At 37.9% G+C, this 119959-nt stretch overlaps 1 protein-coding gene across 4 annotated transcripts; it reads left to right on the top strand.

Annotated features, from left to right (window-relative positions):
• The first annotated feature begins 43630 nt into the window (after positions 1-43630).
• UGT2A1 (UDP glucuronosyltransferase family 2 member A1 complex locus) lies at positions 43631-102355 on the top strand. 4 transcript variants are annotated; one of them, XM_010806162.4, is made up of 8 exons: positions 43631-43983; positions 48385-49154; positions 63351-63982; positions 92608-92756; positions 95529-95660; positions 98127-98214; positions 98613-98832; positions 100875-102355. In XM_010806162.4, the coding sequence occupies exons 2-8, from the start codon at positions 48439-48441 to the stop codon at positions 101152-101154; spliced, it is 2217 nt and encodes a 738-aa protein (XP_010804464.1). In that variant the 5' UTR covers positions 43631-43983; positions 48385-48438; the 3' UTR covers positions 101155-102355.
• Positions 102356-119959: the final 17604 nt, after the last annotated feature.

Raw genomic sequence — 119959 nt, 5'->3', positions numbered from 1 at the left:
TCTTTCCTTTATAAGCCATGTCATAATTGGTACTTGCTTGTTGTTTAAATAAAGATGAAATAGCTTTTTTCAAGCTCATCTAGCTTAACATACATTTCAAATAATAAAATTAAAAGCAATGTCATGGGTAAAATGCATACAGTCTAAATGAATGACTAATTGTTTTTGTAATGCTGCCTATTCATAAGGCAAGGTCTGACTGTGCTCTGTTCTGTTCTTTCCTATTCAGGAAGGAAGAGAACAAGCTGTCGTAAATCTTATGGAGAAACTTCCCGTGCAACTTGAATGAACATGAGAGGAAAAGGACCGAGCAGAAAGAACAAAATATTTCCTCACAGCTTGTATCTTCTGTATCTCCTCCCTTCCGCTGCTGCTAGGGGTACAAGTACCAAAATTCCTGAACTTATTCGAATTATTTGTAAAGAAAGGAAAGTTCTCAGGGTTCTCACTGGAGATTTTGATAAGATAGACTGGACAAGGCCCCAGATTATGCAGTCTTCATAAATATCAAAGGAGATTTAATGGTTGTATTATCTATTATATTTTCATATGATAAAGATTAGTTAGCTTTCTTTTTCAAGTAAGATAAATTAGATAGCTAGGTAGAGAGATAATGACATTCCTTTTGTACTGATTAAATTCATACTTGAAAATGTTAAAAAAAAAACAAACTTAAACTCAGTGGTATAATATAATTTGAAAAGAAGAAGGAAGTTAATTGAATTATACAACTCAGCACTGGGCCTTTAGCCGAATGTCCACTGTGTCTCAAAACAACAGAAATGGGTAACTTTTCAAGTACAGTTTGCTCAATGTGTGAACTATTCACTAACTTAAACAACTGAGGCAGATTCAGTTTCACTGAGAACATTTTTGCTTATTTCCTGGATAATTATTCCTTCCATTATGTAAGATCTAAATTTCTAAAAGATTAGTATGTGTGAAAACTGTACTCTCATTGTTTGGCCTGAATTGTTCTTATTGGCATGCTTGGGGTTCTTAGGCTTAAAGAACATTGGGCCTCATTAGGAAGTAAACCAGAAAAAATAAAAAATAATATAGCAACTAGATAAAAAATAAAAGCTTTTCATAGCAGCTTCTTGGTCAAGGCATAGTATTTGAGTGGTCAAAAAAATCTATCCTGATATCTGAATTTTCCACCATCATTGCAGTTTAACTTTTCTGTACAACAGACACACAGATACATTAAGTATTGAGATAAGTCTTCAAAGTGAACATATCTGGGTAACCATATTCATATTCCAAGACACAGAATAATATCAGTGCAAAAGCTCTCCTCTCCCATGCACTCTCTTCCATCAGTATTTCCCACAGTGAAAACCACAATTCTGATTTATAAAATTAAAGATTTGATTTCTGTTTTTTGATATTTCGATTAATGGAATGATGCAGACAGAGTCTTTAACTTTCTTTTTTACTCAACCTTATAATTGGGAGATTTACCCATGTTGCATCAGTTCATGTTTTTATCTCTATATAGTGTTCCCTTTCACTTTTCACTTTCATGCATTGGAGAAGGAAATGGCAACCCACTCCAGTGTTCCTGACTAGAGAATCCCAGGGATGGGGGAGCGTGGTGGGCTGCCGTCTATGGGGTCACACAGAGTCGGACACAACTGAAGTGATTTAGCAGCAGCAGCGGCAGCAGTGGAAATATACAAACATTTATTTGGTGTTGATGGGCATTTGAAGAGTTTCGTGTTTGGCTTTTAACAAATATTTCTGCTATGAACACTCTTGGTCATATTTTTGGTATGTATAAATAAACATTTCCAATGCATTTTCCTTGAGTTCAACCTAAGGATGAAATTGCTAGAAAATGTAATATCCACAGGTTTAAGCCATACCACCAAAAATTTTTTTAAATTAGTTGTGCTGATTAATAACTACAATAGCAGTGCATGAGAGATTTTGTTCCATATTCTTCATATCTGCCAAGTCGCTTCAGTGGTGTCGGACTCTGTGTGACCCCATAGATGGCAGCCCACCAGACTCCCCCATCCCTGGGATTCTCCAGGCAAGAACACTGGAGTGGGTTGCCATTTCCTTCTCCAAGGCATGAAAGTGAAATTTGAAAGTGAAGTCACTCAGTCATGTCCGACTCTTAGAGACCCCATGGACTGCAGCCCACCAGGCTCCTCCATCCATGGAATTTTCCAGGCAAGAGTACTGGAGTGGGATGCCATTTAGTATTTAATGTAATGCCATCACAGTCATCTTGGTAAGTGTATATTATGCTGTAATTCTAATATATTTTCCCTGTAGACTAGTGAAGTTCAATAACTTTTCATGAAAATTTATTATTTTAATATTCTTTTTGTGTCGTGTCTTTTCAAATTTTTGCTTATTTTTCAATGTCCTGTCTTTTTTTTATTGATTTGAAAGATATTTGTATATTTCTGTGTGTGTGTACATATGTATATCTATCTATCTATATATATACACATGTATGTATGTTTTATATTTATAGTATTGGTTTTATTTCTCAAGATAACCCTGAAGGTTCATATGATATCTCAATATGTGAATCATTATAAACTAACTGGCACTTTCAGTTCAGTTCAGTCACTCAGTCGTGTCCTACTCTTTGCGACTCCATGAATAGCAGCACGCCAGGCCTCCCTGTCCATCACCAACTCCCAGACTTCACTCAGATTCATGTCCATTGAGTCAGTGATGCCATCCAGCCATCTCATCCTCTGTCGTCACCTTCTCCTCCTGCCCCCAATCCCTCCAAGCATCAGAGTCTTTTCCAATGAGTCAACTCTTCTCATGAGGTGGCCAAAGTACTGGAGTTTCAACTTTAGCATCATTCCTTCCAAAGAAATCCCAGGGCTCATCTCCTTCAGAATGGACTAGTTGGATCTCCTTGCAGTCCAAGGGACTCTCAAGAGTCTTCTCCAACACCACAGTTTAAAAGCATCACTTCTTCAGCCCTCAGCCTTCTTCACAGTCCAACTCTCACATCCATACATGACCACAGGAAAAACCATAGCCTTGACTAGACGGACCTTTGTTGGCAAAGTAATGTCTCTGCTTTTGAATATGCTCTCTAGGTTGGTCATAACTTTCCTTCCAAGGAGTAAGCATCTTTTAATTTCATGGCTGCAGTCACCATCTGTAGTGATTTTGGAGCCCAGAAAAATAAAGTCTGACACTGTTTCCACTGTTTCCCCATCTATTTGCCATGAAGTGATGGGACCAGATACCATGATCTTCGTTTTCTGCATGTTGAGCTTTAAGCCAACTTTTTCACTCTCCTCTTTCACTTTCATCAAGAGGCTTTTGAGTTCCTCTTCATTTTCTGCCATAAGGGTGGTATCATCTGCATATCTGAGGTTATTGATATTTCTCCCTGCAATCTTGATTCCAGCTTGTGTTTCTTCCAGTCCAGCGTTTCTCATGATGTACTCTGCATATAAGTTAAATAAGCAGGGTGACAATATACAGCTTTGACGTACTCCTTTTCCTATTTGGAACCAGTCTGTTGTTCCATGTCCAGTTCTAACTGTTGCTTCCTGACCTGCATACAGATTTCTCAAGAGGCAGGCCAGGTGGTCTGGTATTCCCAACTGGCACTTTAGAAAATTTAAAACTATGAATATTTTTTTCTTTCCTCAAATGCCATCAAGTTCATGCTATAATCTTGATCTTGCTGTTTTGGATCTGTCAGGAATCCTCTGTTCCTTATTAATTCCTGAATATTCAGGAATTGAGAGGCAAGCCTCTCCCGGGGCTGAGGAATCCAGTCATTTCCTTCGTCAGTTTTTCAATACGGTGATAAGTACCCTCTTCCTTCTTGTGAATCATACAGTAAAAGTGATTGTTTACAACTCTCTCTCTTTAATATGGATCGCCTATGTTTTGTAATCTGTAATTTTAATCTTTATCTTTGCTGAGAATAACTACCTTGTAAGACAGTATATATGCCCACACCATGTGGATTAAAACACCTTTGCTCCATCAGAGCTTTGGTCCCCTTTCTTGCTTTCTTTCTCTCTCTCTCTCTCAGGCTAATTCTTTGGAGTGCAGGGACCCATCGTGCTCATTCTCCTGCCCAGGCTTCTTAGACCCTCTGGTTAAGATGCATTGTGCCTTCACCCCCTAAAGAGGGCGCCAGGTGCCTTTGTGAGCGACATAAGCCCTGTGTCAAAGGGCTTTACTGGTTTTCTGCATAAACCAAGGAACATCAGCCTCTTTCTCTCTCTCTTTTACTTTCTTATCGTCGACTCAGGACCACCAGGTTCTGGTCCATTAAAGGACCTCAACACCACTAGAAGTTGAATTTTCCACCACCTTGGATCTAGTTGGATCTAACCAATTTTCGTCATATTCTATGGCAATGCCATTCTTTTAAAGGCTGTACCATGCCCACTTCTCTCCTGAAATTCTTAATATAATGTACATTACAGGTTTTCCTAGTGGCTTAGATGTTAAAGAATCTGCTTCCAATGATGGAGACCTGGGTTTGATCCCTGGGTTGGGAAGATTTGCTAGAGAAGGAAACGGCTACCAACTCCAGAATTCTGTCCCGGAGAATCCCTATGGACAGAGAAGCCTGGCGGGCTACTGTCCATAGGGTTGCAAAGAGTCAGACACAACTGAGCAACTAAGCATACACAATGTACATTACAGGGTCTTAGATTTTCTGAGATCTTGAAGAACCAGGCCTGTTTAAATGATGAAGATTTTAGGTTGTAATTGCTGAAAGCATTCCTGTCTCTAATAAATTACTAAGAACCTATCTGGCAATGACTTAGGAGATTTAGAACTTGAGAGAAATACTTTGGAGTATGAACCTTTATTTCTCAAGGGCAAGAAAGTTTTATTTTGCTATTTAGTTTCTTTGGATTCGAGGTTGCAATGGGATTTAACTTTTAACTTATTTAGAAATTTAATAAAGGAAGTGAGACTGTAGTCAAATTTGGAATACCTTATGTTATTGCTGTTGTGCAGTTGCTCAGTCGTGTTTAACTTTTTGTGACCCCAAGGACTGTAGCACGCCAGGCTCCTCTGTCCTCTACTATCTCCTGGAGTTTATGCACATTCTTGTCCCTTGAGTTGGTAATGCTATCTAACCATCTCATTCAGGGTTGATTTCCTTTAGGATTGACTTGTTTGATTTCCTTGAAGTCCAAGGGACTCTCAAGTGTCTTCCCCAGCACCACAATTTGAAAGCATCAATTCTTTGGCACCCAGTCTTCTTTACAGCCCAACTCTCATATACATACATGACTAGAAAAACCATAGCTTTGACTAGGCAGAGCTTTGTCAGCAAAATGATGTCTCTGCTTTTTAATATGCTGTCTAGGTTTGTCATAGCTTTCCTTCTTTAGCATTTACTTATTAGAATTTTTTGCATTTTATCTTAATTATGTCATATAATTTCATTGCAGAATCTGTGATTAATCTATTTTATTCCATATGGCTGGACATAATTTGACTGATAAACAGAATAGGAGATAAACTGTAGAATGACCTTTCAGTTGACTTAATTGATATGTTGTTTTAAGCCATTTTCCTGTTTGTTTGTTTTAATGGGCAAAATCTAACTACTCACAGTCCTGGAAGAATAAACTGATCTTGGAGAAATGACCTTGCAAACTGGTATCAAGACAGTCCTGGATTAAACTATTGAGTCATCCCTCAAGGGAAATGAACTTATCCTTAGTCCATCACAGTTACATGGTTAAACCCAGTGAATAAAGAGAACAAATACTAGAAGAGTATTAGAAGAAATCAGAGATTATCATGGTAGCCTTGAAATATCCTGATGATTTCCAGAAAAAATGCTGGAGAAATTTAAGGGCAATTAAAGTTTCTGTAGAGTTGTTGCTGTTCAGTCGCTCAGTCATGTCCAACTCTTGATGACTCCATAGACTGCAGCACACCAGGCTTCCCTGTTCTTCACCATCTCCTGGAGCTTGCTCAAACTCATGTCCATTGAGTCAATGATGCCATCCAACCATCTCATCCTCTATCATCCCATTCTCATCCTGCCTTCAATCTTTCCCAGTATCAGGGTCTTTTCTAATGAATCAATTCTTTACATCAGGTGGCCAAAGTATTGGAGCTTCAGCTTCAGCATTAGTCCTTCCAATGAATATTCAGGATTGATTTCCTTTAGGATTAAAAGGTTTGTTCTCCTTGCAGTCCAAGGGACTCTCAAGAGTTTTCTCCAACACCACAGCTCAAAAGCAGTTCTGTAGGGTAAATGAAGAGAAAATAAAAATAGTTTTTCCATAGTGAGTCGGACATGACTTAGTGACCGAACAACAGCAGTGTATGTATGACTCTATCTTTACCCTTATATTTTTTTGACCTAAATGAGCTTAATCTATAATTAAGGTTTTCATTGTATTATTTTTAACTTAAATAAAAATAACTACTAGTTTTGAATGACATGCAAAGTGGTAGGCCCCTCCTACTTCACAAGAAATAATGAAGTTATTTTAAATGAACTGATTTTCCTCTCCCTACTTTGGAGACTGTATGTGTAAAATGTATGAAGTCAAGTGTCTGTTTGTTTTTGAATGATTAATGCAATAATTTACTTTTGAAAATAAGATGCTGATTATTGTGTGCAATTAAGTGGTAAAGTAGAATTTTGTGACTGGAATTTGGCTTTTGAAGTGTTTTGTTTGGACAGCAGAATTTTCAGTGCTATTATTGGTGGGTTTTGTGTGATCTTCACTTTTTAAAGAATTAATATCTTTAGCTGGGACATATAATCTCCAGTTCCACATAAGCCCACCTACAGTCTCGTGTTGATTTATGTATTTATGTGATGTGGCAAAGGCCCTAAAAGCATTTTAGTTTTCACTTGTCCAGAAAAGTGTCATCTAGATTCTTTTCTAAGATACATGGTTTCCCTCAAAGCAATATTTTCTATTTGCACAATTTGGTGTCAGAATTAATCTGGTATTTGAAGCTAAAATCTATGATTTTGTTAAACTATCCAGTCTTCTCTGTTATCATTAAACACACACCCATACACACAAATATAAAACAAATAACAAATTGCAAAACAGCAAGATGCAAAAGTAAAATGAATTTAGTCTTTAGATAAAAAAACAACCCCCAGGTTGGCATCTGGATGTTCTCAGTTAATAACTACATGACCTTGGCCATCATGACTTATTGAGTGGAGCAGATTTTAAACAGTGAATTTAAATTAAATCTTTCTTACTTTACCTTTTCATAGCCCTGAAAGATCTGATGTCCTACAGTGAAAATTGAAGATATATGAAGACCTTACTCAGTGATTAATGCCTATCTTATGGGTGTTTTAAATAACATGGTTCTTTAACAATGGTTACCAGTGGGGAGAAGAAAGGGAGGAGGGACAGTATAGGTATAGAAGGAAGTTTTGTTAAGATATTATATGAAATGTTATTTTGATGCTTTCAAACTGTGGTTCTAGAGAAGACTCTTGAGAGTCCCTTGGACTGCAAGATCAAACCAGCCAATCCTAAAGGAAATCAACACTGAACACTCACTGGAAGGACGAACGCTGAAGCTGAAGCTCCAATACTTCAGCCACATGATGAGAACAGCCAACTCATTGGAAGACACTGATGCTGGGAAAGACTGAAGGCAGAATGAGAAGAGGGTGACATGGGATGAGATGATTGGATGGCAGCACCAATTCAATGGACATGAACTAAGGTAAGTCAGGGTATACATAAGGTATACATATACATTTTTTTTTCCTTATTTTTTTCATAATCCTTAATAGAAAATTATGTCCAAATTATTTTTGAAAAAAATTTGAATCAATGGGTGAAATATACTGAGAATATTGCCTTATAATTGTTCTATAAAATTTATCTGTCATATATATACCAAGGAGTACAAAATTAAATATGATTAATCTGACATAAATACTTAAAACACACACAAAAAAGAAAGAAAAAAAAAGCAGAGCAAACATAGCCATGCCTAGAACTGGGAGGCAATTATGATCTACCTTAGATAGCACCTCACTTTGTAACTGTCTTAATTCTGCCCCATTCAGCTATTACAGATGTGTTTAGTTCAAAGCATTTACCCAGTGAAATTTCCCAGATAGTGAGAACATTCTGACATGAGGTAATAATGACATACTAGGTGACGTGGTTGCCAGGAAAACAACACTGTTCAAGCCAACATTGACACTCACATGGATCCTGCAAAGGTTAATGGAAGTCAAAGAAATAAACAAGAGTCTTATTTTAAGCTAAAATAATGGCTTGTTTATTATAGATGAAATAATTCTTTGATCTTGAAAGCCAATAAGACAAGTTGGCTATTCTTTCTCCTGAAGTGAGCACAATCATATGTTCATATGAACACAAGTATAGGAAGTGAACATAATACAATGTCACTCAAGAGATACGAATGAATTTCAAACTAAAACCACACATATTTTTCATTTTGTCCTGATTTTTAAAGACCATGCAAATTTATTTACAAAGTCATCATACAGTTCAATAAAGGTTTTTTGTAAAAATTCTAAAATGAAAAAAATTTCTTTTTTCTTCTTTCCCTTCTCAAATTTCCTTTCTCCCACAATAACAGTGTATTTTTTTCCCTTCTATCTCATTATATATATGTTGGAAAAAATTCCAATAACTTTACTATATGTCCAGATAATTTTGAATTTAGAATCAGTGCATGAAAATCCTACAGATGTGTTCTGTCCTGTGGTTTGGGCTTCCTCAGGGCATGGTGACTTCAGTGAAGTTTGACTTATTCCCAGAAACTCAGGGCTCTAAGAACAAGTGTCCTAGAGAACAAGATGACTGTTATATCATATTATGATCTAGCATTAGAAGTTAAAAAGTATCATTTCTCACATATTCTTTTAATTAAAGCAGGCACAAGTTTATCCATACTCAAGGAGAGGTGACAAAGACCCCTTTCATTGAGAGGGGCATTAAACATTTTACAACCATGTTTTTATTAAAACCACCACAATAGTGCTAATGACGAGTATTTAAACAAAATTTCCTATTACAGCTGAAATCTTATTTGCCCTTAGTTTTATTCATTGGAATAAAATATATCATTTAATTTTAATTTTTACTATTTTTTTTGCCTATTGTTTTGGTGGTTTAGTCGCTAAGTCATTTTCAACTTTGTGACCCCATGGACTGTAGCCCGCCAGACTCCTCTGTCCATGGGATTCTCCAGGCAAGAATACTGGAGTGGCTTGCCATTTCCTTTTCCATTGTCCCTGTAAAAGAAGGACTGTGGGACCTCTACAAAGGGTATAGATTTCTCCTATGTTTCCTATCTAGTATGCTATGATGTATGAGGTAAACTGTCCTAAGAGAGAGGTATTTGCAAGTAGCTGTAAGACAGCTGATTTTTGTGGTCAATAAAGGAAACACAAAGTTCCAGTCAAAGTATTAGGTGTCTGGTGCAAACATAGAGACAAGAGAGCCAGCCTGTTATAACTGAAATGAGAAAAAACAAACAAAAAAATTAAACAGCTAGAGAATGCCACAAAGTGAAAACTATCCTTCGCTGCTCAGCTCCACCCTCTTCATTGTCTGCTAGCCTGGGTTTTCATGGTGATATAATTCCTTATTTTTCATTCCTCATCTGTCCCCCAAGATCTGCATCCTTCCTCTTAGTCTTACTTTAGTTGGAAGAAATATATTCCTGGCTATTACCTGCTTACAAGCTTTAGAAAGCCATACTGGTCATTGTCTACCTGTACCTCTCTATGGAGTAAGGAGTCCAGGGAGCCAGGAAATCTGTCCTTCCTTCTTGACTATGTTTTCATAATCCCCAATCCTGGAGTGGGCTAGTGGGAGCCCTAACCTACTCCCATATCTAAGAAGTTTTCTTTCCAGGTCGTTCCTTCTCAGGGCAGACCTCTCTCTATTGCAGGCATGTGTAACCCTAGGCTTGAAAGATGGTCAAGTGGTGACTTTTTGTTTGGAAGAGGGGTGTGGACAAGAACTTAAGATTGTGGCTTAGTTTGTCTAAATACATTTATATGAGATCCTTTTGGGTGGTAAATGGAGCTAGGTTGGACTCTGGGCCAAGAATTTCATTTGTGCTCTTGTCCTGAACTTGAAAATGTTAGAAGTGGGCCAGTTCCAGCTTGTTTTTTATTTGTTAAAAATAAAAAATAGTAACATAAAATGGTTCTCCTTCCTATTCTCTCTTAAGACACACTGACATTTTGACCTATTTTTCTGAGACATGAGTCAGTAAATGTAAATATATTTGACAAAATAAATATGTCAATATATTTCAGCCTATATGTGTTATTATTTGTTTGAATAAAAGTTACAGGATGTACAATCATCAATAGGGGCTCTTACCAGATTTGAGACTACAAGTTGGAACACTGATTACACATTCCAGAGGGTTATTGTTTACAGTGATTAAGACATATAGGATATTTTGTCATGTACAATATTTTGTGAACCTAATTGTTTCTAGGAAAAGTGTTTTGTCTAGACTGAGAACAGGTCAAACTATAGAACAGGTAACACTGGAAAATATCTTCCAAAATATATAATCTACAAATGAATTTTTTTAACTCCAGTTAGTTTAGAAATGGTCAATTACACTGAAATAGCAAGACAAGTTGACCCCTTAAAATTCTCCTGATTAAAACAGTACCATTCATTAAAAAAAAAAAAAAAATTTATTTATTTTTGTTTGTGTTGAGTTTTCATTGCTGTGTGGGCTTTTCTCTAGCTGCAGTCAACAGGGACCACTCTAGTTATAGTACATGGGCTTCTCATTGTGGTGGCTGCTCCTTTGTGGAACACGGGCTCTAATCTAGGGTGCACAGGCTTCAGTAGTTGTGGTGCAAGGGATTAGTTGCCTCGTGGAATGTGGTATCTTCTTGGATCAGGGATTGAACCCATGTCTCCTGCATTGGCAGGCAGATTCTTTACAACTGAGGCACCAGGGGAGCCCAGTACTATTCATCTTGAATTCATCTTTGTAGAAAAATTCTTCAGAAGACTAGAGTATACAAATGGAGAAAGAAATAATGATATTCAGGTTAAGCCAGCTCATTTAGGTTTGGTTTCTGAGATCTGTGGGATTCCTTTATGAGAGTCAAAATACTGAGAACTGAATACTTAAAGCTTGTATAAATGTTATTGTCATTGCTTATGATAATAATCAGTTTTTATTAAATTGTTAACTTATCTTTGTGCCATCCTAAATCATATACTTCTTGCAAAATGCTAGAGCTTAGTTTGAGCGATAAAACTTGTTGATACAAGATGATGAGAGAAAGATAATGGGTTTATGTTTAGGAAATTTCAGGGCAATGTTAAGTTGTAAAAGAAAGTGCTTTCTCCTTATCCACACTGAAAGTAATGATGACTAATATCTACTTCCACTATTGTCACAGGGCATATGATGTAACTTTTCACTTTTACAATTGATTTTAACTGAATCTCTTTAGTACTCCAGAACCTATTCCAAGGCGATTGGACTTGATATCTTCGCTCAACAGTTCCTTGAGAATCCTGAATAAATTTGGACACCTTTACCTGCTACCAGGATGATGAGTAAGAACCTTAACCATAACGTGTATGTCTCATTTGGCCCCTTGATGGATAAGAAGTCTTACTCAAAGTGCTGATAAATAGCACTAATGTGTATAGTCATTTTTTTTATCACGAAGCTCTCACAAAATTGAACCTCGGTATGAAGAAGGAATTCATAGGGCCTGGACTCCATCTTAGGCCTGTTCATGCTGATCATGCTCAGCCACCTTTCCAATGGACTCTGAATTCTGTGTTTAGTGCCTATGAAAACAACAACAGAAGGATAAGACCCCCTCCAGACCGGGGAACCTTGAAGATCGTATCTAGGTTACTCATCGCCTAAGAGAAAACATACACTAATCACCCCTCCCTCCAGACAGGCCATAAATTTTTCTGTGTCTATTGGAGTGTAATCTTGGGCTTAGTGATTATTGGCTAATTGTTTGACTGTTTGAGCACATGAGCACATAGCACGTGAATGATGGGGTTATTGGGATTGTATTTTCTTTGGTTTATGTAAGTCTCAAGGAATTTGGAGTGGTGGGTTCAGACACGTACACATGGGGTATAAAAGATTTTCCCAAATGCTGGTCGGGGTCCTTGGCTAAGAGGAGACTCTGCCTTGGGCCCGCCGGTGTAATAAACTGCACTCCACTATCTGCATTGGCCTTCTGAGTGAGTTTGTTTTCCGGAACGCATGGCTACAACAGGTAGACTACACATAAAGGCCATATAAATTTAATGGACACATGTTTGAGTTCACTAAATGTACCATTTAGTATATCTCAATAATCTGAATTGCAAGAATGCATGCTTAGTTGTGGTCAACTCTGCAACTCTATGGACTCCAGCTTGCCAGGCTCCTTTGTCCATGAAATTTTCCGGGCAAGAATACTGGAGCAGGTTGCCATTTCCTCCTCCAGTGGATCTTCCTGATCCAGGGATCAAACCCTCAGTCTCTTGTGTCTCCTGAATTGGCAGGTGAATTCTTTATCAATGCACCACCTGGGAATAACCTGAATAGTGTGGATTAAAACATTGTAACAAAAAGGAAGACCAGAAAGGGAGATTAAATAGTAAGAAAGAAAGAGCAATATGAAATGATTTCATAGAAGAGAGTAGTGACAGAAAGGAAAATACAAAAAGATATCTGGGCTCATAGACATGAGCTTCAATTTGAAGTGAGGCCAGGTAGGTACCATGGTAGTGTTGAATTCTCTGGCCTTGTGTAGGCACAAAATAGATGAAGTGTTGAATTTAACTATGGTTAGGATTTTGCAAAATAAGTAAGATGGGGGGTAAGAGAGGCAACAAAATTTAGTGAGTTAAAAAGGGGGTAATTAGAATGAAGTGCTTATGTGTAGGATATGACTATTAAAAATCATAAATTAAGCAATAACTAACATAGATTATTTTCTTTGTGCCAAGCAATGGGCTGATCTTGTATAATTTCATTTAATCTTACATATTTTCTTTTAAATATTACCATTGTTAACTCCACTTTATAAGTAGAGAAACTAAGCTATTAAATACTGTAAATAAGATAATTCATTCATCTAGCTATTAAATAAAACAGTCATAAAATCTACAAGAAATAAAACTAGGATAAAATCAAGACTAGGTAAAGTTTTAAAATCAATAAATAAGTACAATATATGTGGGTTGATCACTCACCTAGAGCCAGACATCCTGGAATGTGAAGTCAAGGGGGCTTTAGAAAGCATCACTACAAACAAAGCTAGTGGAGGTGATGGAATTCCAGTTGAGCTATTTCAAATCCTGAAAGACGATGCTGTGAAAGTGCTCCACTCAATATGCCAGCAAATTTGGAAAACTCAGCAGTGGCCACAGGACTGGAAAAGGTCAGTTTTCATTCCAATCCCAAAGAAAGGCAATGCCAAAGAATGCTCAAACTACCACACAATTGTACTCATCTCACATGCTAGTAAAGGAATGCTCAAAATTCTCCAAGCCAGGCTTCAGCAGTAAGTGAACGGTGAACTTCCTGATGTTCAAGCTGGTTTTAGAAAAGGCAGAGGAACCAGAGATCAAATTGCCAACATCCACTGGATCATCAAAAAAGCAAGAGAGTTCCAGAAAAACATTGATTTCTGCTTTATTGACTATGCCAAAGCCTTTGACTGTGTGGACAACAGTAAACTGTGGAAAATTCTGAAAGAGATGGGAATACAAGACCACCTGACCTGCCTCTTTAGAAACCTATATGCAGATCAGGAAGCAATAGTTAGAACTGGACATGGAACAACAGCCTGGTTCCAAATAGGAAAAGGAGTATGTCAAGGCTGTATATTGTCACCCTGCTTATTTAACTTATATGCAGAGTACATCATGAGAAACGCTGGGCTAGAATAAGCACAAGCTGGAATCAAGATTGCTGGGAGAAATATCAATAACCTCAGATATGCAGATGACACCACCCTTATGGCAGAAAGTGAAGAGGAATTAAAAAGCCTCTTGATGAAAGTGAAAGAGGAGAGTGAAAAAGTTGGCTTAAAGCTCAACATGCAGAAAACGAAGATCATGGCATCTGGTCCCATAACTTCATGGCAGATAGATGGGGAAACAGTGGAAACAGTGTCAGACTTTATTTTTTTGTGCTTCAAAATCACTGCAGATGGTGATTGCAGCCATGAAATTAAAAGATGCTTACTCCTTGGAAGGAAAGTTATGACCAACCTAGATAGCATACTAAAAAACAGAGATATTACTTTGCCAACAAAGGTCCATCTAGTCAAGGCTATGGTTTTTCCAGTGGTCGTGAATGGATGTGAGAGCTGGACTGTCAAGAAAGCTGAGCACTGAAGAACTGATGCTTTTGAACTGTGGTGTTGGAGAAGACTCTTTCGAGTTCCTTGGACTGAAAGGAGATCCAACCAGTCCATTCTAAAGGAGATCAGTCCTGGGTGTTCATTGGAGGGACTGATGCTGAGGCTGAAACTCCAGTACTTTGGCCACCTCATGTGAAGAGTTGACTCTTTGGAAAAGACCCTGATGCTGGGAGGGATTGGGGGCAGGAAGAGAAGGGGACCAAAGAAGATGAGATGGCTGGATGGCATCACTGACTCGATGGACATGAATCTGGGTGAACTCCGGGAGTTGGTGATGGACAGGGAGCCCTGGCATGCTGTGATTCATGCGGTCGCAAAGAGTCAGACACGACTGAGTGACTGAACTGAACTGACGGGGGTTGGAAAGACATGTTATAAGAAGTGTAGAAAATAGGAATTATAGCAATATTTAGAATAAAAACTTTTTTTTGGAACCAATCAATGTTTATTTAGAGAATTTGAAGAAAACAGGCAGCCTGATCATCTTGAGTAAGTTGATCCAAAATAACACTTTTGGATATTTACTCTATTCATAAAGGAAGGTGTAGGGAAAGAGCAAATTAGCCAAGTTGGTGTGGTCAGGCTCTCTCACCCCACGGCCTCTCACTCTTTCCCCACATTTTACAAATAATGATTGTGTAACAACTGAGATCACTTATAGCCACTGCACATGCGTGTCACGAGGTACTCACTGGGTCACAGGTTGTGAGCAGTACGCATATGTGAGGTCCACCTAGAAAGCGGTGGCATTTTACTGCTGTGTCATGGCTGTGCTATTGGGTCAACCATGAGAGGAGAGAATACAGCATGTCTGCTGCTAGGGATGGTATGACAGTCAGGAGAGAATACTGCTGTGGCTGCTGTGCCACCCAGGAGAGAATAAATGTGCCTGCAGTTCAAATGGTTCCTCCAGTATCCTTCCAGCCTCATAGCTCGCACCTTGTGATCCCTGGGTTCAGCAAACAGGGAAGACAGTGAGAACAGCAAGACAATTGGCATCACGAACAGCATGATCAGTGATAAAGAAGGTCACATTCACTTCAGTTCAGTTCAATCACTCAGTCATGTCCGGCTCATTGTGATCCCATGGACTGCAGCATGCCAGGCTTCCCTGTCCACCACCAACTCCCAGAGCCTACTGAAACTCAAGTTCATCATGTAGGTGATGCCATCCAACCATGTCATCCTCTGTTGTCTCCTTCTCCTGCCTTCAATCTGTCCCAGCATCAGGGTCTTTTCCAACAAGTCAGTTCTTCGCCTCTGTTGCTGCTACTGCTGCTAAGTTGCTTCAGTCGTGTCCAACTCTGTGCGACCCCATAGACGGCAGCCCACCAGGCTTCCCCGTCCCTGGGATTCTCCAGGCAAGAACACTGGAGTGGGTTGCCATTTCCTTCTCCAATGCATGAAAGTGAAAAGTGAAAGTGAAGTCGCTAGGTCGTGTCTGACTCTAGTGACCCCATGGACTGCAGCCTACCAGGCTCCTCCGTCCATGTGATTTTTTAGGCAAAAGTACTGGAGTGGGGTGCCATTACCTTCTCTGGTTCTTTGCCTCAGATGGCCATATATTGGAGCTTCAGTTTCAGTACCAGTCCTTCCAATGAAGATTCAGGACTGATTTCCATTAGGATTGACAGGTTGGATCTCCTTGCAGTCCAAGGGACTCTCAAGAGTCTTCCCCAACACCACGGTTCAAAAGCATCAGTTCTTCAGTGCTCAGCTTTATTCATAGTCCAACTCTCACATCCATACATGACTACTGGAAAAACCATAGCTTTGACTAGACAGACCTTTGATGGTAAAGTAATGTCTCTGCTTTTTAATATGCTCTCTAAGTTGGTCATAGCTTTTCTTCCAAGGAGCAAGCATTTTTTAATTTCATGGCTGCAGTCACCACCTCCAGTGATTTTGGAGCCCCCAAAATAAAGTTTCTCACTGTTTCCATTGTTTCCCCAACTATTTGCCATGAAGTGATGGAACCAGATGCCATGATCTTAGTTTTCTGAATGTTGATCTTTAAGCCAACTTTTTCACTCTCCTCTTTCACTTTCATCAAGAAGCTCTGTAGTTCTTCACTTTCTGCCATAACGGTGGTTTCATCTGCATATCTGAGGTTATTGATATTTCTCCCTATCTTGATTCCAGCTTGTGCTTCATCCAGCCTGGTGTTTCACATGATGTACTCTGCATATAAGTTAAATAAGCAGGGTGACAATATACAGCCTTGATGTACTCCTTTCCCAATTTGGAACTGGTCTGTTGTTCCATGTACAGTTCTAACTGTTGCTTCTGACCTGCATACAGATTTCTCAGGAGGCAGGTCAGGTGTTCTGGTATTCCCATCTCTTGAAGAATTTTCCACAGTTTGTTGGGATTCCCACTGTCAAAGGCTTCGGCATAGTCAATAAAGCAGAAGTAGATGTTTTTCTGAAACTCTCTTGCTTTTTCAATGATCCATCAGATGTTGGCAATTTGATCTCTGGTTCCTCTGCCGTTTCTAAATCCACCTTGGACATCTGGAAGGTCACATTAAATACACCAACGTGCTCAGTTGTGTTGGACTCTTAGTGGCCCCATGGACTGTTGCCCACCAAGCTCCTCTGTCCATGGGATTTTTCTAGGCATGAATGTTGGAGTAGGGTGACATTTTCTCTTTCAAGGGCTCTTCCAGATCCAAGGACTCAATCCATGTCTTTCATGTCTCCTGCATTGGCAGGTAGATTCTTTATCATTAGAGTCACCTGGAAAGCCCAAAATACACCAATGAAAAGATCTTATTTACATAATACTAAGAGAAACAACAAAATAGGAGAGTCCTACTTAAGAGAATTAATAAAAAAAGGGGGGGGGGGGAATTTTACAACAACATTTAAACATTCTTAGAACTGTAACAAAGAATAATTTTTAAAAATCATACTTTCCAAATTAAAATATTCAATGAAAATGAAAGTAGAAATTTCTCAGTTATGTCCAACTCTTTGCAATTCCATGGACAGTCCATGGAATCCTCCAGGCCAAAATACTGGGATGCGTAGCTTTTCCCTTTTCCAGAGGAATCTTCCCAACCCAGGGATTGAACCCAGGTCTCCCACATTGCAGGCAGATTCTTTATCAGTTGAGCCACAAATACTGAAACATAAATAAATACTCATGAAACTGATTTATGTTGAAGGTTAAATAAAAGAACTGTTTTATAAAGAAAAATACCAAAAATGGAAAAATGTGTCAAGGTAAGGTATCAGAGAAGTGCAGGACATATCAGAGCACTCTGTAAAGGACAATAAGAGATTCAGAAAAATAGAAGAAAATGTGGAAATGAAACCAATAATCAAAAATTGATTAAAAAGTGTTTTACTGTGATGAATCAATCAAAATTGATGAAAAATGTGCAATAAATTCAAAGTAGGATTTGAGAAACAAAATGCTCACTCTGGAAAGATTTCAGAATTTGAAGAGAAAAACTTTATGTTCTGTCAGATAGAATAAATTACTTGATTTTATTACAAAGGGAGAACAATCAGATCACTACTGGCTTGCTCATCTGTAACATTGGAACCTATAATGTCTACAGTGTTTTAGAGAAATAAATGTTTATACCTTAAGAATCATATCTACTGTCAAAATATTATTCATATAGTAAGACCAATGTAAAATATTTGGGGAACATTTAGCAGTTCAAATACATCAGCAGTTCATTTACATCTTTGAAAAAATTATGTGTTTACAAACAAAATTCCCATCTCCTGTACAAATAATAGAATAAATAAAATAAATTAAAAAAAATAGAATAAATAATAGAATAAATTTTAAAAAAATAGCAAGGCCTTTGAGAAAGCCTTCCTCAGCCATCAATGCAAAGAAATAGAGGAAAACAATAGAATGGGGAAAACTAGAGATCTCTTCAAGAAAATGAGAGATACCAAAGGGAACATTTCATGCAAAGATGGGCACACTAAAGGACAGAAATGGTAGGGACCCAACAGAAGCAGAAGATATTAAAAAGAGGTGGCAAGAATACACAGAAGAACTGTACCAAAAAGATCTTCATGAACCAGATAATCATGATGGTGTAATCATTCACCTAGAGCCAGACATCCTGGAATGTGAAATCAAGTGGGCCTTAGAAAGCATCACTACCAACAAAGCTAGTGGAGGTGATGGAATTCCAGTTGAGCTATTTCAAATCCTGAAAGATGATGCTGTGAAAGTGCTCCACTCAATATGCCAGCAAATTTGGAAAACTCAGCAGTGGTCACAGGACTGGAAAAGGTCAGTTTTTATTCCAATCCCAAAGAAAGGCAATGCCAAAGAATGCTCAAACTACCGCACAGTTGCACTCATCTCACACGCTAGTAAAGTAATGCTCAAAATTCTCCAAGCCAGGCTTCAGCAGTAAGTGAATGGTGAACTTCCAGATGTTCAAGCTGGTTTTAGAAAAGGCAGAGGAACCAGAGATCAAACTGCCAACATCTGATGGATCATGGAAAAAGCAAGAGAGTTTCAGAAAAACATCTATTTCTGCTTTATTGACTATGCCAAAGCCTTTGTCTGTGTGGATCACAATAAACTGTGGAAAATTCTGAAAGAGATGGGAATACCAGAATACCTGACCTGCCTCTTCAGAAACCTGTATGCAGGTCAGGAAGCAACAGTTAGAACTGGGCATGGAACAACAGCCTGGTTCCAAATAGGAAAAGGAGTATGTCAAGGGTGTATATTGTCACCCTGCTTATTTAACTTATATGCAGAGTACATCATGAGAAACGCTGGACTGGAAGAAACACAAGCTGGAATCAAGATTGCTGGGAGAAATATCAATAACCTCAGATATTCAGATGACACCACCCTTAAAGCAGAAAGTGAAGAAGAACTAATGAACCTCTTGATGAAAGTGAAAGAAGAGAGTGAAAAAGTTGGCTTAAAGCTCAACATTTAGAAAACGAAGATCATGGCATCTGGTCCCATCACTTCATGGCAAATAGATGGGGAAAACAGTGGTTGACTTTATTTTTGGGGGCTCCAAAATCACTGCGGATGGTGATTGCAGCCCTGAAATTAAAAGACACTTACTCCTTGGAAGGAAAGTTATGACCAACCTAGATAGCATATTCAAAAGCAGAGACATTACTTTGCCAACAAAGGTCCTTCTAGTCAAGGCTATGGTTTTTCCAGTGGTCATGTATCAATGTGAGATTTGGACTATAAAGAAAGGTGAGTGCCGAAGAATTGATGCTTTTGAACTGTGGTGTTGGAGAAGACTCTTGAGAGTCCCTTGGACTGCAAGGAGATCCAACCAGTCCATCCTAAAGGAGATCAGTCCTGGGTGTTCATTGGAAGGACTGATGTTGAAGCTGAAATTCCAATACTTTGGCCATGTGATGCGAAGAGCTGACTCATTTGAAAAGACCCTGATGCTGGGAAAGATTGAGGGCGGGAGGAGAAGGGAACGACAGAGGATGACACTGTTGGATGGCATCACTGACTCAATGGACATGGGTTTGGGTAAACTCCAGGAGTTTGTGATGGACAGGTAGGCCTGGCGTGCTGCGGTTCATGGAGTCACAAAGAGTCAGACATGACTGAGTGACTGAGCTGAACTGAACAAACAAAATAATCAGTATAAAGTTCTCAAAATAACATGAAATGAGCCTGAAACAGTGCTGAACAGAAACTAATGAAAAAATAGTAAACTATACACAATGTTAATATGCCTGAAAAATGCCTGCATAGTATTCTTAAAATAAGAAAGATACATTAGTAAAAATATTTGTAACACATATGAATGACAAGATACAGTTACTCAAAATACAAAAATCGAAAAGACAATCTTCTTTCAAATATGTGAAGATTGTGAATAGAAATTTTTTTCAGAAGGAAATATCTGAATGATCATTTAACTCATTATTTCAGGTATTACAATTCCAACAAAGTTTCATTGGGAAAAACAATCCATTGATTTTGCCACTTGTCACTGTCACTCTTTTTCTCTTTTTTCCCTATTTACCTCTTCACTCAGCAGAGAGTTTATGATACACTACATGAATCATGCTTCTGTATCAATGGTACATTCACTGGCTCCTCTACCCCATCCTCATGATGGTCTGACCAAAGCGCAGTCATGGCAGCGAAAGCTGACTGGAGAAATCCACACAATCATGCTGAATAGTATCATTTACATTCATAATCATGGTTATGTTGACACAACATCCTGGTTTCCTTTCTTCTGGAAGACTACACCATTCTTTCTCTGCTATTCTCCAACTCCCAATGCGTGTGTCCTAAGTCACTTCAGTTGTATCTGACTCTTTGCGACCCCATGGATTGTAGGCCGCCAGGCTCCTCTGTCCATGGGATTCTCCAGACAAGAACACTGAAGTGGGTTGTCACGCCCTCCTCCAGGAGATCTTCCTGACCCAGGGATTGAACCCACATCTCTTATATCTCCTGCACTGGCAGGTGAGTTCTTTACCACTAACACCACCTGGGAAACCCAAACTCCCAATATCAACCCCCATTTCTGACAAAGTCAATCAGTAAAGAACATCCAAGTTTGTGTATACCAGCTTGTGTGCCCCTGATCCCTTAGGCTCTCTCACTTTCTCTGTGGATGTATTGTCCACATTGTCATACAACGCCAACCCTTCCAGTTCCTAGATCCCATGCCCATGTAACCTCTGGATTCTACAATATTAGTCCACAAGTATTTCCCTTTTTCTTGCACAATCATTCCTTCATCTCATAAATGTTATTTATTACATGTTAAAAACAAATACAAAAATCTCTTTGCCATACATTAGCTTCCAGCAGTCACTTCATTCCTCTGCTCCCTTTACAGCAAATTCTTAGAAAGTATTGAGTATATTCACAATCTCCAGAGTCTCTCCTCAAATCTATTCTAGTGAATCCCTCACCTCCACCACCTCACCCATCTGCTCTTGCCAAGTTCACTGAAAACATCCATATTGCTAAACTGTATGGCAAATCATAATTGGCTTATTATCAACTCTTATAATCCTATGGAATATAGCCCACCAAGCTTCCCTATCCATGGAATTCCCCAGGTAAGAATGCTGGAGTGAGTAGCCATTCCCATCTTTAGTAGATCTTCTTGATCCAGGGGTCAAACCTGGTTCTCCTCATTGCAAGCCTATTCTTTACCATATGAGCCACCAGGGAAGCTCTTATCAGCGCTGGACACAGTCAATTATGTTTGATTTAACTGACATTTGGCTTTGAGGACATTACTCCCAATTAGTTCTCCTCTTACCACACTAGCTATCCTCCCTTAGTCTCCGTTTCTACTGTCCTCTCATATTGACAACCTCTACAAATTGGAGGCTTCTAGGACTTTACTTTAGGACCTCTTCTCTACCCACATTACACCAAAGATGAGCTCATCAAGTCTCATTACTTTAAAAATTATCTGCAAGCTGATGACTTTCAAGTTTATATTTCTATTCTGGACTATTCATGTGAACTCAAAACTTCTGTCACTAAAAGTGTACTCAATAGGTGTACCTGGATTCTAACAAGAATTTCAAATACAATGTGTCCCGAATTGAGCTCTTTATTTCAACCTCCAAAACTGTTCCCACCACCACATCCTTCCTCATTTCAGTAAATGTCAACTCTATCATGTCAACATAATCTTAAAATCATTTCCAACTTCCTTTTCTCTGAGATTTGCATGAACAATTCCAAATTGGAAAAGAAGTATACCAAGGCTCTATATTGTCACCCTGCTTATTTAACTTATATGCAGAGTACATCATGCAAAATGCTAGGCTGGATGAAGCACAAGCTGGAATGAAGATTGCCGGGAGAAATATCAATAACCTCAGATATGCAGATGACACTACCCTTATGGCAGAAAGTAAAGATATACTAAAGAGCCTCTTGATGAAAGTGAAAGAGGAGAGTTAAAGACCCAACTCAACATTCAAAACACTAAGATCATGGCATCTGGTGCCATCACTTCATGGCAAATAGATGGGGAAACAATGGAAACAGTGAGAGACTTTATTTTTTGGGGCTCCGAAATCACTGCAGATGGGGACTGCAGCCATGAAAGTAAAAGACACTTGCTCCTTGGAAGAAAAGCTATGACAAACCTAGACAGCATATTCAAAAACAGAGACATTATTTTGCCAACAAAGTCCGTCTGGTCAAAGCTATAATTTTTTCCAGTAGTCATGTATGGATGTGAGGGTTGGACCATAAAGAAAAAGTGAAAAGAAAGTGAAAGTGAAGTCGCTCAGTCGTGTCCGACTCTTTGCGACCCCATGGACTGTAGCCTGTCAGGCTCCTCCGTCCATGGAATTTTCCAGGCAAGAGTGCTGGAGTGGATTGCCATTTCCTTCTCCAGGGTATCTTCCTGACCCAGGAATCGAACCCAGGTCTCCCCCATTGCAGGCAGACTCTTTACCGTCTGAGCTTGAGCACTAAAGAATTGATGCTTTTGAATTGTGGTGTTGGAGAAGACTCTTGAGAGTCCCTTAGACTGCAAGGAGATCCAACCTGTCAATCCTTATGGAAATCAGTCCTGAATATTCATTGGAAGGCCTGATGCTGAAGCTGAAACTTCAATATTTTGGCCACTGATGCAAAGAACTACCTCATTGAAAAAGATCCTGATGCTGGGAAAGATTGAAGGGAGGAGGAGAAGGGGACGACAGAGGATGAGATGATTGGATAGCATCATCGACTCAATGGACATGAGTTTGAGCAAGCTCTGGGAATTGGTGATGGACAGGGAAGCCTGGCATGCTGCAATCCATGAGGTTGCAAAGAGCTGGACACAACTGAGCAGCTAAACTGGCCTCCAAAATATATCCAAAATCAAACTCTTCTCACCACATCTTCCACTATTACCTTTTCCCAAATTTGGGGTACCTATTACTTAGATAATTGCAATAGTCTCCTCAACAATTTTTCATGCTTTGGCCCTTGTCCTCTTCAGCCAATCAACTTCTTGAGACTTCTCTGACCACCTTACAGTATCTAATAGTCCCCAATCCATTCCCTCTTAACTACCTTTTATTTTTCTCCACATTATTTATTACCATTTATCATATCATATATTAATTTTATCATTTTCTTAGAGACTGTTTTTACCCAAACAATATAAACTCCATGAGAGAGGGGACTTGATATGCTTGTACAACACTATGCTTTCAGCATCTAGAATAGTAAGTAGCAACACTAAATAATATGCACAAAATGAATGAACAGGCACAAAAGATGCTCAGCTACACTAATTGGAGACTGCCTACTAAGACAGTAAATATCACCTATTAAAATGACAAAAAAATTATTAAAGCATATGCTGCTGCTGGTGGAAATATAATAACAAACTTTTCAGAAACTGTTATTATAATTGAATTACCATATTTTTAACCCACTAATCTTATCTTTTTGAAATCTCTGCTAATGAAATAGAAGCAGCAGTTTTTATTTGTAGTGGTAACAAAGGATGCATTTTTATTGTACAGCTGTATGAATTTGGTGGTAAATCTATACTACAGAATAGTAATATTCTGTAGTATAGATTGTATCAACCTTGACCATTCTTATGATATGTAGTAAATTTAAAAACAAACTGTATGATGTCACCTATATGTGGAAAATAGAAAAAAAAAAAAGGATAAAATTGATTTTTTTACAAAACAAAAATTATACTCACAGACATAGAAAATGAACTTATGGTCACCAAAATGGAAGGGAGGAGAGGGATAAATTGGGAGTTTGGTATTAAAATATACAAGCTACTATATATTAAATGGATAACCAGGGCTTCCATAGTGGCTCAGTGGTAAATAATCTGCCCTTCAATGCAGGGGACATGGGTTCAATCTCTGGTCCAGAAGGATCCCACATGCTTTGGAGCAGTAACCAAGTCTGTTTGCCACAACTATTAAACCTATGTTCTAGAACCTGGAAGCCCATGTGCTGCAACTGCTGAGGCCCACACATCTTAGAGCCCATGTTCTACACAACAGAAGCTGCCAGAATGAGAATTCTATGCACCACAACGAAGAATACTCCCCAATCTCAGAAACTAGAGAAAATGCAGTGCCACAACAAAGATCCAGGACGGCCATAAATAAATAAATAATTTTTAAAAATAGGTAACCAACAAGGACCTACCATATAGCAAAGGGAACTATACTCAGTATCTTGGAGTAACCTATAAAGGAAGAGAATGTAAAAATAGATATACATATATATGTATATATATATTTATGTATATATCTGTGCGTGTATAACTGAATCAGTGTATTGTATACCTGAAACTAACATACTGTACATCAACTATACCCTAATATTTTTTTTAAAGCAAACTATAGTGTGCTAAAGGCCACCTGTCAGAAAAGTTAGATTTATCATTTACTGAATCAAGAGAGTATTTGATCTTGTTTTATTGATTTGGGGAAGGGTTCAAGGAAGCTTGGATTTGTCCAATATTGGACCAATCAGAAAATGGGAACAATTTGATGATAAATATCTTAATATGTTAACTAAAAGTTGGGAGGGATAGAGTGAGGCTAAAACTGTTATTAGGAAAGAAATATCAGTCACTCATATTAGCAGAGAGAAGGATATTTAATTACTTTTGTGGTTCCACAGTGTTTTTGTTTTTGTCTGAGCTTAGACATAATTACAGAGTGACCTTGTTCTTATCTCACTTATCTGGTTATGGAGTGATTTCATCTGATACTGGTGTTCTGTGAAATCTTTTGTATTAAGCAAAAAATGTGGTCAAGGTGATAATGCTAAGCCAGCTACTAGCTGTCAGGGCTACTTTTTCCTTTCTCAAGATTAAAATGCATGATGTTATATATTTTTATTTAAAACTTTATAGAGAAAATCAATAAATCATAGCTATATTGTATATATTTCTATATATATATATACATATACATATATATACCTGTACACATATACATGGGCTTCCCTGGTGGCCTAACAGTAAAGAATCCATCTGCCAATACAGGAGATGTGGGTTCAATCCTTGGGTCAGGAAGATCATCCGGAGAAGGAAACGGCAACCCACTGCAGTATTCTTGCTTGGGAAATATCATGGACAGAGGAGCCTGGCAAGCTGCAGTCCACGGAATCACAAAGAGTTGGGCATGAGTTAGAGACTAAACAAGAACACATATTAAACTGTGTGTTGGTATATATGTGTAGGAGTATAGAAATAGGAAGGGTATACAACAAGTGATTAATATTAGCTTGGGGAAGAGAGAATAATAACATTTAAGAAGAGAAAAAGAAAAATTACCAAATTTTTCCGTAAATAATTTTCATGTCCTTAATGGTTGCCATGCTGCTAAGTCGCTTCAGTCATGTCCGACTCTGTGCGACCCCATAGACGGCAGCCCATCAGGCTCCTCTGTCTCTGGGATTCTCTACTATCAGGTATGTGTAATATTGTAAATCTGAATGAGAAAGCTAATCCAACTTAAAGGAAAAAGAAAAAGAACAGTTTTTAGGCCTAAAGAATAATTTACATATAACCTAGGACCAGGAGTCCCCATATTTTCCAATGAAACCCAGGAGTTGGGAGAGGGGTTGAAAGTGGGAAGGAAAAATTCTCAGGAGCAGAAATGACTCCAGTTTCGTACTTCTGGTGTAGCATGCTCTGTAAAGCCACTGGTGTGCCCAGGCAATGAATTTAGGTGAGAAATAAAGCCACAACACTTGTTTTTGTATCTTTTAACTGGGACAAGAAACAGCTTATTAATGGGGATAAGGAATGGCGAAGTGCAAGCCACAGATTCCTCCCTTTAGCTGAGATAGTAGCTGCTGATTAAAAGAGAAATCAGAGTAGAAGCCGTAGAAGGGAAGTGTGGTATAAAGCAAAGATCACTGAGCTTTCAGTCAGGAGGCTTGAAGTCTTGGTCAGTTTTACCACCTTCCCTTGCTGTTTGCAGCAAGGTTTTAAGTATATCAATTACCATGCCCTAGTTTTAAACTTCCCATTGTTATTGAGAAAACTAGAAAAACGGTGTTGGTTTTCCAACAAAATGCAATTCTCTAGCATCAGCTGAATGCCCTACAATTCAATTCACTTCTTCAACTATTTACCTTCACAGAGGTAATTCAGAAGTTAGTTGACCTCACAGGTTAAGGACTCAGTCCCACAAGCCTACCGTAATTTCAAATGCCAGCCACAAATGGGGTCCCCAGGCTACTTGCACTTCAGCCCATACAGCTGTAAATTCAGGGAGTTTCTGCAATCCCATAATATATCCCTTAGGTTTAAAAATTTGCTACAATCAGTGGTAAGACTCAGGAAAGCACTCTACTGACAATTACAGTTTAATTATAAAGTCTACAGCCCAGGGACAACCAAATGGAGTTGCCACATAGAGCAAGGAATTGGGGATGAGAGTGAGGGTGTGCAGAGCTTCCATGTTCTTACTGAGCACACCACCCTCCCAGTATGTCAGTGTGATTATCAGCCTGGAAGTTCCCCTAGCTTTGTTGCTTCAAAGTTTTTATCAAAGTTCTACCACACAGACATGATTAATTAAATCACTAGTCATCAGTGATTAAACTCAGTCTCCAGCTTTTTTTCTCCTCCAGAGAGGGTGAGGTGGGACCAAAAATTCTAATCCTCTAATCGGGTGGTTGTTATTTCTTCTGGAAACCAACCCCATAATGAAGCTATCTAAGTGTGCCACCCCACTCCCCACAACCACCAAGAATCACCTCGTAAATAACAAACTCAGGTGTGATCCAAAGAGGCTCATTAAGTAAGCCAGAAAGAAAAACACCAATACAGTATACTTACGCATATATATGGAATTTAGAAAGATGGTAACAATAACCCTGTGTACGAGACAGCAAAAGAGACACTGATGTATAGATCAGTCTTATGGACTCTGTGGAAGAGGGAGAGGGTGGGGAGATTTGGGAGAATGGCATTGAAACATGTATAATATCATGTATGAAACGAGTCGCCAGTCCAGGTTCGATGCATGATACTGGATGCTTGGGGCTGGTGCACTGGGACGACCCAGAGGGAGGGTATGGGGAGGGAGGAGGGAGGAGGGTTCAGGATGGGGAACACAGGTATACCTGTGGCGGATTCATTTCGATATTTGGCAAAACTAATACAATATTGTAAAGTTTAAAAATAAAATAAAATTTAAAAAACAAACAAACAAACAAACAAAAAGAATAAGATATTCTTATCACTCTGAGAATCCCAAGAGTTATTTGGAGCTCTGTGTCAGCAACCAGGGACAACGTCCAAACGTATACTTTTTATGATATCAAAAAGGGCAATAAACTAGATTATTTTGAAGCCTCCTTCTGGTTCTAAATGTTCTTCTAACACTTCAGTTTCTAAAGTCAGGTTAGGTTCCATTGAACACAAAACCACATAGCTATAGACGTGTAAGGACTATATGAATCCTTCAGTTCAGTTCAGTTCAGTCACTCAGTCCTGTCTGACTCTTTCCAACCCCATGAATCGCAGCACGCCAGGCCTCCCTGTCCATCACCAACTCCCAGAGTTCACTCAGACTCACGTCCATCGAGTCAGTGATGCCATCCAGCCATCTCATCCTCTGTCATCCCCTTCTCCTCCTGCCCCCAATCCCTCCCAGCATCAGAGTCTTTTCCAATGAGTCAACTCTTCGCATGAGGTGGCCAAAGGACTGGAGTTTCAGCTTTAGCATCATTCCTTCCAAAGAAATCCCAGGGCTGATCTCCTTCAGAATGGACTGGTTGGATCTCCCTGCAGTCCAAGGGACTCTCAAGAGTCTTCACCAACACCACAGTTCAAAAGCATCAATTTTTTGGCACTCACCACCATCATAAAAAACAAGATTCTCAATGCTAACAAAATGTTTCAAGATTAACTAGATAAGTACAAATAGAAACAAAAATAACAATTTGGGGGTGGGGTGGAGAAAGAAAACAAGTTCAAATCTCCTTAATTCTGACTTCTCCATGGATTTGACTGTATCTTAGACTCCAAATAGGGCTTCTCTGGTGGCTCAGCTGTCAAGAAGCCACCTGCCAAGCAGGAGATGCAGGTTGAATCCCTGGGTCAGGAAGATCCCCTGGAGAAGGAAATGGCAGCACACTCCAGATTTCTTGCCTGGGAAAACCACATAGACAGAGGAACATGGGGACAGAGGAACCCCATGGTTACAGTCCATGGAGTCGTAAAGTGTAGTACATAACTTAGAAACTAAAGAGCAAGACTCTAAATAATAGAAAATGATTTTTTTCCCACAGATAATTCAAATAAATAGAACAAATGTATTTTCTGAGAGGGCTGTACTGTGCTGTCACTTCAGTATTGTCCGACTCTGTGATCCCATGGACTGTAGCTTGCCAGGCTCCTTTGTCCATGGGATTTTTCAGGCAAGAATCCTGGAGAGGGCATCCATGCCCTCCTTCAGGGGATCTTCCTGGCCCAGGGATTGAACTCTCATCTCCTATCTCTGCCACATTGCAGGTGAACCCTTACTGCTGAGCTAAGGGGAAGCACTCTGAGAGGGCTACTTAAAATGTATTCAAGATAATTAAACAATCAGATTTATATACATAATCATGAACAAAAATATAGATAATGATATACTATGCATAGCAATTTAGCCATTAAAACCCAAATTTTTAGAGCTCTACTTTAATCTGTATTTTTACAAATTTAACACATATTGGGATTCCCTGATGATTCAGATGGTAAAGAATAGTTTCTATAGATTTCATCACTTGTTTTAAATTATAAAATTCCAAATTGTAAAAAGAAAACAAAAAATAGAAGAGGAAAAAATAAACGGGCCTTAGTCCTGATGAATCAAGCACAATGATTCAACATGTTCTCATGTTTTTGCTACACTATCATCTTTATGGGAACTGTTACTAGAGTGTTGTTGCTTCAATATGTACAGGAAACTAAGAAGGATTTTGTTCCTGGCTTTGAGAGAAAAATAGATGTATTTTTCTCTAGATCACTTCCTGTACACTCGTTCTCATGACCAATAACAAGTGATCAGAAAGCCACTGACAAAGGCTCTAGTGTGAACTGGCAAGTTACCGCAAAACAGGGTTTGGCTAAACTTCAAGTTATTTTAAAATGCACCAAAGACATCTTATCTTTCAATTGATAAATGAGGTCAATTTATAGCACCATCTTGTGAAAAAATAAGGAACTGGCATGAAAATAGGAAGCAAAAACAAGTCCTTCCAAGCTCTTTAAAGGAAATGATTTAAAAATTAATTTCATTTTAGTTGTCTATTTGTTCTGTCACTATATATATAATTTCATATATTTATGTATTATTTAGGACTTTCCTGGTGTCTCAGACAGTAAAGAATCTACCTGCAATGCAGGAGACATGGGTTCCATCCCTGGGTTGAGGACATCTCTTGGAGGAGGGCATGGCAACTCACTCCAGTATTCTTGCCTGGAGAATTCCCATGGACAGAAGAGCCTGGCAGGCTACAGTCCATGGGGTCACAAAGAGTCAGACACAACTGAGAGACCAAGCACAGCACAGCATACACATATTATTCATACACAAAAATTTTCTACTTATTTTCATGTTTTCTCTAAGTATACTTAAATAATTTCCATATTAATCACTAGAACTGCATGAAATAAAACTCTGTTACACTTAAAATATGATTTTATATTCAGGCAAAATATTTATTCCCTTCCTGTCTCTGAGTATTATTTTTTAACCTCTTCTCTTACCCCTCCATAGACGCAAGCATACAAGTTTTGAAGGTGAATGAAAAAAATACAAGTCATGGAATTCATTCCCAAAGTTGCTCATAGCAAGGCATAAATTAGATCAACATAAATTGTGAGGTTCATTTCCAATATTCCAATAAATACTTGTTCTCCAAATTAAAAGTGAAAATTTATGGTTATATTTCTTATTATGAAGTTTGTTTTCTGAATTTCAGGAATAAGAATCAATTCTCTCCTCATCAAATTCTATAAAATGCTATTTCTTTTTCTAATTATTTGCTATGTGTACCTAGTCCAGTGATTTTTCAGACTTTAATATGCATAAGAAACATCTAGAGAAAAAAGGGCAATGACACCTTGGAGTTTCTTTGGATTTTTTTTTTTAAAGTAACTAATTTTTTTTTTTTTTTAAGTAACCTCTAACTAATGACAAGGGACTAGAGAAAAAACTACAGAAGTTTTGGACATGATTTTCTCAGTATTATTTTGTAGCCAAAATGTAGTGGAATAAAGAAATATGTAGCTGTTGGTAATGAGATGTAATTCCAGCTTTCAATTGTCAGGAAATTCTCAACTACTCTTGAAAGTGGATAGTTATCAGTTAGATCTCTTAAGCTATAACTTGCTTAGAAAATAATATGCTGTGACTTTCTTTCTCTGACCCAGCTTGTTTTAACTGTTCTTAAAAATTGCATAACCTATAAGTTTCACCTAGCTTAGGCAATATATTACAAGATTCCTTTAATGCCTCTTGTAGTAATAAATAACACCTCTGATGCATGGGTCACTATAGCGACTGTCTTTCATGTTGTTTTCCTGGAACATGGAATCAGTCTTGCCCAATTCGACTTGGTTGAGACCATTGACAATTCATTTGGGCCCACGTGAGTGTCTGATGATCTTTTGATGTTAAAGGGCCAAAAACTCCACCCGAGAACATGCTAATCCCGTAGTTTTCTGATCAAGCCTCCGGTGAAGAAGCATGTAACTCAGATAAGTCTGTGCAGAGCGGCTATTACCTTAACTTTTTCCTGCCTCCAATCACCTTCCCCTGCACCTCCAAACACCATGCCTCTCTGTCCCATAAAAATCCTGAGAATCTAGCCTTGGAGGAGGCTCATTTGAGATTTGCTCTACCATCTTCTTGAATGACAGCCTCAAGAATAAAGTCCTTTTTCTGCTGCATACTTCCGTGTTTGAGCATTTGGCTTGCTGGATGTTGCACAAACAAACCTGGTTCAGTAGCAATCTGATGTTTTCTTCACTTACAAAATAAAGGTCTCAGAACTTTTGCACGAATTCAACAACAAACTCGTGTGATGAGAGTATGGATGTGAGAGTTGGACTGTGAAGAAAGCTGAGCGCCGAAGAACTGATGCTTTTGAACTGTGGTGTTGGAGAAGACTCTTGAGAGTCCCTTGGACTGCAAGGAGACCCAACCAGTCCATCCTAAAGGAAATCAGTCCTGAAGCACTGATGCTGAAGCTGAAATTCCAATAATTTGGCCACCTGATACAAAGAACTGACTCATTGGAAAAGACCCTGATGTTAGGAAAGACTGAAGGTGGGAAGAGAAGGGGATGACAGACAATGAGATGGTTGGATGGCATCACCGACTCTATAGATGAGTTTGAATAAGCTCCGATAATTGGTGATGGACAGGAAAGCCTGGCATGCTGCAGTCCATGGGGTTGCAGAGACAGACACGACTGAGAAACTGAACTGAACAACTAACTTTTTACAAAAGCGCAATCAAAACTATAGTATACAAATATACATTATTCGAAAGATATAAATGTTAAGACAAGTTAAAGCCAAATCTCATGTATGGCTTCTTTTTCAAGTAGTTTATCTGACTTTAGGATATGCTGCCCCCAAGTGGATGGTAGCTCATAACACACAATGAGTACAGATAACTAGGTTTTTCATCATTTTGTTGATGGAGTAAAAATTAAGTTCAGTTCAGTCGCTCAGTCGTGTCCGACTCTTTGCGACCCCATGAATTGCAGCACGCCAGGCCTCACTGTCCATCACCAATTCCCAGAGTTCACTCAACTCACATCCATTGAGTCAGTGATGCCATCCAGCTATCTCATCCTCTGTCATCCCCTTCTCTTTCTGCCCCCAATCCCTCCCAGCATCAGAGTCTTTTCCAATGAGTCAGCTCTTCGCATGAGGTGGCCAGAGTACTGGAGTTTCAGCTTTAGCATCATTCCTTCCAAAGAAATCCCAGGGCTGATCTCCTTCAGAATGGACTGGTTGGATCTCCTTGCAGTCCAAGGGACTCTCAAGAGTCTTCTCCAACACCACAGTTCAAAAGAATCAATTCTTCGGTGCTCAGCCTTCTTCACAGTCCAACTCTCACATCCATACACGACCACAGGAAAAACCATAGCCTTGACGAGACAGACCTTTGTTGGCAAAGTAATGTCTCTGCTTTTGAATATGCTCTCTAGGTTGGTCATAACTTTCCTCCCAAGGAATAAGCATCTTATAATTTCAGGGCTGCAATCACCATCTGCAGTGATTTTGGAGCCCCCAAAAATAAAGTCTGACACTGTTTCCACTGATTCCCCATCTATTTGCCATGAAGTGATGGGACCAGATGCCATGATCTTCATTTTCTGAATGTTGAGTGTTAAGCCAACTTTTCACTTTCCTCTTTCACTTTCATCAACAGGCTCTTATTTCCTCTTCACTTTCTGCCATAAGGGTGGTGTCATCAGCATATCTGAGGTTATTGATATTTCTCCCAGCAATCTTGATTCCAGCTTGTGCTTCTTCCAGCCCAGCGTTTCTCATGATGTACTCTGCAAATAACTTAAATAAGCAGAGTGACAGTATACAGCCTTGATGTACTTCTTTTCCTATTTGGAACCAGTCTGTTGTTCCATGTCCAGTTCTAACTGTTGCTTCCTGACCTGCATACAGGTTTCTCAAGAGACAGGTCAGGTTGTCTGGTATTCTCATCTCTTTCAGAATTTTCCACAGTTTATTGTGATCCACACAGTCAAAGGCTTTGGCATAGTCAATGAAGCAGAAATAGATGTTTTTCTGGCACTCTCTTGCTTTTTCCATGATCCATCAGATGTTGGCAATTTGATCTCTGGTTCCTCTGCTTTTTCTAAAACCAGCTTGAACATCTGGAAGTTCACGGTTCACATATTTCTGAAGCCTGGCTTGGAGAATTTTGAGCATTATCTTACTAGCGTGTGAGATGAGCGTAAAAATTAAGTTCACCTAGATGTAATTGTGGCTTTCCTGGTGCCTGAAATGGTAAAGAAGCCGCCTGCAAAGCAGTAGATTCAGGTTCGATCCCTGGGTTGGAAAAATTTCCTGAAGAAGGGAATGGCAACCCACTCCAGTATTCTTGCCTAGAAAACTCCATGGATGGAGGAGCCTGGTGGGCTACAGTCCATGGGGTCACAAAGAGTCAGACACAACTGAGTGAATTCACTTCACTTCATGTTATATTCACAATTCTATAAGAAAAAATATTATTTCACATGTAAGAAAACTAACATAAAACAATAGACTGGTTCAAAAAACTGGGAAAGGAGTATGTTGAGGCTGTATATTGTCAACACTTATTTAACTTATATGTAGAGTACATTACGTGAAATGCCAAGCTGGGATAGAACACAAGCTGGAATCAAAATTTCCCTGAGAAATATTAAGTCTAGATACGCAGATGATCACACTCTAATAGTAGAAAGGGAAGAGGAACTAAAGAGCCTCATAATGAAAGTGAAAGAGGAGAGTGAAAAAGCTGGCTTAAGACTAACTATTCAGAAAACTAAGATCATGGCATATGGTCCCATCACTTCATGGCAAATAGAATGGGAAAAAGTGGAAACAATGACAGATTTTATTCTGGGGGGCTCCAAAATCACTGTGGACAGTAACTGAAGCCATCAAATTAAAACATTCTTGCTGCTTGGAAGGAAAGCTATGATAAACCTAGATAGCATATTAAAGGGAGAAGGCAATGGCACCTCACTCCAGTACTCTTGCCTGGAAAATCCCATGGACGGAGGAGCCTGGTAGGCTGCAGTCCATGGGGTCGCTAAGAGTCGGACACGACTGAGCGACTTCACTTTCACTTTTCACCTTCATGCATTGGAGGAGAAAATGGCAACCCACTCCAGTGTTCTTGCCTGGAGAATCCCAGGGACGGTGGGGTCGCACAGAGTCGGACACGACTGAAGTGACTTAGCAGCAGCAGCAGCAGCAGCAGCAGCATATTAAAAAGCAGAGACATCACTGCTGAAAAAGGACCATCTAGTCAAAGCTATAGTTTTTCCAGTAAGTCCCATATGGATGTGAACGTTGGACTACTAAGAAGGCTGAGTGCCAAAAAATTGATGTTTTTGAATTTTGAGGCCAGAGAAGACTCTCAGGAGTCCCTTGGACTAGAAGGAGATCAATCAATTAATTTTAAAGGAAATCAACCCTGAATGTTCACTGGAAGGACTGTTGTTGAAGCTGAAATTCCCATACTCTGGTCACCTGATGCAAAGAGCTGACTTATTGGAAAAGACCCTGTTCCTGGGAAAGTTCAAGGACAGGAGGAGGAGAGGGCAACAGAAGATGAAATGGTTGGCTAGCATCACGGACTCAATAGGAACGAGTTTGAGCAAATTCTGGGAGATAGTGAAGGACAGGGAGCCTAGTGAGTTGCAGTCCATGCGATAAAGTCAGACATGACTTGGAGGCTAAACAATGAACAACAACAAGAATACTAAAGTTCACATGTTAAGACTTCATCTGAGGATATGTGTGTGTGTGTGTGTGTGTGTCAGTGTGTGTGTGTGTGAGTGTTAGTGTGTGTGTGTGTGTGTGTGTGTTGCAAGGGAGCGGTAGTAAAGGCAAAATTACAGCATTTATAAGCCAACTACAACACATTTTTTAATTAACGGCAATATTCTCTCTTCATACTGAACAGCTACATAGATAGAGAAATGGGCCTAGAAAGAAATGTGTGTGTATGTAAGTGCATTTCCTACCAGGGGTGTGCATTGAATTTAAATTTGATGAGAGTGTTACAGTTTCTTTTAAAAGATATTTGAGTCATAAAAACTAAATAGAGCTAAGAACTCTAATTAATCAATCTTATGGGAGATTCTACTATAAAAGCAGGCAAAAAGCATTGCCACAAGAGAACAAAGTTTAAAAGAGCGAAACTTCTCCAACATTTTAAATAATTATGAAGTATACATCTATGTAACCATTCCTTATTTTAGAACTAGAACACACCAAGAAATTTAGAAGACCCCTTCATCACCAGTTACTTCCCCCTTCTTTTCTTTCTGAAGTGACTACTATCCTAATTTTTTAATAATGAATCTTTTTGGCTATTTTTCATTTTACCAGATGAGTATACATCACTAAACAATGTAGCTCAATGTTTGTTTTTATACCTATACGAGGTTATTTTTTATAAATTTTTTTTATCAATACCCTTTATCAGGTTAAGAAATCCTATATTCTTCAGTTTTGAAAAATCATGAAAGATGTTGAATTTCATTAAAGAATTTTCTATATGTAATAAAATTATATTTTTTCTCCTTTAATCTGTTAATATTATAGGTCATATTAATTGATTACCAATGTTAGACCTGAAACCACTGGATAATTCTGATTCTACTTAAAGTTTATTATACATTCCTGAAGAAGTTTTGCATTACTGAAAAAGCTTTGCTAAAATTTTATTATTTGCCTGGAGAAATACTACAACTGATTTTTTTCTAATTTCCCTTTCTGTGCCTTCTGATGGAGGAGGAAATGGCAACCCACTCCAGTATCTTTGCCTGGAAAATTCCATGGACAGAGGAGACAGATGGACTACAGTCCATGGGGTCAAAAAGAGTCGGGCACAACTGAAATGACTAAGCATGCATGCATATGCCTTCTGAATCATGATTACCTACTCCCTTAAGAGAGCCAAATGGAGAAGCTCTATACAGTTAGCAAAAACAAGACTGGGAGCTGACTGTGGCTCAGATCATGAACTCCTTATTGCCAAATTTAGACTGAACTTGAAGAAAGTGGGAAAACCACTAGACCATTCAGGTATGACCTAAATCAAATCCCTCATGATTATACAGTGGAAGTGAGAAATAGATTTAAGGGACTAGATCTGATAGACAGAGTGCCAGATGAACTTTGGACGGAGGTTCATGACATTGTACAGGAGACAGGGATCAACACATCCCCAAGAAAAAGAAATGCAAAAAACCAAAATGGCTGTCTGGGGAGGCCTTACAAATAGCTGTGAACAGAAGAGAAATGAAAAGCAAAGGGGAAAAGGAAAGATATAAGCATCTGAATGAAGAGTTCCAAAGAATAGCAAGGAGAGATAAGAAAGCCTTCCTCAGCGATTGCAAAGAAACAGAGGAAAGAAATAGAATGGGAAAGACTAGAGATCTCTTCAAGAAAATTAGAGATACAAGGGAACATTTCATGCAAAGATGGGCTCCATAAAGGACAGAAATGGTATGGACCTGACAGAAGCAGACACTATCAAGAAGAGATGGCAAGAATACACAGAAGAACTGTACAAAACAGAGCTTCATGATCCAGATAATCACGATGGTGTGATCACTGACCTAGAGCCAGACATCCTGGAATGTGAAGTCAAGTGGGCCTTAGAAAGCATCCCTATGAACAAAGCTAGTGGAGGTGATGGAATTCCAGTTGAGCTATTTCAAATCCTGGAAGACTATGCTGTGAAAGTGCTGCACTCAATATGTCAGCAAATTTGGAAAACTCAGCAGTGGCCACAGGACTGGAAAAGGTCAGTTTTCATTTCAATCCCAAAGAAAGGCAATGCCAAAGAATGTTCAAACTACCACACAATTGCAATCATCTCACACTCACACTAGAAAAGTAATGCTCAAAATTCTCCTAGCCAGGCTTCAGCAATACGTGAACCATGAACTTCCAGATGTTCAAGCTGGTTTTAGAAAAGACAGAGGACCCAGAGATAAAATTGCCAACATCCACTGGATCATAGAAAAAGCAAGAGAGTTCCAGAAAAACATCTGTTTCTGCTTTATTGACTATGCCAAAGCCTTTGACTGTGTGGTGCCGGGGTCCAGCCCCGGCTGATCCAGGGTATTTGAAGAGGAGACGGCTTCAGCGAGGATCAGGATACAATAGCTTCAATTAGACATTAATTAGACATGTAAAGAGTAATAGAATGAGGATAGCTCAGTAGGAAAATTCAGTGGAGAAAAGAGGCTGAGTAGCTTGGTTTACACAGGAGACCAATAAAACTTCAAGACAAGAAGCTTGCACTACTTACGTAGGCCGCAGGCATCCTTCTGTTCTCCCGAAGGAGAGGAGACACTGAGGCCTCCCCGGTCGGATCTTAGAAGCCCAGGCATAATTAGTAAGCATGGCGGGTTCCAAGCTCCAGATGGAGACTCAGCCAGAGTGAGAGAGAGAGTGACATGGGGAGACCAGTATTTCGAGAAACTGATCCCCATTCTTTATTTTCCATGGTCTACTTTTATACACTGAGATGTTATGCAAAAGTCACGTGGGGTCAGCAGTCCTGACTTTTATCAAAGTCAGGTGCTTCATACAAATGTATACAGAGGTCTTAGGGATGTTACATCATCTTATGGCCAGGGGGCCTGCTGACAATTTATGACCCTCTCCTTGTGACAGCGGTCAGTCAACCAGGACACTTATTTCTCCAGGGGTGATTATTCTTAAAACAGACGCCACCCAAATAAAGTTATATTCCTATAGGGTGAGGGTGTAGTGGGTTTTAGTTAAGGAAAGAATTTACTTAGCCTAAGGTCTAACGTGATTAATATCAAAGGTTAATACTTATTTCTTCTATATATTCATTAATGTGTGTAAGGGCAGGGGATATGGAGACTTAGCAACAAACATTGGCTCAACAAATGAAAAACCCTTCACCAATACAATTTCTAATCAGCCCATTATACTTATACTAATAGTTTTCTAACTTTTCTAAGGAACCTGTTTTTAGAAGGTTTAAAGCATCTCATGCCTCTCACGGTTGGGAGGCTATGAGGAATCACATGTGGCCGGACAAGCCTGTCAGGCAAGCTAGAGAACCTTCAGAGGAGTTTGTAGGTTAAAACACTCTTGTCACGCCCAGGAGTTTTTATTAACTGGAGCTCTAGGTTAACTCCTTCTCCGAAAGAGGTGGTGGGGGACAGCCCCCCGTAAAGTCAGAGATGTAGGTGGGAGCACAAAGTAGTAAAGCAGGCAGGCTCTGGTTATGGGGGTAGATGCTCGAGGATTTCCAGGGGGACTCCTGAGGCTCGATCCCGCCTTTGTGTATGTTGAGCCTCCTTCCTCATGACCTTTGCCACGGGCAGAGTGCCTCACTCTGGCACCCAACAGTGTGGATCACAATAAACTGGAAAATTCTGAAAGAGATGGGAATACCAGACCACCTGACTTGCCTCTTGAGAAACCTGTAAGATCAGGAAGTAACAGAACTGGACATGGAACAACAGACTGGTTCCAAATGGGGAAAGGAGTACGCCAAGGCTGTATATTGTCACCCTGCTTATTTAAGTTATTTACAGAGTACATCATGAGAAACGCTAGGCGGAAGAATCACAAGCTGGAATCAAGATTGCCAGGAGAAATATCAATAATCTCAGATATGCAGATGACACCACCCTTATGGCAGAAACTGAAGAAGAACTAAAGCGCCTCTTGATGAAGGTGAAAGAGGAGAGTGAAAAAGTTGGCTTAAAGCTCAACATTCAGAAAATAAAGATCATGGTTCTGGTCCCATCATTTCATGGCAAATAAATGGGGAAACAGTGGGAACAGTATCAGACTTCATTTTTCTGGGCTCCAAAATCACTGCAGATGGTGATTACAGCCATGAAATTAAAAGACACTTACTCCCTAGAAGGAAAGTTATGACCAACCTAGACAGCATATTAAAAAGCAGCGACATTACTTGGCCAACAAAGGTCCATCTAGTCAAGGTGATGGTTTTTCCAGTAGTCATGTATGGATGTGAGATTTGGACTATAAAGAAAGCTGATCGCTGAAGAATTGATGTTTTTGAGCTGTGGTGTTGGAGAAGACTCTTGAGAGTCCCTTGGACTGCAAGGAGATCCAACCAGTCTATCCTAAATGAAATCAGTCCTGAGTATTCACTGGAAGGACTGATGCTGAAGCTGAAACTCCAATACTTTGGCCACCTGATGAGAAGAACTGACTCATTTGAAAAGACCCTGGGAAGATGCTGGGAAAGATTGAAGGCAGGAGGAGCAGGGCATGACAGAGGATTTAATAGTAGGATGGCCTCACTGACTCTATGGACATGAGTTGGAGTAAGCTTCAGGAGTTGGTGATGGACAGGGAAGCCTGGCGTGCTGTATTCAATGGGGTTGCAAAGAGTTGGACACAGCTGAAAGAAAGACTGAACTGAACTGAACCCCCTTAGAAGAATATTTTAAATCACTTGTTCTTTGAATATTTGATAAAAGTTTCCCAAGAATCCATCTGGTCTGGACCTGGAGTGTTTTTTTTGAAATTTACTTAGAAATTGATTCAATTTTTTTTATGGATACAGGGACAAATAGATTTGCTATTCAGTTTTGGTAACATTTTTCCATTTTTTATTTAACTTTATTATTTAACTTATAAATGTTTAAAATTAATCAGTATTTTAACGTTTCTCATGCAGAGTAAGTTATCCTATGGTACTTTAACTCCATTTACCCCCTCATGACTTTACATGCTCTGATTATCAAAATTTTTATTTCCTTCTCTTTTATACTTTTTTAAATTTCAAGAGTTTTTGCTGTTGTATTTAATTAATGGAGCAATTTAAAACACAGTAACCCTTCTTTGCTCTCTCTATAAAATAGATGATCTATAAAAGATTAATTCTCTTGGCTCTTATAGCTGTGGAGAAAAGTCTTTAGCCTTTGGTTTTAAAATTACTATCATGGGTTATATAATTTTGGGTATATATATAATTAGAAGAATTTTCTTTTAATACTTTATAGATGTCACTCCACTGTTTTCTAACTTGTTTTCTAGCTTGTATGGCTTATAATGAGAAGTCTGTTCTTATTTTTTAATTTGTTTCTTTGTTATTAATGTGCTTTTAAAATTTTCCATCTCTTTTTAAGATTTTCTCTTTTTCACTGATATTCAACATATTGATTATAACATGCTAGAGGGAATTTTGTTTTTTCTTCATCTTTTATTTTTTAACTTGGTTAATTCAGCTTCTTGGATCTATATGTATGTGGAATTCATTACATTTGGAAATAGTTTAGCTATTATGTCACTCAGTACTTGATTCTACCTATAGTTCTTCCATCAGGGACTCTAATTACACTTTTGGTAGGCTGCTTGTTTATTTTCTTTTTCTTTTTAAGAGGAAGGTTGGTTAATTTTCTCTATGTTTCATTTTGTGCAGCTTCCATTACTGTATCTTCAAGTTCATCAGTTTCTTTTCCTATGCTATTCATTGTTTTATGTTCATCTTATCAATATATTATTAATATTAGATGATAGTCTTCATATCTGGAAGTTTGATATGGATCTCTTTCTTACTTCTCTCATGTACTTATGCTTTCTTCTATCGTTTTGGTGATAAGCTATTTGTAGTAGCTTTCTAAGTCCTTGTCAACTAACTTTATTCTCCGTGTCATTACTGTGACTCTATGAATGAGATATATATCTTTTTAAAAGTCAGATATTTGTAGTTTTTTTTAATGTCTCTTAACTTTTTATTGTGAGTTTACCTTGGTGAGTGCTGAGATTTTTGTACTCTTTTAAATATTTGGGGATTTTGTTCTCCTAGATATAAATTTTGAATTTGATACATTAGACACTTGGTATTAAGTTGATGTCCTGGAGAAGGAAATGGCAACCCACTCCAGTATTGTCCTGGGAAACCTCATGGACAGAGGAGCCTAGTGGGCTACAATCCAAGGGGTCACAAAAGTGTCAGATGCTACTTAGTGACTAAACAACAGTACAACATCTATTGCTTAGTTAATATCACGTTTTCTAATACACGCTTTACTCTTTCTCCAGGGCTGTCATTTCTTAGAGTTATATAATATAGGACAAAACAAGGATGTTTTTTTAAATAGGATATATAGCTGAGGAAACATGCTTTTAATGTCACAAAAGGGAGGAAATTAAATATATTATGCTGGCAGATATATATGCTTACATTTAAGGGTGCTATCTGAGGGCAATAGAAAAGCAAAACAGGTACTTCATTATATGAAAACAGTGAATTAAAGAAAGAATTTTGTCTGCTGAGTTTTAATCTTTTCTACACTTTGCATTTTAAATCCATGATTTCAATTTTCCATTGACTATTTTTTATTATTCCACTCTCCAAATCTCAAACAATATTAATTAATTCCATTAAATGGGCAACAATCTCTTTTTATTCAATATTTAGTACTTATGTACTCAGAGTCAGGGTCTGAAAATGGAAATGAAAGGAGGCTCAGAATTTGAAGAAGATGTAAAATGCGAGTCAAAACTAAAATGAGGTATCACCTCACACCTGTTACAATGGCTACAATAAAAAAATGTTACAAGCTAACAACAACAAATGATAATGAGTGTTGACAAGGCTGTGGAGAAAAGGGATCTCTTGTACACCATTGCTATTAGTGCAAAATGTTGCCGCAGCTATGGAAAACAGTATGGAGAGTCCTCAAAAATTAAAAACAGAGCTATCTCATGATTCAGTAACATCACTTCCAGGTACACATCCCCAAAAATTCAAATTAGAATATCAAAGAGATATTTGTACTTCCATGTTTATTGCAAGAGTATTCACAACAGTCAAAATATGGAAGCAACCCAAGTGTTTATCAACAGATGAATGGATAAAATAATGTAGTATATACATACAAAATTTCCTCATAAATTAAGCTGCTGGCTTATGAGTCATGTTAAAAATATTAATTAATTTCTCTTTTACTAAACATATTGTTTGTAAGTCAGAATTGAGTATCACATTTCATCAAGTGCTTCTTTTTGTAGAGAGACAATTATATAAATTTCTCCTTAGCTCTAGTACTAGATACATAATATTAATGTTTTTCCTTTCAGTGAATATTTTCAGCTACAAACCTGACTTAACTGTAATGTATTTTTTCAGTGTTTTTAGAATATATTGCTAATATATTAAGATATTTTTACTAACAATTCACATTTCCATTATTTATCAACAACAGATAGATGTCATCTCATTCTGGCAATAAAAACAATATTTATTGTTGCACTCAAAATTCACAGGGCATAAAAAAGACAAATATTTTTTGTTTCTTTTTTTTGAAAATTACCCTTTAATCACATTATGGTTAAGCACTTAGTCAGTTTCTATAGTCAGATGACCTACATTCAAATCCTGGCTGTGTTATTATATCTCTGAATGATAGTAAGCAAATAACACACTTTCCTATGCCTTGGATTTTTTATCTGAAAACAGATAATAACATTACCTTCATCAAAAGATTGTAAGAATTAAATGAGTTAAGGTATGTAAAGTACTTAGAATGACACATGGCATACTGGAAATGCTCAATAAATGTTAAATTATTTGCATCAAATCTAATAAAAGTATATTTTATAAAAAAGACTGGTTGTAACTAGATTAAAAAATAAATAAGAAGAACTGAATAGACATATTTCCAAAGTGGAAATGCAGATGGCCAACAGGCACATGAAAATATACTCAACATCATTAATTTTAAAGAAATGCAAATCCAAATCACAATGAGATATTAATTACCTTATACCTGAAAGAAGGCTATCACCGAAAAGAACACAAATAACAAATGTTGACAAGGAAGGAGGTGAAAGGAAACCCTTGTACACTGCTGGTGGGAATGTAAATTGATACAGCAACTAGAGAAAGTAATAGGGAGGTTTCTCAAAATACTAAAAATAAAATTATCATATAAACCAGCAATTCTACTCCTAGGCATATATCCCCAAAAAACCAAAAACACTGATTTCAAAAGATATGCACACTTCAAAGTTCATAGCAGGGTAATTTAAAATTGCCAAGATATGAAATCAACCTAAGTGTCTAACGCAGATGAATGAATAAAGAAGATGTGACCTGTACAGACAATGGAATACTGTTTGGGCATACAAAATGGAGAAGAAAATAGCAACCCACTCCAGTATTCGTGCTTGGAGAATCCTATTGACAGAGGAGCCTGGCAGGCTACACATCATGGGGTCATAAAGCATCAGACATGATTGAAATGCCTTAGCACACATGCATAAAAAAATGAAGTTTTGCAATTTGCAGCAACATACATCAAGTTGGAGGGCATTATGTCAAGTGAAATGACTCAGACAGAGAAAGACAAATACTGTATGATATCCTTTATATGTGGAATCTAAAAAATACAACAAACTTGTGAATGAAACAAAAAAGAAGCAGATTCACAGATACAGAAAACAAACTAGTGGTTACAAGCAGCAAGAGAAAAGGAGGAGAGGGGCAATATAGGGATTGAAGAGTAAAAAAAAGCGAAAAAACAAAGCAAAAACAAATAGTTTCTATGAAACCAAGGAAAGAATACACATTTAACAAAAGGCTAATCTGCTTTGGTGATGGACAGGGAGGCCTGGCGTGCTGCAATTCGTGGGATCGCAAAGAGTCAGACATGACTGAGCGACTGAAATGAACTGAACTGAATCGAACTGAATCTGCTTTATAATGTAATGGGTGGGGAATGCAAAGAGTAAAATGATCTGTATAATCTTTTCTCCACTTAAGATCATAGTTCTCATATTTGTGGTTATCCAGCTAGCATTTATCTATTCAACTTCTTCCTAATCAAATGAGTGGTTTTAACGTTCTGGTTGGAAACTTCAGGTAAGAAATTTTTAAATCTTACAATAAGCAGTACAGATGGCACCCCACTCCAGTACTCCCTCAGGGACGGGGGAGCCTGGTGGGCTGCCATCTGTGGGGTTGCACAGAGTCGGACACAACTGAAGTGACTTAGCAGTATCAGCAGCAAGCAATGCATAATGTATACATGGACTTTGTATTTTCTTCTAAAAAGTATCAGTCATTATAAGATTGATAGTTAACTTCTGGTTTGTTTTATTACTTCCCTTAAAAAATTTTTCAGGTTTTTTTGAAATAACTTGAGAGTTCCTCCCCACCTTGACTTCAGTGTTACACTTCACAATAACTTTGTAGATATTGAGGGAATTGTATGATAGAGCAACAATTTGTAAGTTTTATCTAAATGTGAGTTCATGTGCCTTTCTAGAGCTTCAATCCAAGTGGAGAGTTTATTTCTTCCTCATTAGCCAACACAAAAGGAACAAATAAGATTTATGCTAATGTACGTTGAAAGCAAAGGTGATTCTCACAAGTGGCTACTTTGTTCTTTAAGGTAAAAGATGAATAAAGATTAAGATGTCATCCTTGCTGGGTATTTTGTTTTTTTAATATTGTGCAGTGAATTTTTTATATCAGATAATATGCACATATCTCAAATAAATCTCAAATGAGGTAAAAGTGGTTAGTACTTAGTCGTGTCTGACTCTTTGTGACCTCATGGACTGTGGCCTTCCAGGCTCCTCTGTCCATGGGATTCTCCAATCAAGAATACTGGAGTGGTTAGTCGATCTTCCCGACCCAGAAATCAAACCCGGATCTACAGCTTTGCAGGCAAATTCTTTACAATTTGAGGCATGAGGAAAGCCCACACAAACCTCAAATAACTATGCAAAGTCAAATCTATTTATTAAAAAAAGAAAATTTAAAGTTTCTTTAAGAAAATCCTGTTGTGTAAAAAATAACCAATTTTGATATAAATACTATGCTTACTTCCTTTATGCAATTAAGTAAAGCACAGATTTTATTATCATCATTTATGGGGGTATCAGGGGATGAGATGGCTGGACAGCATCACCGATGCAATGAACGTGAATTTGGGCAAACTTTGGGAGTTGGTGAAGGAAAGGCATGCTGCAGTGCATGGAGTAGCAAAGAGTTGGACACTACTGGGCGACTGAAAAGCAACATGATAAAAATACTTGTACATACTAACCTTTGTTTACATTTGTTAGCTGTTTCTTTGAATTCAATTGATTTGACAAATATATTAATCATATTTTAGCTGTATTTGCTCAAAAATTTTCTGGAAAGAGTGTATTAGCTTTTCAATGCTCTTAAGGTCAAAATAATTAAAATCACATTTTCAGATCTTCACATTGGGAAAAAAAATATTTTTACAACCTCTTTAAATTTCTATGATCAATATAATTTCTTCACTTATTTTGTATTAGCTCAAGAACAGAAACAAATCTAAAATTTAACCTCAGTACTTTGACAAATGTCTTAATACTTGTCACATTATTTAAAGCCAGAAAGTATATGACATGAGTGGTTTCTTTTGTATACATTACTCAACACTAATGTTCAGATACTTCTAACTCCAAGATGAGAGTCCTGTATCTCATCTCTCATAAGACTTCCTATCTGTATCACCCCGTCTGAAAACAGTCTCTACTCTGTATAGCTCTGAAATATTTATTTGGTGACCTGCATTGTTTCATCTGAAGATACTCAGCATTTTCCTTAATTAAGAAAAGGAATTCAAAGAGAAAGCTAATAGATTTTAAACATGTCTTTCTCTCCAGGCACTACGCTTGCTGTTTAATCAGCATCATTTTATTTATTTAAATATGTATTTATCTTATACATTGCATTTATACTTGCATAATTTATAGTGTCTATTGTATAGTTGTTCATTTATTATATATTAAAAATATTTTACTATCTATTTTATTGTATGACTTTACAACACAAAAGCATCTTAAGTTGTTTTTAATTTTCATTTTCTAGATAAAAAAAATCTAAGTCTCATAAATACTAAGCAGCACACTGTTACGCTAGGATTTTCTGGCCTGTGTGTGTGTGTGTGTGTGGTGTGTGTGTGCGTGTGGTGTGTGTGTGCTCAGTGGTGTCTCATTCTTTGTGACCTGGTGGACTACAGTCTGCCAGGCTTCTCTGTCCGTGGAATTTTTCCAGGCAGGAATACTGAAATGGGTTGCCGTTTCCTCCTCTGGGTGATCTCCCAGACCCAGGGATTAAACCCAAGCCTCTTGCATCCCCTGCATTGGCAACACATGCCACCACCATTACCACTAGCACCACATGGGAAACCCCATTTTCAGCCTAACTGATTCTAAAATTGAACTTTTTTAATATATCCTGTGGACTTTAATATGGGCTTCCCAGGTGGCAGTAGTGCTGAAGAACCCGCCTGCCAATGGAGGAGACATAAGAGATGTGGATTCAATCCCTGGGTCAGGAATATCCCCTGGAGGGCATGGCAACCCACTCCAGTATTCTTGACTGGAGAATTCATGGCCAGAGGAGCCTGGTGGGCTACAGTCTATAGAGTAACATAGAGTCAGACAAGATTGAGGTGACAGCATACATGCACAGCTTTAATATACTATGCTGCTTTTTGTTACATTTATGTACACAACTTTTTCATGTTCCTCTGAAAGACTGTAAGATGAATGTAAGACTGTAAGTATCTCTTCAATTCATCTTTTGCCTAGTAGGGAGTTCTATGCCTAGTAGGTATCTAATAAACACATATAACCTGAATAAAGACAATATTTTAGTTGCCTAAAACTGGATCTGATTCCTTGTTAGTGAATAAAATGAACAAAATAGCAGTACACTGTGACCAGTTGTTCATCCTAATGGATCAACTATTTTAAAGTCTCCAGGCAAGTGACCATGGACCAGGAGGACTCCAGCAGCCAGATATTATGTACATACCATAAAATCCTACTGCACAGAATCTTGAACTGAAATCCATCCCATGAACTGTCTTATCACTCTGCTAAGCTTTGAATGCTGCTGCTGCTGCTGCTAAGTCGCTTCAGTCGTGTCCAACTCTGTGCGACCCCAGAGAAGGCAGCCCACCAGGTTTCCCCATCCCTGGGATTCTCCAGGCAAGAACACTGGAGTGGGTTGCCATTTCCTTCTTCAATGCAGGAAAGTAAAAATTGAAAGTGAAGTCACTCAGTTGTGTCCGACTCATAGCGACCCCATGGACTGCAGCCTACCAGGCTCCTCCATCCATGGGATTTTCCAGGCAAGAGTACTGGAGTGGGGTGCCATTGCTTTCTCCTAAGCTTTGAATAGCATTTTGTAAAATGTAGCAATTGTTTTAATAAAGTAGTTGCTGTTTCACTACATATTATCTTTGGTGATGTGGAGCTCAGAAGTGACATCACTAAAAAATATAGGATTTTTAATTTTGATAGATTTATTAAAACAAAATGAGTCACCTCTACTTATTCATAAACATATACATATGCACAGTTTTCATAGAGATCATTTTACTGGGATGACTTGATTTTGCATTATTCTGTGTGAGTTACACAAATTTATATTGCACATTTTATTAATATACTGTCAGCATGTTTGTATATATTACTTTTAAGTAGTTTATTTAGTAAATTTTTGTCAATGATTCATTAACATAAAATATTTTCCTAAACATATTATTAGAGTACCAATTAACATTACAGTCACTTATATTTGTTTGTACTTTCCATTTTGTAAGTATTCCTTGCAATAATTTTATCTATTAATGGGGCTTTCCTTCTGACTCAAATGGTAAAGAATCTGCCTACCATGCAGGAGACCTAAGTTTGATCCCTGTGTCAGGAAGAACCCTTGGAGAAGGGAATGGCAACCCACTGAAGTATTCTTGCCTGGAGAATTCCATGGACAAGCCTGGAAGACTATAGTCCATGGGGTTGCAAAGAGCCAGATATGACTGAGTGACTAACATTATCTATTAGTAATTAAAAAATCTTAAAAAGCTTAATTGTTGATAGTGACACTATAAAATATATATTAAATATTAACAGCAGCAGCAGCAGCATAGCATTAGCAACTCTACATTTTTTAGTAAGTTCTGGCTCTATCTGGAGTTTTGGTACCTAGGTCTGAGTGGAGAGTTGAAATACACAGTAGCTTTAAGCAGCATAATAGTAATAATTTAACAATTATAAGATGCAAAGGAAGGGTTGAAGGATCAAGTTCAAGAAAAGCATAAGAGAGCAAGATTCATAACCAAAGCTAAAGCGCCAGGCTGAGAAATGACACAATTAATCTGTAATTGTCATAAAATTATGATTATAGAGCTACCACAACTAATGTCATTTTTATAGAGAAGTTTTGGATAAAAAATGAGAAATCATTTGTCTTTCCTTTTTGTTTAAAAAGCAGAGAAATTCGTTTGTGTCACACTTCATCGAATCTTCTACATCAGGCAACATCATGTTGAACAAGATCATTCTACTGTTGTCTCTTCAGATAAGTCTCCTAGGAACCACTTTCGGTGGGAATGTTCTGATTTGGCCAATGGAAGGTAGTCATTGGCTAAATATTAAGACAATTATAGATGAGCTGATTAAGAAAGGGCATAATGTGACTGTCCTGGTTGCTTCTAGTGCCTTTTGCATCACCCCGACCACTAACCCATCTCTGATATTTGAAATATACGAGGTACCCTTTGGCAAAGAAAGAATAGAAGGAGTGATCAAGGACTTTATTTTGACCTGGATGGAACACAGACCATCTCCTTTAACTATTTGGAGATTCTATCAAGAGATGGCCAAAGTCATCAAGGACTTCCACATGGTGTCTAGAGAAATCTGTGACAGTGTTCTCCAAAATGAAAAGCTAATGGAAAAGCTGAAGAAAAGCAAATTTGAAGTCTTGGTATCAGATCCAGTCTTTCCTTGTGGTGATATAATAGCTTTAAAATTGGGAATACCATTTATCTACTCCTTGAGGTTTTCTCCAGCCTCAACAGTGGAAAAACACTGTGGGAAGGTACCATACCCTCCTTCCTATGTTCCTGCTATTTTATCAGAACTCACCGACCAGATGTCTTTCACTGACAGAATAAGAAATTTCATTTCCTACCATCTACAGGACTACATGTTTAATACTCTGTGGAAATCGTGGGATTCCTACTATAGTAAAGCTTTGGGTATGTTGCATTTTTATTATTAAGTTTTAACAAACAGAGCTTTGTATCATTTCTTCTCTGTTTCCCTATGGCTATTCTTCTTCAACCCTACATGTTGATTAATATCTATTACTATCATTTGCTATCAAAAATGAAGATAAAAGACACTATGCTTTGGAACTACAATGTGCTGTTTTCTAATTTTATGGACTTGAAGATACCAAATAAGTTCTTTTATGGATAACATTTTGTGACAAATACCAAAGTTTAAAAACAGGGCTAAATTCTCATTTAGATATTGTATTGAAAACAGAAATTGCCTAGAAACTCTAGTGGGATGTGGAAAAACCTGGAAGAAATTAAGCTTTCTACAAGTCCATTACCAGTATAAACATTTGTGTGTGTGTGTGTTTAAAAACATTATATGTTTATGAAAATGTTTGATTGTTGCACATAAACTTCCTACTGTGTTCTAGACACTCTCTAGATAGAGAGGTTGTAACAAGGGCTGAGGTCAAGTTCCTGGCTTCAAGGATTTCACAGTCAAGCGGAGAAACTAGACATAAAAATAAATATTTACAGTATAAATGATGTGAGTAATGGAAATATGGATAAAGGACAGAGATAGTATTAGATTGGCCAAAGAAGTTTCTTCAAGTTCTCTAATGTCTTATGGAAAAAATATAAAGGAGACAGGTGGTATGTGTCAAGAGAGTGGTATTTTAAAAACTTCAGAATTGAGGTGTTCCATCTCAAAATGAAATTTCAGGAATTTTCCTGAAAACTAAATGTAAGGAAGGAAGCAAGGTGCCCAACATTGTGGAGTCTTAAAACAGCATATGTGTGCTGGATATTATTGATGGTTCAGTATTCAGTATTCATGAAGGTCAAAGTGTAAAAGTCAGGAAGCATGAGGAATAAATTTGGAGATGTCAAGACAGCAAGAATGAATTTATTCAATATGTATTTACAAAGCCTCTAGTGTGTTATGCTAAAATTTTTTGTGTTTAGCTAATAAGTAGTGGGAAAGTTTAAAGAAATGCATTATGATTGAACTGTATTTTATGTAAAATATTTAGATAGTTGTGGACCTTGAATGAAAGGTTGTTAGATGTAGGCCATTGCATCACTCCTGGAAAGATGTGATAAGTGCATGCACGAGTGAAGTAGCTTATAAAGAGAAAAACAATGCAGATAATGCATTTAGGAGAACAGGCTTATGATAACCAGTTTTCAATCAGGAGTGTGTGACCATGGAGGTGTAATTAAGCTTCCTTGTACCTGCAGTTATTTATCCAGATAAGAGGGCTATTGAAAGAACTAAATGAGTTGACATATAAAAGGATTTTAAGATTCTAGGAGCTAGTGACCAATCAATTTGTAATACTTCTTTATTAGATAAAATTAATGAGGTGATAACAGATTGGTATGGAGTATTAATAAGGACAAGGAAGAGATTAATATGGTTTATTCTTCAGATAATAATTGACATGTATGCATGCTTAGTGGTGTCAAGTCTTTGTGATCCCGTGAACTGTAGCTTGCCAGGCTCCTCTGTCCATGGGATTCTCCAGGCAAGAATACTGGAATGGGCTGCCATTTCCTTCTCTGGGGATCTTTCTGAGCCTGGATTCAAGACTGTGTCTCTGACGTCTCCTGCACTGGCAGGTGGATTCTTAACTACTGAGCCAATTGGGAAGCTTAATATAATTGACATATAACATTAATTACTTTCAGATATACAGCATAATGATTTGATATTTGTATATATTCCTAAATGATCACCACAATGAATCTGGTTAACATCAGCCAGCACATAGTTACAATGTTTTCTCCTTGAGATAGTAATTTAAAAATCAACTCTTTCAGCAAATTTCAAATATACAATACAGTTTATTATTATTAACTATAGTCACCGTGCAGAGAAGCCAATAGCAGCCCACTCTAGTACTCATGCCTGGAGAATCCCATGGACAGAGAAGCCTGGTGGGCTACAGTCCATGAGGTCGGGAACAGTCGAACACGACCGAGTGACTTCACTTTCACTTTTCACTTTCATGCATTGCTTGCCTAGAGAATCACAGGGATGGAGGAGCCTACTGGGCTGCCGTTTATGGGGTCGCACTGACGTGGCTTAGCAGCAGCAGCAGCAGCACACTCACCATGCTGTGTGTTATATCCTCAGGACTTATCTAAATATTTTAACCTGGAAATTTGTACCCTCTGATCTCCTTCACCTATTTCATCTATCCTCTACTCTCATCTCTGGCAGTCACCAATATGTTCTACTGTATCTATGAGTTAAGGTTTTATTAGTTTTAGGATATAAACGTAAAAATATTTTATGGTATCTGTCTTTTTCTGTCTGACATTTCACTTAGCACAATGTCTTCAAGGTCCAAGGTCCATCCATGTTGTCGTTTGGGATTTCCTCCTTTGCTATGCCTAAATAATATATCAGTGTGTGTGTGTGTGTGTGGGTGTGTGTGTGTGGGAGTGTGTTGGTGTGTGTGTAGCCAAGACATGAAAACAACATCAATGATTAAATAAAAATGTGATATCACATGTAGCTATTGTAGATGATGCTGCAATTAACATAGGCCATAGATATTTTTTGAAGTTAGAAATAGAGGAAAACAACAGAATGGGAAAGACTAGAGATCTCTTCAAGAAAATTAGAGACACCAAGAGAACATTTTATGCAAAGATGGCCTCAATAAAGGACAGAAATGGTATGGACCTAACGGAAGCAGGGGATATTAAGAAGAGGTGGCAAGATATTAAGAAGTACTGTACAAAAAAGATCTTCATGACCCAGATAATCATAACAGTATGGTCACTCACCTAGAGCCAGACATCCTGGAATGTGAAGTCAAGTGGGCCTTAGGAAGCATCACTATAAACAAAGCTAGTGGAGGTGATGGAATTCCAGTTGAGCTATTTCAAATCCTAAAAGATGATGCTGTGCAAGTGCTGCACTCAATATGTCAGCAAATTTGGAAAAGTCAGCAGTGGCCACAGGACTGGAAAAGGTCAGTTTTCATTCCAATCCCAAAGAAAGGCAATGCCAAAGAATGCTCAAACTACCACACAATTGCACTCATCTCACACACTAGTAAAGTGATGCTCAAAATTCTCCAAGCCAGGCTTCAGCAGTAAGTGAACCATGAAATTCCAGATGTTCAAGCTTGTTTTAGAAAAGGCAGAAGAATCAGAGACCAAATTGCCAACATGTGTTGGATCATCAAAAAAGCCAGAGAATTCCAGAAAAACATCTACTTCTGCTTTATTGACTATGCCAAAGCCTTTGACTGTGTGGATCAAAATAAACTGTGGAAAATACCAGACCACCTGACCTGCCTCTTGAGAAACCTGTATACAGGTCAGGAAGCAACAGTTAGAACTGGACATGGAAAAACAGACTGGTTCCAAATAGGAAAAGGAGTACATCAAGGGTGTATATTGTCACCCTGCTTATTTAACTTCTATGCAGAGTACATCATGAGAAATGCTGGACTGGAAGAAGCACAAGCTGGAATCAAGATTGCCGGGAGAAATATCAATAACCTCAGATATCCAGATGACACCACCCTTATGACAGAAATTGAAGAAAAACTAAAGAGCCTCTTGATGAAAGTGAAAGTGGAGAGTGAAAAAGGTGGCTTAAAGCTCAACATTCAGAAACTAAGATCATGGCATCTGATCCTGTCACTTCATGGCAAATAGATGGGGAAACAGTGGAAACAGTGGCTGACTTTATTTTTTTGGGCTCCAAAATCACTGCAGATGGTGACTGCAGCCATGAAATTAAAAGACTCCTTGGAAGGAAAGTTATGACCAACCTAGGTAGCATGTTGAAAAGCAGAGACATTACTTTGTCAACAAAGATCTGTCCAGTCAAGGCTGTGGTTTTTCCAGTAGTCACGTATAGATGTGAGAGTTGGACTGTGAAGAAGGCTGAGTGCCGAAGAATTGATGCTTTTGTACTGTGGTGTTGGAGAAGACTATTGAGAATCCCTTGGACTGCAAGGAGATCCAACCAGTCCATCCTAAAGGATATCAGTCCTGGGTGTTCATTGGAGGGAATGATGTTGAAGCTGAAACTCCAATCATTTGGTCACCTGATGCAAAGAGCTGAGTCATTTGAAAAGACCCTGATACTGGAAAAATTGAGGGCAGGAGGAGAAGGGGACGACAGAGGATGAGATGGTTGGATGGCATCACCAAGTCAATGGACATGAGTTTGGGTGAACTCCGAGAGTTGGTGATGGACAGGGAGGCCTGGCGTGCTGCGGTTCATGCGGTCACAAAGAGTTTGGCACGACTTAGTGACTGAACTGAACTGAGTCTTCATTTCCTTCACTAAATATGCAGAAGTGGAATTGTTGTATCATATGGTACATCACTGACCCGATGGACATGAGTCTCAGTGAGCTCCGGGAGTTGCTGATGGACAGGAAGGCCTGGCGTGCTGCGATTCATGGGGTCACAAAGAGTCGGACACGACTGAGTGACTGATCTGATCCGATCCAATCTTCTATCTTTAGTTGTTTGAGGAGCCTCCATACTGTTTTCTATAGTGAGCTGTGCCAATTTATGTTCCTACCAACATTGCACAAGGGTTCCCTTACTTCACCTACATTTATTTATTTTTATTTTTTTGATAACAGTCATCCTAAGAAGTGTAAGGTAATAGCTCATCATGGTTTTGATTTTCATTTCCTTGATGATTAGTGCTTTTGAACACTTTTTCATGTTTCTGTGGGTCATCAGAATGTCTTTGGGAAAATGTCAGTTCAGGTCCTCTGACCATTTTCAGTCACATTGTATGTATTTTTGTTACTAAGTTCTATAAGTTTTTATATACTTTGATATTAGCCCCTTGTCAGATACTAGCAAATGTTTCTCCCATTTGATAGGTTGCCTTTTAATGTTGTTGGCACTTTACTTTTTTTGTGCAGAAGCTTTCTAGTTTGATGCAGTCCTACATGTTTATTTTTGCTTTTATTGCCTTTGCATTTGGTAAAAAATCCAGAAAAGTATCCTCAAGATCTATACCAAGGAGATTAGTGCCTATGTTTTCCTCCAGGAGTTCTGTGGTTTCAGTTCAAACTATAAAACTCTTTAATCCATTTTGAGTTGATTTTTGTACATGATGTAAGATAGGGATCCAATTTCATTCTTTTACATGTGGCTATGCCGTTTTTCCAACACCATTTATTGAAGAGACTGTCTTCTACACTGTATATTCTTGGCTTCTTTGCTATAACTTAATTGACCATATATGAGTGGGTTTATGGGTGAGAAGTATTAAGAGGGATGTCAGTTATAATTGGTTCATCATTTCTTCTGGGTATGTTAAATAGTTGCCTGCAAATTGAAAGGAAGACAGATATTTCTCTCCTGGAATCTAAATAAAAATCTACCTATTCTAATGTTTAGAGAGAATAAGCACAGCTACTGTGGTGATCATGAACTACCCAATGAAGATAAAGAGATGGTCAACATCCTAGGGCTAAAACGGGACCTTAAAATTTAAGGAAGAGGATAAAGGAATGGCAATTTCATGAGGCAACAAAGCTGTCAAGATGTTTGAAAACTCTTCAACCCCTCATGTATGTAGTAAAGCAACAATGAAATCTGAACATGTGCAGCATCTCAGTTAGTGAACTAGAGGAATGCACATCTAGAGCTCCTTGGTCATGATACATGTCTGCATTCTCATCTCATCATTTATGTTTTTTATCAACTACTCATTGTCAAGCTTGGGATAATAATGATCAGGATTATGATGTTCTTTGTGTTGGTGAACTTATCCCTTATAAACCTTCCCCATGCTAGCAATCTCAAAATCACATTTCATTATATTGTGTTTGTAAGTTAATACTGGTAATAAAACCACACTATTTTCCCTGTCTTAAGACATTAGAATAATCTTTCTTAGCAATCTATTCATGTGAATGTAATGAAGATTTCTAAAAATATTCTTCTCCTCTAATTTTGATAATATCATGTTTCTAATCAAATTACACTTTTCCGACTTAGAATGACTATTTAAAGTTCGTTTTACTAAAACACAATATTCTTAAGTCTGGGGACTTGAACGGTCATGTTCAAAAGGCCAGGTAAGAAAGAAAAGTACTGATACAACAAAGAATTTATTTTTGTGTGGACTTTGTACATGCAGAATGATAAATGAGGATTGTGAACAGAACTGATGTATAAAGAACTTATTTCCAACTTGTAATTTGAATTTATCTTTTACTTTAGCTTGAGTGCTCTAATCAAAATCTTTGCGAAAAATACATATCCACTCAGGTCTCAAATTTTCACACCTGAGTAAATAAATGGAGTAAAAAAATGTAAGATTATTTTTGGCAGTGGAATGCTGTAAGAACCTCAGAGTGAGTCCTTAATCTCTTCTAATTGCTAGAAATTGGATATTATGGGGAAATTACCTCTTTTATTTCAGACATTGAATATTTGGTTCAAACTCATGAATATCATTATAGTAATAGCATGTAATATTTGTTGATCTCTTCTGTGTCACTGTACAGTGTGGTGAGTGCTTCACATTTAATAGATATCTTAATCTTTAATGAACTTTTGAAGAAAAATCTACAATTACAAATGAGAATATTGAAGCTTAGAAATAGTGAACATGTTAAAATCAAATCATGTATCTCTTAGGTTGAGAAAATTTTCAAACAAGTGTTTCTAACACCAAAGCATTTAGAAGGATTTTTCTTTCCTTTAAAACAAATTATCAATTTTTCAGACTCTTTTAAGATGAAACTTTCTTGGGTACTGTTCGTCTTCCTTTCAATGTATTTAGTTTTGAAATCTGCTATTCTATTTCTCTCCTAGTTTAATTTGCCAGATGGAGTTTAATTTGGCCATATTATCATGAGGCAGCTTGCTATTCCTTTAGACATAGGTCTCCAAGTGACTCCATTGCATGGGGCAATCTGCCTGAGGATAGCTTTCTGGTCCTAAGAAAGCTCCACTTTAACTGAAAGTGAGAAAAAGCTCTTGCAGATTTCAGATACATTTGTTTGAAGTTGATCCAGGTAAATTTTATTTTTGTTTATATTAACAACAGGAAAGCTACCACAAAAACTGGGGAAACATTTAGGGAAATAATAATGTAGCTTTTTTAATCCAGTAAAAATGCTAACTATAATCCATAAATATTACCTATTACTAACAACAGTTTTACTCTGTGGCCACTATAAAAGCAAACAGTTTTTTCCTGTGATCTTTAGATATTGCTGCTGCTGCTAAGTCTCTTCAGTCGTGTCCAACTCTCTGTGACCCCAGAGACGGCAGCCCCACAGGCTCCCCCATCCCTGAGATTCTCCAGGCAAGAACACTGGAGTGGGTTGCCATTTCCTTCTCCAATGCATGAAAGTGAAAAGTGAAAGTGAAGTCCCTCAGTCATGTCCGACTCTTAGCGACCCCATGGACTGCAGCCTACCAGGCTCCTCTGTCCATGGGATTTTCCAGGCAAGAGGACTGGAGTGGGTTGCCATTGCCTTCTCCACTTTATATACTAGATTTATATAAATAAACAATGTATTTTTATAGATGAATACTTAGATGAGTAACCTTTAAAAACTAATGCCATGGATAATAACAATAGTCATGAAAATATATTAAGTTCAACAGAAAAAACAGTAGACCTTCTAAAAAAAGTGTGACCATAGTATTCAGATTTTCACATGAACAAGGGACTCACCAAGCATAGGTAATTAATGTAAAATAAAGTGCTATAAATGAGACAAATCTGAGTGTGTATTATCTGCATAGTGATTGATTTCCAGTAGTCATTTTAAAGTAGAAAAAAAATGTACTGGGGTCTTTTCCCTGAAGAGTATTATGTTTTGATTTGGATTTTTATTTCTGTTTTTCTCTTCTTAGTCTTTCCTTTGCTTCCCTCTCTCCTTCCTTCCTTCTTCTAGCTTAAATTTCAATTGACCTTGATTACTTTGAAGTTTTCAAATCACCACTAGTAACATTCCCTTTTCCACAGTTACCCATAAGCCAGATGATAACCATAGGTGTGGTATCCAAGATGGAATTTGTTGCAGGACTTCCACAATTCCCAGGAATAACTTTCACTGTGTTTTGCTCCCACTCAATGTAAGGGAATGAAGGTTATAATCCTTATGGGTATAATAATCTTGAGCCTTATGTCTTTGTATTTCTTCAATCATTTTTGAAATTTGGAACTGAATACTGTTAGTGTTAGATCATGTGTGAGGCACCTGGACACTGAGCATGACTGACACTTATGGAGGAATTTGTAGGTGTCTGGGAATATCTGCATTAAAGCTCAGGTGCCCCAGGCAGCCACTGTCTGAGGAGTAGAGAGAGGAGAGCCTCGTTGATGAGATCTGGTTAAATTGATCCCTTTAAAATCAGATTCTCTTCCTACAGTATCAATATAGCTAACATTTATTAAGCACAAATGCTATTCTTATTCTGAATAATTTACATGCGTTTCTTAACTCAGGGCTTCCCAGATGGCTCAGTGGTAAAGAATCCACCTGCTAATTCAGGAGATACAGATTTAATCCCTGGGTGAGGAAGATCCCCTGGAGGAGGAAACAACAACTCACTCCAGCATTCTTGCCTGGAGAATTCCTTGGGCAGAGGAGCCTGGTGTGCGGCCCCCTGGTGTTCATGGGGTCTCAAAAGAGTTGGACATGGCTTAGTGACTAAACAACAATTGCTTCACTCAGTATTCATAACTACAGAAAATAGGCATTGTCATTTCCCCTTATTTTGTAATGACCCTGAGTTACTTGCCTGAGGTTACAAGCAAGGAAGTGGTGAAGTATTTAATGCCAAACCCAGTGCTGGCATTTCTTTATAGAGAGCTTTAAAAGAGGCTTATACAGGGTACAACAAAGGGAAAAAAGAAAGTGCACATAAGTTTAAAATGTCAAATGAATTAACTAAATGCTAATCAAACAGCTCAAATGCAATTGAAGCACTGATGAAAGGCTAAAAACATCACTCATTATCAGAGAAATGCAAATCAAAACCACTATGAGGTACCATTTCACACCAGTCAGAATGGCTGCGATCCAAAAGTCTACAAATAATAAATGCTGGAGAGGGTGTGGAGAAAAGGGAACCCTCTTACACTGTTGGTGGGAATGCAAACTAGTACAGCCACTATGGAGAACAGTGTGGAGATTCCTTAAAAAACTGGAAATAGAACTGCCTTATGATCCAGCAACCCCACTGCTGGGCATACACACTGAGGAAACCAGAAGGGAAAGAGACACGTGTACCCCAGTGTTCATCGCAGCACTGTTTATAATAGCCAGGACATGGAAGCAACCTAGATGTCCATCAGCAGATGAATGGATAAGCAAGCTGTGGTACTTATACACAATGGAGTACTACTCAGCCATTAAAAAGAATACATTTGAATCAGTTCTAATGAGGTGGATGAAACTGGAGCCTATTATACAGAGTGAAGTAAGCCAGAAGGAAAAACATAAATACAGTATTCTAACGCATATATATGGAATTTAGAAAGATGGTAACAATAACCCTGTGTACGAGACAGCAAAAGAGACACTGATGTATAGAACAGTCTTATGGACTCTGTGGGAGAGGGAGAGGGTGGGAAGATTTGGGAGAATGACATTGTAACATGTAAAATATCATGTAAGAAACGAGTTGCCAGTCCAGGTTCGATGCACGATACTGGATGCTTGGGGCTAGTGCACTGGGACGACCCTGAGGGATGGTATGGGGAGGGAGGAGGGAGGAGGGTTCAGGATGGGGAACACATGTATACCTGTGGTGGATTCATTTTGATATTTGGCAAAACTAATACAATTATGTAAAGTTTAAAAATAAAATAAAATTAAAAAATAAAAAATAAAATAAAAAATAAAAACGCTGAAGTTACTGAAGAGGTGATTACTCCTAAATTGTTCCTAAAACATTGTTCCTAAAACAATGTTAGGACTGGTTTGCAGACTTCTGTGGCTGATGGAGCCATCTCCAAATTTGAGCAACAATGAGAAATAAGTCAGCACAGTTAAGTCCTAGCATTTAGAGCAACGTTCGGGGAGCACACAGGAAGGGGAAACCATCAAGCCAGGGCATGTTTGGGAAAAAATGTTGCAAGAAAAACTCCGGTACAAAAATGTTGTTTTAGAGATTTTCAATTCAAACTAATAGCATATTTTAAGATACTTCGATTTAGTTTTATTGGGCTTCCCTGGTGGCTCAGTGGTAAAAAATCTGCCTGCCAGTGCAGGAGACATGGGTTCAATACTTGGGTCAGGAAGAGCCCCTAGAGGAGGAATGGCAACCCACTCCAGTATTTCTTGCCTGAGAAGTCCCATGGACAGAGGCGCCCAGTGGGCTCCAGTCTGTGGGGTCACCAAGGAGTCAGATATTACTGAGTGACTAAACAAACAGACAATTTAGTCTTATATAGATGACTAACATTCTCCAGCAAGTGTTATATACACACTCTTATTAAATCATATTCTGAGAACTTTATGTCTGTTTTATTACTACTTAGAGTCCTTTTTTTCAAAATAGAGATTGAACAGGAGCAATAGATTCTGAAGAGGAGCAAAACCTGCCAGCCTCAAAAGTGTCTCTTTGGCTTGAGGATTATCTGGGGCTGAATGTTTTTAATAAGAGACAAAGACTCAGGAAGTGTTTTTTTTTTTCTTTAACCTCCTCATTAACAGCTTAAGATAATTTAGATAAGGTACTCAGTCCCAGAAGAGCCCTTCTACCAGAGAGATCTACAGAGAACATGGGCTACTGTGGTAGGGAACTCACCAGGGCCTGGAGACCAAAATTCACTCTGTGTTCCATTGTCGCTATGGCATAGCAAACATTCCTTTACAAAATATTTGATTTTTCATCTCTGTGTGAATTCTCTTCCTCCCCTTTAAAACCCCAAGCCCCTGCCTCCTTCTCTTTCTCTCAGGTGCCATGAAAGTGGAAATGAAAGTTAGTCACTCAGTCTTGTTCGGCTCTTTGTGTCCACATGGACTGTAGCCCACCAGGGTCCTCTGTCCATGGGATTATCCAGGCAAGAGTACTGGAGTGGGTTGCCATTTCCTTCTCCAGGGGATCCTCCTGACCCAGGGACTGAACCTGGGTCTCCTGCATTGCAGGCAAATTCTTTATTGTCTGAGCCATTAGGTGGCATGCAAACCTCAATTATCTAGCTTATCCTTGGACCTCCTAGTCTTACGGAGACCCTATGTGTCATTAAATTTGTTTTTTCCCCTGTTCATCTGTCTCATGTTGATTTAATTCTTAGATGAGTCAGAAGAACCTAGAAAAGGTAGGGGAAAGTGTTTTTCCTCCCCTAAAATTCAAAGTACAATAACAGTATTGTAATTGGTACAAAGGTTCTATGACTGATCAAGTTTTCAGTTGTGGTACTTATATTTCACAGGCATATACTTTTAAAATTATTTCCTGAGCTCTTTAGTTACATTTAAGATGCCATTACCAAATATTCACAATTGTGAAATACAGTATTTTTAAATTTTTACTATTATAAAATGTACCTCAACTATTTCATTTAAAAAGTAGAATATAGAAGAAAAAACACTGGATGGAAAATCAAAATACTTATGCATTTACAGCATTATGACTTTCAGATTATTGAAACTTCTCTTGACCTGTTTTCTTACATACAAACTGATGAAGTTGGGCCAACTGGACGTATGCTGTCTCCAGAATGACAATTCCACAGTGCTATTACTGAACCCTTATAATGAACTAATAAACAAACAAATGTGTGATTGTTTTAAGTTACAAAACTTTAATTTTTCATGAAATTATGCACATTTGGCTTGTTATTTTTTCACTGATGGAAATTTAAATCAGCTTATACATGCATATGTCCCCAAACATAATTTATTTTTAATCTCTTCATAATTTTTGAATTTTCAAATTATGAATAATTTAGACATACAGGAAACCATAGAATAAAAAAAGCAGATACCTCTATTGCTTATAATGAGATTATTTCAACAGTCAAGAATAATTTAATATCTATACATATATATCAGTTACTAATCAATTTTGTTATCTTTTATTGTCTTTATTAAAATAGATAATTATATTATTGTCCTGAAGAGATCACTTAACAGTAGAAAGCTGACTCCATGAGCTCTTGAATTTTCTTTTTTTTTAAATTCAGGATAATTTAGGGCTGCCTACTTGCATTTGATTCTTGGGTATATTTTGATAAGTGTTTTCATAGTTATTGACAGTAATCTCTAATTAATTATTATACTTACATGGACTTCGATAATTGGACAAATCTCAGTATTTCACATATAAACTTTCAGTTTATATTCTTTACATGCTCAGTGTTTAACATATAAACTTTCAGGTATTCTTTATATGTGCTTGTCTCCTTTCTATAAGATCATGATAGCCACAGATTTCTTTATGAAGATATTTCAAATTCTTTTCACTAGACCTATTTTAATGGACCTCATGATTACTCATACTCTTCTCTTGCTATTTTTCTTCAAAATCTAATTAATTTACAAATTTTTGCCACTATAATCAAACTGGGGCTAGCTCTTGAAAGGACACAAATATAATCATTCTAAAAGTATCACTTCTCTATGCTTTCTTTCCCTTTCTCAGCTTTCCTGGTCCTCTTGTTCTTCAGGGGCCTGAAATGACACAATTCAGAGGCAATAGATTATGAAGATAAAATTCAGCAATTAATTTCCATTCTCATTTCCCACCTTCTATTCTTTTAATCACTTTATTTGTTCTTATTTTCTCTTTTTAATGGCAGCCTTTAAATATTTTAACTTTTAAAACAGCACCATTGTATATTAATAGTTGACCTTGTTCGATTTGGTATTCACCAAGAACCTCAACTAATAGATATCATTACATCCATGTCTAGCCAGTAATTCTGTGGCTAGCCCACTGATTTACTGGGCAATCTTATGGCAAATTTATTAGACTGCCGGCATTACTAAACTCTTGCTCTGAGCCAAGCAGTTTGCAAAGCAGCTTTGCAGATATTATTGCTAATGTAGTGTAGCAAATTAGCATCATCTCTAAAGCTGAGAGGATCTTGGTAATTCACCAGGGTCACAAACTTTATTAAAAGACAGTTTCTGAATGTGGGACTGATGAAGTCTAGTGTCCACCTAAGTTAAGCTACTAAACAGCTCTGAGTAAAAAGTGTGGGGTTCCTTAGGGTGCTGGTCCCTATCTCCTTGATTGTGTGTAAATACATCATAGGCAAGAAAATTAAAATTTCCCTATAACAAGGAGACAGTGATTAATTTGCTTTATTACAGAAGAAAAAGGTCCTCTATCAAATATGTAGTAATTTATCACTCAATTAATCTAACAACTCCTTGAGGTGTTTTAGCAAACCTCCTTTAAGTGAATCTTGTTTTTAATTTTTGCTAAATATGAGCCATGGGTAAATGATAACAATGCCCATCACTGGGCATTGACAAAGTTCCTAAAACTTATTGTAAGAAGTCAGAAACGAGTGAAACAATTATCATGATTATCATCCCAGTTGTACTATTCTGTCAAATATGCTTTGGGTTATGCAATTCAACATTAGTTTCATTTTCCATGAAATGGAGTGAATCACTTCTGCCAAGCAAGCTATGAAAAGGATTGAATCAGACAATGCATGTAAAAATGTCCTATAGTTAAAGACATCCAACTTGAAAGGACTGTAAGTCTTGACAAAGTGGCCATAGCAGTGAGAACTGTTATTTTTTATCTAACTAATTTGGGGAAAGATATACTAATCTGAATATATATTTTATAAATCAGAGTTACTACTGAAGAAAACACAGGTATCAGGCTTATAACCTGTCTGCTTCTCTTTCTTTAAAATAGCACCAGATTTCATTTCTTTTGTTGGAATAATCATATTAATACATTTAAGAACTTGAGTTATATTGTTTTCCTTTTAATCTATAGATCAGTTGAGTTATGAAAGAATGTAGCTGTCACATTAAATATTATTTTATTTGAAAAAAAAAATCTACCTAAATACTTTATACATTGAAAGCTTCTTTTCATCTTAAAAGATCTACAGTAAGATGGTTTCCATAATGGATGTCACCATACCTAAGAAGTTTTACCATCACCTGATTTTTAATTTGACTCTGATTGAAATTGTTCTAAGTGGGAACGTGCTAATTTGGCCAACGGATGGTAGCCATTGGTTAAATATTAAGATAATTTTAGAAGAGTTGAATCAAAGAAATCACAATGTGACTGTACTGGCTTCATCAGCGACTCTATTCATCAACTCCAATTCTGACTCTCCTGTGAATTTTGAGGTGATACCTGTTTCCTACAAGAAAAGCAATATAGATTCCTTAATTGAACATATGATAATGTTGTGGATAGATCACAGACCGACTCCTCTCACACTCTGGACTTTCTACAAAGAACTAGGAAAACTCCTAGATACTTTCTTCCGAATTAATATACAAATCTGTGATGGCGTATTAAACAACCCCAAGTTAATGGCAAGACTTTGGAAAAGTCGTTTTGATGTGTTACTGGCCGACCCTGTAACAATCTGCGGAGATCTGGTTGCTCTGAAATTAGGAATTCCATTTATGTACACCCTGAGGTTCTCCCCAGCGTCAACAGTGGAGAGACACTGCGGAAAAATTCCAGCACCTGCGTCCTATGTACCTGCAGCCCTTTCCGAGCTCACGGACCAGATGTCCTTCGGTGAAAGGCTTAAAAACACCATATCTTATCCCCTGCAAGATTATATATTTCAATCCTACTGGGGTGAGTGGAATTCATACTACAGCAAAGTCCTAGGTAAGTCTCTAAAATGTTCTGTTACTAATGATTCCAGATATCTTATTTATTCTTATTGTTGATACAGCAAAAGATTTCCATACCACTGCAAATGCCAAGCTGAAGTAAATATGTGTGGGCTAAGTCACTTCAGTCATATCTGACTCTTTGTTGCCCCATGGACTGTAGCCCTCCAGGCTCCTTTGTCCACGGAATTCCCCAGGCAAAAATACTGGAGTGTGTTGCCATTTCATCCTCCAGGGGATGTTTCCCACCCAGGGATCAAACCCTTGTCTCTTATGTCTCCTGCATTGGCAGGCAGGTTCTTTACTACTTATTATATATGTGTACACAATTAAATATTATTTTTGGAAAATTCCTAAACAATGGAATGGTGGTATTAATATGCATGATGTTGTCTCAAACAAATAATCTTGTGCCTGTTTAGGTAATAGCTTTTCAAGGTGCAAATCAACCTTCAAGTATAAATGAAAATATCTTCAAATATAAATGAAAATATAAATACATTCACCAGGATAAATTCAGTTCAGTTCACATGCTCAGTCATGTCCGATTCTTTGCGACCCAATGGACTGCAGCCCGCCAGGCCTCCCTGTCTATCACCAACTCCCAGAGCTTACTCAAACTCATGTCCATTGAGTCAGTCATGCCATCCAACCATCTCATCCTGTGTCATCCCCTTCTCCTCCTGCCTTCAATCTTTCCCAGCATCAGGGTCTCTTCCAATGAGTCAGTTCTTCGCATCAGGTGGCCAAAGTATTGGAGTTTCAGCTTCAGCACCAGTCCTTCCAATGAACACCCAGGACTGATTTCCATTAGGATTGACTGGTTGGATCTCCTCACAATCCAAGGGACTCTCAAGAGTCTTCTCCAACACCACAGTTCAAAAACATAAATTCTTTGGCATTCAGCTTTCTTTAGAGTCCAATTCTCATGTCCATACATGACTACTGGAAAAACCATAGCTTTGACTAGATGGACCTTTGCTGGCAAAGTAATATCTCTGCTTTTTATGGATAAATTATGACACTACTAAAAATACTTTTGAAGTGATACCTGATTTACTTTCCCTTCTTCATTCTCCATTTTTTCTTTGTCTTAGGAAGCTTTAAAAATCCCAGGATTAGACACTGGGAATTTGAATTTATATTCTTCTTTGCCTCTCACTATCTCTCCATCCTGAGGCTTCCCTGGGTGCTTGGGTCAGCATTGCCTCCAGCTTAATTGCTCAGGGATCTTTGGCAAGCCTCAGGGTTTCTCGCCTTACCAATTCTTTATGAAAATCAAACAAAATCAAACAAACTGTATAGGCCAGTTATGGTTTATTGTTTGTATTCTTTTTCTGATCTTCATGAGTCTTCCTCTCTTTCTTTTTCTATTCTATTCTTTCCTGAATGCTTTTTTTCTCTAGATCTGTTAGTAGTAGCAGGGATAGTAATTAACAGCAATTAAGTGATGTTACCAATGGTACTTTCTTACAAAGGTAATATGCAAGATACTATTCTTTTACTCTAAAAAGATTGAGGGCATGAGGAGAAGGGGGCAACAGAGGATGAGGTGGTTGGATGGCATCATTGACCCAATGGACATGAGTGTGAGCAAGCAAGGAGATAGTGAAGGATAGGGAAGCCAGGCATGCTGCAGTCCATAGGGTCGCAAACAGTCAGACATGACTGAACAACTGAACAATAGCAGCAATGCTATGTCAATTACGAAGGATTATATTGATGTTGAATATTATTTATAACAAACTACACAGAACTGTGCAATGACAATGCCCTGATTATACTATTATGGGACTATGTAAATAGCACATAGTCAATAAATATTTGTAGAAAATTAATGCCTCTGCGATATACAAAATCTCCCTTCTCAAATGGTATTGTGACAGATTATATAACATGTGTAAAGCCTTTGTGATACAAATTGTTCCCAACTTCTCATTTTCACAGGACAATAATCTAGCTGCAGAAGTATTTAAGAAATTGAATATTTTATTTCCTTAAATCCTTTATGCTCCTCATGTTACTCAATGTAGTTGGACAACAATAACTGCCTTGAATATTTTCAAGAAGAACTGGTAAAATCCAATTGTCCTCTGTTTGCAATTACATTCATCGAGTATTAGAGACACCTGTGAACTGTAACCCAATCCTGAAACAGATCAGTTTATATATTTGATATTATTTTCTTTGAACGCAAGAGGTTTCATAACGTCATGTGCTGCCAAGTGTCCATTTCAATGGCTGTTCTTCAGTTCTGTGAGAAAGGCTAGAAAAATAAAATGTAAAAAACAAACAAGCAATAACAAAACCCTTCAAATATCTATTTTGAAAGAGAGAGAAGTAAGTAAATAGGCTTCCCAGGTGGCTCAGATGGTAAAGAATCCGCCTGCAATGCATGAGACCTGGGTCTAATCCCTGGGTCAGGAAGATCCCCCCAGAGAAAGGAATTGGTTACCCACTCCAATATTCTTGCCTGCAGAATCCCATGGACAGAGGAGCCTGGTGGGCTATAGTCCTCGGTGTTGCAGAGTCAGACACTACTGAGCGACTATCTAATTGCATTGGTTAAAAGCTCTGCTTTATTTGTCAGTGAGGATATCTTTTATGAATGAAGTAAACTAAAATGATCATCAATTCAATTTTAAATATGCTTCTAACTCCAAATGGGACAGGCCTATCTGGGAATATAGGCCAATCATTTTTCATATTCAGCAGTGAATCTATTAATAAATCTTGTCCTGGCCAATTGTTCTGCAAGATATCTTCAAACTACACTGAGCCTGATTTCTCTTCCAACCTCAGAGAGATTTTCTGTACATGCAGCCCATAGGTAGTTCTCGAGTGGGCAGGACTAAGTACTCAGTTCAGTTCAGTTGCTCAGTCGTGTCCGACTCTGCGACCGCATGAATCGCAGCACATCGGGCCTCCCTGTCCATCACCAACACCCGGAGTTCACTCAAACTCATGTTCATCGAGTCGGTGATGCCATCCAGCCATCTCATCCTCTGTCGTCCGCTTCTCCTCCTGCCCCCAATCCCTCCCAGCATGAGTCTTTTCCAATGAGTCAACTCTTCTCATGACGTGGCCACAGAATTGGAGTTTCAGCTGTAGCATTATTCCTTCCAAAGAACACCCAGGACTGATATCCTTCAGAATGGACTGGTTGGATCTCCTTGCAGTCCAAGGGACTCTCAAGAGTCTTCTCCAACACCACAGTTCAAAAGCATCAATTCTTCTGCCCTCAGCTTTCTTCACAGTCCAACTCTCACATCCATACATGACTACTGGAAGAACCATAGCCTTAACTAGACGGACCTTTGTTGACAAAGTAATGTCTCTGCTTTTCAACATGCTATCTAGGTTGGTCATAACTTTCCTTCCAAGGAGTAAGTGTCTTTTAATTTCATGGCTGCAGTCACCGTCTGCAGTGATTTTGGAGCCCCCCAAAATAAAGTCTGACACTGTTTCCAGTGTTTCCTCATCTATTTCCCATGTAGTGATGGGACCAGATGCCATGATCTTAGTTTCCGAATGTTGAGCTTTAAGTCAACTTTTTCACTCTCTTTTTTCACTTTCATCAAGAGGCTTTTTAGTTCCTCTTCACTTTCTGCCATAAGGGTGGTGTCATCTGCATATCTGAGGCTATTGATATTTCTCCCGGCAATCTTGATTCCAGTTTGTGCTTCTTCTAGCCCAGTGTTTCTCACGATGTACTCTTCATATAAGTTAAATAAGCAGGGTGACAATATACAGCCTTGACATACTCCTTTTCCTATTTGGAACCAGTCTGTTGTTCCATGTCCAGTTCTAACCCTTGCTTACGAGCCTTTGCTATAGCCACAGGAAGGCCGAGGACTTGAATGTTGTAATGAAAATAGTTAAATTGATAAGGAAACTGAATGGTTTCATTTTGCCTGTGTCTTTTGGTTTCCTGGTCTGTCTCTATTTTTCCCAGCACTCTGCAGACAGAAGAGAGGAAAGACCAGTACTAATCTATGTACCATTCAGCCAGTATAGCCTGTGTTGACAAAAAGAAAAAAAAATGCCCAATGTGAGAGTTGCAAGTTAAGTTTCATTGGGGGCAATATGAGGACTGCAGCCTAGGAGACAGCCCCTCAGGTAGCTCTGAACAACTTTTCCAAAGAGGTAAGGGAGGAAGGTCCAGAGAAGGCGATGGCACCCCACTCCGGTACTCTTGCCTGGAAAATCCCATGGATGGAGGAGCCTGGTGGGCTACAGTCCATGGGGTCGCTAAGAGTTGGACACGACTGAGAGACTTCACTTTCACTTTTCACTTTCATGCATTGGAGAAGGAAATGGCAACCCACTCTAGTGTTCTTGCCTGGAGAATCCCAGGGACGGGGGAGCCTGGTGGGCTGCCGTCTATGGGGTCGCACAGAGTCAGACATGACTGAAGCGACTTAGCAGCAGCAGCAGCAAGGGAGGAAGGTCAGTATACATGTGATTTTGGTAAAGGGGGAGGAAGTGCAATCAAGCACATATTTTTTGTGAAAGTTTCTGCTGGTCTCATGAAGATTCTGCTAGTCATGAGAAGCAATTGTTACCACAAAGAAGGATTTTAGTACTTTTCTAGATATAAGGAGATACAAGAATTGGGCTTATAAAATCAACTCCTGTGCAAATCTAACTATCTGAGGACATGTCCTGCCAGTTTCCTGGAGCACAGAGCACCTCATTTCTATTCTCCACCTTGAACTCCTTCAGTAGGTGTTGGAGATCAGCAGCTTCAGCAGGATATTAATCCTTGTAGAGGTAGATGGCAAGCGTCCTTGACAAGTGCCAATTTGTGGCTGACACCTGCTTTTACCTGTAAGGACCATGTAGGCTCCACGTTGGTCCCTCTTTCCCTGCTGCTAAATTTTAGATGTATTCCTTATAGCTAACCCTATCTTTATCCAGACCATTAAAAAAAAAAAAACATAAAATAAATGAGCCTCATAACATTTCCCCTCCAGCACACTTACCTGAAACTGTACTAAATTACTCAGTACATTTTTTGCACTTGATTTCTGGCTGCCTTTTGAGGCCCGGTGTTTTTTTTTGTTGTTGTTGTTGTTTGTTTGTTTGTTTTTCTGTATCCTACTCCCATTCTAATCACCATTGCCAACATCTGCTCTTTTCCCTGGAAAATGTGGATCTCTGTTAATCTGCCCTCACATAGGCTTTTAATTCCTTCTCACATATGGCTTTCCTATGGTTAGTGCTGTGAGCTTTTTAAGATTCTGCGTAACCTTTCTTGCAAGTCAAACATAAGTCATAAATTGTACAGCTCATTCCAGTTTTGCAGTATAAACCCATGCAGCCAGAACCCAAACCAAGAAGCAAAACATTATTACACTCGTAATTCCCTAAACTTCCTCATTCCTGACTACACCCTACACCCATCTGAAGATAACAACTTTCTTGACTTCTAACACCACAGGTTAACTCTGACCAATTTTAAACTATATAAATGAACCGCACATTATAGCGCTTTTGTATTTTGCTCCTTTTATTTAACATCATGCTTTTTATATTTGTCCAAGTTGTCACCTGTAGATATGGGGTGTTTGTTCTCATAGCTATACAGAATCTTTGAATTAACGTAAATTTTACTTATCCATTCTACTGCCAGTGGTCATGTTGGCTGTCTTGGTTTTGGCTATGTTTGATAAACACTGCTACGAACATTCTTGTACATGTCTTTTGGTGAATACAAGTATGTTGTACTACAAGGTGTATATATAAGAAAGGAATTGCCAAGGCATAGGGTATGAATCTATTTAGCTTTAGAAAATACTGCTAATTTTCAAGTTCTTATACCAATTGTAATCTCATCAGCCATTTACTAGTATTCCAATTGTTCTCCATCTTCACTTAACTGGGCATTTCTTTTCGTTCTTTTACTTTAATTGTAACCATATGAAGTGCAGTGCTGTCTCATTATTATCTTTTATTAATAAATAATTTTCTTGTATCTGTTTAAAGTACATAAAGCACACAGTGATTTGCATATCAATTGTATATACCTTTGTGACCAACACATCAATCAATCTCTAAGATCCCTTTCTAACATAGCTGCTCTCCAGTCCTTTTCAGATACTTATCAGACTAAATAACTCCTACCACTTAGCTCATTCTTCTTATTCATTTCCACCTGTGGCCCTGTTTCTCCTTCTCCATTTTCAGTCATCCCCATGTAGTGGTTGGAAAGGCTTGTGTCATTTGACATTAGCACTCACAGTAAATGAGCAAGGGGTCTATGAAACAAAATAATGTTTGATTTCTGGCTCCACGATAAGGACCAAACACTCACAGCAGAGGAACTTGTGATCCCTACTTTCCCAAAATTGCATCACCCCTGTAGAGACCAAAGACCAAGCCTGTATGTGACTCAGGAGATGACAGACCCAGCAGAAGCACCCACTCTCCTGGAGCCTCAGGCAGCAATACCAGTGACACAGTGGTAGCAGGGCACCGAGGACTCCAAAGCAGTGACATGCCAGCACCAGCAAACACCTCTGACAGAGCTAGTGGAGGGTGGAAAGTGCCTACTCTCAAACAGAACTAGAGAGAGCGTGTGCAAGAAAAAAACAAAAACTTGTGCTATCTCGCCACCTACTGGAAAACAATAGAAGGGCAGCTAATTTCTAACCCATTGAATCTTTCCTGCTCCTGTTTAGTTGCTCAGTTGTTTACTGGTGTCAGACTCTTTGCGACCTCATGGACTACAGCTCCCCAGGCTCCTCTGTCTTTGGGATTCTCCAGGCAAGAATACTGGAGTGGGTTGCCTTGCCCTTCTCCAGGGGATCTTCCCAACCCAGGGATCAAACCCAGGTCTCCCACCCTGCAAGAGAATTCTTTGCCAGCTGAGCCACCAGGGAAGCCCAAAGAAGACTGGCGTGGGTAGCCTATCCCTTCTCCAAAGGATCTTCCCCAACCAGAGATCAAATGGGGGTCCCCTGCATTGCTGGTGGATTCTTTACCAGCCGAGAAAAGAAAGAAAACATTACCTAAAGAAGAAAGGCATTCACTACTTCAAATGTGCCAGCAGAGGAACAACTCAAGCTTCATGAAGATCTACAGTAACATTGCACCACAAAAAGAATATAAAAATTCTCCAAAAACCAAACAAAATCACAGAATATCATTATCTGACAGAGAATTCAAAATAACTATCATGAAGAAACCCAAAAAGTGACAAGAAAACTCAGGCAATTCATTGAGTTCAGGAACAAGATTAATGAATTAATTAACAGAAAGAATAATTTACCAGGGATATTTAAACTCTAAAAAGAATCAAGCAGAAAATCTAGAGCTGAAGAACTCAACTGGAGGTACAATGCTCCCTGATTCCAAGCTGTATTACAAACCTATAATAATTAAGACAGCATGGAATTGGCTGGAAAACATAAATCAATGAAACAGAATTGAGAGGCCAGAAATAAACCCACAAATATGTGGAGAATTATTTTATGACAAAGTAACAGGAACATACAATGGAGAAAAGATACTCTATTCAATAAATGGATACCAAAAAATTTTATAATTTAGAATTTTATTTTATTAAAAAATGAAAAATATTTTACACAGAAATTTATACTGCAATCATGAATTACAAGGTTTTATTGAATTATCCATAATGTTTTAGCATTTTTCTTATTGCTAATTCTAAAATTGTCAATATTATATATATGTGTGTTTCTAAGTTGACATTGATGTTGCTGATATTGTTGTTTAAAGCCTGAACTATATCTATCTATATACAGCTAAAACACAAGTAACAATAAACACGTCTAATATACTCATCTTTTTTTGATATAAATTTATTTATTTTAATTGGATACTAATTACTTTACAATATTGTATTGGTTTTGCCATACATCAACATGAATCCACCACAGGTGTACACGTGTTCCCCATCCTGAACCCCCCTCCCACCTCCCTCCCCATACCATCCCCTGGGTCATCCCAGTGCACCAGCCCGGAGCATCCTGTATCATGCATCAAACCTGGACTGGTGATTTGTTTCACATATGATATTATACATGTTTCAATGCCATTCTCCCAAATCATCCCACCCTCACCCTCTCCCACAGAGTCCTATACTCATTTTGATTTTTAAGTGCCATTCTCTAATAAAATGAACCAGCATTCTTTGAAGAAATGGTCAGTTCTAAGGTTGGGACAGTGAAAATAGTAGATGATCCTGAAACATTTTGTGGTTTCAAAAAGTAACAAGTAATTGAAAATAATGGGGCCATATCAAAAGGATGTAGAAACCAATGTATGAAAAAGTTTCCAATATCTGTGACAATTTGAACAATAAAATAAATAATGATTATAATTAAATGTATAAAAATACATTTTTGAGTTATAGCAATATAAGTATAAATAAGTGATTGAATAGTAGGAAATTATTTAAATTCTAATCAATAAATATAGAAGGAATCATTGATGTTTTAATTGACTGGGTTTTTAAGATCAATATTTTATATAATCATGATAAAATTATCAAAACTAGAAATTCTTATGAAAAATTATCAATTATCCTGCTGATATCCTTTTTTCTTTTCAGTATACAATCCAAGTTTCCTCCTTGCATGTACTTGTCCAGTCTCCCTACTCTTCAGTTTGTGACAGTTCCCACAGGCTGTCTTTGTTTTTCTAAAGAGCATTGGCTAGTTAATTTTTAGAATACCCCTCAAAGTTTTTCCTGGTATTTTCTTGGGATTAGGGAGAGATAATGTATTCGGGGTAAGAATACTATAGAAGTAACCGTGTGTCCTTCACAGTGAGATGCATCAGAGGTACATCATAGACAGTTTATTACTAGTGACCATATTTTGAGCACTTAGTTCCGAGTGCATCTGCCAGGATTCTCCCTATTTTCCCCTTTGTGATTAACAAGCATCTTGAAGGGAGATACTGTGAGACTGCAAATCATACTAATCATATGTTGGCACATATTTTTATAATCCTTTACAATAAAATTCCAATGAATAATTCAGAAGGAGTAATGGAAATAGAAAATCACTCTTAGAAAAATATAGTAATAATCCTGAAGGATATACAGAAATCTCTACTTAATTTATAATTGCTTATGTTTAAAATGACTGAAAATTTAAAGTAGTTGAAAGATTTGGATAAAAGAACAGAAATTTAGGGCTTAGTTGTGCAGTCTGGCTGCATGAAAAACGCACAAGCTCTAAAGAGTAAAGAAAGACTTGAAAGAGGAAGTCCTAAGTAGACAAAACCAATAACTAGATTCAAAGGCCTTAGTGTATTCTTCATGCATATTTAACACTCTATCAGTTTCCATTTTTTATTCAAAACTTAATTCTACATAACATCTTTTGATTTCTTTTTTGGGTCACTGTTTATTTGTACAGCTGTGCTTAATCTACCCTTCAATCTATTCATTAAGTTAAATCTGATTTATTGAATTCTTTTGTATATATATATATTTTATTTTATTTTTAACTTTACAATATTGTATTGGTTTTGCCATATATCAACATGAATCCGCCACAGGTATACACGTGTTCCCCATCCTGAACCCTCTTCCCTCCTCCCTCCCCGTACCATCCAATTCCAGAAATTCACTTTGTTTCTTTTGCAAATTTTCACAATTATTCTTTTTAGTCTCTTGTTTCTTACCAATATTTTCAGACTTCACTTTCATACCCTTAATTTTATTGTAAAAAATAATTTTATTTTTCATTTCATACAATAATATTTTAAATCGCCGAATTCATATTTCTGGCTTCTGCTGCTTTTGCTGGTTCTCAGTCCTGAAGCCTTGTTTTAACAGGGAGGTGCTTATTTACCTTCAAATTTTATCAGTGGGAGTGTTTGCAGTTAGGTTCAAAGTTTCTTCAAAGAGGCTTTTCTAGTTTGAACTGGAAATCCATATGAAGATTGACTGTTAAGAATTCTAAGAGATCTTTTTCATCTACACACCACCAAGTCAAAACTAGCAATTATCATTGCTGTAAACTTCTGTGTAAGTGAATTTGTTTGTAAAAGGGAGGCCATATCTCGAGAATCTAGCATTGCATGAACATACGCAGGGTGTAGGATCTTGGCAAGGCTTCAGACTTTCCTTCTCTCCACTCTTGGCACCTATGGTATGTTCTACAAAGAAACAAGACTGAACATCAGAATTCCTACCTTGACTTTGTTTAGGGATTCTGTCTGCTGACTTTTTACTTTCTTGAAAATCAGAAATGAATTTTAATGGGGAAATTTTATATTTTATCCAGAATTGTAAATGTTTCAGTTGGATATAAGTGAATATATGCCTATACTTTTAAATTTATGAAAATGAATCATTCTTCAAAATCTGAGCTCTATCTTAGTTTTCTCATATAATAAAATAACTTAGAGATATTTCTCTATTCAGGCAAGAATACTGGAGTGGGTTGCCATGCCTTCCTCCAGGGGATCTTCCCATCCCAGGGATCAAACCCAGGGATCGAGTCCAGGTCTCCTGGGTTGCATGCAGATTTTTTACCAGCTGAGCTACCAGGGAAGCCCAATAACATGTATATTGAGGTCAATTTCTAACCTGTACTATATATCTCTGCTCTCTCTTTGACTTCATTTAAACTTTTTTACAACATATGAACTTCATCACAGTGATTAGATACATTTATCAATCTTTGTTTAATCACTTAGGGGTTATTTATCCTGTATAAAATGACTTTTATCCTCTAAGATTATAACATTATTTGTTTTCTCTTAGTGAATTTATGCTTCTGTCGTAGCTTTCTATTTTCTGATTCTCTTTTGGATTATGCTTTTCACCAGTCATTAGCAGAGTTTATTGGAGAAGGCAATGGCACCCAACTTCAGTACTCTTGCCTGGAAAATCCCATGGATGGAGGAGCCTGGTAGGCTGCAGTCCATGGGATCGCTAAGAGTCGAACATGACTGAGTGACTTCACTTTCACTTTTCACTTTCATGCATTGGAGGAGGAAATGGCAACCCACTCCAGTGTTCTTGCCTGGAGAATCCCAGGGACGGCAGGACCTGGTGGGCTGCTGTCTCTGGGGTCGCACAGAGTCGGGCACGACTGAAGCGACTTAGCAGCAGCAGTGGCAGCAGCAGAGTTTATGCAAAGCCTAATTATGCAACACAACACAACTCTCAATCCTTGATCCTAGATTATTCTTTGCATCTTTAAGCAAACCTACTCTGTTGTTTTATTTTTTTTCCAAACATAAAAGCTCTCAAGGGACTTGAAATTTCAATGTCTCTTTCAAATTATTGAATATTATTTTGTAACTGAACATTTGGTATAACTATGTCACAATTATTAGAATACAGATACATTAACATTCTCTTTCACTTATAAGAAATACTTTTCAACCTACTAAGTAGACTCTTAAAGACTTAACGAACTTATAATTTCATCATTATCTTCCTCCACCAAGCAACCTCCTTCACGAGCTTCACCCTTCCTCATTTCATCTATACCTTCTATGATCCATCTCCCTCATATTTGTAGAAGTATAATGGAGACGTATTATCAGGCTAATTTACTTTCTGCAATAATCTATGAGATCATTTTGAATTAGAAATGTATCTTACTTGTTTCTTTATACCCTGTGCATAGTATAGAATCTCAGTATAAAATAAGTGCTAAAAGTTGCTTGTTGAAGGCATGAAATATCAAACATTTTGAAGAGAAATTGGAATTGGACTGAAATACAGATCGATGATGGGACACAAAATCTGTGCTCCTAAATATTTCCCCTCCCTTGAGATTCACATACATGTTCAGTCGTTAATGACACATGGCAAGTCAAAAAATTTTTCTGTAACTACCACTCCTTTAGTGTTTTGTGATTTTACTAGAGTTCTTATCACTCTGATTGCTCAGAGTATAAACCAAGCACTTCCTTATTAATGACTGAGCACCTCTCACTTCTCATCAGTCATGACTCTCCTTCTAGACCCTCTATTCACAAACCAATATTATATTCTCCCTGATAACTCGGATCAAATCCTGCTGTCTTAAAATTTAATTTTAACTGCTTACATATGCTTTTTTTCTTTGCAACTCAAATAATATTCAGATGCCAGTTTAGGTTTATTAAAGGACATATATGATCATTTTCTGTACCTGATCTGAAAATTTGAGTACACATCTTTTTATGAAGATTAAAACTGAACCCAGTGTATAGCATTTAAGGCTCTCCAAAGTGTCCTACTTTAACTAATATTTCCCTTTTCTGCAGTTTTGTGTTAGCCTCTGCTCCATATATACTGAACTAACAACTGTATACTTAAATGACCATGACTTACATATCATTCATCTTTTTATCCTTTTCTTCTATTCAACTTTAAAACCCTTCTCCTGTATTCTTTGCTTCTGAGTTCAGCTGAAATGTATCCTCTGTGTTGAAGCTTTGTCTGATTTTCTTCACATTAGAGTGACAGCATATTCTGAGAGCCTGAAATGCTGTATCTTTGTACAACATTAGTGTATTCATATTCCTCCTATATTAGGCAATGTGTGTGTTTTATCTACATGCTAGCATGTGACCAACATTATGACAAGACATACATTTTCGTGTTTCCCCAAATTATTAATCATCATGTTCCATGAGATGCACTATATTATTTGCTAGATATATTTAATGGGTTCTATCATATTTTAAAAATGTCAATAAAACATTATTTTTTTTCTATTTTAATCTATTTTTAAAACTCCTAGAAGGTTGCAATCATTTCCTCAAAAATATATAAATATTTCCTGTCTTCTCCTGAACAAATATCATGCCCAGTTAACAACTGGCAAAGTTCTCTGCATGTAAGTTACCTAACTCCAGAAATTAATTTTTAACTTGACTGATGTCTAAATTGCCACTTCAATTTTGTGCCCAACAAGCATTCAGCATTTGCAGAGCAGTGTGTGAGGGAGCTGCTATCATGATGTCCAAGAAATGGGTTTCAGCAATTCTATTGCTGCAGCTCTGCTATACTGGCTGTGGATTCTGTGAGAAGGTCCTGGTGTGGCCCTGTGACATGAGCCACTGGCTCAATCTAAAGGTTATTCTGGAGAAACTCATGGAAAGAGGCCATGAAGTGACTGTGTTGGTGTCTTCACAAAATTTTCTCATTGAGAACAACAAGCCTTCCACACTGAACTTCGAGATGTTCTCAGTGCCACAGGACAAAGAGACTGCTGAAGATAGTCTAAACGAATTTTTGAATCTATCTGTTAACGTCATGCCAACATTGTCACCCTGGCAATCAGCAAAGAAACTTCAAGATTTTTTCCTTCAAATAAGCGCAGATTTAAAGCTTGTCTGTGAGAGTGTTGTCTACAACCAGACAATCATGAAGAAACTCCAGGACACCAACTATAATGTTATGGTTATAGACCCTGTGATGCCCTGTGGTGAGCTGATTGCCGAGACTCTGGGAATCCCTTTTGTGTACACACTAAGACTCTCCTTGGGTAGCACAATGGAGAGATACTGTGGGCAAATTCCATCTCCACCTTCCTACGTGCCTGTTGTCATGGCAGCATTACCAGACAAAATGACCTTTCTGCAAAGGGTAAAAAACTTAATGTTTACAATTTTCTTTGACTTCTGGCTCCAACAATATGACTCTCAGCTTTGGGACCAGTTTTACAGTGAAGTATTAGGTAAGAGACTCTGCTTTTCATTCTAAAGTAATTATCAGAAGATGCTGAGGAGGTTTCAGAAAAGTCTAGAAAGAGGTAAGGAATATATTTTTAAAACTTACACTTTCACAAAAACTCCACAATTGATATCAAAGAACTGTGGTTTAATAACTAATTGGGGAAGGGAGGCAAGAAATTTCTTGCCATGGTTCCTCTTTCTTTACAGTCCTCTATTTATTAGGATACTTCAATACTTAAAAGATTGTTACCAAAACAAAATGAAATATAAAACATGCTAATATATGTCAATCCGATGGAATGTGTATTTTTGTCAGATGCAGGATATCACAAATAAGTCTAATACACTGAGTTTTCATAGAGAAGATGTTTGATTTCTTACTGGTTAAGTGAGTGTAATGTTTGTTAAAAGAGGAAGATAGTCTTCTTGCCTGATTTTAGTAATAGTCTGGAACCTGAGCCATATTAATGGTGGTATTAAATTTGGTATATAACGTATTTTGTCTGAATTTTGCTCTACAAATTTTGAAAATCATGGAATATTAGATTTAAAATTTAAACGATCCTCCTTTTGGACCAGAGTACCAGGTATTCCTATCTCTCATAAATTTGGGATGAAACTTCAAAAAGTCCTATGAGAACTGCTTCATCATAATGGGTCATACTGAGACGTTTCCTAGTATGCTTTATACTTTTGGAGGAGTATAATATATAAAACTGAAAAATTAAGCAGAGACTTGAAAGAGTTTATAACTCAAGATGCTAAGAACAGTATATTTTTCACTTTACTGGTTATGTACATTCTATTTTTAATCACCTGCCTTTTCTAATAAAAAATGGTTTTGCTTTGCAATTTTCAAATGTCTAGCTCTTATCTGATTGCATCACTGAAGCTGGCTTTCACTCCAAATACTGTTTTGTTTTGTTTTTAATTGAAGTATAGTTGATTTTAAATGCAATAATTTCTGCTGTATAACATAGTGATTGAGTTATACATATACATATACAGTTCAGTTCAGTTGCTCAGTTGTGTCTGACTCTGTGACCCCATGGACTGCAGTACGCCAGGTTTCCCTGTCCATAACCAACTCCCAGAGCCTGCTCAAACCTATGTCCATCTAGCTGGCAATGGCATCCCAGCATCTCATTTTCTGTCGTCCCCTTCTCCTCCTACTTTCAATCTTTCCCATATTCAGGGTCTTTTCCAATAGGTCAGTTCTTCACATCAGGTGGCCAAAGTATTGAAGCTTCAGCCTCAGCATCAGTCCTGGTTTGATTTCCTTGCTGTTCATGAGACTCTCAAGAGTCCTCTCCAACACCAAATTTCTCCAAATTTCAAGGCTTCAGTCACCATCTGCAGTGACTTTCGAACCCAAGAAAATAAAGTCTGTCACTGTGTCCATGGTTTCCCCATCTATTTGCCATGAAGTGATGGAACCAGATGTCATGATTTTCGTTTTTTGAATGTTTTTCACTATCCTCTTTCACTTTCATCAAGAGGCTCTATAATTCCTCTTCACTTTCTGCCATAAGGGTGGTATCATCTGCATATCTGAGGTTATTGATATTTATCCTGGCAGTCTTGATTCCAGCTTGTGCTTCATCCAGCCAGGCATTTCACATGATGTACTCTGCATAGAAATTAAATAAACAGGGTGACAATATACAGACTGACATACTCCTTTCCCAATTTGGATCCAGTCCATTGTTCCATGTCCGGTTCTAACTGTTGCTTCTTGACAGTGATAATCTCTAGTTGCTTCCATGTTGCTGCAAATGAAATTACTTCATTTTCTTCTATGACTGAGTAGCATTCTGTTGTATATATGTGTTATATCTTCTTGATCTATTCATCTGTTGATGGGCATTTAGGCTGTTTCCATGTTTTGACCAATGTGAATATTGCTGCTGAGAACATAGGGGTGCATGTATCTTTTTGAATTATAGTTTTTTTCCATATGTCCATGGATAGGATTGTTGAATCCTATGGTAATTTTAATTTTACATTTTAGAGGAAATTTCCTACTGTTTTTCATAGTGACTGTATCAACTTACATTCCTACCAACAGGGTAGGAGTGTACTCATTTCCCCACACTCTCCCCAGCATTTATTATAACTCCAAATACAATTTGAGAGTCATGAAGAAACATGAACTAACAAAGATCATATTGGGTATTAGAAATATTAACTAATTTAACTTCCTTAATGCAGTAGTTTGCTAGGGTTGTTATAACTAAATTTAAAAGATTGGGTGACATTAAAAACATAAATTTATTGTCTCTCAGTTTGGCAAGCTGGAAGTCCAAGACCAAAGCTTTGTCAGGGCTGGTTTTCCTTAAGGCCTGTCTGAACGGCTTGTGGATGCCCACTGTCTTGCTTTGTCCTCTCATGGTTTTCCTCTATATATGCACATCCTGCGTGCGTGCTAAGTCTCTTCAGTCGTGTCCTACTTTTTGCAATCTTATGGACTGTAGCTCATCAGGCTCCTTTGCCCATGAGATTCTCCAGGCAAGAATACTGAAGTGGGTTGCCGTGTCCTCCTCCAGGGGACCTTTCTGATCAGATTGAACTTGCGTCTCATGTCTCCTGCACTGGCAGGCAGGTTCTTTTCCGCTAGTGCCATTTGAGAAACCCATATGTATATCCTAGTGTCTCTTGTTCTTCTTATAAGGTCATCTGTCATATTGGATTAAGACCCACTTTTATGATGTCATTTATATTAATTACCTTTAAAAGATCTACCTTCAAATACTGTTAGACTTCAGTGTTTTAATAAAAGAGGAACACAGTTCAGTCCATAACACTGATTTTTATAGACACATTGTTTCACGGAACTAAGATTAAAAAAAAAAAAAAACACTTTAAAAATCCTTAGCTTTACACATGACTGAATTTACACTGTGTTGATTTAACAATAAATAACATAGCAACCAATAAACATTCCTGGGTGCTTCCCTGGTTGCTCAGTAGTAAAGAATCCACCAGCAATGCAGGAGACACGAGAGACTTGGGTTTGATCCCTGGGTCAGGAAGATCTCCTGGAGGAAGGCATGGCAACCCGCTCCAGTGTTCTTACCTGGGAAATCCCAAGGACAGAGGACCCTGGTGGGCTACAGTCCATAGAATTACAGAGTTGAATAGGACTGAAGTGATTGAGCAGGCACACACAAGTGCTTTCTTGGTGTAGGCAAAGTGTTAGGCTCTATGGATTTGAGATAAATAAGATCTGTGCCTTGGCCTCAATTCTTCTCTCAGAAACAAATGCAAAACACAGAACTAGAAATATATTCTGATAACTAGAGATGCTGTCCTAGTTCCAACTGATAACTTTATGAGAAATTTGTTGTATTATGCATAAATATAGGAAAGGTAAAGGATTCTGAATGGATACATGTTATACAAAATATGTAGTCCTTAGGATCAGTGGCCAATTTTTAACTTTACCACCTAACAGGTTTCTCGTTTACTGTAAGTACTGTCATCGATTTTCATTGCTGTACTCTTTCATCTTCTTTATTGAGCGATTCTGAAGACATTATGAGTATAATTTCATTCTTGATGTAGTGAAAAAAATAGCTAGTACAAATTGCTAAAAATTTGAATGGAACAAAAGTATATACATAATGAATGATATTTGGCTTTATGTTTTTCCTATATAAGCACTCTTGTCTTTTGTCTTTACATTAAGATATTGTCTAAGTATTAAACATAAATTTATGTGTGTGGGTGTGTATGTGTGTGTATGTATGTATGTGTGCGTGTGTATATATATATATATATAAATATATATACCAGCTATATAAAAGTGTATATATATATACCACCAGCTTCCTTGGTGGCTCAGATGGTCAAGAATCTGCCTGCAATGCAGGAGACCTGGGTTTGATCCCTTGTTTGGGAAGATCCCTTGCAGAAGGAAATGGCTACCCACTTCAGTATTCTCGTCCAGAGAATTCCATTGACAGAGGAGCCTGGAGAGCTACGGTCCATGGGGTCGCAAAGAGTCGGATACAACTGAGCGACTAACACTTGCCTTGCGTATATATCAGATCAGATCAGATCAGATCAGTCGCTCAGTCATGTCCGACTCTTTGCAACCCCATGAATCGCAGCACGCTATATATATATATATATTTTTATCAGTTGGAACAGTGATATTCATCTTTACCTATTTTCACTTAGTATAGATTTGACATCTTTCCCCACAACATATTAAAACCTACATTATTTTATTCATACAAATGTATGTAACAAATTATTTAATTTGTCTAGTGTGAAAGCTATGCTTAGATTGTTCCAGCTCTGTTGTTACTAAAAAAAAAAAAAAAAAGTATTTCCTTATAGTTTGTACCTACATCTCTGCTACAATGACCTCTAAAATTTTTGAATGATTTAGCTCTTATCCTCAGATCTTTTCTTAGGTAGCCAGCAATTATTCCATTTTTTTTTGGACTCTTTATCCTATTGATCTCTAACTGGTCTGGCACTTTAGGAAATCTAAATCCTTAACTTTCTGTGATGTGCATTACAAACATCTTTTCAAGTCTCTCAGTTGACTTAGAAATTTATCAATGTAGATCAATTGATATAAAAATTTTATATATTTTTAAATATTATACATGTAATTTCATATTTTAGAAAATACCAATTAAAAGTGAAGAGATGTAAGTATACAGTTGATAGAAATAATAAAATAAACTTCTGTATGCCTTATAAAGTAAGTTAAGAAATAGATCGTTGAAAGGTTGTTGTTGAATCACACGAATACACTGGGATTCTTGGCCCGCGGAGGAGAAGAATTCAATCCGGGGCCAGAGACGAGGCTTGATTGCTCAGAGCTTTTGGGTAATAAAGTTTTATTAAAGTATAAAGGAGATAGAGGAAGCTTCTGACATAGGCATCAGAAGGGAGCAGAGAGAGTACCCTCTTGCTAGTGTTAACAATGAAGTTACATACTCTCCAATGAATCCAAAGAATGTCTGGAGGTTGTAAAGACCTCACCAGACCTACTCCCATAATTTACATTTTAAGATAACAGAAGGTTTAATCCAGAGACTGTCCTTAGGCAAGATATATTATTGTTATATAATCCTAAGGAATGTGGAGAAAGAATAAAAGTTTGTCCTTTCTTCCTCCTTGAGAATTCCAGACCCCTCTCTCCTTGGGGACCCCTAGACTCCTTATCAACCTGCCTAGGAACTGACTGTCTCATCGTTACAGGTCTTAGAAATGCTCTTCTGTCATTAGAAACCACAAGCCTGACTTTGGTGAACATTTTCTTGGAAATTTCACATCTATCATTATATATGATTTCTTTAACACTCTGCAATTTAATTTTTTAATATTATACATACAAGCAAAGAAGTGTTGTTTATGCAGAATAGTTTTAACGATAAAATCATGTGTTTTCTTTTGTTTAAGTTCTGTATTCTGTTGTATACCTGATGTTTTGTGTATTGACAACTAGCTACTTGGGCTTCCCAGTGGCACTAGTGGTAAAGAACCTGTCTGCCAAGCAGGAGACATAGGAGACTTTTGATCCTTGGGTTGGAGAGATCAGCAACTGACTCCAGTTTTCTTGCCTGGAGGATCCCATGGACAGAGGAGCCTGGTGGCTATAGTCCATAGGTTTGCAGAGTTAGACATAACTGAAGACACTTAGCAGGCACACAACTAACTATTTATATTTTATTATATAATACTGCTACTATGAACATTCTTGTGTATGCCCTCTGTTGTAGAAGAGCAAACATGCCAACAGGATATAAACCATATATCTATGTTTAAATCTTTATCTATATTTTCCTCTACTGGTTAATTTCAGACTTTTGTCAAAAAATTATACTTTAACCAAGGCTATATAAATTTTTACCTTAACCAACACATTGTTTTATTCCTCATTATACCACATCTTTAGGCAGCATATTATCGAATGAGTTTTATTAATCAACGAGGAATAAATGACATACCATAAAATTCACACATGTGCAACGATATTGATTATGTTTACAAAGTCCAGCAACTGTCACCATGTTGTAATTTTATAATTCCCCCAAAGAAATGATTTTTCTGAGCTTTGTCAAAGTGATAGATCTGAAATACTATCTTAGGTTTCATTTAGATTTCCTTCATTATTACTGGCTTGAGTAACTTTTAATACTTTATGGGCTATTTTCGTTTCTGTCCCATGAATATCCTTCTCCTGTTGTTCGTCCATTTTTTTTCTAAAGGGTTTCTTGTGTCTTCATTATTGTTTCAATAAATTCTTTTTATATTCTAGGTAAGCCTTTGTTAGTTTCATGTACTGTAGAGACTTTGGTAGTTTATCATGTGCTTCTCATTCTCTTAAATATCGCATGAAGAACTTTGGGTTTTAAACCTAATGAAGTAAAATAATTAGCCATTTCCTTTTTTAAACACTTGAGGAAATCCTTTCTTACTCTAAAAGCATAAAGATTTCCTTTTATATTGTCCTCAAAGAAATCATGATTTTGCTTTTGAAGATTTTAATCTACTTAGTAATTTATTTTTCTGTATTTTGTATGTTGGGCTCAATTTCTCTTCTTTATACCTTTCTTCCTTTGCTCTTCCTTCTTCCTCATTCTCCCCTGTCTCCTTCCTTCTCTACCCCTCTTCTCTCTTTTTTCTTCCTACTATTGCCCAGGGATACAGAGGTGTACCATTATAATTTATTTAAAGCTTTTTCTTTTTCCTACTTATCTGCAATGCTTCCTGTATCATTAAGCATTTTCACTACTTAAGTGGTTTTTCTTTGATTCATTATTATCTTTGCTTTTTTCTATATTTGTTCTTGTTTCTAGCTTTATTAAGACATAACTGGACTTTTCTGGGGGTCCTGTGATTAAACTCTATGCTTCCACTGCAGGGGTATGGGTTCCTTCTCTGGTTGATGAATTCAGTTCCCACCTGATATATGGCATGCCCCCCACCCCGCCAAAAAAAAAAAAAAGAGAGAGAGAGGTAATTGACATATAACATTGTGAAAGTTTAAAGTGCACAGCATGATAACTTGCTATACAGAGAAGTGTAGAAAATTTTTCACCATAATAATAACCTCACATATTTACTTATTTTTGTGGTAAGAACATTTAATATCTACTCTCTTAGGAAGTTTTGAGTATATGATATTGTATTGTTAACCATACTATTAGTCACCATGCTGAATATTAGATCCCAAGAACTTATTCACCTCATAACTGAAAGTTTGTACCCTTTGATCAACATCTCCCTAAATTCCCCCATCCCTAACTGTCCCTGACAACCACCAATGTCCTCTCCTCTTTAAGGAGGTGCCTTTTTTTTTTTAAGACTTCACATTTCAATGAAATCATACATTATTTGTTTTTCTCTGTCTGACATATTTCACTTAGCATAAGTTTCATTCATTTTGCCACAAATGGCAACATTTCACTCTTTTTCATTGCTGAATAATATTCCATTGTATGTACATACCACATTCTCTGTATCTACCTATCCAAAAGTAGACTTATGAACTGTAGCTAGAAGGGGCTGGAACTGAGTGTGGGGCACTTTCAGGATCTCTGAGAGCACAGACAGAAGTGTCTCCTACTGGATCCCTGAGCAGCAGGTCTGCAAATGGACTGTAGCTGTGATGGGGTTGCAGCTAAGTAGGGAACCCTTCAGCATCTCTGGGGACACAGCTTTGAGTGTCTATTGCTTAGTCTGCATGTTACTGCAACTGCTGTCAGATGGTGGCTAGAAGGGGCTGAAACCAGGTCTGGAATCTTTATAGAATCTCTAGGTTGCAGATTAGAGTGACTCCCTCTGTGACCCTGAACCCTCAGGACTGCTGGTAGACTAGTTGTGAGGAGACTGGAATTCAGTACAGGAACCTTTCAGGACCCTGAGGTGCAGACAAGAGTGCTTCCTGCCTGGTTGCTCTGCCAGCTGGGCTACTTGAGGACTGTGGCTAGGACAGGGACAGCTCAATTACAGGGCCTTATCAGAATCCACAGTCAGACCAAGTTTGTCCAACTTGCCTCTGGGGATCCCACAGGGTTTGAGCCAGTTGTGGGCCACTTCAAGGTCTACAGCTGGGACAGAGGTCTGGATGTTTATTACTCAACATGGGGTGAGCATGGCTCCTCTTGATTTCCTTGGCATATGATGCTAGTAACAGAGCCAAAGAGAAACATACTGTAGCTGAGTTCTCAGGGGTACAGAACTTTTTGCCATGTCTGCAGCCTGGAACCCACTCTCTGGGTCAGTCGTCTGGTTGCAAGCCTCCCCTCTCAAAAGTCATTGTCTGTCTTGACAATCTCCTGTCTTAATCTCAGGGCTCCCACAAGACACATATGTCTATGAATAAATGCCAAATCATTGCTGTGGGGGGCAGGTGGGGGTACATGATGGATATCTTATTTGGTCATCCCATTCAAAATATCTGGAAGGATAACACCCTCTCTCCTAGTATCTCTTCTGGAAAATCTTGATAATTCTTAGCCCTTTGCTGTTCTAAATAGATTTCTAAAATTAAATGTGAAATTCTAAAAAAATTGTAAAGTTTCATGAATCTTGGGATTTTGAGATTTAGTGAGAAATACAAGGAATTACAGTGAGTCAGTGGGTAAAGAATCCTTCTGAAATGCAGGAGATGCAGGAGACAGGGGTTCTGTCTCTGAGTTGGGAAGATCCCCTGGAGGAGGGCATGACAACTCACTCCAGTATTTCACTCCAGTATTCTTGCCTGGAGAATCCCTTGGACAAAAGGGCCTGGCTGGCTACAGTCCATAGATTCACTTCATAACTGAAGTGACTGAGCATACAAGCATGCACAAGGAATCTGTAGATAAATTGGAGAGAATGAACAACTTTATGAATTTTGATTTTCCTATCAATGAACATAAGACCTCTATTTATTTTCTATAAAGGGTTTCAGCAAGACTTTATAATTCTGATCTGCATATTTTACGAATTTCTTTTAAAATTATTCAAAAATTATAAGTTGAAATATACAATTTAGTTAAACTTAATTCATACACAGAAATTGTAGTTGCCATTTCATCTTTTTTATATTATTGAAATAATCAAACTCTCACATTCATTCTAATAACAAAACTGTATATTCTCTTGGAATAAACAGAGTTTCAGGTTATCTAAAGAGACATTCAAGAGCAGAGACTCAGAACTGGAAATCACCACAGGAATTAGACCCAGGGTAGGAACATCTGAACTGTAATTAATGAGTTGCTGGAAATTTATTGTGGACAAACTTGAGAGCTTAAAAATCCAGTGGGTCCCCATCTTCAGGTTCAGTTCAGTTCAGTCACTCAGTCATGTCCAGCTCTTTGTGACCCTATGGATTGCAGCACGCCAGGCTTACCTATCACAAACTCCCAGAGTTTGCTCAAACTCATGTTCATTGAGTCGGTGAGGCCATGCAACCATCTCATCCTCTGTCATTCCCTTCTCCTCCTGCCTTCAATCTTTCACAGCATCAGGGTCTTTTCAAATGAATCAGTTCTTCGCATCAGGTGGCCAAAGTATTGGAGCTTCAGCTTCAGCATCGGTCCTTCCATATGAATATAAAGGACTGATTTTCTCTAGGATTGACTGGCTTGATGACCTTGCTGTCCAAGGGACTCTCAAGAATCTTCTCCAAACCTCAGTTCAAAAGCATCAATTCTTTGGCACTGAGCTTTCTTTATGGTCCAGCTCTCACATCCTTACATGACTACTGGAAAAGCCATAGCTTTGACTAGATGGACCTTTGTTGTCAAAGTAATGTCTCTGCTTTTTAATATGCTGTCTAGGTTGGTCATAGCTTTTCTTCCAAGGAGCAAGCATCTTTTAATTTCATGGCTGGAGTCACCACCGTCTGCAGTGATTTTGGAACCCAGGAAAATAAACTCTGTCACTGTTTCCATTGTTTCCCCAACTATTTGCTGGAAAAATAGTGATGGGACCAGATGCCATGATCTTTGTTTCTTGAATGTTGAGTTTTAAACCAGCTTTTTCATTCTCCTCTTTCACTTTCATCAAGAGGCTCTATAGTTCCTCTTCACTTTCTGCCATAAGGGTAGTGCAATCTGCGTATCTGAGGTTATTGATATTTCTCATGGCAATCTTGATTCCAGCTTGTGCTTCATCCAGCCCTGCATCTAGCATGATATACTCTGTATAGAAGTTAAATAAGCAGGGTGATGATATACAGCCTTGATGTACTCCTTTCCCGATGTGGAACCAGTCTGTTGTTCCATGTCCAGTTCTAACTGTTGCTTCTTGACCTGCATTCAGATTTCTCAGGAGGTGGTGGTCAGGTATTCCCATCTCTTAAAGAATTTTCTACTTTGTTGTAGTCCACACAGTCAAAGACTTTAGCATAGTCAATAAAGCAGAAGTAGACTTTGTTTTGAATTTTCTTGCTTTTTCAATGATCCAACAGATGCTGGTAATTTTATCTCTGGTTCTTCTGACTTTTCTAAATCCAGCTTGAACATCTGGAAGTTCTAGGTTCATATACTATTGAAGCCTAAGTTGGAGAATTTGCTAGTGTGTGAGATGAGTGCAATTGTGCAGTAGTTTGAACATTCCTGGCATTGCCTTTCTTTGGGATTGGAATGAAAACTGACCTTTTCCAGTCCTGTGGCCACTGCTGAGTTTTCCATATTTGCTGGCCTACTGAGTGCAGCACTTTCACAGTATCATCTTTTAGGATTTGAAATAGCTCACTGAAATTCCATCACCTCTACTAGCTCTGTTCTTAGTGATGCTTCCTAAGGCCCACTTGTCTTCGCACTCCAGGATGTTTGGCTATAGGTGAGTGACCACACCATCATGGTTATCTGGATCACAGAAGAACTATACAAAAAAAAGATCTTAATGACCTGATCATAGGGGAGTCCCCACAATATTGTGAGATTTCTTTCCAGGAGCTCAACCAATTTTTCATAATAAAAATCAAAGAAATAGCCCTTGTTTCCAGTTAGGGGAAGAGGAAAAGAATCATTTGGAAAGAAATCAGAGCCCTCTGTTCATCCTAACAAGGCTGTCCTCAGGGTAAACTAGTTAACTGGTGCACAATGTGCTAGGGATTATCAGAGCCTAACTGACCTGAGGCAAGAATACCTGACTCCAAGCCCCTCTAGACTACTGGATGGAAAAAGGATATACCCAACTTCAGACCATCCTGCCCCATATAAAGTGGGGGAAAAAACAGAGATAGTTTTGAAGAATACAGAGGCTTAGAGTCAATAAAATACTGAGACTAATCTTTGGACCATAGAATGCTTCTCTCCCCAACTCACCACCACCTTTCAAATACCTGTTTACAGTAGTCTCTTACCCAGTATATCATGTCTTGCTATCAAGTGAAAATTACAAGGAACATCAAAAGGCAAAAACACACTTTGAGTAGACAGAGCAATCATCAGAACCAGACATGGCAAGAATGCTGTAATTATCAAAACAAGGTTTGAAATCAATGTTGATTAATATGCTAAGGGATCCAATGGATAAAGTAGACAGTATGTAAGAATAGATGTTCTGTATAAGCAGAGAGATGCAAATCCTGAGAAAAACCAAAAAAGAAGAGATAAAAACATTGTAGCAGAAATGAATTCAAAGATAAAATTTTACTGACATACTTTATAGTCATTTCTAGAGGACAGAAGCTGAGGAATAATTTCTATCACATCCTATGAGAATAGTATGATCAAAATGTAAAAACTAGACAAGTACATTACAAGGGAAAAAAACTTGTTATATTTGTATAAAAAAGTTTATATAAATATCTGTTGTTAACATAGATGCAGAACCCTCAAAAAATGTTAGAAATTTCTGCTCTGTGAAAGACAATGTCAAGAGAAAGAAATACAAGGCACTGAATAGGAGACAATGTTTGCAAAAAACATGTCTGATAAAGAACCAAAATGTTTTTTAAAAACACTTATAACACCCCAAGAAGAAATCATGAAACCTGATTAAATAGTGGGACAAAGATAATAATGAACTGTATACAAAGATAGAAATTTGACAAATAAGTATATAAAAAATACTCCATGTAATTTTTTGGAAAGAGATGCAGATTATAATAATAATGAGATAACCACTGCACATCTATTAGAATGGCCAAAATGCAGATCACTGACAACTCCAAAAGCTCGAATTGTGGAACAGGAGCTCTTATTATTGCTAACAGGATCTAAAATGGTGCAGTCACTTGGGAAACACTTGGTGCTTTCTTATAAAAGTAAACAAATTCTTGGTATCACACTTCTTGGTATTTACTCAAAGGAACTGAAAACTTATGTTTACACAAAATGTGATGTTTATAGATATTTATAGAAATTTCATTCATAACTGCCCAAACTTTGAAGAAACCAAGTAGTAAATGAATAAACTGTGGCAGATCTAAAGAAGGAATATTATTCAGCTCTAAAAAATGAGTTATCAAGTCCCAGAAAAACATCAAACCATGGGAGCACCTTTAGTGCATACTATTAAGGAAAAATCCCAGGCTGAAAAGTCTATATACTGAATGATTCAAACTCTGACATTCTGTAAAGGCAAAACTATGGAGACAACAAAAAGATCAATGGTTGCCAGGATGTGGGATGAAAGTGGGGGATTAATATGCAGAGCACAGAATAATTTGGGAACAGTGAAAATACTCTGTATGATACCATAATGACTGATATATGTCTTTATTATTTGCCTAAGACAACCCAATTTATACTTGGTGTTAATTATTTTGTAAACCATGAACTTTGGGTGATTATAATCTTTCAGTGTGAGTTCATCAACTGTAACAAATGTACCATTCTATTGGAGATGTTGATAATGGGATAGTCTATGCAAGTGTGAAGACAAGCATATGTGGGAAATATCTCCACTTTTCTCTCAATTTTGCTATCATCTAAAATTGCTCTAAAAATAAAATATTAATTCATAGATTGTGATACAGAAATCATACATGTTAGTTTTCTCCCATGTCTTTAAAAAAATAAATAGTCTATGAAGCCTAATAAGGTTGTCTCTGGATTAATATCTACAGCTTGCATGAGTTACCACTGAGAGATTGGTACCTGTCTTCTGCTGAATACCTCAATCTGTCTCATCTACAATATGGCATTTTGTCATACATTTAGGCTCCCTCTAAGAATTCTTTGAAACTAAAAGGTATCTCAGTAGACTCGTCATGAAGGTTAAAATAATAGATTCAAACAGCAACAATATTTCCATGGTAGTTCAAATTTAGTGGCCATTGATCAATTATTTGTAAATTTTCTATTGTGTTTATAACTCAATTTGTGTAACAAAATAATAACAGAAAAAAAGATTGGTGGTAAATTTTAATTCCATATTTTTGTCTTATAGGTCTTCATCATAACATTTAGAATGTCTTAAGAAACTTACAACTTTTTCATACTTTAGCACATTTTGCTCTTGTGTTGATATGTATTCCATACTGTGCATAACTGCTTCAAATAGACAATTTTAGTATACTAAGTACTTTAGTATACTAAAATACTTTGAGTTATGTCTTTCAAAAATGTTTTGCACAATAATTTCTCCTAAGAACTTAGTAATCAAGACAGGATGTCACACACATGGAGCAACACATCTAAAAAACATAAGCATGTTTGTGGGGAAACTGTGATGCTTTGTTTTCATCCAGTCTTTGGCAATTTCAAGCGGAATGTCCTTGGAAATGGCTTTTTTATTATCAAGTTAAATCATTGCCTATATAACTTCAACTGAGCAAGTGAGCACGCACATGCACATAAGACTTCTGACATATATCCAAGCACTACAAAGTAGCAACAATTCTTTAAAAGGCTATTCAACCTGGAGTACATAAAAGCACCATTTCTGAATAGAATCTTTAAGAAAGGAACACTCTAGTCTGAATTTTTCTTTACTTAGATGCAACACATGTTTTTTGTGTATACAAATGATTGACTTAGTAATTTGCAAATACTAGTTCTTTACAAATCTCGTAAAATGAATATTTAGAATCTGTCCTTTTCATAAAACATCATTTCAAGGTGACACTCAAATGTGTGATACTAGTAATGCATGCATGTATAATCTGCATTCCAAAGGGGGTTGTATTAGGTTTAAGTTACTCAGGGATTTCCTATGGAGAAAATAATAGCAAATCAATGAGATCTGACTCAGCAAGACAAAGTAAATTGATACTGGTGGGATTCTTCAACAATGTGCGTGAACCCAAAACTGTAACAAGCGGAAAGGTAGAAAGATAGTCCTGAGTGGAAATTAGAAAACCCCTGAGAGCTGATTTGGTGTTTATGGTGGTTTAGTTGCTAAGTAATGTCTGACTCTTGTGACCCCATAGACTGTAGCCTCCCAGACTTCTCTGTCCATGGGATTTCCCAAGCAAGAATACTGCAGTGGGTTGTCATTTCCTTCTTTAGGGGGTCTTCCAGACCCAGGGATCAAACCCACAGCTCTAGTATTTGTCGGTGGATTCTTTACTGTTGAGTCATCAAAGAGGTCCTTTGTGTTAATAGGATGCAGCTAATCTGCCATCTGCCATTTAATTGGAGAGAAACCATGTGTATGAAATCCATCAGTACTTAGAGTCGTGGTTAAAATTTTTGATTGAATTTATTTCCTAAAAGAACTTATTTTTGTCAAAGAATTATATTTTTATTTGATTTTATTGAGTTTATTTTATTTTACATACTACTGTTCTTTTACTACCCAAACATTCTTTCTCCCTCCATCTCACTTCTCATACCTTCCTGTCTACTTTTCTATCTTCTTTCCTTTCTTCCTTCCTTCTCTTCCTCCATCTTTCATTAATATTTTAAATTTCACTTCCTTTTAACATCTAAATGTGATAAGTAATCAAGAGTTCCTTCATAGCACATCAGAAAATTAGTGGTGCAATTTTTTCCCAGCAAATATGTGTGCTAATAAGTTCAAGCCTACTTCTTTCATTTTCTCCAGGAAGACCCACTACACTATGTGAGACCATGGGGAAAGCGGAGATTTGGCTCATCAGGACATACTGGGATTTTGAATTTCCTCGTCCATACTTACCAAATTTTGAATTTGTAGGAGGATTGCATTGTAAACCGGCTAAACCATTACCTAAGGTAGGTCTATTACAGTGGAAAGCTCTTTCGTCCTTTATATAATACCCTGATTTTCCTCTAAAGCTTGCAGTATCAATGACAGAGATATGCTTGCTGCTGAATTACTTCAGTTTTCTACTTCAAATCTATTTTCAAAATCATAGGAGAAGTTTCTTATGAATAATTTTACCTTTTTTTACTTGAATACTTAATCAGAAGGATGAAATCTTCCAAGTGGCATGTTAAAAATATCAGTGTGTCCGTAGTACAGACATTGGGTTGAAAAACAGGAAGCTAGAACCTTGGCTATCACTAAGGAGACTGCTGCTGTCTTCCTAAGAAGCATGATGCAATTATAAATAGGGACATTTACTATGATCATTTGAGTGATAAAGATGCTTTCATAAAAGCTAAGTGTTGATAGAAGACATGGAACCAGACAGGGCTTCTTGGAGAGCAGTAGACTTTACTGAACTAGGAAAGAATTGATTGAAAAAAAATTTTTGAGATGACAATGATACATTCAATTTCAAATTCACTTTAAGAAGTCAAAGGAAATTTCAGGTGAAGATTTCTAAAAATCATCTGGTTAATACAAGATTTCAGTCTCAGCTGAGAACACTGGAAATAAATTTGGGAGTCATTAATGTAAATTAGAAATCATATAACTGAGAAACCAAAATGCTGAATTGGCTCTTTATAACTATGATACCAGGAATTTTTTGGGGGTAAAAAAGAAAATCATGCACCCATATTCCAATGTTAGAAAGAATTAATAAGGAGTGCCAGAAATATCAGAAGAAAACAATATTTAGAAGCATAAAAAGAGAATAGTAGGTAAACAAAGTAAGAATACTGTACTTGACTATATTCATCAATAGGCAGTGAAGAGACAGATATTTATTTGCTTGTGTTGTAGGTAAATGAGCATACTCTTTGTACAAGAGGGCAGGTTAAATGATGTTCCCATAAGAGTTCTTGATTTCTCTTTAGGGGAAGATGGATACTGAAGTTTAAAATTTCACTTCTGGATTGTGAATATGTGTTTCACGCCAATAGGTTATAGCTAAAAACAAGCTCCATTGAGTGTTATTACTGGAGATAAGAAACCAATATCTAAAATAAATAAAGGTACAGAAAGATGCATGACATATTCCATGGCTCACTTGCCACATCATTGTGTTTATCATTCCACTCCCACTTTTCACATGCAGGCGATTTCAGAAAAATGGCTCAGACATGTTTCATAAGAGGGGAAATGTATTCCATTCCAAAACTCAGTTATTAATATAGATATTTCAGAAATATGAATACCAATCATGGCTTATCTTTCTCATGAAAGAATTATGCCAATCACTGGACACGCAAAATAGAAAAGCAATGAAATTAAACTAAGAAACCAAATCAAACAGATAAGTGTATAATTCTTATACACAGGTATGTGTGTCTATGCCTTTGTGTGTGTGTGTGTGTGTATGTGTGTGTGTGTGTGTGTGTGTGTGATGTTTTTTTATTCAATCACTGTCTATGTAGGGAGATGAATCATAGAGATAAAACACCAATTCCTAGGACATCAGGTATTCTCTTAATTTTAACTGAGCTAAAAAGAGTGATCTGCTTTTGTTTATGGCATTGTCCTTCCCTTGGTAATTTTACTAGCCTTTAACTGAGAAACACCAGTGACTGTAGGATAACCATGAATAGTTACAAAGAGATGACAGGTCTCTAGAAGGTGACATTCACATAGATAATGAGGAACCTCAATCCCAGACTTTGCTGTCCCCAATTTGCACAACTTCCCAGGTGATGCTAGAGGTAAAGAACCCACCTGCCAATGCAGGAGACCAGGTAAGAAATGTGAGTTTGATCCCTGGAGGATGAAATGGCACCATGGTGGGCTCTAGTCCATGAGGTCGCAAAGAGTTGGACATGACTGGAGCAACTTAGCATCCAAGTGATCATCAGGAGAATTTTATTTGCAGAGAAATGTATAATTTACTTCTGTTCTAAGACTCACATTTTGGGCACATTGTTAGTGTCACACTCTTGTGAAACAGAAGCACTGTGTCATAAGTGTTATAATGACTGTAACAGGAATTTCACTCCATTATCTTTTTTCAAATATATTACTATATATAGCAGTTGTTTAAAATCATTTTAGCCCTACTAAACAGGGAAATAATAAACATGAGGAAAATATCCTAAATGCCTAACAGGAAGCTAGATAAAGTTATTCAAAAGGTATTGACTGTAAACTGGGATGCTAAAAATTTTAAAAGCCTAATTCAGAATCCTTCTTCAGGCTTTCTTCCAAAGAATATTTTTACAAGTTTGCAGACAGGTCTGTTGGTTCATAAAATTAAACTTTGGGAGTAATAGTTCCATGTACCATGAGAACATCTACCTTTTATCACCTATTAATTTTGTATAATGGTTTGGTTTCATGTTTTTATTGTGTAATCACCCATTGTATATTTAGCCCATCATTTCAGAAATACATTTCCTCCTAACAAGACTAGATGGTTCTATATGGCAGAAGACAGAACCAATCTAACAATGTCCCTCACACATCTCTTGAGTCTTCCAATTTAGAAGTGTAAGAGAGTCTTTTCCCCTCTGTGATTGGCACTTATGTAATAAACATAATTTTGTTGATGTGTTCAGTTGTTCAGTCACATCTGACTCTGCAACCGCATGGACTGCACTTCTCTGTCCTTCACTCTCTCCCAGAGTTTGCCCAAACTCATGTTCATTGAATTAATAGTGCAATAAAATATAATCTTATCCCTGCAGGAAATGGAAGAATTTGTCCAAAGTTCAGGTGAAGATGGTATTGTGGTATTTTCTCTGGGGTCAATGGTCAAAAATCTCACAGAAGAAAAAGCCAATCGCATTGCCTCAGCTCTTGCCCAGATTCCACAAAAGGTTAGTATAAACTCCAATCCTGGTGAGCAGAGTCACTTTGCAATTGTAGAGAGTGGGTGGCTTTTAGTATTCTTTCCAGATAAAAGTTGTAACTCGTCCTTCATGAAACAAAACTGGCACCACCTTTAAGTAAAAATGTTTCAAAAGATTCAGATGTATTTGGGACACACTTTACCACTTTCTTACTGAACCTTCACATTACTATGAAAATACATCTTTTCATGAAGTCATTTATTTTCAATGAAATAGAGATGAAATGTTAACATTCTAGTAATTTTTTCATACCAGAACTTATTAAATGCCATATACTCTGCAACATCTTTTATACACATAATCTTATTTAATTCTTAGATTGCCCATTATGAGGTAGCAGTTTCCACTGGTCACATAGACATCCTAGGAAACTGAGGCTTATAGGGGTGAAATAATATGCTGAGGATCACACAATGAGTATATGGTAGTATTATGTCTGTTGGACTCCAGGGAGCACAGCTTTAACCTCTCTGTTATTCTGCTGGCCATACTGTTCAATCCAGAAAAATGAATACACCATCCCAACCATGGTCTTTCAAAGAGGACAGGAAAGATTCCTTGAAAGATCTGAGAACCAAGTCACCTTAGTAATGGGGAAAAAACCCAGAAAGTTCAGTTCCATCTTCAAGGAGCATACAGCCAAATAAAGAGACTAGATCAACATACATACTAATGGGAGAGTGGCCCAGACAGATGAAACTGACTGTCTAGATATGTACTCATTTATTTAGACAGCTATACCTCAGTCAGTTGGTACACGTACCCTATTGCCTTCAGTTCAGTTCAGTTGCTCAGTCATGTCCAACTCCTTGTGACCCCATGGTCTGCAGCATTCCAGGCCTCCCTGTCCATCACCAACTCCTAGAGTTTCCTCAAAGTAATGTCTGTTGAGTCGGTGATGCCATCCAACCATCTCATCCTCTGTCGTCCCCTCCTCCTCCTGCCTTTAATCTTTCCTAGCACCAGGGTCTTTTCCAGTGAGTCAGCTCTTCGCATCAGGTGGTCAAAGTACTGGAGTTTCAGCTTCAGCATCTCAGTTCTTCCAAATGAATATTCAGGGCTGATTTCCTTTAAGATGGACTGGTTGGATCTCCTTCAAGTCCAAGGGATTCTCAAGAGTCTTCTCCATCACCACAGTTCAAGAACATCAATTCTTTGGCACTCAGCTTTCTTTATGGTCCAGCTCTCACATCCATACATGACTACTGGAAAAACCATAGCTTTGACTAGATGTACATTTGTTGGCAAAGTAATGTCTCTGCTTTTTAATATGCTGTCTAGGTTGGTCATAGCTTTTCTTCCAAGGAGCAAGTGTCTTTTAATTTCATGGCTACAGTCACCATCTTCAGTGATTTTGGAGCCCAAAGAAATAAAAGTCTGTCACTGAGTTCACTGTTTTTCCATCTATTTGCCATGAAGTTATAGGACCAGATGCCATGATCTTAGTTTTCTGAATGTTGAGGTTTAAGTCAACTTTTTCACTCTCCTCTTTCAATTTCATCAAGAGGCTCTTTAGTTCTTCTTCATTTTCTGCCATAAGGGTGGTATCCTCTGCATATCTGAGGTTATTGATATTTCTCCCGGCAATCTTGATTCCAGCTTGTGCTTTATCCAGCCCAGTGTTTCTCACGATGTACTCTGCATATAAGTTAAATAAGCAAGGTGACAATATACAGACTTGATGTACTCTTTTCCCTATTTGGAACCAGTCTGTTGCTCCATGTCCCGTTCTAACTGTTGCTTCCTGACCTGCATACAGATTTCTCAAGTGGCAGGTCAGTTGGTCTGGTATTCCCATCTCTTGAAGAATTTTCCAGATTTGTGGTGATCCACACAGTCAAAGGCTTTGGTATAGTCAATAAAGCAGAAGTAAATGTTTTTCTGGAACTCTCTTGCTTTTTTGATAATCCAGCGGATGTTGGCAATTTGATCTCTGGTTTCTCTGCCTTTTCCAAATCCAGATTGAACACCTGGAAGTTCGTGTGGTACTGTTGAAGCCTGGATTGGAGAATTTTGAGCATTAATTTACTAGTGTATGAGATGATCTAGTTCTCTTAAATTAAAAAAAAAAAAACTTACAAATTATTTTAATTTACCCTTTCAGAATATCAAGTGGTATTTGCTGTTTTCAGATTTTGGTATAGACTTTTTCTTGAAAAACTTTCTTCACAATATTTTTTGGTTTTGATTTTTAAGTTAAAGTTAACTGCTGTAAAAGGTACACATGAACATGTCCATTGTTTGAAACTTTTAATAAACTTCTGTTTACTTCATATAACATCTCAGCACAGGCTTTCAAATAGCAAAACAAAGAAACAAAAAAACTGGTATGGACTATATGATTTCTAAATAGCTCTATAGCCTTAAAATGCCTTAATTTTGTTTGTTTGTTTGTTTGTTTTTACTTCACAACTAAAGCACTGTCTTCCACAGGTTTTATGGAGATACAAAGGAAAGAAACCTGCCACGTTAGGAGCCAATACTCGGCTCTATGATTGGATACCACAGAATGATCTTCTTGGTAAGACCAAGGAAATTCAATAAACAAGTGAAATATTTAAATTTCCACATTTTACTTGCACTTTTGAAGCAAATATAATTAAAGAATTGGTCATTTATTTTAGATTGATACTTCCTCTGATTCTCAAAAGGGGATCTTCATTTTAAGACTCTCATCATTCTTTAAATTTCAATCTCAGTTCAGCTATTACCTCTTCAATAAGTCTTTCCAGACAATGCAAAGGGGATTAATTTTGCCTTTTTCAGGGGTCATGGTATTTTTGAGGTAGAAATTACCCATGTTTTCAGCTTTCATAGAAAATATTGCTTTCTTCATTGAGTTATCCAAGAGTTTTTACCCCATGTTTTTCTGAAATTCTGTTAATGTTTCACCCACATCTCATCTAATCTCCTATCTAGGTCATCCCAAAGCAAAAGCATTTATCACTCATGGTGGAACCAATGGGATCTATGAAGCTATCTATCATGGGGTGCCTATGGTGGGAGTCCCAATGTTTGCTGATCAGCCTGACAACATTGCTCACATGAAGGCCAAAGGAGCAGCTGTGGAAGTGAATATAAACACAATGACAAGTGCAGATTTGCTCAATGCCTTGAGAACAGTCATTAATGAACCTTCGTAAGTACTACTATTTTATTTTATTGTGTGTGTGTGTGTGTGTGTGTGTGTGTGTGTGTGTGTGTATTTGGCTGTACTGGGTCTTCATTGCCTCTCACAAACTCAGTAGTTGTGGTCTGCAGGTTTAGTTGCCCTACAGTACTACCACTTTTAAAGGCTTATCTTTAATTATTTTACCTGTGATACTCAAAAATGTCCAATGTTTCATGCATTTTAAACTAGTGTATTTTCAAATATAAATAACAACTGCAACATTATCATATGAGAACCATTTTATTACTTCCTCTCCCAAACTGCTGAAGCTATTGGCTGAAATTGTAAAACAAAACCAAGATTTCAAATATTCTATTAGTGCTTTCTCAAAAAAAATAATGCTGGTGATTATGTAAATTGTCAGATCTTTTCCTGGACAATCTGCTTATGGACTTCCTAGTAGGTATTTTCTCTCAGTATAGGGTTATTTACAATCTTGATCTGGAGTAATTTCAAAACTATAATTCACACAAGGCCAATATACGTTCTTGGAAAAATGAGGCAATTCATTTACAACTGACTTATTCCATCTTTTTTATATGTTTGTGTTTTACCACATTCTGTAAAGAATGTATTTCTTCCACTCCCTTCCTCATAACTCTTAACATGGTATGTGACCAGCAAAGTTCATGTCACAGCAAGAATTAACATTTTTTTAACATACCTGTGGCTTTTCGTTCATTTAGCATGTGACATGCATCCTATACTTACTTTTTTCTTCAACTGGAAGGAGATTTTTTTAATACTCAGATAATGAACAGAAGATTACTATATAGATTATTAAAAATTGCTCCTAAAAACTAATCAGAAAAAATAAAAATCTAGTAGAAAAATAAGGAAAAGTTTGAACAAGAATTTTGCAGAAAAGGAAATATGAATTGGTTATAAGCATTTGTTCATTAAAACCTCATCCCTAAATAGATAAAGTCAAATTAAAACCAAGAGATAATATTTTATACTTACCAGATTGAAAAAAATAAAGAAATTAAGAAATCTGGCAAAACTATTGACCAGAATGTGGAACAACTGAAATCCTCAGAAACTTGTCTTAAAATTATAAATTGATATAACCATCTTGGAAGATGATTTGGCGTTAGCTAGTAGTAGCTCAGATGGTAAAGCATCTGCCTGCAATGCAGGAGACCTGGGTTCGATCCTTGGGTCAGGAAAATGCCTTGAAGAAGGAAATGGCAACTCACTCCAATATTCTTGGCCTGGAGAAGCCCATGGGCAGAGGAGTCTTGTGGGCTACAGTCCATGGGGTCACAGAGTCAGACACGACTGAGCAACTCACACACACAGTGACCTCAAAGTCATGAACAATGTGAAATTCCACTTCTAGGGAAACTCTTGCCTTTGCTTTGTGAGCTTGAACATGCCACAAGTGTACAGAGGAACATGGTCTATAATAGAAAAAGAAACTGAAATAACCCACTGTCTATCAACAGGGCTGCTGAGTAAATCATGGGGTATATATCTAATGCAATACTACACAGTAGTAAAAAATAAACCATGAATAAACCATCAATACAGACAAATTTCACATACAATATTGAGCAAGAAAAGCAACTTCTTAAAAATACATATTAGATGATATTTCTTATTTAAAGTTCAAAAGCATGGAAACTAAATGCAAACAGGGTAAAACTACAAAGCAGTGTGTGGCAATAATAAACATGCATTCAGTCTTTACCTCCATGGAAAAGAGAGAAATGTGTTTGGAAAGGAATCTTCAGGGTAATACTTTTAATTAATTATTCTTTCTACCTTATGTATACATGTATCCTGTTAAGTACAGGATAAATTTAATTTTTAAAAAATATTGAAAATTGTATGTGTAAAGTTCTTTTAGCTCTGAAGGGAGGAATCCTCCTAACAGACGGTAATGTATAAATTAGAGTCATGACTGTAGAGAATAAAGCTTTAGGATAAAAGCTATGAAATATTGCTATACTTACCTTAAATGAAAACAAAACTCTATATATAATTTCCATGTTTTTGCCTACCAGTTATAAAGAGAATGCTATGAGGCTAAAAAGGATTCACCATGATCAGCCTGTAAAGCCCCTGGACCGAGCAGTCTTCTGGATCGAATTTGTCATGCGCCACAAAGGAGCCAAGCACCTGAGGCCAGCCGCCCACAACCTCACCTGGTACCAGTACCACTCTCTGGATGTGATTGGGTTCCTGCTGGCCTGTGTGGCAACAGCTGTATTCTTGGTCACAAGATGCTGTCTGTTTTCTTGTCGAAAATTTGGTAAAACAGGAAAGAAGAAAAAAAGAGAATAGATCTTTCTAAGTTTGCCAAAGGCTTGCATGGGCACTTCTGTTCATTCTAGCCACAATGACCATAAATATATCTTCATCTTATTTCCAGAATTCCATTCGTCTCTACCTTAACATAGATATAAATTCTAGAATTCAACAACAGCATTAACCATGGGGATGTTCCATTCTTTCTTTATCTTTTCCCATCTGGCTTTACTCTCTTCCTCAAACATTCCTAAGAAAGGTACACAAATAATTTTATGTTTGTCTATTCATAGTATCAAGCTTCCGTGGTGGCTCAGAAGGTAAAGAATCTGCCTGCAGTGCAGGAGACCTGGGTTTGATCCCTGGACTGGGAAGATCCCTGGACTGGGAAGATCCCCTGGAGAAGGGAATGGCAACCCACTCCATTATTCTTGCCTGGAGAATTCCTTGGACAGAGGAGCCTGGTAGGCCAGATACAGTCCATGGAGTTGCAAAGAGTTGGACATGACTGAGTGACTAACACTTTCACTTTCATTCATAATATTAATTTTTTCTTTATTTTTAACTTTAAGTTATATGCTGACTGACAATATATTGAATCCTGTGGAAAACATAATGTACTTACACAAATGTAAGTAAGAGCTGATAGATGCAGAGAACACAAAGAATAAAATTCACAATATTTGCTAGAACATACGAATTAGAAAACCATCATAGGATACTAGTCTATTACAAGAAGAGTAATGATTTTATTTGTCATAAAAGACTTTCTGCTTGCCAAGTGTTACTGAGGTCAGAGCATGATTTGATAATAACTGTGATGGCATATCACACCAGGGACAGTGAAAATCTACAGATTTTCATTAAACACATAGATAACCATACCTACATTCCTGACTTTAGTCAGAAAATATTCTTGTGTACCATTTTGTACAAGAGACTGAACACTGCCTTCAAGCAAGAGATCTACTGAATTATTGGTTATTTTTTCTCAAGGGCAGAGAATGTCAGCAGTATGTTAAGGAAGAAGAGATAATTTTTAGAAAAAATAGCAAGAAATATAGAAAACATTTTAATAATTTTATGAAAATTGTAACTTATAGTACAATGGATAATCTTGAAGTTAAGGTCCAATTCATTATATTTAAAAATTGTTAATGCTCATAATCTATAGCCACTATAATCAAAAGTGTCATTTTATGTCAAAAAATAAATATTTACTTGATTGATACAATTATTATAATAGTTTTCAGTCTCTATTTTCAATAAATTTAAATTTATCAATTAATTGTTCAAGGATATGAGATGTTAACAAACCTATTCAACCAAGGATTGTTGTTGTTGTTTGTTGCTAAGTCATGTCCAACTCTTTTGCAATCCGATGGACCATAGCCTTCCAGGTTCCTCTGTCCATGGAATTTTCCAAGCAAGAATATTGGAATGGGGTGGGATTTCTTTCTCCAGGGCATCTTCTTGACCCAAGTATTGAACCCAAGTCTCCTGCCTTGTAGGCAGATTCTTTACCACTGAGCCACCAGGGAAGCCCCTCAACCAACTATACGCTGTAGTAAATATGTATCAATGCAAAGCACTAAAGAGGAATAGTTATATTGGATTCAGCTTTGCATTAATTTAACAAATGCATTAAAGATTTTACTTTCTTTATCCATTATAAACTTAATGACACATTTAATTGAAGTTTTAATTTCAATATTTGATATATTACTGAAAAAAATAAATGGCATCCACAGGCTTACTGAACTTTTAAAAACTCTTATTTATTTTAATATGGTATATCGAAAATGAATTCCAATTTAAAAATAATTATATCACTGAAGTATTTCCTCTTGAATATGGGGCCTCCCAGGTGGTATAGTGGTAAAAATCTGCCTGCTACTTCAGGAGATATAAGAGATGTGATTTCCATCCTTGGGTCGAGAAGATCCCTGGAGTAGGAAGTGGCAACCTGCTCCAACATTCTTGCTTAGGAAATCCCATGGACAGAGGAGCCTGGTGGGTTACAGTCCATGAGGTCGTGAAGAGTTGGATGTGAGTGAGCACACGTGCACACACACTCAAAAATGTACAATACTGAAAATGAAAATAAATTCTACAGATTTATTGTGAAGGATAAATATGTATTTGTTAAATGTTATCTTTCTAAAAAGGCGAGTCATCCTGATATGTTTTGGCTTTAACAATCATGTTTTGAGAACAGATATTTGTTTGCTCTATTCTCAATTTATTTTTGCTAATTAGAATGTAGCAAATAGTTTAGGTCTCATGAGAGCTGGGCTGGCCATTCCTGACCAGCTGACCATGAACACTATCTAAGTGCAAGCACCCATTTGGTTTCTGAGATTGGACACCCATTACATACAGGACTAACTTCAGCTCCAGAGCTGCTGCTTGCCTGATAGCTCCCTTTCTGACCCTAGTTATCTATAGGTTTCTTCCTTTGCCTGAGAATCTCACTAATCTCTTAGAATGTTACTGCTATCTTTAGTGAGAATTGAAACTATGGAGGAAGAAACAGATGGTCAAAGATATAGAAATGGAAGCAAAAAGCAATTGCTGAAGACGTGGTCTCAAGCCAGGAAAAGAATGATGATGAAATATAATTACTATCTTCCCCCATTGCCTAAATACAGCTAGAAGCTACAGAGTAGAGGAATTCAATTAATACAGTGTACAGATGTGAGCATCCTGAGATATAAAATTTGAAAATAAAATTGAGGATATTAGGTCTGGGGAGATAAGTGAAGAATAAAGCATTCCAGGATCACCATTATGAGCAGATTCAGAGGAAGCTTTGAAGCAAGAATAAGGAAGAATGACTAGTTATTAGGAACAAAACTGGGGGTTCTTTCTTAGAAAACCAGGAGAGGATGATGCTTCAAGAATGAAGGGATGAACAATTATGAAATAAACATTCTAATTGATGCATGGTATAAAACCAAGGAACTTGTTAAAATCCATTAATTTCAAAATAAACATGAATTATCAAGAAAGAGACCAATGCATCCAATTTTACAGATACAATCATTTACTTAAAATTTTAAAAATTATTAATTGAATAATCATGAGAAGTAATAACAGCTCAATAAAATGAACAGCTCTGAAAAATTATATGAGTATTACAATTCATTGAATATATTTTCTTCAGCTGTTTTGTTTGGTGATTTATGTACATTTCTCTAGTACTTACAACCCTCTCATACAGACATGTTCAATTTATTAGAATGAGTAAGAAAGTCATATGCATTTAATATAACTTTGTGGAAATATATTAATTTAAAACAGTAAGTGAAAAAGAGGATGTTTAAATATAACTATACATATTTATTTACATGTTTGCTTGATATGTACTCAAAATTATGCATGCTAATACAGGGCTTCTCCATAGCTCAGCTGGTAAAGAATCCACCTGTAATGCAGGAGACCCTGGTTCAATTCCTGGGCTGGGAAGATCCCCTCGAGTAGGCTATGGCAACCCACTCCAGTTTCTTGCCTGGAGAATCCCCATGGACAGAGGAGCCTGGCAGGTTACAGTCCATGGGGTTGCAAAGAGTTGAACATAACTGAGCAACTAAACACAGCACATATATGCTAATGACAACTACTAGAAAGAAGCTTGAAATCTGATATTTCATTCACCCATTTATTCAAGCAGATATTTTTAGAGAAAATATGGAAACTTTTTGGAGACTCAGTGTGCTCTTTTAGGGGATGTAATAGTTAACAAGATAAACACTGTATTTTTCTTTATGAAAAATTACTGTCTGACAAGGACTTTTAATGGGCACATACTATAATCTCCATTGCTGATAAATAAATAGGAATAGTCATGTTCATAGTAGACAAATGCAGAAAGATATGGCAATTTTCCAGACAAAGAACAAAGGAAAGACTCATAACTTTGAGAAAGCATGGATATGAAAATAATTTAAAAAGTTTATTAAAAATAATTTAATAACTTTATTAATAAAGTTTATTATTTATACACCATAGGATTTTACTTTCACCACCAAACACATCCACAACAGGGCTTCATTTCCGCTTTGGCTCAGCCTCTTTATTCTTTCTGGGGCCATTTCTCCACTCTTCTCCCCTGGCATATTGGACACCTACCAACGTTGGGAGTTCATCTTTCAGTTTCGTATCTTACTGCCATTTCATACTTTCATAGGATTTTCAAGGCAGGAATGCCATTCCCTTCATCAGTGGACAGCATTTTGCCAGAACTCTTCACCATGACCCATCTGTCTTGGGTGACCCTATACAGCATGGCTCATAATTTCATTGAGTTACATAAGGCTGTGACCTCTGTGATCATTTTTATTAGATTTCTGTGGTTTCCATTCTCTCTGTCCTCTGATGGATGAGGATGAGAGGCTTGTGCAAGCTTCCTAATGGGAGAGGCTCTCATAGTCAACAAGAGTCCAAAATTCAGTACTCGAGCACAATCTCAAAAATGACAGAATGATCTCAATTCATTTCCAAGGCAAACCATTCAACATCACCGTAAACCAAGTCTATGCCACAACCACAAATGCTGAAGAAGCTGAAGTTGAACGGTTCTAGGAAGACTGACAAGACCTTCGAGAACTAACACTAAAAAAATATGTCCTTTTCATTACAGGAGACTGGAGTGCAAAAGTAGGAAGCCAAGCGATACCTGGAATGAGACAAGTTAGGTCTTGGTGTACAAAATGAAGCAAGGAAAAAGATAACAGAATTTTGCCAAGAGAACACATTGGTCATATCTAACACTCTCTTACAACAACATGAGACAATTTTAAACATGGACATCACCAGATGGTCAGTACCAAAATCAGATTGATTATATTCTTCACAACCAAAGATGGAAAAGCTCTATACAGTCAGCAAAAACAACACCCAGAGCTGAATGTGGCTCAGGTCATGAGCTCCTTATTGCACAATTCAGACTTAAATTGAAGAAAGTAGGGAAAACCACTATGCCATTCAGATATGACCTAAATAAAATTCTTTATGATTATACAGTGGAATGAACAAATGGTTTCAAAGGAACAGATAGGACAGACAGAGTGTCTAAAGAACTATGGATGGAGGTTCATAACATTGTTCACTAGGCAGTGATTAAAACCATCCCTGAGAAAAAGAAAGGCAACAAGTCAAAATGGTTTTCTGAGGAGGCCTTACAAATAGCTGAGAAAAGAAGAGAAGATAAAGGCAAAGGAGAAAAGGAAAGATATACCCATCTGAATGCAGTAGCTCCTCTCGGCCACCGCCCCTGACCTTGAAAGTGGGGTAACTCCTCTCCTCTGCTCCTGTGCTGTTGCAGCCACTGCACTGCTGAATCAAGGAATCAGCGAACTAAGATGGACTGAAATAGGTGAATTTAACTCAGATGACAATTATATCCTTTATTTTGGTCAGGAATCCCTTAGAAGAAATGGAGTAGCCATCATAGTCAACAAAAGAGTCCAAAATGCAATACTTGGATGCAATCTCAAAAATGACAGAATGATCTCTATTTGTTTCCAAGGCAAACCATTCAATATCATGGTAATCTAAGCCTATGCCCCAACCAGTAATGCTGAAGAAGCTGAAGTTGAATGGGTCTGGGAAGATCTACAAGAACTTCTAGAACTAACACCCAAAAAAGATGTCCTTTTCATTACAGGGGACTGGAATGCAAAAGTGGGAAGTCAAGAAACACCTGGAGTAACAGGCAAATTTGGACTTGGAGTATGGAATGAAGCAGGGCAAAGGCTAATAGAGTTTTGCCAAGAAAAGGCACTGGTCATAGCAAACACCCTCTTCCAACAACACAAGAGAAGACTCTACACATGGACATCACCAGATGGTCAACACCAAAATCAGACTGATTATATTCTTTGCAGCCAAAGATGGAGAAGCTCTATACAGTCAGCAAAAACAAGACCGGGAGCTGACTGTGGCTCAGATCATGAACTCCTTATTGCCAAATTCAGACTGTAATTGAAGAAAGTAGGGAAAACCACTAGAGCATTCAGGTATGACCAAAATCAAATCCCTTATGATTATACAATGGAAGTGAGAAATAGATTTAAATATCTAGATCTGATAGACAGAGTGCCTGATGAACTATGGATGTAGGTTTGTGACATTGTACAGGAGACAGGAATCAAGACCATTCCCAAGAAAAAGAAATGCAAAAAAGCAAAATGGTTGTCTGAGGAGGCTTTACAAATAGCTGTGAAAAGAAGAGAAGCGAAAAGCAAAGGAGAAAAGGAAAGATATACCCATTTGAATGCAAAGTTCCAAAGAATAGCAAGAAGAGATAAGAAAGCCTTCCTCAGCAACCAGTGCAAAAAAATAGAGGAAAACAATAGAGTAGGAAAGACTAGAGATTTCTTCAAGAAAATTAGAGATACCAAGGGATCATTTTATGCAAAGGTGGCCTCAATAAAGGACAGAAATGGTATGGACCTAACAGAAGAGGAAGATATTAAAAAGAGGTGGCTAGAATACAAAGAACTGTACAAAAAAGATCTTCACGGTGTGATCACTCACACTCACCTAGAGACAGACATCCTGGAATGTGAAGTCAAGTGGGCCTTAGAAAGCATCACTATGAACAAAGCTGGTGGACGTGATGGAATTCCAGTTGAGCTATTTTAAATCCTAAAAGATGATGCTGTGAAAATACTGTACTCTATATGTCAGCAAATTTGGAAAACTCAGCAGTGGTCACAGGACTGGAAAAGGTCAGTTTTCTTTCCCATCCCAAAGAAAGGAAATGCCAAAGAATGCTCAAACTACCGCACAATTGTACTCATCTCACATGCTAGTAAAGTAATGCTCAAAATTCTCCAGGCCAGGCTTCAGCAATATGTGAACTGTGAACTTCCAGATGTTCAAGCTGGTTTTAGAAAAGGCAGAGGAACCAGAGATCAAATTACCAACATCTGCTGGATCATGGAAAAAGCAAGAGAGTGCCAGAAAAACATCTATTTCTGCTTCATTGACTATGTCAAAGGCTTTGTGGATCACAGCAAACTGTGGAAAATTCTGAAACAGATGGGAATACTGGACCACCTGACCTGCCTCTTCAGAAACCTGTATGTAAGTGAGGAAGCAACAGTTAGAACTGGACATGAAACAACAGACTGGTTCCAAATAAAAAAAGGAGTATGTCAAGGCTGTATATTGTCACCCTGCTTATTTAACTTATATGCAGAGTACATCATGAGAAATGCTGGGCTGGAGGAAGCACAAGCTGGAATCAAGATTGATGGGAGAAATATCAGTAACCTCAGATATGCAGATGACACCACCCTTATGAAAGTGAAGAAGTGAAGAAAGAAAGTAAAAAAGAACTAAAGAGCTAAAGAAAGTGAAGAAGAACTAAAGAGCCTCTTGATGAAAGTGAAAGAGGAGAGTGAAAAAGTTGGCTTAAAGCTCAATATTCAGAAAACTAAGTAAGATCATGGCATCTAGTCCCATCACTTCATGGAAAATAAATGGAGAAACAGTGGAAACTGTGGCTAACTTTATTTTTTGGGGGGCTCCCAAATCACTGCAGATGGTGATTGAAGCCATGAAATTAAAAGACAGTTACTCCTATGACCAACCTAGACAGTATATTAAAAAGTAGAGACATTACTTTGTCAACAAAAGTCTGTCTAGTCAAGGCTATGGTTTTTCCAGTGGTCATGTATGAATGTGAGAGTTGGACTGTAAAGAAAGCTGAGCACTGAAGAGTTGATGCTTTTGAACTGTGGTGTTGGAGAAGACTCTTGAGAGTCCCTTGGACTGCAAGGAGTTCAAACCAGTCCATCCTAAAGGAGACCAGTCCTGGGTGTTCATTAGAAGGACTGATGTTGAAGCTGGAGCTCCAATACTTTGGCCACCTGATGCGAAGAGCTGACTCATTTGAAAAGACCCTGATGCTGGGAAAGATTGAAGGCAGGAGGAGAAGGGGATGACAGAGGGTGAGATGGTTGGATGGCATCACTGGGTCAATGGACATTGGTTTGGGTGGACTCTGGGAGTTGGTGATGGACAGGGAGGTCTGGCGTGCTGTGGTTCATGGGTCACAAAGAGTTGGACACGACTAAGCGACTGAACTGAACTGAATGTAGTGTTCCAAAGAAGAGCAAGGAGAGATAAGAAAGTCATCTTAAGTAAACAATCCAATGAAATAGAGGAATACAATAGAATGGGAAAGACTAGCCATCTCTTCAAGAAAACTAGAGATACAAAGGGAACATTTATTGCAATGATGGGCACAATAAAGGATAGAAAAAGTGTGGACCTAACAGAAGCAGATAATGTTAAGAACGTGTCGCAAAAATACAGAGGAAAAACTGTATAAGAAAGATCTTTAATGACCTGGATAAGTATGATGGTGTCGTCACTCACCTAGAACCAGACATCCTGAAGTGTGAAGTCAAGAGGGCCATAGGAAGAATTACTAAGAACAATTCTAGTGGAGATGATATATTCCAGCTGATCTATTTCATATCCTAAAAGATGATGCTGTGACAGTGCTGTACTCAATATGGCAGCAAATATGGAAAACTCTGCAGTGGCCACAGGACACTGAAAGAAAGGATGGAAATCCTTTCAGTTTCCATCCCAATCCCAGAGAAAGGCAATGTCAAAAAATGTTCAAACTGCCCCCACAATTGCACGCATTTCATATGCTAGCATGATAATGCTCCAAATGCTTCAAGTTAGGCTTCAAAGTACATGAACTGAGAAATTCCAATGTTCAAGCTGTATTTAGAAAAGCAGAGGAACCAGAAATGAAATTGCCAACATTTCTTGGATCTTGGAGACAGCATGAGAGTTCCATAAAAGCATCTACTTTTGCTTCATTGACTATGTTAAAACTTTTGACTGGGTGGTTCACAACAACATGTGAAAAATTCTTAAAGAGAAGGGAATACCAGACCACCTGAGAAACTTCCTGAGAAACCTGTATGCAGGTCAAGAAGCAACAGTCAGAACCAGATATGGAACAATGGACAGGTTCAAAACTGGGAAGAGAGTACATCAAGGCTGTACATTGTCAACCTGCTTATCTAAATTATATGCAGTGTACCTCTTGTGAAATGCCAGGATGGATTAATCACAAGCTGGAATCAAGATTTCTGGGAGAAATATCAATAACCTCAGATATGCAGATGACATCACTCTTATGGCAGAAAGTGAAGAGGAACTAAGGAGCCTTTTTATGATCATGAAAGAAGTGAGTAAAAAAGCTAGCTTAAAACTCAACATTCAAAAAATGATCATGGCATTCTGTTTCATCACTTCATTGCAAATAGATGGGGAAAATATGGAAACAGTGATAGGATTTATTTGGGGGGGGTTCCAAAATCACTGCTGAAGGTAACTGCAACCATGAAATTAAAAGATGCTTGCTCCTTGGAAGAAAAGCTGTGACCAACCTAGAGAGCATATTAAAAAAGCAGAGACATCACTTTGCCAACAAAGGTCTGTATAGATAGTGAAACCTATGGTTTTTCCAGTAGTCATGTAAGGATATGAATTCCCTGGTGGTTCAGTGGTTAGAATGCTCTGCTTCTACTGCAGAGGGCCTGGGTTCAATACCTAGTCGGGGAACTAAGATCCCCCATGCCTCACAGTGCAGCCAAAAAGATATGAAAGTTAGACCTTAAAGAAAGCTGAGTGCCAAAGAATTGATGCTTTAAAACTATGGTGTTGGAGAAGCTTCTTGGTACTCCCTTGGGCAGCAAGGAGATCAAATCTGTCAATTCTAAAGGAAATGAACCCTGAATATTCATTGGAAGGACTGACGCTGAAGTTCTAATACTTTGGCCATTTAATGTGAAAAGTCGACTCATTGAAAAAGACCCTGATGCTGGGAAAGACTGAGGGCTGGAGGAAAAGGGAATGACAGAAGATGAGATGGTTGGTTGGCATCACTGACTCAATGGATGTGAATTTGAGAAAACTCTGGGAGATAGTGAAGGATGGGGAAGCCTAGCATGCTGCAGTCTGTGGAGTCACAAAGAGTTGGACACAACTGAGTGTCTGAACAACAGATTATTTGTACAATGTGTGAAATTAGCTGGGATGAATAAGGACAAAATCATGCAAGTCATGTAAGCTCCATTAAGCTGTGTGAACTTGCCCTCTGTCTGACCACCAGCCTATAATTAACGCTTGGACTTTGAGTCTTTCAGAATTCAGTTATCACAAATAAAAGGGTGAAGTACAGGAAGTCTCAATATTGCAAAGATGTGAAGGAAATTACCTATCCATTTCTTTAAGTCAAGATATTACAATGACTATGCACATACTCAATGGATAGCACACTTAGATAAATAACCCATCATTCATCAAATTTATAGCCTTTTTGACTTCACTGATATGAACTTGAACATGAAAAAAAAATCAATAACAAGCACAATGCCATACACTGGCTACACAGTATCTGAGAAGTCGGTGAGCTGAACTTTGAATCATAGACTAAACCCTAAAAAAATTTACATAAACTAACCTTTACCCTTCTGAAGACCTCTGTGTCCTTTGCTGGCTCTAGGCAGTGACTTCCACTCCTGTGTTATTGTGAGCATGTCCAGGTTTTGTGAACCACTTCATAGGCCCCTGTTTCCATCTGTGGCCCTTCTTTCTCCATATTCAGCAATCCTCATTTATTGATAGGAGAGACTTGTGTCAGTTGCCACCACTGACAGTGAAGGACTTGGTGTTCTACAAAAGAGAATTATGTTTGATGTCCAGCTCCGATGATAAAGACCAAACACTTACAGCAGAGGCACCTGTGATGCCCATTTTGCCACATCTTTCCCCACAGCCTGTGGAGACCAAGCCTGTGCGTGAGTCAGAAAATGGCAGAAGAGCCAGAAGCACCCTCTCTCCTAGAGCCACAGGCAGCAAAGCCAGTGACACCAACAAGACCAGGGCACCAAGGACTCCAAAGTGGTGACAGTGCCAGCATCAAGCAACACCTCTGACAGAGTTCAGTTCAGTTCAGTCGCTCAATCATGTCCGATGCTTTGCGACTTCATGGACTGCAGCATGCCAGGCTTCCCTGTCCATCATCAACACTTGGAGCTTGCTCAAACTCATGTCCATTGAGTCAGTGATGCCATCCAACGATCTAATCCTCTGCTGTCCTGTTCTCCTCTTGCCTTCAATCTTTCCCAGCATCAGGGTCTTTTTTAATGAGTTAGTTCTTCGCATCAGGTGGCCAAAGTATTGGAGCTTCAGCATCAGGCCTTCCAATGATTAGGCAGGACTGATTTCCTTTAGGATTGAATGGTTTGATCTCCTTGCAGTCCAAGGGACTCTCAATAGTCTTCTCCAAGCAGTTCAAAAGCATTAGTTCTTTGGCATTCAGCTTTCTTTAGAGTTCAACTCTCACATCCGTACATGACTACTGGAAAAACCATAGCTTTGACTAGATGGACCTTTGTTGGCAAACTAATGTCGCTGCTTTTTAATATGCAGTCTAGTTGGTCATAGATTTTCTTTTCTGACAGAGTTAGTGGGGGGGTGAAAAGTGCCTACTCTCAAATATAACTAGAGAGAACACATGTAAGAAAAAACAAAATTTTGTGCTATCATGCCACTTACTGGAAAACAATAGAAGAACAACTAATTTCCAACCCACTGAATCATTACAATCAAGTTTAAAAAAAAAATTACTTAAAAAAAAAAAGACATTCACTATTGCAGTAGGGCCAGTAAAGGAACAACTTTTCAAGCTCCATGAAGATCCACAGTAAAATTGTATGAAAAAAGAAAATGGCGGTTCTCCAAAAACCAATTGTTAAACAAGGAATATGATCTGATAGAGAATTCAAAATAGTGATCATGAAGAAATTCAAGCTACAAGACAACTCAGAAAGGCAATTCAGTGAGCTCAGGAATAAAAGTAATGAATTAATTAACAGAAAGGATATTCTACCAGGAAGATTTAAATCCTAAAAAAAAATCAAACAGAAAATCTGTAGATGAAGAACACAATATAATGGAGGTACCATGCTCCCTGATTTCAAACTGTACTACAAAGCTATAGTAATCAAGACAGCACAGAATTGACTGAAAAACAGACACATAAATCAATGGGACAGAATTGAAAGGCCAGAAATAAACCCACACGTATGTGGAGAATCCAGTTCAGTTCAGTCGCTCAGTTATGTCTGGCTCTTTGTGATCCCATGGACTGCAGCACGCCAGGCTTCCCTGTCCATCACCAACTCCCAGAGCTTACTCAAACTCATTTCCATCAAGTTGGTGATGCCATCCAACCATCTTATCCTCTGTCATCCCCTTCTCCTCCCGCCTTCAATCTTTCCCAGCATCAGGGTCTTTTCCAATGAGTCGGTTCTTCGCATCAGGTGGCCAAAGTATTGGAGCTTCAGCTTCAGCGTCAGTCCTTCCAATGAATATTCAGGACTGATTTCTTTTAGGATGGACTGGTTTGATTTCCTTGCAATTCAAGTAATCCTCAAGAGTCTTCTTCAATACCATTGTTCAAAAGCGTCGTTTCTTTGGCACTCAGCTTTCTTTATAGTCCAACTCTTACATTCATACATGACCACTAGAAAAACCATAGCTTTGACTAGACGAAATTTTGTTATGACAGGGTAACATGGAATACATAATGTGTTCCTTGTTATTTTGTCATAAGAAAGTAACTACACTACATGCCAAGAAGTATAGCCCAGGCTTCCCTGGTAACTCAGACAGCAAAAATCCACCTGTAATTCAGGAGACCTGGGTTCAACCCCAGGTTGCGAAGATCCCTTGGAGAAGGCAATGGCTACCTACTCCAGTATTTTTTTTTATGATTGTTGGATCACAGAAAAAGCAAGAGAGTTCCAGGAAAACACTTACTTCTGCTTTATTTAGTATACTAAAGCCTTTGACTTATGTGGATCACAACAAACTGTGAAAAATTCTTCAAGAGATGGAAATACCAGACAACTTTACCAGCCTCCTGAGAAATCTGTATGCAGGTCAAGAAGCAACAGTCAGAAACAGACATGAAACAGCAGACTGGTTCCAAATTTGGGAAGTAGTACATCAAGGCTGTATATTGTCACCCTGCTTATTTAACTTATATGCAGAGTACCTCATGTGAAATACCTGGCTGGGTGAAACACAAGCTGGAATCAAGATTGCTGGGAGAAATATCAATAACCTCAGGTATGCAGATGACACCACCCTTAAAGCAGAAAGCAAAGAGGAACCAAAGAGTCTCTTGATGAAGGTGAAAGAGGAGAATAAAAAAGCTGGCTTAAAACTCAACATTCAAAAAATGAAGATCTTGGCATCTGATCCCATCACTTCAAGGCAAATAGATGGGAAAACAATGGAAACAGTGACAGACTTGGCCTGTCAAAGATTTTCTTGGGCTCCAAAATCACTCCAGTTGGTAACTGTAGCCATGAAATTAAAAGGTGCTTGCCCCCTGGAAGAAAAGCTATGACCAACCTAGATAGCGTATTAAAAAGCAAAGTTTACTTTGGCATCAAATGTCCGTCTAGACAAAGCTATGGCTTTTCCAGTAGTCATATATGGATGTGAGAGTTGGACTCTAAAGAAAGCTGTTTGCCGAAGAATAGATGCTTTTCAACTGTGGTGTTGGAGAAGACTCTTGAGAGTCCCTTGGACTGCAAGGAGATCCAACCAGTCCATCTTAAAGAAAATCAGTCCTGAATACTCATAGGAAGGACTGATGCTGAAGCTGAAACTCTAATACTTTGGCAATGTGATGGGAAAAACTGACTCATTGGAAAAGACCCTAATGCTGGGAAATATTGAAAGTAGGAGGGGAAGGAGATGACAGCGGATGAGATGGTTGGAGGGCATCATTGACTCAATGGACATGAGTTTGAACAAAGTCTGGGAGTTGGTGATGGACAGTGAAGCCTGGCCTACTGCAGTATGTGGTCGTAAAGAGTCACACATGACTGAGCAACTGAATTGAACTGAACTGAACCAGTATTTTTTCCTGGAGAATCCCAGGGACAGAGACGCATAGCTAAGGCTATAGTCCACAGGGTCACAAAGAGTCGGACAATACTGAAATGACTTGGCATGCACACACAAATGCATTACCTAAAAATGCAAATTCTAAGATATTCTTATATTTGATTTTAAAGGGAATAATTTTAACTTTTTCACTTGAAATGAGGTTAAATTTATAACCATTCATATTAGTTCAAAGAAGTTGCTTTCTCTAATTCTGAAGAAGATTATTTTGTTGAAAATTGAAGGCTTAGACAAACACTTTTTTAAAGCTGTTAATAATAATAATAATAAATTTTACCTTCTTTTCTTTTAATCTGCTAATAGTGTATTGCGGTTGTTCTTCAATCCCTCAGATGTGTCCAATTCTTAGGGACCTCATGAACTGCAGCATGCCAGGCTTCCCTGTCCTTTACTATCTCCGAGAGTTTGTTCAAACCCATGTCCATTGAATTGATGATGCCATTCAGGCATCTTATCCTCTATTGTCCCCTTCTCCTCCTGCCCTCAATCTTTCCCTGGATTAGGGTCTTTTGCAAAGAGTCAGCTTCTTACATCACATTGCCAAAGTATAGGAGCTTCAGCTTCAGCATCAGTCCTTCCAATGAATATTCAGGATTGACTATCTTTAGGATTGACTGGCTTGATCTTCTTGCTGTCCAAGGGACTCTCAAGAGTCCTCTCCAGCACCACAGTCCACAAGCATCAATTCTTCAGTGTTCAGTTTTCTTTATGGTTGAACTCTCACATCTGTACATGACTACTTTTGACTGTATGGACATTTGTTGGCAAAGTGGTATCTCTGCTTTTTAATATGCTGCCTAGGTTTGTCAAATGAATGCCAAAGAATGCTCAAACTATCACACAGTTGCAGTCATTTCACACACTACTAAAGTAATGCTCAAAATTCTCCAGGCCAGGCTTCAGCAATATGTGAATCGTGAACTTCCAGATGTCCAAGCTGGATTTAGAAAAGGCAGAGGAACCTGAGATCAAATTACCAACATCTGTTGAATCATTGAAAAAGCAAGAGAGTTCCACAAAAACATCTACTTCCGCTTTTTTGACTATGCCAAAGCCTTTGACTATGTGGATCACAACAAAGTGTGGAAAATTCTTCAAGAGAGGGAAATGCCAGACCACCTTACCTGACTCCTAAGAAATTTGTATATAGATCAAGAAGCAAGAGTTAGAACTGAACATGGAACAACAGACTGATTTCAAATAGGGAAAGGAGAATGTTAAAGCTGTTTGTTGCCACCCTGTCTATTTAACTTAAATGCAGAGTACATCATGCAAAATGCTGGGCTGGATGAAGCACAAGCTGGAATCAAGATTGCCGGGAGAAATATCAATAACCTCAGATATGCAGATGACACCACCCTTATGTCAGAAAGAGAAGAAGAACTAAAGAGTCTCTTGATGAAAGTGAAAGAGGAGAGTGAAAAAGTGGGCTTAAAACTCAGCATTCAGAAAACTAAGATCATGGCATCTGGTCCCATCACTTCATGGCAAGTATATGGGGAAACAATGGAAACAGTGACAGACATTTTCTTGGGCTCCAAAATTACTGCAGATGATGACTGCAGCCATGAAATTAAAAGACACTTGCTCCTAGGAAGAAAAACTATGACCAACCTAGACAACACATTAAAAAGCAGAGACATTACTTTGGCAACAAAGGATATTCTAATCAAGGCTATGGTTTTTCCAGTAGTCATGTATGGATGTTAGAGTTGGACTATAAAGAAAGCTGAGCACTGAAAAATTGATGTTTTGGAACTGTGGTGTTGGAGAAGACTCGAGAGTTCCTTGGACTGCAAGGAGATCAAACTAGTCAATCCTAAAAAAAAAACCATTCCTGAATATTCATTGGAAGGACTGATGCTGAAGCTGAAACTCCAATACTTTGGCCCCGTGATGTGAAGAAATGACTCATTTGAAAAGACCCTTATTTGGGAAAGATTGGAAGGAGGGAGAAGGGGACAACAGAGAATGAGATGGTTGGAGGGTGTGACCAACTCAATGGACATGTTTTTGAGTAAACTCCGGGAGTTGGTGATGGACAGGGAAGCTGGCGAGCTGCAGTCCATAGGGTCACTAAGTGTCGGACACGACTGTGTGACTGAATTGAACTGAACTGAAATGATATTGAAAATTTTTCTATTAAGTTTCCTTCTACCTTTAACTCATCTCTTGGCTATATTTTAAATATTCTCATTCATCATTGAATCCATTTTGCTCATATTTTGATAAAGACATATTTGTATTCATGAGTGATTATGGACCTAGAATGTGTTTCTCCTTCAGCCCTTTTTTAGGTAAGTTTATATTGCCTTTGGGATTAACGAAATATTTCCTTTTTTCTTATCCTAAAAAAATAAGGATTTATTCTTGGAATTTTTTGCTAAAATTTATCTGTAAAATCATGTGGGTTTAGTATTTTCTTTGTGCAAATATATTTAGTGGCCATCTTGATTCACAAATTTATAATGCAAATATATATTCTGGTTTTCAAATCTGTTTTTTACAAATTAGTGTATGGACTAATAAGTGTCAAGTCCTGCTTGCAGAAAAGCACTGGAGAGGTGTCTCTGCAGATTTTCTTCAGGTACACGAGCACTTACGGGAGTCTGGCCCCTTCTCATAGGAGTCGTTCTTGATAAATCCCACGTTCACCACAGACTCGAGCTCATACACCAAGGCTGTAGCATCTGTGGCCACTGCCATCTCCTCCTTGGAATGATCGTCCTTCTTAGGGTCTCTGCTCTGGGCCATGGCTGGAGATACTCGGTCACTCCTGGGCGTCTGCTGCCTTCTTTCCTGTCAAGAGTGCTAGATTCTCCTCTGAGCTCAGAAGGCTGGTCTGGCGATTCAGTGGTGGAACACAGAGCTGTTTTCCGCTTCAGCCTGGGTGGCTGGCTCAGCCAGGAATGGAGGGGAGGGCATCACCCCCAGGTCCAGGGCCATCTCTGGCCCCTTCCACCCTGCTCCTTCCACAGAGACGCATAGCCCTCTTGGCACTGGGCTCTGCTTGGGCTCCACGACCAGTCTAGCACCTACCTCATCACAGTCCTGGGCCCGCTTCTGGTCACGGGCCTCCTGCTTAGCCTGGGGGGCTCAGGGCCTCGCTCCAAGACAAAGGGAGATGGCTCCTGCCCATTCTCCTGGCTCCTCAGACCTGGCACCAACTCCTAGGTCCCTAAAAGTTTCTTCAGCAGAGAGGACCATGTGAACAGAGGCACCTTCTTGTGCAGTGACAGCTGCAGTAGGTCACCTTTGCAAGCCTGTACTTTGGTGCAAGAACTATCTTGGCATAGAAAACACCACCCCACTGCCAACCACTTGGGAGCCGCACCACACAGCCTGTGTCTGTGAAGGCAGTGTCGACCTCCTCCAGTCCCACGGGACCAATCCTCATATGCAGCTTGACAATCACCTCATCAGCACTCTGCCTCCGATCGAGAACCAAGTCCAGGGAAGCTTGACGGGCTGCAGTCTGTGGCCCGTCAAAGAGTCGGACACATCTGAGCCACTGAAGGACAGCAACAATTGAAAAATTTGATGTAAGTAGATTTGATTAAAAGAACATAAACACAGGGCTGAGTTGTACAGCTTGGTTGCAAAAAAACCCCACAAGTTTTAAAGAGTGAAAAAAGACTTGTAAGAGGAGGAACCAAGTAGACAACCAACAACTAGATTCAGAGGTCTCAGTCTGTTCTTCATGCATCCATATGATAGAATGCATCCATTCTATCATATTTCCTATTGCAATTTTTTTATTCAGAACTTAATCCACATAATATCTTTTGATTTCTCTTTTGACTCAATGTTTATTTGTATGAAAGTGTTATTCTTTCAGTCGTGTCCAACTCTTTGCGACCCCATGGACTTTAGCCCAGCAGGTTCAACTGTCCATGGGATTCTTCAGGCAAGAATATTGGAGTGGGTTGCATTCCAGTCTCCAGGGGATCTTCCTGACCCAGGGATCAAATCCATGTCTCTTGGTATTGCAGGAAGATTTTTAACCATCTCAGCCACCAGAGCCTACTCTTCACTCTATTCACTTAAATCTGATTTGTTGAATTCTTAATTTGGATAAATTAACTTTATTTCTTTAGCAAATTTTCACAATTATTCTTTTTAATTTCTTGTTCTTTGCCCATATTTTCAGATTTCACTTTCATATCCTTAAACATATTGTATTATGGGGAGGGACATGGGAGGGGGGTTGAGGATTGGGAACAAGTATACACCCGTGGCGGATTCATGTTGATGTATGGCAAAACCAATACAATATTGTAAAGTAAAAAAATAAATAAATAAAATAAAGCTGTTTTTTAACCAAAAAAACAAAACAAAACAAAACAAAACAAAACCAAAAAAAAACACTACTTTACGTCACTGAGTTAATATTTCTGTTACTTCTGCTGGTCCCCAGTCTTGAAGCTTTCTTTTCTTGTAACAGAGAGGTGCTTATTTACTTTGAAATTTTATCTATAGGAAACTTTGAAGCTTGGGGCAAAGTTTCTTCAAAGAGATTTTTCTAGTTTGAACTGTAAACCAATACCAAGGCTTATAGTGTTAAAAATTCTAAGGAAAGAGTTCTTTCACCCAGAGAGCCCTAAGTCAAAACTAGTGATTTTCCTTGCAGTAAACTTCTGTATAAGGGAATTCACTTGCAAAAGTGAGATCTTATCTTGAGAATCTAGCGTTACATGAACATATGCAGGGTCTGGGATCTTGGGCAAATCTTCAGACTTTTGAGCTCTCCACTCTTGCCATATATTGTTTGTTCTACAAATAAATGGCAAGGGTGAACATCAGAATTCCTGCTTTG

The sequence above is a fragment of the Bos taurus genome, chromosome 6 (assembly GCF_002263795.3).
Source record: "Bos taurus isolate L1 Dominette 01449 registration number 42190680 breed Hereford chromosome 6, ARS-UCD2.0, whole genome shotgun sequence".
Lineage (NCBI taxonomy): Eukaryota > Metazoa > Chordata > Mammalia > Artiodactyla > Bovidae > Bos > Bos taurus.
This window is presented reverse-complemented; position numbering and strand designations above follow the sequence as displayed.

Coding starts and splice junctions, on each gene's coding strand:
- UGT2A1 (XM_010806162.4), top strand. CDS start 48,439: ATGTTGAACAAGATCATTCTACTGTTGTCTCTTCAGATAAGTCTCCTA. Junction 63,983..92,607: donor ATACTACAGCAAAGTCCTAG/GTAAGTCTCTAA, acceptor CATTTTCTCCAG/GAAGACCCACTACACTATGT. Junction 98,215..98,612: donor ACCACAGAATGATCTTCTTG/GTAAGACCAAGG, acceptor TCTCCTATCTAG/GTCATCCCAAAGCAAAAGCA.